The 120,564-nt window shown below is 40.5% G+C and overlaps 5 protein-coding genes across 8 annotated transcripts; 3 read left to right on the top strand and 2 right to left on the bottom strand.

Annotated features, from left to right (window-relative positions):
- The first annotated feature begins 698 nt into the window (after positions 1-698).
- Positions 699-12,506, top strand: abhd3 (abhydrolase domain containing 3, phospholipase). The gene is made up of 9 exons (XM_028593683.1): positions 699-954; positions 2,432-2,595; positions 4,247-4,429; positions 5,726-5,771; positions 8,790-8,902; positions 9,549-9,722; positions 10,175-10,223; positions 10,315-10,480; positions 10,601-12,506. Exons 1-9 carry the CDS (start codon positions 784-786, stop codon positions 10,780-10,782), a joined length of 1,248 nt encoding a protein of 415 aa, XP_028449484.1. The 5' UTR covers positions 699-783; the 3' UTR covers positions 10,783-12,506.
- A 2,545-nt stretch (positions 12,507-15,051) lies between these two features.
- Positions 15,052-62,052, bottom strand: greb1l (GREB1 like retinoic acid receptor coactivator). Of its 3 annotated transcripts, none has more exons than XM_028593444.1 (34): positions 61,831-62,052; positions 40,626-40,739; positions 37,899-38,058; positions 37,170-37,343; positions 36,755-36,931; positions 36,379-36,555; positions 36,132-36,254; positions 32,831-32,953; positions 31,601-31,738; positions 31,322-31,447; positions 30,551-30,688; positions 29,905-30,090; positions 29,370-29,669; positions 29,120-29,248; positions 28,253-28,387; positions 27,790-27,990; positions 27,446-27,626; positions 26,660-26,849; positions 25,360-25,496; positions 24,820-25,162; positions 24,178-24,293; positions 23,463-23,695; positions 22,766-23,328; positions 22,557-22,665; positions 22,260-22,406; positions 21,977-22,116; positions 21,598-21,759; positions 21,191-21,395; positions 20,263-20,425; positions 19,804-20,019; positions 19,571-19,712; positions 19,280-19,480; positions 17,783-17,921; positions 15,052-17,459 (listed from the first exon to the last, which is right to left on the bottom strand). In XM_028593444.1, the coding sequence occupies exons 3-34, from the start codon at positions 38,053-38,055 to the stop codon at positions 17,296-17,298; spliced, it is 5,835 nt and encodes a 1,944-aa protein (XP_028449245.1). In that variant the 5' UTR covers positions 38,056-38,058; positions 40,626-40,739; positions 61,831-62,052; the 3' UTR covers positions 15,052-17,295. The 3 variants fall into 3 exon arrangements, with proteins under 3 accessions (XP_028449245.1, XP_028449247.1, XP_028449246.1); XM_028593446.1 differs by having other exon boundaries at positions 27,790-27,987; XM_028593445.1 differs by lacking the exon at positions 61,831-62,052 and adding an exon at positions 43,878-44,045.
- Positions 62,053-65,527: 3,475 nt separating this feature from the next.
- rock1 (Rho-associated, coiled-coil containing protein kinase 1) lies at positions 65,528-98,733 on the top strand. 2 transcript variants are annotated; one of them, XM_028592788.1, is made up of 33 exons: positions 65,528-66,434; positions 78,838-78,919; positions 80,817-80,917; positions 81,070-81,207; positions 81,396-81,571; positions 82,676-82,760; positions 82,893-83,037; positions 83,273-83,411; positions 83,687-83,778; positions 84,699-84,858; positions 85,302-85,374; positions 85,501-85,589; positions 85,959-86,007; positions 86,607-86,742; positions 87,144-87,235; positions 87,342-87,588; positions 88,237-88,343; positions 88,513-88,663; positions 89,564-89,724; positions 89,836-90,020; positions 90,974-91,043; positions 91,133-91,236; positions 91,465-91,630; positions 91,750-91,843; positions 91,929-92,017; positions 92,120-92,311; positions 92,412-92,577; positions 94,603-94,673; positions 94,805-94,893; positions 94,999-95,077; positions 95,294-95,555; positions 96,285-96,492; positions 97,172-98,733. In XM_028592788.1, exons 1-33 carry the CDS (start codon positions 66,342-66,344, stop codon positions 97,173-97,175), a joined length of 4,095 nt encoding a protein of 1,364 aa, XP_028448589.1. In that variant the 5' UTR covers positions 65,528-66,341; the 3' UTR covers positions 97,176-98,733. The 2 variants fall into 2 exon arrangements, with proteins under 2 accessions (XP_028448589.1, XP_028448588.1); XM_028592787.1 differs by having other exon boundaries at positions 96,684-98,733.
- A 582-nt stretch (positions 98,734-99,315) lies between these two features.
- On the top strand, positions 99,316-107,393 carry usp14 (ubiquitin specific peptidase 14 (tRNA-guanine transglycosylase)). Its single transcript, XM_028594071.1, has 16 exons — positions 99,316-99,581; positions 100,512-100,657; positions 101,214-101,246; positions 101,354-101,458; positions 102,422-102,525; positions 102,699-102,757; positions 102,860-102,990; positions 103,123-103,203; positions 103,926-104,008; positions 104,183-104,297; positions 104,561-104,626; positions 104,738-104,830; positions 104,918-105,046; positions 105,679-105,736; positions 106,570-106,677; positions 107,136-107,393. The coding sequence occupies exons 1-16, from the start codon at positions 99,566-99,568 to the stop codon at positions 107,279-107,281; spliced, it is 1,473 nt and encodes a 490-aa protein (XP_028449872.1). The 5' UTR covers positions 99,316-99,565; the 3' UTR covers positions 107,282-107,393.
- Positions 107,394-108,233: 840 nt separating this feature from the next.
- On the bottom strand, positions 108,234-115,031 carry thoc1 (THO complex 1). The gene is made up of 21 exons (XM_028593224.1): positions 114,913-115,031; positions 114,623-114,696; positions 114,472-114,532; positions 114,298-114,367; positions 113,980-114,098; positions 113,835-113,883; positions 113,648-113,743; positions 113,408-113,490; positions 113,247-113,320; positions 113,012-113,120; positions 112,741-112,875; positions 111,769-111,869; positions 111,589-111,655; positions 110,833-110,883; positions 110,647-110,717; positions 110,400-110,495; positions 110,082-110,147; positions 109,894-109,977; positions 109,589-109,736; positions 109,021-109,105; positions 108,234-108,661 (listed from the first exon to the last, which is right to left on the bottom strand). The coding sequence occupies exons 1-21, from the start codon at positions 114,958-114,960 to the stop codon at positions 108,384-108,386; spliced, it is 1,965 nt and encodes a 654-aa protein (XP_028449025.1). The 5' UTR covers positions 114,961-115,031; the 3' UTR covers positions 108,234-108,383.
- Positions 115,032-120,564: the final 5,533 nt, after the last annotated feature.

Genomic DNA, 120,564 nt, shown 5'->3' with positions numbered 1-120,564 from the left:
AAATCAAACTACACAAACCTCCGGTGGGCCTGGATTGTAGTCCAATATAGGGCCTAGTAGTAAAAATGTAATGTGGGCCCCTATAGACCTCGTTTTTCCCACTCTCTGTATTGTGTAAGTATTAAGCAGAAATGTAGCCTACCAGATAAAATGCACAATGTAAGCTCAATATGAACTAAAAAGGCCTTAATCAATTTTAACTCAGGGCCCTTCTCTACAAAATGGGGCTCCAAGAAAATACAGGTGTTGCCTTAAGGCATCTATAATTTCAGTTTAAAATGTGCTTGCTGGTGCATACAGTAATAACACACACATTATCAGTCAATTCAATTACCACAAACTAATTGCCACATGGTGAACTTGAGTCCCATTGGGCCTCTTGTGGGTCTATAGCCCCCTGGGACAAATCCGTGATCATTTTTCAGAAACTAAAGGGGTTTAATGATGCTCATGCTGTCTTTGCAAATATCTATTTGACTGTCTTTTGGCCGAGTTATATCACACTGAAGGGAAGACTTCCGTGCTGAAACTGCAGCCCCGCATGGTGCACATCACCTCTGCTGGCTGCAGGGGGCGATTGACTGACTGTCTGGCTGACGGTGAAGCGGCTCTTTTGAAAGCTGGTCAAAGAGCGCCCCCGCTCGCTGATATATATAAGTTAAATCTCCTCTACATCAAGTCCCCTTGACTGTCTCCTTCACTGTGGGCTCGCAGGCAGACACAGCTGACTCCACCCGAGCTGGCCGCTGTCCTTGCAGTACGGGGGAAAACAGGGACCTTGCAATGATCTCGCTGGACTTCAATTTCAACATTTTGACAAGGGACCTGTGCGACCTGTCACATTATCTGGAAAATCAAGTCAAAGTCGGGCTGTTCGGATCGGGAGTAGGACTGTCTCTGGTACTGGGCTTTAGCGCAGCGTACACCTGCTACTATTTGCTCTCAGTAGCGAAGGTAAGTAACGTTTACTTGTGGTTTATACCGGCTGCTTTAAAGGGACTATTCTTTGCATGAGCCGTGTATGTTTAATTAAAACCGATGTGTGTGCTTTTCATGGTGGAGCATCATCACTTGCCAGGCGAGACGATGATACTCGACCGGTGCATTTGCTGATGGAGGTTTCGAATAACGTTACATCTGTCCGCCGGTGGGATTACGTTACATGCCTGCACATGTGGCATTGTTCTCAGGCATATAAAAAACACACGTTTTAATCATCATATTTACCGGGAATTATAGGCATCTTTGTGCAGCGCTACAATAAATTAATCCGCTGCAAGACAATACAGTTATGTCGGCATTGACTAAAAGCTAGGCTAACGTTACTGTAACGTTATGTTAGCTAGAAATGCCGGTTGAAGGTTTTTTTTTAGTTGCTTTTGTAACGCATTGCAAGTTGCCATCATTCATTTGATGGCGGACAAACACTCCGAGCGTTGACTTTATACAATAATAAATCACAATTTGAACAAGTTTATCATGCATGAGTTTAAAATATGAATATAACAAAAATATAGTCTAATTTAAATACTAAACATTATTCTGTTTGAATTGACACTTAAATTAACTGGATTCAACGGTAGCCTACATTGCCAGTCGGCTTAATATTTTCTCCACAACAAAAGAGGTGGCTAATAGACTAAATTGCAATACATCTTGTTACATTTACAAACCACCATGACATCCCGTTGTTACGCAGGCAATGCACACTTAACGATTATTATCAGTAGGCTATATGTTCTTGTGTAATAGAGACCTTAAATGCAGGTTCGTGCAGATGGGTTTCAGTAACAACTTTTAGTGGATGCTGAAATTTGAATCATGTATTACAAGTGAAATCTCTGTTTTAAGTGTTATTTAGCAGTCTGTTTTAATGTTTTGCAACTGATCTGCATCACAGGATTTGATGTTAGAGACAATAATGCAACAAGTTATGCAATTTAAGATAATAATTTAAGACAATAATGATGTAACATCATTAACAACAACAGCCAGTAACAAACTTGGCTTAGCACTTGACTTGCACTATTTACATTTGCACTGTTTACCATTATTATTATTATTATTATTATTATTATTATTATTATTATTATTATTATCATTATTATGGTTGTTGTTGTTGCTTTATTTTACACATGTTGCGTTTTAAAATTGTTTTATTTTGTATATTTGTAGTATATATTGTAGATTTTACATTGTTCAGCATTCTGTGGACCGCAAAAGAAGAATTTAACATGTTTCCGTACTGTGCATATATTGCAATAAAAACTGAACTTGAACTTGAACTTAAAGCTAAAACATGTTTTATTACAGTGATGGATCTGCTGTCATGTTAAATAACATCACATTAATTTATCCCTGAGGCAAAAACAAAGTTTTATTTTTTTTTTTTTACTCTAACATTTGCCACACATTCACCTGTCTTTTTCAGAAGCCCCAGCTCATCTCAGGGGGTAAGAAGTTCTACCACTTTCTGAGGGAGCAATGTCCGGTAGTGTCAGAGACCTACTATCCCACCTTTTGGTGCTGGGAGAGTCGCATCCAGACTCTACTAAGACCCTTTGTCACAGCCAAACCTGGGGTTGTCTACAAAAAGTAAGTCCTCACTGTGACTGACATACAAATTATCCATCATACAAGTTTTTTTTTATTTCCCCATAATGGGAATAGATTTCTCCTTGCAAGCAGACACACTTTGACCTGGTTAATAGTTAACATGTGCATTTGAAATAACCAAAAAATCAGCTTCAGTCGCATGCAAGCTCGAAAGTTCCCCTTTGACATAGTACAGTACTGTAGATGTGCTTTTACAATGACAAGTTACTTGTTCTGGCATTCAAGAGTAGCCTAATTAAATGCCATTGTAGAATTTTCCTTGCCTACATTGACAAACGTTATTAAGAACTAGCTTGGTCACTGAGAAACTGCCATTGCGTATTTTTTTAATTAGTTCTTAGCAGTTTCACAACTGGAAACAAATCCCAGTTTTGTTCTTAGCCAAGACTCAAAGGCTCAGAGTAGAGACAGAGATCTTTTGTGCCACGATGCTGGCTTGGGCCGCCCTGCTTGCTCCTTGATAATGTACATTCTGTTGGAGATTAATTGCATTCCTTGCCCCCTGCGCACAAAAAGGAGATTAGAATTAATTAAGAGAGACTTATTTTTCATTATTACTGTGTATTATATCAACTGTATGTCTGTGTATGTACTTTGAGAGCAACAAAAAGCCGGTGTCAAATTCCCTGTATGTGTTCACACTTACTTGGCCATTAAAGCTGATTCTGATATTACTTATTTATTCACATTACATTCTCATGTAATTTGTGTCATGTATTTAGACATTCCCTAATTTCCATGGCCATGTTTTTTGGCTAGGTTTATGTGTGTGTATACAGTATACATTGCACATATAATATGCAATATGATCATAAGTTGTTTGTCAGCCCTTCACTAAGGTTGTTATCACATTTCCTACGGGGACAACAGGGCGTCCCCTTCATAAGGAAGTTACCGAAGCCTGACCCAAGGACGGACACAGTGAAAACTGTCCTATTTGTCATTGGCTGTCAGGGTGAAATTCCACTCATCTCATTGTCCTAGCGGAGGATTAGTACCAGGTCCCCTCCCACTTTTTGCACTGGTCACTCTGGATTGGCTCCCCTCATTGACTTTAAAGTCTAGCTTCAGGTGCATATTTAATGGCGGTTTTGTAATTTCATGCTGATGTCTTTCCCTCCGGCCGACCAAGCTGGCTTACTAGCTGCTGTTTGTTTGCAGGATTGCATATGCCCTAGCACTGGGCATGAATTACCTCATCTGCCAAGGTGGGGTTGTATAGCCTTAAATTGATTGACTAAAAGAACCCACTGGTGCAATGCCCTCCTCCTTATCTTAATTTTGCTGCGTGTTGTGATGCATACTGCTAAGATAATCACAAGGGGAATGAGGCAGCTGTAAGTGAGTGTTCTACTCACATATCCAATTCCCCTTTTGGAGTGCTTGTGATGGACATAATGAAATACACACAAACAACAATTATTAATTGTGCAGAGAATGGAACCAGAGAATTTTAACAATTTGAATGACCATTCAATGAGCAGATCTTGTCAACGTTGTCCTGTGTGTGTACTTGAGTGTTTGCATGTGTTTTAATGCGACAGATGAATAGATAAATGGAGTTACAAATGGAAAGTAATATTCAGAAAGATCGTCATTGCTGAGTTGCGTCTCCCACTTGTCTCTGCAGTGAGCTTATTAAGGCAGCAGATGGAGGACAGATCTCTTTGGATTGGTTTGACAACGATGACAGCCTCTCTCATCCTGACCCTGCCACCAGGCCCACAGTCCTCCTTCTCCCCGGTCTGACTGGCACCAGCCGAGAGTCCTACATCCTGCACATGGTCCAACAGAGCCGGGATCTGGGCTATAGGTGGGTGGTCTTGGCTGGACACCCTGGCTGAGGTCCAGCGCTGAGCACTAAATTACACAACCGACTCTCTCTGTGCCTCATGCATGTTTTCATACAGATATTTTTTCCAATCAAAATCAGAATTCTTCAGCAGTCATACCAATATTGATTAAAAGGTAAAACCTGACTCCCACTTTTGTGATGATTTCGTAACTTTTATGTAATGTGTGCACGAGTGCCAGGGGCTTGGGGTTATTTCAGGTGAAGTGCACCAATAAAGCGGACAGCTAAGCTCTTTGTCAAGAGCTGCTTTTGTAAATAGTCAAACGTAGCACAAACTCGAAGAGTTTCAGAGGGAGGCAGGTTTTCCCCTTTTTCTCACTTTTCAATAGGCCCTTTCTCCGTGTTCACTCATTCTTTCACTCAGGTTTGGGAATGCATGGCAAACTCAGCATCTTCCACCCCTCACCCCTGTCTGTGTAGCTTAATGAATTACAGCTTATCCCAGTACAAGCTTTGCAGCTTAGCCCAGACCAGCTTCTGAGTCTATGCTGCAGTGTGTACACACACACACACACACACACACACACCCCAGTTACACCGACGAAACAGCAGGTCTGACTCCAGATAATAGATGAGAGGAGGGATGCTGATGCCTTTGCTCTATAGTACAGACAGACTGCTCTTCACACAGCTGTGCCTCTCTGCACATCTCATCATATTCCCAGTTCAGTTTTTTTTAAAGTAAGGAACATTTGTTTAAAGGAATTTGGGCCACCGTGTTCCTTTGAACATGGAAGAGGGTAACTTATAGTGACAACAGAAAAAACAAGCATAAGCTTACTAGAGCTTTTGTTTTTCTTCCTAGGTACCCAGGATTTTGCTCAATCAGTTGACCAATCCCTTGAATTTAGGGCTGCAATTAACAAATATTTTCATTATTAATTAACCTGCCAATTATTTCCTTGATCAACTGATTAATCTTTTTGCCTATAAAATGAAAGAAAATTGTGATAAAAGACCCAAGATTACATATTTAAATGACTTTTTTTGTCTGACCATGAGTTGAAAACCTGAAGACATTCAGTTTACATATAAACTTACATAACAACGTAAAGCAGAAAATACTTACATTTAATTAGCTGGTACCAGAAAATAGTTGCTGATTCATTTTCTGTTGATTGACCAATCGATTAATCGACTAATCGTTTCAGCTCTGTTCAAACTTGTTTCAGCTACATTCAATTGATGAAGTTATAAAAGGAATAATTAGGGAGCCTATCATAATTTATAAGAGTATATGTTTGTGTATTTCAGATGTGTGGTATTCAACAACAGAGGGGTTTCCGGTGAAACGCTGCTGGTAAGAATCTAACGTGTCTTTTAGTTTTCAACCTATCATTCTTTGTTTTTTAATTTCTTAATTTGCCATGTCAATATTCAGAAAAACAGACATGTATACTGGATAAAAAGGACTGTTAAGGACAATTGGTTTTCCCATTTGTCAGTATGACAGCTTCCCAGTAGAGTTGTGCTTTTTATTGCTTGAGCCAGCACAGAGCATGTCTATTCCACATGTGTCAGGGAGCCCTAAGCGGATGCTGCACAGACAATGTTGTTGCACAGCAGGGATTAAGTTGCAGGCAGATACTGTATTTTAATGCCGATTCACAGGAATATGACCTTGTCGTGCACATGCTGTTCTGACACCTGACTTAATCTGTCCTCATACACCCGGGTATATTTAGCCAACAAAATGGGGCCCCAGCTCTGATAGCTCATAGCATGCCCACTGTGTTTTATGTCTCCCCCTCTCTGTCTGTACATCTTTGGAACAGAGGCACATTCTTAATGATCGACTGTATCACCCTGATCTAATCATACCATCACTACCATACAGAGATCTCATTCATAGCACATATAATAGTGTTTCATTACAGGCAGGGATTGCCCACAATCAATCTAATGTTCCTCTTAGTGGGTGTAAATCAGAATCAGTGGCTGATCTGTCGCCTGCTGTTGTATTTGTCATATTCTGTCTCAGCTGCAAATAAAGGGTAAAAGTGACACTAAAGCAAAGTTTCTAGTGTCAGTTTGATTTAAACATGTTTTCTAGGTCATATCCAGAATTTAGTTGGCTCAGCTGTCCTCAGATTTAAAAAAAATAAAAAAGTTTTAACTCTGTAACCTAGGACTGTACCAAGTGGTGATGGTAAGGTGTACATTTTCTCCCTCATTTCACTGTGGGATTGTGCTATATTCTATACAAATGATGTAGATTGTTTTCTCTGTGTCCAGTTTGTGTGAATACCGTCCATTGTTTAAATAGGCCAGCGCTTTAGTTTACAATGACCCGCTGTGTAAAAGATGCCCCCTGCCTCAACTGCTCTGAGTACTAGTGCCCAATTTCTAGGAATCATAAAAGCCTATTACAACTTTCCTGTGGAATGGCTTTGCAGTGCAAATATTTCCCCCAACTATTGGTAATATATTTTTTCTTTTAAATATCTTTGTTAGAATTGTATTTGTAAGTTTAGCTGTTTCACTGCAGAGTCCAAAACTTAAGAGAGTAGCCAAACAGGAATTTATTTTTTTGCTTGAATCTTAATGAAGGACCTGCCTGCCATCTTTTTCAAGTTGAAAAGGATTTTACCCTTTTGCCCAAAAATCATAGAACAGTGTCCATATCCTAACAAATAATCTTGATAACATAGTATTTTTCAAGATAAGTCATAGGTTTGCAACATTAGAGAAAGATTTCACCCTTTCTTGGCCTGCAAAAAAAAAAAATAATAATACGGTAGGTTATAGAGTTAAAAATAAATCTGCTTTTCATACCTTTACTCATTTACAGTGAGTCTGGCCTCACTTCTGCAGCAGATGCCTCACACCTATGACAGTGCAGAACACAGCAACTTGGAGAAAAACACCTAATTACTGTTTGCATTTTAAAGGTGGTATAGGGAATTGTGTTATCTGTTTAGGTCTTAGGACTGCAACTAATAATTATTTTCGTTATCCCAAGGTGAAGTCTTCAAATGTCTTGTTTTGTCCAACCAACAGTCCAACACCCACAGTCCAAAGATATTTAGTTTCTTTGTAAAACTGCTGACATATCAGAGGATGGACACTCCTGGTGGGATTTAAACCCACAATCCCTGGCGTAAGAGGCCAGTGCCTTATCCAGTAGGCCACGGGTGCAGCTGCTGGGGAGCCAATCTTGTTCAGTGGTAGTAACATTGACACGGTAATCCTTTTAAATGTCCTTTTCTGTGGACAGGGTTCGGCAGCCTTTGTGGAAAGTAAAATCAGGGAATCGTTAAAAGAGTTCAGTCCCTGCCTGATGTTGTCCATTGTTGCATACACTACAGACTAATTGCTTGTACTATAAAACATCTGACAAAAAATTGTCCATTACCGTTATCTTTAAATGTATTTTAACAGCCCAAAACCCAAATATATTCAGTTTACTATTGCAGAAGACAGAGAAAAACATCAATCAATTATATAACTAATCATTTCAGCTTTAGTTTTATTTGCCTTATATATCATATTGATTAACTTATCAGAACATCTTGCATTACTGTACAGCACCAGCAGATAACAATAAGTGATCTTCCCTAAAACATGGAATATATATTATATAAAATTGTCAATACTGGTACCGATACCAACACATGACCTCGATACCGGTTCCAAAACAATACTTTTTTCAATACCAATTTTATAAAACAAAAATATTTTTTACATTTATTTTTCACCTCCTACTACGTGAGCCCAGTCTCTTTGCGTACCGTAGAGTTTTTCCTGCCTGCCTCTACGACCTGTAAAGTTAGAAAGCCAATCACAAGCATTATTAGAGCTTGGTAGAAGAATGCTGCATGCTTACTGGCTCATTGACACTGATGAGATTTACTCCTTGGGTATTGAAATTGGGTTTTGAATGACGAGGCATTTATCTATACTCAATACTTTAGAGTCAATTCGGTCAGTGCCTTAAAAGTATTGAATTCGGTACCTAGCCCTAACCATGAGCTGCAGCAGCCTAACAGTGAGGGACTCTATAGGTCCACTTCCTTTGCTGCTATCTCTCCCTGTAAATAACAAAGGTCCTGATGTCACCCAGAGAGATTGTGTCTGCTACATATTAACCTGTAAGCTCCATGTGTACATGTCTGTCTTTACTGTATGTGTCATGTCTGTCTATGTCCCATACATGCCTACTGTACTGTATATTATGTGGTATCTGCAAAAGATTGTTTTTTACTGCAGCATAAGCATACTGCTGCAAATTAGTGCAAAATCAGTATTTGCAATAATTAACAGTTAGCTTAGATAGAGAAAGAGAAACAGTAAAGGCTGACTCTATTGTCTCACCCAGACCCCCAGGACCTACTGTGCAGCCAACACAGAGGATCTGGAGACTGTTATTGAGCACATCCAGAAGACTAATGAAGCTGCTCCAATCATGGCTGCTGGAGTATCAATGGGCGGGTAATGAAGCCACTCACTACCAGCTGACTGGAAATTTCAGTACTGGCGGCACTGATAACAAATCTGACAATGTGACTTAAAGCTGTACAAGACAATTTGGTTGGTGACTTGGTGGAAACTTGCAACTAAATAAAATGAACTGCATAACCCAGAAATCACCAGACATAATATAATCCATCATTAGTGAACTACACAGAGCCCACTCTCATTTACTAATTCAGTTAGTCTGTGACTGGTTTGTGCCAAATGTTACCAGTAGAGTAAAAGAAGAGGCATAAGATGTCCTGCTAGTAAGTCTATCTTTCTCTCTGTCCACAGACAGTTTGTGTTTTGCTTTAAATATTCAACTCTTACAATTCTTATGGGTTTATAGAAGTGAAAATACCTGGGATTAGAATTTCATATTGACAATTTTTTGTTATTATAATTTACAATATCGGTTTCGGACTCAAAAATCCAGTATCGGTCGGGCTATAGTCATTGCTTTATTATGGTCCCAGTGGTTCAGTGCAGCATGCCAAAGAAGGTGTTTTTTTTTTTTTACTGCACAGCACTAATCTCATGAAGTGATGGATTGGTCAGAAATGGAACATGTTCCCTGTTTTTCCCCATCTGTTCCTTCCTCTCACCCTCTCTCCATATTCAGGATGATGCTGGCCAACTACTTGGGGCGCAAGGGGCGGGAAACCTGTCTGAAAGGGGTTGTAGTCTTCTCAGCAGGCTGGGATGTATTTAAGTGCACCGCTTCACTGGAAAAACCCCTGGACCGCTTCATCTTCAACTCTTACCTCACCAGCTGCCTACAAGCCTCTGTGCACAGGTCAGCTGGGGCCAAAGCGGGATTATGGCAGCTGCTAACTCACTGCTAGTGCTAGGGGCTGGGTTTTAAGTGCAGCTCATTACTGTCACATAGAGATAAAGTAGCAGCTTTTATATGCGTTAACCAAATGTTTGCTTTTTACTGTTCCAGGCAAAACACTTTACTGCTGCTGTATTTTTATTTGCTAATTTATGAACAAAGCATATTAAAAACTAATGTTAATTATATTATTATGTTATAATACCTACAATTGATTTCAATTTTTGTATTGGCATAGGCATGATATAAATGCACAGTAATACTTTTGTAGTACTACTTTAAAAGTGGAGCTTGATTGTAGTTTCATTATGCTGTTACAACCTTGTCAGCGTTTTTGAGGGACATTTCCAGCTGCAAATCATTTTATCTAACAGTAGTGACGGTGACAGCTTTATTTTTAATCTCCCCTGTAGACACAGACCAGTGCTCGAAAAGTGTTACGACATCGATCATGTCATGAAGGTCAGGATTATTTTTAGTGACAATTAGTCATAAATGCTAATCTATTTAAATGAAGTAGCCAACATGTTACCAATTGACTTGGTCCCTACAGGCAAAGACCCTTCGAGAGTTTGATGAGCGGTTCACCTCCATAATGTTTGGTTATCCTACCAATGATGACTACTACCATGATGCCAGTCCTGTCCACAGGCTGAAATCTGTGCAGGTGCCAATGCTGTGTCTCAATGCCGCTGATGATGTCTTTTCCCCGTCTCATGGTGAGTCCCAGATTTTCTGTACAATCTGACTTTACTGGCACTACTAATATGGTGGCATGGAGAATGAGAATCTAGTCAAGGGAGACGAAAATATGACCTGAATCCCTTGTTTCTTTGCAGCCATTCCAGTGGAGGCAGTGAAGCAGAATCCCAACCTGGCGCTGCTCATAACCTGTCACGGCGGCCATATTGGTTTCCTTGAGGGCCTGTGGCCTCGAAGGAGCACTTACATGGACCGAGTCTTCAAGCAGTTTGCTAAGGCGGTCATCGAACAAGGCAGCGTACTCCAAGACCTCTCCTGATAAGAGAACTTAACAGTGTTCTTCTAGTTATACTTTCTTTCTCGAATCCCTTTCTTCCTCTTTCCTTCCTTCCTTTAATCTTTTCATTCATCTTTGCCATCCTTCTTTCATTGCTGTATTCCATCCATGTTATTATTCAGTCCATTTTTATTCTATTCTTCCTTGTTTTTCTTTCTGTCTTCCTTCCTTCGTTCCTTCCTTTGACCCTTTTTCCTCTTTCACCCTTGATGTTCATCTCTTCTTTCTGCTTTCTATTCATCCTTTTTTCCTTCGCTCTCTACCTAATCCTATTCTACCTATTTCCTTGACTTACTTTTATCTTTGCCTTTCATCCTTTTGTCCCTTTCTTCCTCCTGCCATAAGCAAAACAAAAAAAGTTATTTCTCATTTGAAGGGCACATCTTATTGAATGCAGCCTTTGTGTTGCATTCAACATTCATTTATTTATTCCATACAGTTAACAAGGCATTGTATGTAATCAAACTCTTAGTGGTATGGTTATTTAAAAAAAAACAACAATAGCTGTTCATGTCCCTGTTGAAATGCTAAATCTGTACCCATCTCATTCTATTGCAATAGCTAGCTAATAAATTCTGAGATTACCTTGTGTAATCATTTTCTTTTGAAGGTAACACAAGTACTGTACATGGAAATCCAATCATCTTTGTTCATGAACCTTTAGTACTTATATCAGTAGGATTTTAGCCCTCAGGGATTTTATTTATTTATTCCTGTGTAAATTTGTTTTGTTAATCATTCTCATTTAATCTGTATTTTTCTTGTGTAAAGGTAGATGTTATTTACCAGTTGACATACAGTTGTTTCTTTTCTTTAAAGTAATAGTTTGATATTTTGGGAAATAAGATTATTTGCTTTCTTGCAAAGTTAAATGAGAAGATTGACACCACCATCATGCCAATTCCTTAAATACAAAGCTACAGCTAGCAGCTAATTAGCTTAGCCTAGCATAAAGACAGTAAGCAGGGAGCAAGATTCAGGATTCAAGATTCCTTTTATTGTCATTCAGCAAAACACAGAAATGTAAAGCATGAACGAAATTACGAGCATGGCTCCTTTTTAAAACATAGATAAAAAGAGGTTAATAAAACAGGGGAATAGAGCAACAACTAGCTTGGCTCTATACAAAATCCACCTACGAGCACTGGCAGGCAGATTTCTTTTTACCTTTAGACAGAGCCAAGCTAGCTGTTTCCCACTGCTACCCGTCTTTATGCTAAGCTTAGTTAAACTAACCGTCTGCCTCATAATGCACAGACATGAGAGTACTATTAATATCCTCATCTTCCTCTTAGCAAGAAAGCGAATGAGCGTATTGCCGCGAATGTCAATCTTTTCCTTTCTTTAACCTTCTGCATGCACTTTTATTTTCACACATTCTACCTTTATGCACACCAAATAATTCTACAAATGTATAATATGGGGAATAATTCATTAATGACAAGGAATGTGAAATTGCACTATTTTAGTTGATATTACCATGCCTCTAATTCCTTAATGCAAGGCACTTAATTTCATTCGATATATGAAAGTATATCCCAAAGGCCGAACAGAGCAGTATATGAATTCCATGAGGCTTTCTTTGTGAAAATGTTGGTGGTTAGTTCTGTAAGATAGTCTGAGGAGGCTAGATACAGTGATGTGAATGACGCTAGGCACATAAGAAGACGGAGAGTGTACATGTTGGCTGTTTGAAGTGGTGTATGTTCCTTTACAACAGTGGTTCCCAACCTGGGGTCCGGGCACCCCCAGGGGGGGCGGCAAAGATCACAGGGGGGGCGCAATTGTATCCTCAATTTTCCTGCCCCACGGCATCACTATTTTATGAATGAAACATGCCGGAGAAACAGTGCTGATAACTCCTCTGTATCAAAAAAGAAAGAGAGGCTCTATCTCGAGAGTTACCTCAACTTCGGTTTTGGGTGGGGGGGGGCTCAGCTTTTCTTAGACATGAGTAGGGGGGGCGCCAAGGAAAAAAGGTTGGGAACCACTGCTTTACAAGATGCATAGTATCGTTAATGGAACCTGGTTGTCAGTCATTTATTGGTTTTGTTTCGCCAACAATGATCAAAGGGCTGGCTACCGTGTATGAGTTGGCATCGATGAAACAATCAGATCTGACTGGCGGCCAGACGCTCAGTAATGCACCGCATGAGGGAGTTTGACTTTTCTGTTCCTGTGGAATTTTGATGTCCATTGAGTAGCATGTCTCATCAGTGTTAGCATGTCCTGAACCTTAACATCACTTCTGTAGCACAAAGGACGTGTTTTTTTTTCATAGGATGCTGCATTTCATTTATACACATAATACATAAAAAGAAGAAAAAAAAACATTCTGTCTATAGTATTTAATATAATTAAGTATATGCACATGTATACCATGAGTGTAATATGCTGTATTTAATAAATTATTAAACAGTCTATAGCTCCATTTGTCTGCTGTCTCAAGTGATTCTGCTTGTAATGCATTTTCTCAACAAAGTATATTGGACTGCTCAACTGACCGTGTACTGCAGGTTAGAATAATTGAATGCAATTGCCTTTTGAAGACAGAGAGAAAGAAAGAAAGAAAGAAAGAAAGAAAGAAAAGTACATTTATTTCTTTCTCTGTCCTCTTATAACAATGGGGCTGTATACACTGTGGCTAAATACTGATAATATCCGGACTGCTCTGTCAGAAGCTCATCAGTCACCTGAGGTGTAAAGCTCACACAGGACTTCACCCCCGGTCACAGACTCGTCCCCTGAAGTTAAGGCATTTGACAGTTACCACATGAGCTGGCTTACTGCATGACCAGCCTGTCACTGCAGGGTCACACTTCCTCTCCTTCTTGCATCACAGTATAGGGTTTTGCTTCCTGGAATTGACTCACTCTACACTCACAGGCTTAGCTGCTGATAGGATATGCATAGCTGCAGTGGATGTGATCCACCAAAGAGCAAACTGTAATCCCCCGGCACTCCACTTACCTTCACCCCAACCCCCCAATAAGCCCACAGACAGATGAGCTTTGGTTTTAGCTAGATGGTTCATGGAAGCCTGAGAGTAATTAGAGTAGACTGCCAAGAGGCATGAGTGATTTGCTGTTGGTTACCATCTATAAAAAATTGATACTATGTGGCAGGAATCTGTCTATTATAAATGTTGTTGATATCTCTGCTCATGTGAGAATGTACACTGCATAATTATGTAGTGATATAACAATAAACAAGCAATGTTCTTGTTACGATGGAATAGGACAATTCACAGTAGTATGGTACAGTGATGTTTTAACTCATGTCATTGTTTGAAAGTAGTTTAATAATAATTACTGCGTTGTCCGAGCACTCAATAATTGAAAGAAATATGTCAGAATTATCAAGAGACATTTTCTCTTTTTGCATTCAAAGGATGTGTTTAAATATCAGCTAAAATAACAAATCAAACTTAACATAATTAAGAAAGGTGAAGAAAGCTAATCTTTACATATTGTATGGTTGTAGTAAAAAAACAATCAATCACCCTTTACCTTCTTTTTAAGCATGGGCATTTTCCAGTTTGCCTCTTATGAATCACTTTGAGACATCAAATATTTCTTGGGCTTTGTGCACAACATCTTTTGGCTTTTCTTAAGACAGCAATTATCAGGTGCAAGAATCTGCATGCCAGCAACTCTTTCTTGCCCTCTCTTCCTTATCCTACACTGACTGCAGCTGGCTGAAAATAGCCCTGTGTTATATCACACAGGGGTTGTAGGTTGATGGAGAATGTGCTCTAATATTACTTCACAGGAGCTGAAATAGTACTGTCCCTGGACCAACAATGCCCCTGTGCCCTTACAGTGAAGCCAGAGAAGATTCTGTAGCATCCACTTTAAGAAGCCATTTCTGCTCTTGAACAGAATATAATATATTCTGGGATTGAATGGATGCAGAGAAGTGTGGGATGATTATTAATCACAGGCTAAAGACGGGGCTGCACATGCACTTCAACAACACTGATTTGTATTCATGCACTTGCAGCACGCTTTAGAATACTCAGAAGGTACATGGGAAGCACACCAATATAACACAGAAATCATCAAAACAAATGGAAATCAGAGCTTAAAAGGGCACTCTAACAATTGCACACATGACTTTCAGTTTACTAATCACGAGGAGTATTATTCAGCCCGGAAAAAAACAGTTACTATAAAAGAAACTATAAAGAAACTATAAAAGACATATATGAAATGTCTTTTATTTATGGATAATGCCATAAAGAAACGCAAATGATTTTAGAAGTCATTTTAATACATTAATAATCTTTTAACAACAATAACATGGCTCAAATGTCATTATGTTCACAGCCCACAAGCACAAAAATGAGGTAGATCACCCAGACACAAGGCTACCACTGGGCTGCACATGGTTATCAAACACATTTCAGTGAAGATTGTGAGAGCAAGTTTCATATTAAGTGTTCAATTTTTAAAAGGAAAGACACATTCTGTGGACCATTGGAGTTTAAGTTAATGTTTTGATCCCCAGTCTCATATTTGGACTCATTTTGGGGTTAATTCAATAGTGAGAAACATGTCTTATCTGTCTTAACTTGTATTCTGCAAGTTCATATTTCCTACTCCTAATGACATTCAGTAGATTTAATAATCATTCATTTAGGTCTTGTGCAAAGCCTTCATGGATGGTTTTGAAGAGGAGAGGACACACTCCCTTGGTTTAGGCAAGCTTGCAATCGAATATTACACTTCAATATGATTATCAGTCCAAAATGCTTGTCAAATAAATAAGAATCCCTCATGGACCTGATTTTCATTTTCAATAAAAATCCAACACAAGAACAAGTAGGGATACAGACAATTGGTTAAGGACACATCTAGGTAGATTTTTTTCTAGCCTTTGCAACATAACATAAAATGCAATAAGACATCATGATCAAAATATACTGGCAAAAGTTACACAAGACTAAAAAAAACATCAGTAACCCTCAGTGGTTAAGGGGATGATATAATATATTAATAATGTAAACAACGCTTTAAACAGTACAGTAGTCCGAAATCCAATTATTTAATTTCGCTTCACTCAGACAAACAACATTTCTTCGCCTCACAAGTTAATGGTATCTTCATTCTCATTGGTCCAAAAAAAATTTGTGACTTGAGCGGTGACTGTATGAAACGTCACTTAAGGCATATTCTTTGGACAACCCTGTGCAGAAACATAAAAACATTCTACTTTCAAGAATAGGGAATAATCTGGTCATCTGCTTTTGACAGTGTGTTACCCTTTCTTTGATTATCCTTTGGTTTGGGGGCAAGAGATGGCAGATTGTGAGTTTAATGTGTGGATGGTAGCCACAGTCAGCCTCAGAACATTGAAACATTGAAAGGAGGTGAAAGCCCAGGCACAGGCGCAGCAGGATAGTTGGCAGTGAAGAGGCGTGCTTATTATACAGCATTTTACTGACGTAATGTGATTATGCTTAAAATACCCAGTATTTAAGTCAGTACATGCCTAAATACTAAACATATGTAATTTATGTTGCTCCGGCTGTGAGTTGTACAATAAAACCCTGTGGCAAGTCACATAAGTGTGTTCTGGACAACAGACCTGCTTCATAGTTACAGTATATATTTCAGCCATAATAGAACATTATCATACTACATTCAAGGACAACTTGTACTTTTCTTTAGTTGTGAATAAAGTCTTTGGATAAATTAATGGGTCAGTCACTTAGAGACTAAAACCACACTCATACAGCTCCCCGTCAGAAGGATTATTAATGCCACATAAATATATTCAGAGGCACAAGATAGAGAGAGAGTCCCCATTTGCAGTTGAAATGATCGATGATGAAAATCCAATACAGGCCAAACTCTATGTTAATATTTCTTCAATGTAGTGAGCTGACTTGTCAATGAGCTTTGTGGAGTTTGAGAGGCATAGCAGGTAAGGAGGGACAAGGAAAGCGAAAGGAAAAGGCAAGGGGCAGCTGAGGATGCCTTTGGTGCCAGCATAAGTTAATTCCAAAAATACACGGTGAACTTGGAGAATAGCTTTGTCCCTTCAAGCAACCTTTAAAACCCTGAGATAAACACGTATGTCCAGAATGGGACACACTATAGTCAACATACAATCTTCAAACGGTCACATCATTGATCTGAGAGCGTCCATTTCGGCGAACATCAAAACAAATAAAGTTTCAGCTGTGCTTTTTTCCCACAGCAAATTCAGTAGAACACAAGTTCAAGTGGAGAGAAGCCCAGCTACAAGCAAGCGTTAAAACAAGCACTGACCCAGGCGTAGTGCACTGTGGCAGTACAGATTAAAGGAAAGCCATATTAGGTGGCCTTGTGTCCACTCATGGGGCACTTTGGATCTTGTGCTCCAGCATATCCCCTCTGACCTTCCATTGGAATGGCAAGAATTGTAATTGCTGGTTGGTTCGGAATTAAATCTATCCTCATTTCTGATTGTGTTTCTGCAGCAGAGCAGTTGATCCAGGATGTTTCAAGTTCAAACATGGCGACCAGTCAAAAAGTAGAGGGGCCGGTCCTCACTGCAGTTGGCCGTCTGAAACTCGTCACGCAGGCGGAACTGCCACTCGTCCTCCAGCTCCAATCTGATGACGGTCTGACGCAGGGAACTTCGGTCCTGGCAGATCACGCAGAGAGTGGCGCCTGTGGAAACAATCAATGTTAAAAACTAAATCTGAAAGGCCCCGCTAGTATCCCTTAGAGGCTGCACTGCTTTCTAAATCTACCCAGACTAATGATTGTTTCTAATTGAATGATCTATCTGGTCATATGCAATAACTCATTGGTATAACAATAATGTGTTAACATGCACAGAAAGACACAGGAATATATATTGACATGCCCCAAACAGTAGTGTCACATACCTTGTGAATCAATCAGGTATACGATAACTTTAAGTAGATGACATAACAACAGAGACAACAACAGAAGCAGTAGCAATAACTAGGACTACATTGATGTGTCACCTTTGAGGAAGCGGAATTTCTTGAGGAGTCCAGATACGACGAAAGAGTCACAAAGGTAAAGCAGGAGGCCACTGAATAGCAGGCCCTGATGGTTCAGGTTGGTGGAGTGTGGACGAGAGTTGATGTAGCACACAGAAATCTGTGACAAAAGATATGACAAGATACACCTCATTAATTCCACTCAAGCAAACTAAAGGAAGCGTATATCTTTCAGGTCACAATTAATTAAATTATCCTCATGAAACCATGATAAATCCTCTGGGGAGCTATTAGGGACAAACTAATTTATAGGTTGCATTTTGTGCATCATAATTTATTTCCATTACAGGAGAAAACAAAAGAAATGTGTCTAGGCATGCAAATAATTGAAATTGTGCATAGTGTGTCACCTCATATGCACAAATGTACAGAACAAATATGCACTGTTAGCATTCAGTGTTTGCACATGTGCGTGTATGCAGGTCAGAATGTTCTAAGCAAAACAGATGGTGAAATTGTGCAACATGTTTCTCTGGAAAATTATACAAACTTTAGGCTTATAAAAATAATTGAAATAAACTTAGTCAGCAGGTTTTTGTTACAATATTTTGTCATAAGCCAAGTAGTTACAGGAATGTAGTTATAGGGAACAGTCCACTTCTAAACAGATCTACCAACTACTCCCCCCAAAACTGTTTTTTTTTTCCATTTGCATTTGCACTGGCCAAGTGGCCACAGGAACTGGTAGGAGGGGTAAGGGAGTGACGCAAGCACAGCAACGGCCTTTATATCGTTGTCACTTGACTTTAGCGCCATATACAACAAGAAACCAGCATGGAGGAGGCCATCGGAATGTTCCTGTTGTGCCTTGCCAGGATGCTCATAACGGAGTTCGAACAGCGGCGTTTAAAGACTAGGCTGGAGTACTTAACAGATAAACACAGAAGACGAAGGCTCCAGTGTAATATGATAATTAATACGATGGAAGACGATAGAAGAGCAGAGCGCAACAGGCAAACAAAATGACAGGCAACTTTAACAAGCATTAACAATTAGCTGGTTGAATGTGTGATGTTTGTCTTATGAGTTAGCATACGTAGGCGAATTGAACAGACAGTGAAGAATATGTACTGTTTGTGTTTCAGACGTTGCTAGGTCACTAAGGGTTCCTCTGTGGAAAAGGGAAAAGACCCTGCCCTGAAGTAGGAGCTGAAAGAGTCACAGGAACTAAGGTCAGAGGAACTTAATAATCCCCAAATTGGTCCAGTCGGAACACTCCTAAACACGTATAACCCTAAAAGGGTTCTAGGAACATTATGTTCTAGGAACTGCAAAAATCCCTCTGGTCGGAAAGGGTCTATAGTTAATACTTTAAGATTCCCCTGAAACAGCAGCACGGTATTTACAAAGGTTTTCACAATAATTTGTCCCTTAGGTCTTCTTCTAGGTTTAAGTTGAAGGAATGACGCTAATAGCCTTCTCTACTGCTTTCAACTGCAACGTCCTGGGAGCTCTCACCTCCGGGCTGATGTTGAGGTAGCTGTCGATGGCCAGAACTGGATTGTTCCTGTTCTGAACAGCCTTGGGAAACAGTCTGTGGCTACAGCTTTGCAGGAACTTTTCAAGCAAAAACTGGGCCGGGGCATCCAGCAAGGTCTGCTCGCTGTCTGGGGCGCAAACATACTGCGACGGGCTGATTGTGGCGGGGTTTTCTATTTCCTGGGGAGAGAAGAAAGCAGTTTAGTGTAAGATGGTGTCTTATACTAATACATTCACTAGAAACCAACTGACAAATAAGCATACACCCACCATGAGTTTAGGTTTGACCACGAAGTCATGGTTTCCCCCAACTGGAATGTGTTTCTTCATTAGGTTAAAGTAGTTAAAGCGACACAGCAGCAGCCCACTGCTGTTCACCCTTAGATTAAAGTCCACCTCCTCACAGCTATACCTACACATAGGACCAAAACAGCAATACCAGGAGATTGAGACACAGCACAAATCACCAAACGCGTGACTGATACAATCCTCTACAAACGTACCGATTAAGGTCATATTGAACATTCTGTGTCAGGTCCACATTAAGCATGACAAAGTCATGGAGGTGACACCGGCTGAAGGGGTGGCTGGGAGATTTGCGAGCCAGGCTGCTGCTCCACCTGCGTGTACCGCACATTGCGTACAGGGAGATCTTCGGTGTGTTTTCCATATGCTGCAGCACTGTCTTTAGGGACACATTCGTTCCATCTGAAGTCTCACTGAGAGAGAAAAAGGAGGACAGGGCACATATGAGAAGCTTTTTTTTGGGGGGCAACAATCACATACCTTTTTTGTCCTTTCCTCTCTGAATATTATAATATACAAATATTTTTAATCGCGGTTATAGGGGTAACAAAAACTTTTTTGTTGCAAAAAGGTTTGCTTAAAAAGAAGAAAAACATTTATTGTGAATAATTATAACTCCTCTCTGCAAATTTTACAAATCAAAAAGAAAATTCTACCTGCTGTCTGCTGTCTGATGGGTGTTCCACAGCACGCAGGAGTCGTCCATCATGACGATGAAAGGCCATACATCTTGCCTATGGACACCTTGCTCCTCGAGTCTGTTTCTCTCCAGCTCCAGGTTATGATATGACAGCTCTTTGATCATGAAGCGAGCAGCACCTTGAACAGACAGGAGCACGTGTCAATTTTTTTCCATTTATGCTTTTCTCAAAACTGTTACACCTACATTGCCCGTCAACACAGTGCTGCAGGAGGTGATAAGTGCAAATAAAATGTAAAAGCTGCATTACGAAGTTTACAACTGAACTCTTGCAGTTCAGAAAATGCATGTTGCATAAACAGCAAAGTGTATTGGGTTTATCCTGAACAGAAATGTTGGCAGGCAGCCATTGTGACACGAGTAAAATGGGTAAAAGGGTAATCCCTGTTGCCGTTTATTTAGGAGTAACTTAATTTAGTTACACCCATTTCAGACAGGCCATGGACCTGATTGGCTGACTTACAAATCAGACTTTTGTGCTGTAGAACAAAAGTGACTGACTGTAATAAATATATGACCAGGGTGGCTCTCTCACTGTAATAAAACCCATAATTATCAGCAGGGAGATAAGTTGCAAGGTGACGTAGACTTAAAGGTACCCTGTAAAGTGTAAAGTGAACTAGTAGCGCTATAAAGCAATATTTTTATGAGTGGGTTCCAGTTTGGTTTGTATCGTGCACACATGAGGATGCATGGTCCTGCATTTTGGTGAGAAACACCTGAACAAAACTCCACAGGGCACATTTAAACTTATTTATGTTTTTTTTATTTATTTTTTTATCAGTAACACATTGGGGAGATTTTATAAAATTACTGCATCCATAGATTGAAAAATGACATTCTTACAAAGACATTTTAGTTTATTTAGGTAGTAAGCTGCTCACCAACTCCCGCGCTGTTGAACATAGCTGGCAGGACGAGCAGGATGTGGTTGGGCCAGTACTTTCTGTATTGGGGCATCTCAAATTGCTTGACCACCAGAATATGCAGATGAATGGCACCCTCCATAGCATGGAAAATGTTGAGCAGGCCGTGCTCTTGGCGTCCTGTAGTCGGGGTGAAGATTGGACTCTTGAACACATCAGGGTCCTAGAGACAAACACAGAAAGAAGAGAGTAGAGTAAAAACAAAAGAGTAGTTGTGTAGTAGAAGTTGTGAGCAAAATAAAATATTGAATACGCAGATTTGCAATGCCTCAGTTTCGAGCTTTAGCAGAAAGAACTGAGCACCCCCCCTCTCCAGACATAGACGTACAGACACACCTAATCCTACATGTATCTAGTAAACTAACCTTGGTAGAGACCAGAGGTAGGCGCATGCTCTCCAAGTGGCTGCCCTGCTGACTGAAGACAAAGTGCTGCTCCTTGGCTTTGGGAATGACAAACTGGAGCTGGACTTCCTCCCCCAGCATGGACGAGCAGAAGGTGAAAGCATGGAAGGTGCACTCCGACAGCTACAACACACACATGCATTATTAACACCGAGAGATCACCTTGAAGCATGACTACAGATAGTAAAAAAGCTCTCAAGCTTTCAAGTGTCAAAGTATTTTTGACAAGTTAGGATATATGTATGTGCATCTACAAGTCAGCAATAGTTTGAAGTTACTCAAGCCCAAAGAAAGCAGCAGATGAGTGCCTCAGATGTGTGATGTGAGCCTGTGCACTCACCTGTGTGGCAGGGCCTGCTTCACAGTAGTGGTGACACTGTTCACAGTGATGAAAGGCATTGTGGGCAGCAAACCTGCTCAGACGTATGGACTTGGTCTCTCGTTTGGCTGGTGTTTGGCTCTCGCCTTCTTGCTTAAAATCTGCAATAAAAATCAAAACATGTTCACTCTCCTACTTTGAGATAACCTTGCTCAACTTAATATTAAAGTAACACCCATGTTGTATTTACACTGGCAGATTAAAAGTGACTGACTCTGCTGAGTGTTTGCATATTTCTGCTGACCTTTTAAGCACTTTGGCATCTTGTCAGTGTAAACAGGGCTGGCCTTCCTGAACTTAGGGTCCCGGGGGTAGGGGTCAAAGGGCAGCTTTCGCACTTCCTCAATGTCCGGCAACTGGGTATTTACTAGAGTTGTAACCTCTAATGTTTCTGGATATGAAAAGAACATGAAAAGATGAGAACAAAAACTAAATCACCGTGAAAAAGACAATCTGACATTTAGTTCCTTATTATGTCTATGGTGTGTTTAAAACCATGAGGTCAGAATAAATAAGTCAGTTAAGTCCCAATGATCTTCACCTTCTTCCTCCTCCTTCTCTTCCTCATCATACACATCTACCTCCAACAATCTGATGAGCATTCGAAACAGGATACGAAGAAACTGCAGATAGGCACCAGTTTTTCCCACCTAACAAAGGACATGAAATAAATCATCCCTGTAATGTTACAATGACACTTAAATGCAGATGCATAATTAATATAATATGCATAATAGTACTTATATGCACCTGTGGGGGTCCACTGAGTAGCAGGCGTCGTGGATGTGGCACAGATGGAGCTTCGTAATCGGCGTGATGCTGCCTGGCGATGGTCCACTGGCGGTAGTAAATGCTCTGCTCTGCCCCCTGCAGGTTGTGAGTGATGAGGGGCCTCAGGGGGCTGCTCCAGGCTACATCTGCATGAGGCAGCAGGGAGAAGGAGCTCAGCTGACTCCCAGACTCCCCCGCCAGCAGGTTGTATGCCGCCCGTGACAAAATGACTGTCCGCGGTGACACCCGAGCGGGCTTAGAGTCTCGACCACACTGTGTGGACTGGCTGGGTCTCTGGGTGGATGAGGACGATTGGGAGGGGGAGGAAGAGGAGGAACTGGAGTAAAGAGAGGGAGGGGCTTTGGAGGGGTTGGAGGAGAGCTGGCTTGCGAGGGAATCACACTCCTGCTTGAAGCCTTGTGTTAATGTTACTGTGCTTATGTCGGAGGTGATGGCACCTTCGGGGGGGCAGGTGGAGGTGGAGGGCTTTTGGCAAGAGTCGGCAACGTCAGATGAACTGACACCGTTCTCTGGAAAAGAGCCTGAGTGGAGACATGAAGAGAGTAGGAGGATAAATACAAATAAAGCTAATTTTGAAGATATTACTTAAAGTCAACATCTGGTGTTTGCGTCTTGAATCCTAAGACTCAGTATCTCAGTGAGGGCAGGGGCTCACCAGATGTTCTGGTTGCAGCACTGCCGTTGCTCTGAGGCCTTTCCAGCTCTTCTCCATCATTCAAGCTGGTGGTGGCCTTTTCTCCTTCGGATTCCCGAGGGGCCATGGCATTTTTGGGCTCCTGCACCACGCCCATGGACACATAGGTGCAGGCCAGCCCCACCTCCTGCTCCAGGGCTGTACGACTCAGGTAGCTGGAGTCTATCAGACGCAGGTCGCAGTATTTCAGAGACCTAGAAGGGTAAAAGTGTGAAAGATTGTTGCATAGAAAGAGTGTTGCCTATTTCTATGTTCTCATCTACATGTCTTTAATTTTGAAAAAAAATTTTAGGCCAAAATGTATTTATTTGTAAATTGTACACAATCAAATTACCCCAATTATATTGAAAAATTTGATTAAATCACTCAAGCATTAAGTTTTAATTAAGTTTAAATGCTTGTGCTATAACTCAGATGGTTTACTGATGCTGACACAAGAGATAAACAACCCAGGACTGGCAAACTGGGTTCAGGAACAAACGAAATTGGGCCACTCTTGTAGAGAAGACAACCCACACAGTGTGAAGACGTGTAAGATAACACTTGGAGGGTAAAAAAAAAAAAAAAGTCATGGTAACGGCACACCAAGAGGAATTATAGATGAGCTTAAAGGCAACGTACTATACTTTCCATGACTGATCACATTTGATTATTTTTAAGTGATGGGGGAGCTTACCTCGGAAAGGTTTCTCCAAGAGGGTCCTTTCCTGTAAGGATAACGATGCAGGGCAGCCCTTCCAGATCCTCATAAGTGTGCGGTACCCAGTCTCCATTCTCACAGCCTCTCCAGGCCTACAGCATAACACAATTATTACATAATGTTTATTGTTGAGTTATTTTTGCATCATTTAGAACTAGACCAAAAATGCATTTCAGGCTGACACAGGGCAAATTTAATTCAACAAAAATATTTTTTTAAGCTAGTAGTCCAGATCACAGGTCCCATATTATTTCAAATGTGAATGTGTCAAATGAAGAATAGTCTAAACAACATTCACTAGTGGGGTTTCAGTGGCGATATTTGGTGATTTTAATGAGGTCTGAGATCATTTACAATGTCAAAAAACTGAGAAAAAGAGACAAGTGAATTCTGAGAACTCTCAGATAATCACTTCAGACTTCTCCGTAAAAGCGAATTTCATTCAAATCCTGATACCTATTCAAACATTAATGAACTTGAATGTTTCACTCATGGATCGGATTTCCTTAACACATCTTGCTTGAATAAACCACAGTCACTTTATATAAATATTTAAAATGTTTGGTAAAATAACACAATAAAAAGACTCATGTGACTCTGGTTGCATGGCATTCTCACCTTGAGGCGGCTGGTGAAGTTTCTGGGCAGGTTGAGTTCCGAGGCCGGGCTTCCCAGCAGCACGGCAAAGCACAACTGGAGGCCCAGTTTGTCCCTAACATCCTCTAATCGTTCCCGGGCCAGCATTGCCAGCTGTAGTGAGGGGACTCGAACCAACAGCATATGGCCACGGCCCTGGGAGCCCTCTCTGCTTGGCGCGTTGATCAGGTCCTCCACCATGGCCAGGGTCTCTGGGGTTATGTGGTCTCTAAGCGACGGGGAAGAGGTCAGGGCCATCATGGCCTCAGTGTACTGCTGAATCAGCAGGTAGCTGCGGATCACCATGCTGTGAAGGTGCGGATGCCTGGGACACAAATAGGGAGTTTATTAGTTTGAGCTCTATAGCTGAATATGACACATTTTATCAACAGGCAAAATTACTTGAGACAGGTTTGTGTTTCTTAACCTACTCACTGCCAGTGAATGCCATTTGAAAATACACATCTGTAAGATTTTGATATTGACAATATGTCTCACAATGATCAGTAACACCATAATCACCTTTCCAGCAGTGTGTGGACCATCTTCTCAAAGGCATCATCACAACGCAGAATGGGGCTGGCCACGCCCCACTGCAGGGAGCTGCTGTAGTCCCTCAGGCCAAAGTAGAGCAACTCATTAGGAAACTGCTCCCCCTGCTGGATGAAAAATATAATATAGTAAGAACATGGCATTCTGTTTTAAATGTAAATACTTTTAGATTTTTTTTCTCCAATTTACAAAATGACTAATACTTCACCAAATGTAGTGTTTAAAAGCAGAACTAGTTTACTAAGCATATAATGAGTCTCGTCTCGTTGCATTATGCTTGATCTGAAAGCTTAGTGAGTGCTTTCACTTCATTATTATATTACATTGCCTTCTTGAATGAGCAGTTCCCAGCTTTTTTCGCGTGTATCCCCTTAAAATGTGGTAATGTCTACCTGCCAACTATCATCAGCAGTTGCATATGTCTATGGAACAAAAAGTAATGATTTGAGTAATCTTTTTTTACGCTGCCTGAATATTATGCAGTAACTCACATGAAATTATTCGAGGAATGTCTAAAAAAAAAATCAATCTTGTTTTGTAGAGCTCTTTTTTCTCCTGTTTGACCTGTCTCAGTTTGGTAACCACTGCTCTAAATAATGTCATCCAGACAATACTTCAATATTATGTGCTACTGTAAATTCAGCTCAATATAATAATGAGAATAACTAGAACAGCATGACCATAACACCCCTCTGCTCTGAGACTCTGAATTATATTCATGTATTTAAATAATAAAACGGTACAAGCTTAAATATAATTAGGACGGACCTAAACCCCGTTTACGACATAAGTGTTAACAGAATTAGAACAAAGCACACAATGATCTGAAACCAGAACAAATATTTGAAGATATTTCAATAGCACCATACAGGTATAGTGTATCATGAGCAGAAATATGTTAAAAAAAAAAACATTATATCTTGGGGCGCCCCAGTAGCCTAATGTTTCTCCCCATATTTCCTGACTGCCTCTACAACTGTCAAATTAAAGCAAAAATTACTAAAAGATATCTCATTTATTATCTCAAAAGTCATCATCGAGTTGCCTCTTCTGTTAGTGTAAGTGCACTTTAAGTCCACCAGGTGGAGTAGCTAAACCACAGCTGTTGCAAACTGGCCTCTGCATGCTGCCATAATGTTGAAACTTAACAAAATTCAGACATGAAATAGTGTGACCTTCACTGAACTATGCGTCTTTACAAAAGTATGAGACAGCCATACTCTGGCTAACGATGTGCAGAGGACATTTGGGATGTTAAAATAATACTCACCAGACTTTCGTTGGAGGGCCAGTGAACTTCGTTGTGGATGCTGATGCGGGACTGGCGGGTCTGCAGTGTGTGCGGGAAGCAGCTGACCTGCAGGACCAGGAGGTTCATGGCATCCAGGACTTCCTGGCAGTTCACCACCCGGTCAGCCAAACCCTGCAGCTCGCCGTGGCACACAGAGCCTGACAGAGCACTGGAGAAGAAGTAGGGCAAAGTGTTTAAAACCTGTGAGGGGTATTCTAGATTCCAGTTCAAATCATACCGTAGCTGTTAATAACATTAAATATGGACACAAATAACAACTCCATTGTGTTAGTGAGGGTTTTAATTTTCGCTTTGCTAACAGTGTGTCATTCCCAAGAAAAACCCTCTGGAAAACAGGAAGTGAAGTGATGTCTGTTATGTTTTCTGGCAGAGACAACAGCAGTTTGCTTGGAATAAGATCTTGGAGGCTGGCAGCAGTAGCAACCATATCTGAACAGAAAAATAAAATGCCTGATAATGTCAAACTGCATCAACAAATCCAGCAAACAATGTGGCTCAAATATCAATTTGAACCACATATGTCTAAACATAATTAAAAAAAAAAAAAAAAAAAAAACACATTTGACCAAAATAAAAGGTTATAGATACTTGGTGTTGTGTGTGTTTTCACTTGCTTGCAGCTGTTCTCCTTTCTCCACTTTAATCAGTGTATGAAAAGGCTAGATTTGCAGCCATAACAACAGCATGTTTCACACAGCTTTAGATTATCAACAGAGCGAAATAATGTCAGCGGAGTCGTATTACCTTGTGAGGTCGACGTGAGAGTTGTCGTGAATGAGGACAAACAGGGTGTAGGGGTTCTGCTTGACTTTCCTCATGAAGGCTTCCATCTTGGCGTGAACTTCACCGTCTAGACGCACCACGTACTTGTCTGATTTCTGGTGGGCTGTGCAGACGTCCTCGATTCCCAGGTCGACAAGAACTCCTGAGCGAAACAAACAAACCACTTGTTCTCACAACGGAGTGGAAAAACCATTGCTAGAACATTAAGTCTCTGGCATGGAAAGTTTCAAGAACTAAGTAGGAGGAAAAGTCATCCTTGAATCTTTATGATGTTGTTATTTATGACGTTGCCTCTGGACACAGACCTGATTGTCGTATGCGCTGTGCTGTCTGGTGTACCAGAATGTGAGATGGAGGGACCAGAACAAGAAAGTCCACTTTACAAAAACGCCCCAAGTCGAGGTTCTGGGTTCCTGAGTCAGCGATGGAGCAGACTTGAGAGAGGAGACTCCGAGCCACGCTCAGCTGGGTCGGATAGATCTGGAAGACCTTACACAACAGCTCTGCTACAGGAAAACGCAGAAGGAGAGTATGTCAATATAGTATAATATAATGTGCGACAAAATAATAATTACCTTGTTTTACCTTAAGTAAAACAGACATTTGAAAATGTGGAGAATATTGCTACTAATTTCAAACATTTCATTTGCTGCAGAATAACCGTAATATGAACATGAGTCTATGTGGAATATACATTGATTGTTTTGGCTGCCTCTGGCAGGTGAGCCAAGCAGTTCAGTGAGTGAGTACGATAGAGAGCAGGCTAACCTCTGTCTGAGGGTGGTGACATGCTGGCAGCCTCCTGGGAGTGGATGTGGTAAGTGACATCGCTCTGGAAGGGCTGGATGACCTGTCCCTTCCGTCTGCGCTGGTATCGCACAAGCTGCTTGTCCAAATTGTCCCCTAAAAACAACCAGTCACCATGGTCACACAAAGACACAGAGCCAGGCATACCAGCTGCTACAACACAAATAATGTGTTACGAAATACGATCCAGTCGTTCTAAAACTCGGGATACAGAAATGCAGTTATCATACGGATCAAATTAAACTGATTCATGACACCATGTTCTAGTTTAGTTCTTGATATTCGGACAACATCATAGTGTCAAACTTGTCTTGTGATTAATTTAGTTAGTGGATGACGACTATGACGTGGGGGATTCTGCATCGATGCAGTGACATACCATAATCGATTATTGCCTGTTATTGCTTGTTCATTTTTATTTTGCTGCTTTTTTTTTTTGCCTCTTGTCTGTTCTCTGCTGTGTTCAGACTCTAGCTACATTCGTGAAGTGCCTTTTAAGAGCAGATCCCCCCCAAAAATGGAAGTTCATATACATCGGACTGCTTGAATTTGTTGATGAAAACCATGTAAAGCAATATATAAAAAATTTGAAGAGGTGGCGCATCGTGATCCAATCGGAATGTCGAATCGTATCGAATCGTTGACAGGATAATCGTAATCAAATTGAATTGTGAGACCAGTGAAGATTCACACTTCTAGTCATTATAGAGCATTGGCTTTAAGTGTAATGTTTTTCATATAAATGTAATCATAAAACGCTGTGGGAAATATTCAGTCCATCTTGTTTCTTCCAAATGAAGACTTTAAAATCTCCTAATATGCACTCACCTAGTGACGTGGTTTTGAAGTGAGATGCCAAGATGCTGACTTTCCCTGTGATGAGCTCGTAACTGATTTCCTTCAGAAACTCATTGGTTGTAAGCATCCCCTCAGCTAAGGCCCTTGCTTGGTACTTTCCTGTGTCCAACACATAAGATAAGATTAGATCATAAATTTTGCATACATATTGTGCACAGATTGGTCAAAGTAATAAGGTCACAACCAAGTTAAATGGTTTCAACTAGGTGGCAACACTCACCCAAAACTAGCACACAGAACTCGCTGCCACTCATTTTAGAGGCACATATAATGACAACATAGGTTGGCAGGCACTTCTGGTTGTGAGGACCCTCACTGAGAGACCGAAGTGACTCAGAGATGCCTTCTCCCAAAGAGTTATGGGTAACCATGACTTGGACACTGCCCCCTGAGACGCTGGATTCCAGCCGAGCTAACCAGGGCAGCTGGGACGGGGAGATGGCGGGACCCCTAGGACAGCACAGCATGGCCTTCAAAACAATCTGCTCCAGCTCCTCCCTCAGAGGAATCTGCACCGAGCCTGCAAAAACAATTCAAATATGAAAAGTCAAAACCACTGATATAGAAGCTTACATGTATTAATATGTATAACAAAGTTAGAGATTTGTTTTGTCAGCCATGTTTCTGTTTTAAATAATACACCAGCACCTCCCGGTCAGCCGCCCCACTACACTGTGTGTTTGAGAACTGCAAACATGTCAGAAAAAACACTAGTGACAGCGACGCTGCTTTGTGCGTGTGAGTTTGCTGCTTACCTAAACGTGCAAGATACTGTAAAGTGAGCAGAATCATTGTCTCCACACAGAGAAGCTGGCTGCTGTTGAGGCCCAACGTCTCCAGGGTTTTCTCTGTCAACTGGCCGTTATTATAGCAGCTGACCAGGAGGGGGCTCACCACTATGTCCCCGACATTCCCATAAAAATAAGGTAAAGTGCCATGCCCTGAAAAGAAAAGTTACCATTAGACAAAACAAACAGCAGCCAGAAATATGGGACAACAAGTAACAACAACTTCAATATTTGTTCTGCTGAATTGAAAAAACTTTCACAATTTTGAAAGTACAGTTATGAGTATAAGCTTGATATTTAGACACTTCATATTTCAAGGTACAAGGTACAAAAGGCAGCTAGCCGCGAGACGCCGGATAGGAAATGGCTAACTAATAAAAAAATCTGATTGTTTGCATTTGTCATTTGAACAAGTTAACTACTCATGCCTTTGTGAAAAGAATTTATTGGTTGGCTCCCTGACATTTTGAAATTCACTTTATTCTACTTAGTGGTAAAACAGCCTCTGATTCAGTTTTTCTGACATTCATAAACATTGTTTTGCTATGCCCTGCAGGGTGATATTTAATTTGCAGTATTAGGAAGGAGCAGTTCATTCAAATAAAGCTTGTACCGATGAGGATGACGGGGCGAACTCCTGAAGAGCTGAGCAGGTTGTCGGGGACGATGACCGTCTCTCCAGCGCTGACAGGTTGGGGCTGAAGGACTCCTGCTACTGGTGGCTGAGGAGAGGCCACTCCTAATACTGAACCTGGAGGGCAATAAAAGAATACATGTCAATACTAGGATTAATCACCTACAGCTTAATTGTGACATAGTCAAGTTTGAATTAGTGTTTTATTATTATTTAAGTCATAAAACACATATTATTTCCACAATATTTCCATGTCTAAAACAGCATGATGGTACAAAAAGAAATCCATCACAGAAATGGCAATAAGACCATTCTTCTCAGTAACAGTAGGTGCAGTAATATTTGTGACTGCGATCACAGCAATGTTATAAATGAAATAAAAAAAAAAATCAGGGCAATTTATCTGAAATGATGCTCTTACATAATAACCACAAATACATCATGTGGAAGAAATCTTCCTCAATCATGCTATTTATTTTTTTTAAACCAATTGTGCAACAAACTCTCCAGCTCTATCTCCATGGAGATACTGAGTGAATCATCCCTAACAACCAGAAAACATCAGGGATGTGGCATACTCAGCCCCAACCCAGAAGGAGAGGGGGTGGTGGTCGGGGAGGTTATAAACAACACAGCTTCTGCTCCTAATGGCACATGTCTGCACACACATTTTTATTCCATCTCATGCTGACTCGTGTAAAATACATCACAGCTCATAGAGAGCCGTCCTGATTGGGCTCAGGAACTGACCTGGAGAACAAACTATCGGCCGGAGGGCCGGCACAGGGACGGCTGTTGGTGGGACGGGTACCAACGAGTTGGGATGCCAGCTCCGGTGGCGCTTCTTTGGAGGACCCGAGTTCATGGCAGAGGATACTGAACATCCAAAACAGACACAGAGAACAACAATAATTATAATGAATGTTTAGCATATAGCTTCTTAAGATATGTGACTTTATTTACTACTAAAAACGTTTTGCTTTACTAAACTTTTATTATTTATTTACTCTTCAGAAAGGAAGGACTTACCAGGACTGTCTCCTAAGTCAGAATTGCGATACCCCTGACCTGGTGGCCCTAAAGAGACCACGGAGGGGCTCAGTAAGGGAGGACGCCCATCAACACCCAGGCTATTTGTCGGCCCATTCACCCTCAGAGCTGTGGGCACTAGAGACAAACATGCATGCAGATAAATACACACATTACCGGTAATATGCTAGAGATAGTTAAAGGTTCTGTACTCAACATTCAGAACATTAACAATGTTCTTTATATTTCACTATATTGAGATTTAATGGTTGTGGAAATAAGACTTGCTAACATGCACACAGTGACAATGCTAATATGCTGATGTTTAGCAGGTATAATGTTTACCATGGTCACAATCTTAGTGTAGAGTGTTAGCATGCTAACATTCGCTAATTAGTACAAAACACAAAGTACAGTTGAGGCTGATGGGAATTGTAATTCGTTTTGCAGGTTGTAGTCATAAACCAAAGTTTTTCATTTGGAACTGGTGATGGCACAAAAAGGAAAAGTCATTAGATTAGCAACGTAATTAGGCTTCATCCTCTTGGCACCATGCTTTTCTGTAAATACAATATCATGGCAATCCATCCAATAGTTGTTGGGATATAAATATAAAATGTTTTCACAACTATCTGCTTAGCAATACATAAAAATGAGTCAGTACTAAAGGTGACTTATTGATTTCCTATACATTAACGTGTATTGCCAGTGATGGGATTGAACATTTTGCAACCTCATATTCACTGTGTTTGCAATACACTAAAACATTGATTGGTGTGTGTAGCCTTTGCTTGTCAATATCACAACCTTGTAAAGGAGCTACTAGATAGCAAAGCCTTAAAAAGTCATTACAGCATTCCTTCCTTCAGTATTGATTGGTGTGTAAATACAAGTGCACACTCATGCATCGGTTTGTGTGTAGATGTTACGTGTGCATGTGTGTGTGTTTAAGCAGGCCATAGCAGAGGTTAATCTGGTCTCCATGGTCAGCCACGGCATCATCTGCCTTATGCTGAAGCAACCCTTTCCAGCATAAGTGGAAGGCCATTTAAGTGACTCACATGAAGGCATAAGGCTTATCAGCATCTAAATCCTTGCAAATGTCACTGCCAAAGCCTGGATGCAACTAGTATAAAACAATGTGGTTTATGTTATTGTGTGGGTCTCTTGTATCATCGATAAAGCATAGTAAAGCTTAGTCCAGAGGGTGTATTAAAAAAGGAGCTTCACCTATTGGTAGAGTCTTGTTTCCAGATGGGGATGAAAGAGGTTTGGGGAAACTGCAGTCTCTGCTGAGGTCCTGACTCCCGAAAAAGATTGAGGATACTTGCATTGTTCTGGTGTCTGGAGAATCTGGAGGTAAAAACAAGATAATAAATGTATCATTAAATATATATATATATATACACCCTGCAACATTAACACCCACTGTTAAGCTGATTGGTCATTTGGTTACCTTTGGCCTTTATTCTACTAATCAAACACTAGCAGACGCTTCTGTGTCTGTATCCAATGTCCACTGCACAATGCAAACAAATCATAGCTCTCCTTTTCATTAATCATTCCAGGATAAACATTCATTTGGAGCAGAGGAGGAAAAGTGCATGTTACAATGTTTAACCTCTTGGCTTGCTAAGAGCCAGCAACCTATTTGGGAGCAGAATGTACCTGAAGGTTGCAGTCAGGAGATATCAGGCTAGGGTCATGCCAACAATGAGCCCCGACCCAGAATTTTGCTTGCTGGGGAGCTTTATGAAAATTGATAAACCACTTAACGAATTTCAAATAAACTTTTTGGAAATAGCCCTGGTAGTGGCCAGAAAGTTTATTGCTGTCATATGGAAGTCTGATTCCCCTCTATCCATAACTTAATGGTATTTAGAAATGAATAACTATGTGCCTTTAGAAAAAATAACATATAACCTTAGAAAGGGATACAACACCTTTATTAAAGCGTAACTCTCGCCAAAATGCAACCTAGGGTCTTTTTGTGAATGTAACGAGTCAAACTTTCGTTTAAAAGCATATTTAGGACGGAAGCGCCACTTTTAAGATGTACCGTATTTTAGTTTTTCGGTCAAATGGCCTTTTGAATGGGAGTAATAGGGACACTTTTATGCTAGCATCAAAACAGCTATTTTTAAAACACTAAGAAGTCTCAACACAACATGAGACTTTGCTCCAAGTATCACCAGGGGCTCTACACCTTAACTACACCGGTGACCAAGGGATATACTAAATCTGGGGCTACTTGTTTCGATATTGACTCGTTTTGACTGCCGACGTGGTAGCGGCCGGAAACAACAAGAGCTACGGTGAGTTGTTCAAAAACCTTTCTTTTTAGTAAACTCTGGGTACACAAACAATGTTCTCAATGCTGAGTTCATGTGTAGAGCCCCTGGTGATACTTGGAGCAAAGTATCATGTTGTGTCGAGCCTTCTTAGTGTTTTAAAAATAGTGATTTTGAGGCTAGCATAAAAGTGCCCCTATTACTCCCATTCAAAAGGCCATTTGACTGAAAGACGAAAATACGGTACATCTTAAAAGTGGCGCTACCGTCCTAAGTATGCTTTTAAACGAAAGTTTGACTCGGGTACATTCACAAAAAGACCCTATGTTGCATTTTGGCGAGAGTTACGCTTTAAAATTTGGCAGCCATATCTAGATTATGTGGATAATGTAGTATTGGAATGTGACTGACCTCCAAACATTGTATACCTGCTTTAAAATATTGGAGCATCCTTTTGGGGATAGGGGATGGGGGGGTTGTTTGTTTATGTTTGTTCTTGTAAACTGAAAAATGAAAATAAAGTATTCCAAAAACAATGAGCCCCAACAGCTCAGTTTTCGAACACATTTCTGTGTGAGATCTCTGCTGACAGGCAGCTTCCAGGCTCAGAACAAATCAATACCATCAGCCCGGGAGCTTTTTTTCAATCAAAGAGGGAACAGGCGCTCCTGTTGTGAGAGGTCAGAGAAGAAACATCTCTTCAAAGAAAGGCAGAATCTGTTTCACAGTCATTTAGCTGTTGGTTTACCCGAAATGAGTACCCGAAACCAGAATATACACCAAAGCATCACAGCAACAAAATGAGATGAAACACAACCAGCAAAGCCTCCACTTTGTCACAAACTCACTCATCTACAGCAGAATGCAGTGTAGTAGTCCAAAATATCAGAGCTTAGCCACCACCATCAGTTTCTATGGCAACAACGTAAACCTATTAGCATAAACGAACCAATGCTCTTTTTGGTGAAATATATACATTTCGGGTTGTCATTTGAAGGAGAATGGACGCAGCAATACATTCTACATAACTTTTTAGTCAACCAACTGTTTAAATGTTAGTATAATCATCTTGCAGAGAAGTTAATCCATGTATACCTAAAGGCAGATGTGGGAAGTAACGAAGTACAAATACATTGTTACTGTACAGGTACATTTTTCAGATATTTTTACTTTACTATTTATTTTGTGCCGACTTTTTACTTTTATTCCTTACATTTTAACACAAATATCGGTACTTTCTACTCCTTACATTTTACAAAATTGGCTCGTTACTTTACAAATTATTTCAGTGGAGTTACTGTTATTATTTTTCGCGTCATCAATACCGAATTCAATCTAATTGGATGGGAATATACGTTGCACTTGACGCACCACTACAAGACGACTCGACAGATTCGATGGCATTCATTCGCGGCAAATCATTGCGGCTTGATGGCAGTCACATTAGCACATAGTAGTATGGACGGCGACATGACTGAAAAGGAAGAAAACGGAGATCCCAGAGATTCGGCAGACAAGCCGCAAGACATTCCCAATCATCCTTGGCCTTATCTGAGAGAGATGTTTGAGATAGTAGGCATCAAGAATGACTCCTGGCGAGTGTGTTGCGTAACTAAAGTATGGGGAACTTCTTAATTAATGTGTGTTTAGTAATTCATATTTTATCCTTTATTTTCTTTCCAGAAGCCATATTTGAGCACACACACATACATAGATTCCTTTCAATGTTAAGGGGAAGATTAAAAAAGAGAAACTGGATCTGTGAATTCTCACAGAATCACAATTGAATTCATATCTTGCTACTCAGTCAGAATCTTATTAATCTGGAGTCCCAGTCTCTGTCACAATAATCATATATGTGATGTTTTAGCCCTATCGGCAGACATCCATTTAAAATGTAGGCAATGGCATATAAAGAGCCTTTTTTCCATGTCCACTGAAGTTTCTCAGCTTGAACTCTAGTAACATCTGTGTGGTCAAGGTGGCATTGCATAAAAAATGGTTGTCATTCGCAAGGCTAGTTTTACTTTTATACTTTAAGTAAATTTCCAAGCCTGTACTTTGTTACTTTTACTTGAGTAAAGAAGTTAAATCAGTACTTCTACTTTTACCAGAGTATTTTTTAACACAAGTATCTGTACTTCTACTTGAGTACGGGACGTGAGTAATTTTGCCATCTCTGCCTAAAGGGAATTGCTAAATCTTGCAATGTATGTTATCTCTGCTGCATGCACTCTCACCTGAGAGGGAGAAGGGAGAGGAGCTGTGTCCACTGGTGCCTCCATTTTCTTTGCTGCTGAGAGAGGAGGACGAGCTGGGTTTGGACGTTGATGCACTGCTAGAGAACTGGCGGGTTTTACAGTCTGAGAAGGGACAGAGAGGAATGACAAAAACTGTGACAAACAGTACGTAACAGCACATCGTCAGAGAATAAATCAGAGCATTGCAAGACTGAATTGTAATATGAATGCAGAATTGGGATTTTACCTTTCCAGCAGATGAGGGGTCCTTTGCACAGAGCACCCTGAGAATTCTTCACCAGGTAGTATTTTAAGTGCTTCTGCTTCTTGGGCTGGGTGGATAACTTCAGGTTGATGTGGTTCGAAAACTCAGTGAAGTATCTGAAACCCTTTTCCCCACAGCCCACACAGTTTCCTGAAAAGCCTGAAAGTAATGTCACAAAAAATGGAATTATTGTATTATTTTGCAGACATTATTTACAGTACAAACATATACAGCTCAGACTGGTGTTTCACCAGCAAAGGCTAACAACAGAGCGTAATTATTCTAACAGGAATGTAAAGTGATACTGATAGCTATCTGTCTCCTTTGCTCTGACCTCAGAACAGGGGAACAAACTGACCTAAAAGTGCATTTTTCCCATTCTCGTCAGGCAAAAAGCGGCGGTCCACGACACACACCAGGATGTGCTCGGGCACGCTGGGGGACTTTGCACCGACCAGCTCGAAGCCTGCTGGGACTTCGATGGACTCCGTTGCTATGGAGACCAGGCGGAGGTCCTTGCCGGCCTGACAGAACCCTGAGAAGAGAGGATGAGACAGATGTGAAACTTGAAGAAATAAAGAAGGACTTCAGGGTCGATTGGACAGTTTATATAGTAAGTGATTAAAACAAAGACATAGAAATCATGTCTTCTATCATTCTATCATCTATAACAACAAGCTTCCTTTTTTGTATTTCATCCTAGGTAAATGTTTTCGTGCTTCAATATTAATATGTTAAGTTGTTACAATCCAAATCAAGGCCTTTTGGGTTACCATCCAATGTGCAGCAGTCGTCCGGAGCAGGGGTCTGTAGGTAGGGAAGCGGAGGGCTGCTGCTGTCTGAGTCATCATCGTCCTCCAGCTCCACCAGATCGTTGGAAGAGTGGCCGTTCATAAGCTCCTGGCCTGGCGGCTCCCCACCATGGAGGTCGGCTTTTGACTTCATGTCTGATGGACATTTTAAATCTGATTATTTCACTAGAGCTGAATTAGAATTATGGGTAACACTGTATTTTGCAGGCAAATTCCTAATCATTTTCTAGTAAATTTTCTGGAAAGAACAGCGATTTGATACTAATTATAGGAACTTATAGTGAATTAGGGAACAGTGACCTAGAAAGTCTTGTATTCAATGCTCAGCAGGTCAGCTGAACGGTAAGGTAAAGGTAGGCATACAATTAAACATAAATGAAAAATAAAGTACTAATAATAAATGAATTGATATTTATGTGTATTAAAATGGTGCTGTTCTTTGAAGGATTTGTTTTAATAATTAGTACAGACTAACATATTTCTTCCTAAGAAATTATTAGGAAATACAGACCCATAACATTAAGAAACCTGTTGAAAACAACAATATGACCACATCTTTGACTCATTATCTCAATATTGATAACGTGTCAGTACTTAGGGTGGAAAAATTGGCACTTTCATATGTAGACCAGAGGTGCATGACAAGGAAATCATAAGTAATGTCAACATGACAGCATGTGCGTTTCCTACCTTCCAAGTTACCAGGAAACAGCTCTGGCTCAAGGTAGAGCTGTGTGAAGATGGGCTGTGGATCTCCACTGCTAGACCGCAGTGATGCCTCAATAGAGTTGTGGAGAGCCTCTTCAAATCGAGCAGATTTCAGTTGCCCGGCGTATGAATTCCCCATTATCTGTGTGAGCAAAGAGAAGCAGTATGATGAGCAAAGATGCAGTCACAGCACTCTTTATCTCTTTCGATTAGTTCCTTATATAAGACTAGCAATCTCTGTGGCAAACCAGCAGCAGGCATCTCACACAAATGCCTGTCACAAATGTTTTTAAATGAACACGGCAGTATCTTTCTGAGGGTTACGTCAGTGTATCTCAATTGGGTTTTTATCGTGGGAATTATTCTGTCTGACATTTTATAGACCAAATTATTAATCGGTCAATCAAGAAAATAATCATCAAATGAATCAATGGTGAAAATAATCTTTAGTTGCAGTCCTACATGAGGGTGCACTCTATGCTTTGTTCGCTGGTATTATCCACCCTGAGATAAATGTGTCTGCTTTACCAAACATAATGGCCAAGGCCAATGGCCTTTTTGGCTCTTTCTCCTTCTGTCTGTTGTGTCACTCTGCCTGCTCTGCCCCTGTGCCCCCTCCACCCCAGTGTCCACTCTGGGACATCTGCCGGGGTCGGCTGCATGGGCCCGAGGTTGGCTTGCTCTCTGGTGGCTGGTGGCAGCTGGACATAGGGCTAAGCATAGTATCAAAGAAGAGAGCACAAGAAAGTGACAGAAGGAGCGACAGAAAGCACTCCAAATGTGGTGAAACAGCAGCACTGACCGATGGCTATGCTACATTGTGGTGTTCTTTCATTACAGAGTGGAGCTTCCTAGTCAATACTCCCACTTTTCAGTTTGCCATAACATTTCACTCGATCTCTTTTTAATACCGAGCCAGTAATTAAGAATGTTTAAACTGTGTGTTGAAAAAGAAAATAATGGGAGTTTTGGCTGCTTTCCTGACACATGAGTTTGGCCTGAAGTGCCTTCTATGTTTGTCCTTGGACTACTGATTGGTGCACACTGGTGTTGTGGCTTATCAACACTAGAGCAGCCAAGTGGAGGCCCAGGTTGAAGACTTCAGCTGTTTGGGAAAAGCTCAAACTCCTCACTCAGGCCTTACAAAGGATCTGTGCTGCACTTTCATGTCAAGGTTACGTGTTGTACCTTTAGTTTTGACGATAGTCAGTTGTATAAGTGACCTAAACTTGAGTTCAGAGTTTAGTAAGGATTTAACTAACCTTGCCTTTCAGAACTGTGTTTTTTCAACCCAACAATAGCCTTGGATTGTAGATGTTTATTTGCATGTGTTGGTATGAAGCAGCTCTTAAAAAAGTATTCATTTTGTTGATGTGCACAAAAACATGACATAAAACACTTAAACTCTTCATTTAAGCTATTTCACACTTAACATAGGCAATAGATAGTAGATTAATAAATTACAGTTACTTTTTACAATCCATTAGGGCAGCAACAAACAATTTCTTTTTATTATTGATTCATCTGATTATCTGATATACTGTATACTCCTAGAAATGTCAAAATTACTGAAAAATGTCCATTTAAGACCCCAAGGTGAGGTCTTTCAAAGTATTGTTGTATACAACCAACAGTCCAAAGCCCCAACACTATACAGTTCACTTTCCTAGCAATAAAATCAATGATTTCTATGTTAAGTTGTTCTATTCATCTGTACCACACACTGAATGTCAGTCAGTGAATCCATATTTAATTGATACACAGTGTCTTTTAGCCAGACACACACCCTGAACCTTTTTTATTTAGTCAATAATGGTCAGGTAAAGAATCAAGTTGGAGCTGCCTTTCTCCTCCCAGGTCTCTCATTGCCCATGCCTGGACAAGTTCCAGACCCTGTGTTTACCTTTAGCAACCTTGCTGGGGAGGAATCTGACCAACCCAGACAAAAGACAAGATTAACAGTGCCTGACTGTGCTGTCAAAGAGATAAGTAGCTTAACAGAATGAAGCTACAGTATTTCTTGCTTAACTGATGGAGGAAGGTGGCTGCACAGAGAAAACAAAGACAGATGGGGTTAAAAAAAAAAAAAAAAAAAAAAGAGTGCCTGAGGGCGTTTTTAAGCAGCCGCTGCCTGTTCGGATGTGAAGTCAAAAGAAGGCTCCGGAGGTCTCTTTGGCCGGCTGACCCTCAAGCCTCAGCGGACAGATTTGTCATTAACCTCGCGCAGGCCGGAGGTGAACACAGAGAATGACCTTTTATCACCTGCGCAACTTAAAACAAAGCGTGACTGTTGCAGAGGTCGCTTAACGGATGTTTCTGGGGTGTGATTCAGGTGACTGCTAAGGTCAGTTGAAGAGGCAGGCGAGTCAGCGGCTGCAGTCCGCTTGATGGATGGTCAAACATAATGCGTGGACTCCACTGGGGAGAAGCAGGTTAGTGTTCAAAGAATGATGGCTTAAAAAGGGGCGTTCATGTCACAGAGCGGTGACTTTAAAACTGCCTCTCAGTGGGTCAGATGGTCAGTCAAGGCCATTCCTCAGCTGCCGGGTGGCATCAACAGATTGCATGAATGTGACCCCGGGTCGAAGTAAGGTAGTCTAATCTTCACTCAGTGGATTTGAGAGAACCAAGACAGAGAAAATATGAGAACACAGACACTGAAATTAATTTCTAACAGTTGAGCAGTGCATTAAAAACAAGGTGACTTACGTTGTCGGATTGTTCCCAGGCGTGAAGGGACTTGTTCACCTCTGCTACATGCTGGATTACTACCACTCAATGGAAACTGTCAGCAAAGACATGTTTTACGCAGTGCTTCGAGACCTGGGGGAGAGCAGGGAGATCACTGTCATTGATACAATTAAGCACAAATGAAACATTTTATATCTCCCAAAAGATACACTGTAGCCTGCTGGGGTTACATTTTCTCTAAGTAGCCAAAATTATACTATTTTTCTGTTATTCTCAATTTATTAAACACTTAACAAACAGGGAACCAAGTTTTTTGGGAACAAATCTAAGGCTAAAATCCAAAAAACATGATTTGTAACAGATCAGTTAACGTTACCTCAAACGTGAAAAATATCAGAAGCTTAGTCAAATTCTACTTGTTCCCACTGCATTTTCCCATTACAGGAATTTTTAAGAACTCAGCCTCATTGAGACAACGTGACACACATTTCTTGATAAGACACTCTCCAAACATGATGTAAATCGACAAGTAAAGAAAGATCACTGCATTATATCTCAAGAAAATTCCAATTTATTCTGGAAAATAGTTGAAAGGATGTTTTGATCAATGTTTTGACAAACAACTGAAAACATATTGTAATCAAATTATTTTTCTGAAAGACAAAAAACAATGTTTAGGTAATTTGCCACTGTATGGTAAGCCGAAAAACCTGAACTATTTTCTGAAACATGTATGCTACAGAGAGACTGGTCCAACGAACATGCCTATTCACAAAATGAATGGGTGCACTTATGGCCACTCAGACATTACCAGGGGCTCAAACCATGACATATGTAGCTGCACTCACTACACACAGTCACTCTAGTCTGAATGGATTTTCCAGTTACCTCGGATCTTTGACAAAGTATTGTTTAGCCACTCAAGCTCAAATATAACATAAGCAAAGTTCATTTCAAAACACTGACTGTCACAATCTGCCTCGTCATCACTTCTGACTGTGTGGGGCTTTTCTATAAGAGGGAGGTTGGTCTGGGGTCTAAGTCCTTCAAAAGGCAAATGTACAACAAGCTGGTTCAACTTGCATTTACTGACCCCAATGTAACTTATTTTGTAAATGATTAGCCAGCTTGATACAGCTAATCAAGGTTGGTAACTGAATCGGCTTTAAAGATAGAAGAAAATTGTATCAGAATTCATTGTAGCATTGATCATGTGAAATTCACTATTCTGGTAGAAAAAATCCTAACACAAGTTCAGGCTTTAACCTAGGTGATCCCACAAAGGTCTCACACTCTGCTTATTACTTCTTGAAATATTTTGATGCTTATCTAGCTGTGAAAGGTATATGACACAGAAGGAGACGCAGATGGCTCCGAGATGAAGATGAAGGAGCCGTAAATCTAGACACCCACACAGGCCCAGGCTGAGGGGCTTAACAAGGATCTGTTTTTCCAGTAATTACATTTGAGGGAATGTTCAGGTCGACATGCTGGTTTAGTTTCTTACTTAGAGCAAGACTGGATTCAAGGCAATGGTTTAACACACCCAGTTCTAGCAAACACTTTGTAATGCAAGTGTGAATGCATGTGCATACACACCCAGCATATGTAAATCATACTGTCATATGGCTGTATAATATACACAGTGCAAAAATGTATATTTATTTATTATTTATAAATTGTTCACTCTGTTAAAACATTTTTTGTACAAATGCAACCATGCAATTGCATAACCAGTCAACCCCCATCTGTGCTATCTGTTCTGGTATTTTTGCTTATTTTGGATTGAAGACAATTAAAAAAGTATGTGAGTCTAATGTTTTCTCTGTACATCATCTCTTTTAGTCAAAAAGGACTTTGGTTTATTTGCAATTACTGAAGAGTGGAAAGAAAGAAATGAAGCATTTTTGTGAATGCTGCAGATAAGAATGGATTTTGATCGCTGCTTTGATGTTAAATTTGAGGTATGAACATTCTTCAAATATAACATATGTCAGTAAGACAACTTAATTAATCTTGAATGAATGTTCACATTCTTACATTTTTGTGTAGTGATATGCTTTGTTAAGTGCAAATTTGGCTTTGGTAAGGTGATCCTTACTTAAAGTCACTATCTCGAAGATTTTAGTTCTACTTGGCATAAGCGGTAATTGCAGGTGTGTTTTTGAATCTCACTTTCACTTGTTTGTTTCATCGTCTCTAGTCATCTCTTTTCTTTGTTTGTTCGGCCATACCGTTTACAAAGCTAGCAGAAACCAGAAACATAGCACGCCGCTTCTCACACACACACACACACACACACACACACACACACACACACACACACACACACACACACACACACACACACACACACACACACACACACACACACACACACACACACACACACACGAGTAGAAGAGTGAGTCTGTTGTGTTAGCTCTGCCTACACTTTCTGGCAGACCAATCAGTGCTGTGTGATGGAAAACCCACCACTAACAGTGCGCCGCGTGTGATTTTTCCCCACAAATGTTCAGTTCGTAATACTGCAAATGCAAGGGCTTTCATCAGTGGACCATGCTCAATCACCATTGTGTTAGCTCATTCAGCGATAGACAGTGACTTAACAGACATTTACTTAAATGAAAATATTCAAGATTATTACTTTAAATCACATTAAACCTCAACACATTTCTAAATTAAAAAGAAATCCTACTGTTTTTTTCCCACATAAATATCTGAGGAATAGAGGTCGGAAGATGCCGATACTGTCCATACAGTTAAACTTGACACTTACTTGGCTATTGTTTAGATTAGCATAATTTAAACTACTGAAATAATTTTTATTAGACAATGAAACAGCAGGTAACTAAAACTGAGTTGTTCCAGATTTACTTAAATTAAAAGTACAAATTGACAAAAGATTGAAATTGAATTGAAAATATTTGAAGATTTGAAAAGATTTTTTCAGGTCAATCATGAAAATAACTGAATAAAATGTTAAGGAAAATCTGATTAATATAGAAATAGTTTTCACCTCATTGTTATGCATTAACATTTAAGGTTCATACCAATAGCTGAAATGCGGGAAAGAGGTCAGCCCACTGTTTACATTAGAAAAGACACTGCCCATCAGACATGAGAGAAAGGGGGATGGTGTAAGAACAGAAAAAGGCAAACATCTCTTCATGCTCTCTAAAATAGGTGCTAAAAGCCTGTCTCATTAATGCTACATCAGGGCCACATGTGACACACAGCAAGCAGTTAAAAAAAAAGCTTCTCCTGTACCTTCCATGACTACTGGGCCAGTGGATGAGCCCTTCAAATCCAAATCAAATGCAGTAAATCCCAAATGTGAAAGCAGCTTTTTTTCAGATATAGTCCATTTTAGATAATAAATCCTTGTTGAAAGAATGTGTTGATATCCAGGCAGCATATGGAGTTTCACTCTTCTCTGGTATGTCTCAATTCACCTTTGTCATGAGAGAAATGGGAATCCCACTCTTTCCCTCAGAACAGCAGAAACCCTCCCTCTCTCTCTCGCCCTCTCTCTCACTCACATGCAAACAAACACACACACACACACACACACACACACACACACACACACACACACACACACACACACACACACACACACACACCCCTCCCCCTAGTCCCCTAGTGCCCTCCTCTGTCCTGTGCCATTTGCCAAGGAGGGAGGGAATCCACCGGGGGCTCATTCATCTTGGCCCTGCTGACGCCCTGTGGTGACAGATGCTCTTGGAGGCCTGCGGAGCTGTGGGTGGAAACAAAGAGGAAGACCCAGCGTTTCCCCGCTGCCACACAGCCATGGCGCCCTGCCACGCGTGACCCCCAGCACGCCAAGACACTGACACCGTGTCAGGTGGAAGTTTTCATTTTCCAGAAAGAGGGGCGGGGTGTATTTTAAAATCAAACTTTCGCTCTCACACTCAAGCTCAGTTCTTAGTCTCTTGCTGACTTTTTTATTGGGGGTCAATTCAGGAGACAGGAGAATCCTTCCCCAGCTAAATGGGGACAAGAATGTCAGGTCAGCTTGAGCATTTTGTCTTCGTAGCCTTGCCCGGGATTGACCCCACACTGGGCTTTTACTCCCGCTATAAATACCAGGGGCTCATCTGGTCAAAATAAATAAATGGAAATGCATCACAAATCAACAGGCACTGGCAGATGTAAGGGATTCTGTGTCATTAAAGGATCAGGGCTAGTACCTTATCATGACTTTGCTAAATAGAGAGGGTGCTCATTTCCAATTAATAACTAAGGGGCTCGAGAGTGATCACACTGGATGTAAGTGAAGTTAGGCATGTGTCACGTTAATGCTAAAACATCTCAATATCTGAGTAAAAAGGCCAAATCTACTTCAGGGGTTAATCTAATCACTTTCCCCTTGAGTCCTATAAAGCATTATATTTTGACTATATATAAAATTATTTATAATCCAATATCAACTATTACATTTTAAATCTTCAACCATTTCAAGAATTTATGTCACACACTTAACTTTGAATCGTAAACACAACCAGCTGTCAGATTGACAACTTTGCTCAGACTGCAGTTCCATGTTCCTAAAACTAATCTTGCACGTTATTTGAATCAACTACTGTGGCCTCACACATGTACAGTTACAGTAGTACGAACTAAGGTTTTCCTGCCGACTAATTAATGCCAAGTAAAGTCAGCAAGAATTTGTCAGGTAAATAGTAGGTTTGAGTAAACTCACATCTACTTGATGGCAGGGAAGATGCACTCACCATTTACCATGACACAGCATTTTTTTTCCCTCAGATTAACTGATTTGATTGATGAAGAGTTCATTTTGCTTTTGAGATGAGATTAAGAACGCAAATGTATCATTGTCTAGAAATAGGGTTTTTGTGTGACTTTTAACAGAAAATATCTACTTCAAACACAAAATAATATTAGCAATTAATGATTACAATAAACCCTGGTTAAGTTTATGTTGTCATACATATTCACTGTATCAACATCTCCCTTTACTGGCCCAGATTTCTTGCTTCACTGAGCCGTGTGACTGGTGTTCCAGTTCATTACCACAGACACAGTCAACAGTTGTTTTAAACAAGTTGTGTGCAGCTCTTCTCACCTCTTCTCCAATGGTTATATTAGGGCACAGTCAGTGCGATGGCGGCCGTAAACCACCACGCGAGCCAATCAGAGCCTCCATTAGTCCTTATGGGGGCTTTCATGCACTCATTTCTCTCAATCAGCCACATATGTCTAAACATTGGGCTTGAGTTTGACTGTGAAATTTGTCCGGCTATTGCTGATTTAGACCACACATGGAAACATATCAGTGAGTCTCAAGCAGTGCTTCTTTATTATATTTTACATTTTTAAGTGATAGAAATATTGCAAATTAACTGTAGTTATCAGGTGAAATCTACCAGTGTAGCCACAAGTTCAACTGTGGGAAAAGAGCTGTCAGTGTGATTTATATCTAAGCCCCTGACTTTGACATGGCCTGTCTTTAATAGCCCATTTAGAGTGGAGATAATGATTAAACCCAGCATTATCTTTGGTCTCGAAAGACACTGTGCAAAAAAAAACAAAAGCGTGTGGAATGAATGCATTCCCGCCCCCAAGCCCATCCTTCATCACTGCATTGAGCTCCTGCTAAAGTCTCTGACAAAGGGGAAGTATCCCTGCCACCGCCACCTGAGGAAAGAAAAGTCACCCTATCAGCTGTGGGCGGTTCTGGAAGATCTTGGGCTTGATGCTCTTAAAAGTGGAGGGGGCAGGAGAGAAGGGTTCTTCTTCTCTTAGGATTCCCAGAGGAGCGCCACAGCTTTGCGTTAGCTGACTCAGCAAGTTTGAAGTTATTTACGGTCATGTGCACAACAATTACAGAGAAGCAGTGGCTGTCAATGAAAAACTTAGATCTTAGGCCCTCTCCAACAATGCTCATTAAATATGTATTAAGAAAAACATGAATAAAAAGAGAATCTAAAATAGTGCAGACGTTACAATATAAGGATCAAATATACATATATAAAATAAAATAATATACATTTATGGTGGACAGGTGTACAGTAATTGCAAAATGAATAAACTGAATGAATACAGGAAAGTATATGCATAATGATAATGATGCAACACATGACAGTTGTTGAGAGTAGGTAACCTACCTGTCCAACCTAGCACAGTATGGCTTCTATAGATTACATAACATCTAACATCTAATACTGTAGAAGAAGAAAAAAAAGACCTCTGCCGAGGAGGTTCAGCCGACAGATCAAGACATGAGAGATGAGCATCAGGTGGGGAGGAAGTACAGCAACCAAGGTGCTAATTAGCACGTCTGACTACTATAATGAGAAAACAATCCTGCAGCTCAATTGTCAAAAAACAAAACAAGAAAACAAAACTGCCACCATGTGAAAATTCCCGCAACAGAATTCCCTTTTCCACCCGCTCTACGTGGGCTACCTGACGCCGAACGTGTGAGAACTCGCACTGTTGTTTACTATCCGGGTGGCAGTCCACGGCTGTAATTTACTTATAAAAGCCCCACAACCTTCTTCGAAACCCCCTCATCCCGCTCCCCAGGACTACCTGCTGGGCCCTGAAGTGCAAAGTGGTGCTAGTGAGGATAGCAGATGAGCTAAGGTCATTCATGGCTTTCCAATGAGACACACAAACAAAGGCAAACATTCCAGCTGAATGCCATTGCTGAAGTCAGCAGCAACAGAGAGAAAGAGGGGGAGAAGGAGAAAGAGCAGGGCTCAGTGGAGATAATAGCCTGAGGGTGTAGGTGTGCATGTGCATGTGTGTATGTGTGTGTGTGTGTTCTGGGGATTATCTGTGGACCTATAAAGTGGGGTGAACCAGGGTTTAAGGCCTGGTGTGACCAGAGGGAACGGGGGCAGGGTACAGGGCCTGAGGAGGGGCGGACAAAAGGAGCATTTGGGCAGATGAAGAAGTCATCATCATTAAGCCACTGGAAGTTTACTGTCCAGTTATAAAACTCATTTCAAAATTAGGGGCTGGGGGATGCGTGTGAAATGGCAGCAGTGTTGGGAAGGCCTGCAAAGGGCAGTAGGGCGGTGTAGTGACTCTCTGAGGAACTGTAGCGCTAATTCATTAGGGGACAAGAGGCCTTTGTGTTAACACTAGGTTGATTGGAGTGGTGACCTTGCCACACACTCTGGCCCAGTGGATGAGTTTAAGGGCAAGGTATTTAACCTTAAACTAAATCTCAGCCACAGACAAAGGCCAGCATCATTTAATGGCAGAGGTCCACCAAACAGATAACTGATGCAGCACAAATGGAAAAGAAGCCTTGTTAAAACACTTTAGACCCTACTTGTTTCAGTCAAATTATAGTATATATTATAACTTATGCTATAAGTTATAATATATATATTTTACTTGATAGAAAATGTTTCTTGTTTCATATACAGATAAGACACATTATATATATATATATATATATATATATATATATATATATATATATATATGTGTGTGTTACATGTATATATGTATATATATACTTTAACTTGAACCATGAGTGCAGTAAAAGTTTTAGGTGTTTGAATCATGACCGACAACCAGAAAACCCTAAAACTTGTTCTTGGGCTCGGGAATACTGTAGGGCTGCAACTAATGATAATTTTTCATTATTAATTATTTTTTATCAATAAATTAGTTCATTATTTGATCTTTTGAATATCACAAAAAAGAGAAAAGCAGCAAATATTCACGTTTGAGAAGCTGGAATAGAAGAATTTTTGGCATTTCCGTCGCTCGACTAATCAATTAATTAAATAATTGTTTCAGCTCAACTTTAAATTATGCCTTCGCAATTGTTTTGACTTGACACGGCCGACCAAAACAATGCAATTGGACTATTGATTTTAAATATACATTTTCTAGTAATGAACAAGTTAATACAATCTCTTGCCAGGTGTGATTATATTTTAAAACCTGACCACATATCTTATTTTCCAAAAGGTAAAAATAGTCCTTTAAAAGGTTTTTTGGGGCATCTCGGCCAAAACAAACCTCATGTTTTCACCTTTTACACATTTTACAGAATGTAAGAACGTGTAAAAAGTTAAAATTCCACCATGTCGTCAGTTCTTTGATAATGTGAGCAGTAAGCAGAGGTCAGTTCTCATGGCCGTTATCGCTGATGGAATAATTGAATGAAAGTGAAGGATGAGTGACAGTTTACAACGCTGTTCATGACCGTGTAATAAAATGGAAGGCCTGTCAGTGAACCCAATCTACATTTTACAACGCTGCTGGGTTGAACGTCAGTTCACCTAAGTCAGAACAACAGGGAGAGACACAGCACCCTAATGCATTTATGGACTTATTCAGCGAAGCCATATTGAATAAGACAACAATGACATCTCATACTGTAAAGCTGTCACAAGCCGTGGTCAAACACCGGTCAATGGTAAAGGGCAAGAGGAGGGAAGGAGAAAAAGAAAAGCAGTTGCTAGATTTTACAGGGTCAAAATATCATTCTCTAAATATTTACATTTTTATTCCAAGATTGGCAAAATAATCCCTAACCTTTCATGGCTTAAAAAAAGGCTAACATGAAGTTCATTATACATGAATTCACTTATTCTTATCCATAGCCTGTATTTCATCCTCTACTGAGATATGAAAATTGATCATCCACCATCGCCACTGCTTCTCCTAACATCTGGTCCACACCTAATGGCTCATCCCAGAGTAGATCTTTGATGATGGTTGACCAGGCCTTGTCCTGGCCATAAACTGTTGTTTAGACAGCCCTGTTTGTTATGGGGTGTAAAAGGAGAGCCATGGATCACGTTGAGAGGGCCAACACTATCAAAACACTAGCTCTTATCAGATGACATAACGAGCAAAGGGGTCAGGTTTTGTTTCCATGGGGCTGGCTTTGAGCTGCACTACACCCTGCCTCCACATCACATCAGGCAGACTGAGGCGCTGAGAACGTGACGGTAATGGGGGATTTTAGAGATGATCACTGTATCAGCTAACTTTGCGAAAACCAAATACATTAGAAGTGTTTTGTATTTTATTTTTTAACCTGGACTAAAAAAGCGCGACCACATTACACCGGTTTTGGCCACGCTCCACTGGCTTCCTGTCTGTTTCAGGATTGAATTTAAAATTGTATTAACTGTTTTCAAGATCTTAAATGGGTTGTCGCCTTCTTATTTATCGGAGCACACACCTGTCAAAGCACTGAGGTCTTCCAATCAGATCCTCCTCGATGTACCCAGATCCAGGTTAAAAAACTAAGGTGACCGAGCCTTTTCAGTGGCTGCTCCAAACCTCTGGAATAGTCTACCTATTCATATAAGAACAGCTCGGACCGCTGAAATGTTCAAGTCCTTGCTTAAGACCCACTATTATTCATTGGCTTTCAATTCAAGTTGAGCTTTGATACCTTACTGTTGGTTATTTTGTATTGTATATTGTTTGTGTTTATTGTCTTTGATTTTTGGAGCTTGTTAAGGGTCAACGTTGGTTGTTTTTAATATGATTAAAATTAAACTGAACTGGATTTAGCTTCTCAAATATAAGAATTGCTGCCTTTCTTTGTGTTGTGCGATAGTAAGCTTTAGAAAACTGAAAAGGACATTTTTTATCTGACATTTCATAGATGATTAATTATTTAATCGAGAAACAATTAGCAGATTAATCGATAATGAAAATAGCCATTAGCTGCTGCCCCACACTGCTCTAGAAATGTTGAAGGCAGGTTAAAGATAAAGCTTCTGTGTCTGTGGATACTGTAACCCCCGAATAAAAGTAGATAAATAAATGGCACAGATACAAAAGACAGGCGATCCACTCAAAGTTCAGTCAAAGTTCTTTCCTGACACACAACTGACACACTAACTCAATTAAGTCACGCAGGAGCACTGAGCACTAATGGAGAGGACATAAGAAAGAGATCTGTTGTGTTTATCAGGCGTCCAGAGAGAGACCAACCTTTCACAACAGGACCTCTCCTTTCTTTTCCTTCCTGAAAAAAAGTCTCAGCCACCTTGAATCCATTTGAGTGACGCCGTGACAAAGAGGCTTTTCAACATCCCGACGAAGGAGCCTCCTCCTAAACTTCCTTACCGGGCGATCAGCTGTATCCATCATGTTCCTCTTCCTGACCCCAGGCGGCATTGCTGCATCAGCAGCACCCCCACCCCTGTTACCACCCTTACTCTCTTTGCCACATCCCCTCCACTACCGCCCACTCTTCAGATTAATAAGCACCAGGTTGCCCACGGTGACAGGACCCACACTTAAATCCTATCAGTCCTCCTTACTGCAGCAAGAGCCACGGCATCAGCAGGACTCTTTTCTTGTCTTAATGGGACAATGGAAGCAGAGCAATCCTTTGTTGAGGGTTTGACCCCACACACAAACCTTGCTGATGTGAAAAAGTGACAGTAAACCTATTCAGGCCTGGTGCAATGATCCCTCTGAGAGATGAGATACTTTACCAACTGGCAGATGTGTCAGTTAAGACAGGGCATCTTTGACAATGTGGGGTATCAGGCAGACATAATGGTTAATACGGAAATCAGGTGCAAAGTGACATTTTAAATAAATATTCCTTTTTGTGCTGACAAGTGGCCCATTACAAAGTGAATTTCAAAATGTCCCTACTTATCAGTCTCATCTGTCAGGCACCAAAACATTAAAAGTGATATTTATCATACCTAAGCACAGAGCAAGTTCATTCATGTTTTTCCAACTCTAAATTCATGATGGGTACCATTCTCCAATTAGTCTGGGCTGTGAGTAATACACTTTTTTTTTTTTTGGGGGGGCATTTCAGCCTTTAATGGAAATAACAGATAGATTTGAAAGGGGAGAGAGAGGGGGATGACATGCAGGAAAATCATCTCAAGTTGGATTCAAACCCTTGACCTTCTGCGTCGAGGTACACCTCCATATATGTGCGCCTGCTCTACCAACTGAGCTCACCCGGCCACTAAATAATCTTCTTTAATCAACGCCAGCACAGCAAAACAGTAGAGCCATCCAACTTCACTCTTTCAGCTTAACATCATACTTTCAGCTCTACTGTTACACCCTCTGCAACAGTCTAAACATAATAAAGTGGAATGAATCCAACGTAAATACAGTGGTATGCAAAAGTTTGGGCACCCCTGTAAATTTTCATGATTTTCCTTTATAAATCATTGGTTGTCTGGATAAGAAATTTCAGTTAAATAAATCATCAGGAGACAAACAGTGATATTTGAGAAGTGAAATAAATTTTATATGATTTATGGAAAGTGTGCAAGAATTATTTAAACTAAATTAGGCCTGTGCATAAATTTAGGCACCACAAAAGAATAATTAACTCAATATTTTGTGCATCCTCCTTTTGCATAAATAACAGCCTCTAAACGCTTTCTATAGCTTCCAATTAGAGTCTGGATTCTGGCGGAAGGTATTTTGGACCATTTTTCTTTACAAAACATCTCCAGTTCAGTCAGGTTTGATGGTTTCCGAGCATGGACAGCCCGCTTTAAATCACACCACAAATTTTCAATAATATTCAGGTCTGGGGACTGAGATGGCCATTCCAGAACGTTATACTTTTTCCTCTGCATGAATGCCTTAGTAGAATTTGAGCAGTGTTTAGGGTCGTTGTCTTGTTGAAAGATCCAGCCCCAGCGCAACTTCAACTTTGTCACTGATTCCTGGACATTGTTCTCCAGAATCTGCTGATATTGAGTGGAATCCATGCAACCCTCAACTTTAACAAGATTCCCAGTCCCTGCACTGGCCATACAGCCCCACAGCATGATGGAACTGCCACCACATTTTACTGTAGGTAGCAAGTGTTTTTCTTGGAATGCTGTGTTCTTTTTCCGCCATGCATAACGCCCCTTATTTTGCCCAAATAACTCTATTTTAGTTTCATCAGTCCACAGCACCTTATTCCAAAATGAAGCTGGCTTGTCCAAATGTGCTTTAGCATACCTCAAGCGACAGCGTTTGTGGCGTGTGCAGAGAAAAGGCTTTTTCCGCATTACTCGTCCATGCAGCATCTCCTTGTGTAAAGTGCGCTGAATAGTTGAACGATGCACAGTGACACCATCTGCAGCAAGATGATGTTGTAGGTCTTTGGAGCTGGTCTGTGGGTTGACTGTGACTGTTCTCACCATTCTCCGTTCTCGCTTATCTGAGGTTTTTCTTGGTCTGCCACTTCGAGCCTTAACTAGAACTGTGCCTCTGGTCTTCCAATTCCTCACAATGTTCCTCACAGTTGAAACTGAGAGCTTAAATCTCTGAGACAGCTTTCTGTATCCTTCGCCTAAACCATGATGTTGAACAATCTTTGTTTTCAGGTCATCTGAGAGTTGTTTTGAGGCTCCCATGTTGCCACTCTTAAGAGAAGATGCAAAGAGGGGCCACAAGCCAAAATGCATCGGTCTTACAATAAAGTTGTTCTACGTGTTGCTGGAATTTTAACTTCTTCCCCCTCTCAATGCAACTTGGAAGTAGGTGAAGTTGTGCCACCCTCTAAGATTAAAGTTATTAGACCACCACGTGCCCCTGAGAAAAGCTGCAGTGGTCCTTAGAACAGTCTCTGGAAATCGGCTGCAGGGATGAACACCAATCTCCCAAAAGATATTCTTTTTTTTTGGCATTTTAATGATGGTGGAAAATACTGCCTAATGCACTGCTCCAAAATCTCATTATTCAACTGGGCTGAGATCAGGTAATTACAAAAGGTAATTGTTATTCATTGCATTTATTCATTTGTTTCTTGTATTTTGTCACCTGTCTGTGAACTGTTTTAAGAAAAGGACTGAATGCAAATAAATGGACTATGTGACACGAGCCACATATGTAACACACACACACACACACACACGCACACGCACACACACGCACACGCACACACACACACGCACACACACCTCTGTCTTCTTTCAATTGACATGAAACAAATGGCACACACACCTGGTTTTATTGGATAAGATGAAAAATGCTAATCTGTGTTTTAATGCTATTGATTTTATCAGCAAGGCAATACACAGATCTACAGAGGAAATCAATAAAGAAGTCCTAATTTTCATTTCTGTTCCATACTGTACGTTTTTCCTGGTTGGGCTTGAGTTGCAAATGTGCAGAGAGAGAGAGAGAGAGAGAGAGAGAGAGAGAGAGAGAGAGAGAGAGAGAGAGAGAGAGAGAGAGAGAGAGAGAGAGAGAGAGAATGACCTCCCTGCCACAGAGGACTGGGTCTTGGTCACCGTAGCCTTGGACAGCCTGAGACAGCCTATGAAAAAGCCTTCTTCTACAGACAGCCATCTCCCCCACAAATCCTGGCAGCATCAACACACGCTGACCTTGTGTTTCAATATGAAGGAGGGGGGAGAGTTAGAGCGAGTGAATGGCCTGTTTTGGGTGGTGTTTGTGCATGTGTGTGTGCGTGTGTGTGTGTGTGTGTGTGTGTGTGTGTGTGTGTGTGTGTGTGTGTGTGTGTGTGTGTGTGTGTGTGTGTGTGTGTGTGCGTAGGGAGATTTTGGGGCAATATATGTGGGCAAAGGCAATGATGCTGCTGTGGTGTTGTGGGAAATCTGGTGTCTGGAGTGTTTCCAGCTGTTGTTAGCACACATCCTGCCACTTCCAAACAACAATGCCAAGATACACAACACTGCAGGATGTTTCATTATTTGTAACTTATTATAATAATAATAATTATAATAATACAATTAATTTAATCATCAACCATATGTGACGGGTCTAAAATTGACCAAGGCCGACATTAGACTTTTGCTCATGAAAACAGTTCAAAACAAACTCAAAAGGAACGTGAAAGAAAGGCAAGGGTATTACACATACATTTTGCACATCCGTCCTATCTCAGTATACCTCAGTCATCTAACTTATATTAGTTATGGCATGTAATGAAAAACAACTGAAAGTGTTTCAGCTGGCATGGATTAAAAGCACAATACAGGTAAAATAATGAAGAGGATGGTCACTGATGTGTCTTACTGCCACGTTAATCAATAGATAGAAACCCAATATTGTGATGAATTATTCAAGCGTTGTATTCCTTTGCAAAATAATCTGACACTTGTAGCAAAGGACAAAACAATGAAATTCAACCTAAAAAACATTAACTTCCAATCTGCACTTTGATCTAGTCTGTGGCACACACTGTACTCTTTAAAAAGAACATGTAAGCATTTTTGGCCGCAGGTACTGTTCCACTGGGGTTGGCATCTTTGCACAGGAGGGGGGCGGAGGGGATACAGCAGTACACCCTGTGAGAACACACTGTTCCACCACAGTACTGTGCAATAAAGGATTCTCAGCTGGAGGCATTCCAGGTTTCAATGGGAAAAATGAGGATATATTATTACACAGAGCTCTCCACGGAGACACATGCACACTTTGCTCTTCATCATGATACATTGATATAGTGTAGGCAGCAAAAATTCAAGAGATTGATCAAAAAAGGAGGATCACTGTAGACATGAGATAAACACTTCATGCCACAATCCTACTGTGATGCGATACAAGACGCAACGACTCAAGTGTCAGGGTTATTAACCTCATTTGTTTATTATGGCTGCAAATGAAAGAGTTCAATTCAAGGAACAAAAGACTGAAATTCCTCCTTCACCTTGACATGCCATCACTCCCCTGCAAACACATACACACAAGCACACTCGGGCTTAATGGCAACCCTTTGACTTTGCTCCGGACATGCTTCCCGACGAGCGACATGGGGGCACGTCCAGATATGTTCCGTTCATTTCTGTCAGGGAGCTATTTCAACTTTGATCTAGGACTGGGAGTACAGAGAAAATGAGCCCTATGGAGGTACACACTATTTAAGCTTTGTATTTAGATAGCTTTACAAATACTTTGTAACAGTGCCATGAAAAGAGTTGTATGAATAGGAATAAGTAATATTAATGTTATAGAAAATGAGGGCTTACCAGTAAATAAACTAGGGAATGGATGAATGGGTTCATTGAGTCATTCACTTAGTCAACCAGGAGATCCAGCGGTGACAGATAAGAACCTGCCAAGCATGTCAGATTCAGAGATAACTAACAGGACAACAGGAAGTGCCATCTACAGGGGTCATGTTCCATTCATGCATAAATGTACACACACACACACACACACACACACACACACAAAATTAGCATCTCAAGCCTCTCTTGCAACAAAGAGCAGGATGTTCAGGCCAGTCTTTTGGACTGTACTCCTACATATTGCATGTCCTACCTTCCTGACTCTAAGTTCCAATCATCCATCACTAAAAGCTACATTCTAAGGCTGTGAGAACATTTTTTTTCTTTAGCTTAGAGGAATGTCATCCTCACAGGTTTCCCTTTCCCCTTCTGAGTAGGCCATTAAAGCATTGGTGTGAAGTAGACTCACACCAAGAGCACAAATTCATGGCCAGACATACAGTATATGGCCAAAATGTTTGTTCTGAATTAAGCTGAAGAGTTAATGACTCTTCAGATAGTATGTTCAATTCCAAAACTCTCATGGTAAATTTATATAGCACTTTTCTACCTTAATGGATAAAGTGCTTTACAAGTTTGCCTCTCATTCACCCATTCACACACACTCATGCACCAATGGTAGCCGAGATGCAATGCAATGCGCTTGCCTGCCCATCAAGAGCAACTTGAATGTCTCACTCAAGGATACATCGACATCCAGACAGGAGGTGCCAGGTCGCTCTACCTCCTGAGCTGCCCATATTTGTCCCAGAGGGGAAATTTGATTACTTTGCACAGCAGCTGGATTCTTGCGATATCACAAGATCACGCGAGAATCGTGGGACCGCATATCACACATATCACGTCATGATAGCATATCACACCAATCACCTGCCAGGTATTTTTTTTAAAGTGCCTGCTCTTTTCCAAATGAGACTGTCCTTCCCTCCAAAAAACGCTCCCATCAGGTGGTTTGTTCAAGCCGCAATTACAACTCATATTAATGTTTACAGTGGCAGCGGCCTCTAGTGTCCAACTAACAAACGGAACAAACAGAGCTACGTCAAGTTCAGCGTCACGTGCGTAACCGGAAGTGAAGTAACGTCTGATTCTAACCCAAACCACTTAAAACTGTGACCATTTCACAACGTTAACGATGCGTTTGAAACCGTGGCCTTTACGTCCTGTGGTTTAGATAGGAGAATGGAAAACGCTCTTGTGCGTCGTATTACAGGGTAAGAATACAGAATCTACAGTATATGGTTTGGGGGACTTGTTCCAAACAGTTTCCATTGACGGCTTTTCTGATGGTTCTGTGTAAACAAACCATCTGGCGCGTCAGATTAGCAACTTGAAGCACGTAGAGTAGTAACTTTACTGTAACACAATTCAATTACTGTTTTCGATTGTTGCTCAACCGAGCTATGAAGTTGATGAGTGTGAGGTAAACACAAACGTCTGAGCTAATATAACAAGAGCAAGGAGCAATGAGACTCTGGGTTAAATGTGTAGTAGCTTTTAAAATAAATTCAATTCAATTCCATCTCATGTTTAAAATGTGTTTTACTTTTTATCTGTTTATTGAAATGCCCCAGTGTATTGCTTAACAGCTACACAGCTAGTTTTAAACAATAAAACAAGAATGAAGTAAATAAAAATAATTGAGGGAAATAAAATAATTGTTCCGGTTCCTGCAGGTGAAACTAAGATATAACAGCTTATAGTGGAGGGCTTTGAGGAGGAAGCCCCACCCCCACCAGGGGGATCAATGCACATAAATGGAAGAGGTCACAGACCTTTGACATCTCCTTTCAGCCGGGGGAGGGGCAAAGGCCTTTGTCAGATTGGCTTCAATGATCCAATTGTTGACTGTCATGCACCTTCATACAGTACATACAGTTTGTGTCACATTGTCCTCCACCCTGCGCACACTCCACCCTTACTGTGTGTCCATCCACTAAGCTGTCCAGCTACAAGTGTGAGGGTGAATTAAAAAAAATGTTGCTCTGTATGTCACTTTCTGTCTGCATCCAGCTGCCTTGTTTCACTCGTCATCACCCCCACATCTGTTTTAACCTCTTCTCCCATCTCTTCCCCTCCTCAGCCTCCCCATGCTCCTCTACAGACCTTATCTGCGCTTTACCCTCCCTCCTCTTTTATGCTGCATTTTTGAAGAGAGATTTGATCACTTTAAAAGGCCAAAGCAGGAGAAGATGACCACTTTCTAAGATACTTTGATGCATTTTGCTCCACGGAAACCATATTGGACAAGACCGCAAGAAGCAAAACATTACATAAATCTTATATTCTGATTTTGGTTAAATGAGTGGTTCAACACACACAATTACAGCAAACTGTTTAAATGACTGCTTTTGAGTAATATAACTTACATGAAGATCTGACTACCCTCTACAGACAGAAAACACAACCCTGGCACTACCATTACAGTCTGAATATTTGTCTCTCTTTTATACACACTATCAGTGAGCACGGCATTACTGGCTTTCTCGACCCTCAATAATAAAAAAAATAATAATTATCTTTCTTTTACACACACTATCAGTGAGCACGATGTTCCTGCCATTCTTGACCCTCAATAAAAAATTAGTTTTTTTACTGGCATCCATGCGGAACACATTTGGCTCTGCAGATCAGCAAGGAGATGTTTTTTTTTTTTTTTAATCGGACATTTCTTGAAAACAGCCATTAAACAGTTCAGCCGATATCTGATATACAATGTCCTCGCTGTGGTAATAACCTAATTCTATCTATTCTGTTTAGATTTTGAGCAGCCTGCATAACTTAAAGGAATGATTCTGACTTACATTAGACACTGTTACTACTATAGCAATACAGATATCTTGCTAGGTGGTGAAATTAATACACAAGTAGAGATAAGAGAACTGGGATTACATTTTAAAAAGGTACTTCTACTTCACTACATTTAATTGGGAAATTATATACTTTTTACTCCGCTACATTTATTTGACAGCTAAAGATAGTTACTTTGCAGCTTAATGTTTTACACACAAAATATATGAAAAATATATGATAGAATATAATGCATTCTTACAGATTATAGACAACACTATATAAAGCATTTAGAATTAGCAACACTAAAATACTGCTCAGACACTAAAGCAACTGTAATACTATTTCAGTAATATGATATGTAGTAATTTAACAGTCACAGAGGCCAATTTTTACATAATAAATACTTTTACATTTAGCTGATAACACTTGCACTTTTACTTCATTAGCACAATTTTGAATACATGCCTTTAACTGGTAATGGAGCATTTTTACACTGTTGTATTGCTACATTTTAAAAGATGTCTTCCATTAATATTAGTATTTTAATATTTTTTTTATTATTATAGTATTTGATTATCTACTTTGAGATCATAGAGTGTGTTTTAATGACACCATTATCTCTCCATGACAACATAAGCATGTGGCAAAGGGAAAATTTGATTTGGTCTGCCCTCTGTCTCAATAGTTTGATGAATGACGGCTATTTTGAAGACCACCTGGTTTGTGGGTCGTGTCACATCGCGCTTAGAAACGTGTGAAACAATAGCACTGATCTCTCTAGTTGGGATTTAGTCGCTTGTACCATCTGTACTCAGCCCACTCAGAAGTACCTCTGAAAAGATCAAGAGAAGCATCTGTCTGCATCGCTGACTAGTCCCAGTGGTGTTTGTGTGATTAAATTTGTATTGTGAATGATATGTGAGGGTGCCTCAATGATCAATATTTAAAATGATATGTTTCTGGAGCTGACTGAAGCCACGGCAGAAACTGAAACCTCTTTAATACTAACTGGATTGATAATCAATTGTTATGTATGGCTTTTTGTTATGACAGCAAACACAACAGCCGACTGACTAATCACACACTAGTTTGTCATAACAGAGAGCGATAATTAGCGTGAATGAAAAGTGTTGGGTTTCAAATGAACATGCATCTTCTTTTTCCTCCCAGTAAATAAACACAAACGCATAACACAGGGCATAAACAGAATAAGAGTAGATGTGCTCAAAATGAAAGTGAGGGAATAGTGAGAGAACATAAATCAATCTGTTACCCTGGTGACAAATTGCCTTACGTACAAATGTGAGATGTGAGAAATGACACTGTGAATGATGCAAAAAATAGAGAGCAAACCATTGACACAAAAAAGATAATAGGTTCACAAAACAGCATGCTAAAAATATGAATACTTATTTTAATGAGGGCATCTTTTGAGGGATGATCCATAACTAGATTGCTTAATTTTTTGTAGGTAAGCTATATCTCAGTTTGGTTGATTATACTGTAATGGCTAAAAGTGCATTTTTTTCCTGAACAAGGATGAGAACCTGCATGTGTTTTTTTCAACAATGACATACTGAAAGGTTAAAGCCATTTTTTCGATATGAGTTTACAAAAAAAATCTCCTGTGAAAAGGGAAATAATGAGGGTCAGACAGATTTTAGGAACAAATTTCTGTTTTCAAAACTGTATCCAGCTGACTGCCATATTACTCATGTTTGAGAAATAAAAGGTTAAGATGCCACAATCACAAAGAAAACGCCCACCGCCAGACCTCAAAGACTCACGGCCTTCACAAAGCAACATGGAAGATGTCTCCTTCAAGGCTAAAGAGAGAAACCTTTTCGAGTGCAGGAGTGGTGTCACGGGGACCTTACTTATCTCCTCCCAGATTAACTCCCAATTGTTCCCCGGGAACAAAGACATACAGGGAGGAAACCAGCCCCCCAAGGGCCAGATGGTCAGCGCGTTCAGAGCCCCCTGACCCCTCCAGCCCTTGCCCTCTCTGACAGGGTTGTGTGCGCTCTAGGCGAGACAGGCCACCCAGCGAATTTTCAATCCACACTCCTCGTACAGAGCTGATACTGTACCTGTCTGACGTAAATTAGGTTTCTTTTTAGTCTATTTTCACAGGATGTTTAGTTGCAGAAGACAACCATTAATGTCAAAAATGACAAATCTGCAGTTAATGGCAACAATCAGGCTTTTATATATTTCTAATCATGGATATAAATATTTTAAAGCTCAAAAATGTGAATTCCTGCTCCCGGCCTAGAAATTGTTCGAAAAATAAAATGCAACTTTAAACATGAAAAGTGGCTGCTCAGTATTTGACATTACAGTTGCAGGGTCATCAGTAAGCTCCCTGCATGTGGTAAAATGAACTACCCTGCTGTAGTTTGTATGATCTTGTAATGTGCATTGTAATTATCATTAGCTCTAATTACATTTTGTAAAGAAATAAATGAAGAATTGGGGGACTGCAGTCAGGAGGAATGCAACCTTTGGGACATAAAACACAAGGAATGGCAGATTAGATTTAGTCAAGATGGACTGGTCTGCCTGTAATTACAATGACAAACCACCAAAAACATCTTCTGGTCCTTGTTATCTGATGGGAATTTATCTAAGCTGCTGAAGCCTGTTTCAACACTGAGCCTTAGGCAACTGTAACAGTATTCAACAGACCAACATGTAAATTAGTGGCCTGGTTCCAGATACAGCCAACTTGACATGACTTTGTTAACAACAATTAATCAGCAGCAGTCACATTTAAAAAAAAAAAGGAATAATTATATGATACAATCTAATTTTAGCAGCACAGACATCATTGATCTACAACTCTTTAAATAGGCTACCCATAACATAAATTACTTGACTGCTGATCTAAAATAAGCTTTCACAAGACTTATTTTCTGTTACAAAAGTTAATGTTCCACACTGTCGTTCACATTACACTGCAAGACATGTTAATTACTAAACGTCAATCGGCGATGTAGGTCGGTTACACACATTTGGGCTTTGACAGTCACTACATTAGCCAATGCGTGTTAAATGTGTGCGGATATAATGCAGCAAATAATGAGAAAAGAAAATGGTTTAGAAAATACATATTAATGCATTATTTCCGAGCATGCAAACTTACTGAAATACTCTGCTTGATTTAAGTATACACAAGTGCTTCTCGTTAACAATTTAAATGACTTCTTTCATAATACACCCTACAGTTTCTTCATTCACTGCTGAAACTAACTTTAAGCCGTTAAAAGCTGTTTCAGCCCCAGTGACTCGACCCCATGTTTCAGGGCGACCATCCCCCGGAGAGCGTTACCAGCCTGATCCTGTTTGTGATCACTAACATGCTTTCTTCTGACATGTGATGTTTTGTTTTAGGCAAGTGTGAGGATACAAAAAAAAGCAGCACCATGCACGCCTACCTTTATCCGCACGGAAACGCGTTACACGGCCATGTCCACGTAGAATCGGGTCTGTGGGTTTAAAACTGCGTTCCTGGCTTGAACGCTAGAACACCGCCACCAGTCCGATGCTGCTGCTCTGGTCGCTCTGCCCTGCCACAGCTGATCTGCGGGAGCCGCCAAGTGACGTCACGAAATCAAATTACCGTACGTAGCGTGCCGTTTGGTTCAGTTCAGCTTGTTGCTCCGAGGAACCAAAGGAACACAAAATGAATATTTTACGTCACAAACGTAGGCTAACCCGTTAAGATAACTAGCAAATCAACCAGTTAAATGAGTAGGCTAGGCTAAATTAAGATTAAATGTACAGGAAGGAGGAGGTCGCAGAGCACAGCGTTATAGTTATTAATATTACAATATTAGGTTACATTATAACCTAGGACTATATTCCACCAAACGTTATTCTACTGCGATTGTAAAGCAACAGAAACAGTCCACCTCCCGAAGTCATGGACAGACAGTGACTGAATTAGGAAAGAAATTAAATAAATAAATAAATAGGCCTAGACAAAATAAATAAATCAAACATGCAAACAAAGTAAAAAAAAAGAAGTATGAATCTTTAATTCAATGATATATATAGGGTATAGCTATAGGATACCTGCATACATAGGCTAAATACATAGCCTACATTATATACATACAGTACATAGGCTACTGTACAAACATACATACATACATTTATGGTCTCTCAGGTTAAAACATCTCCCTCTGCTGACAGAAATAAAGAACTGATACATTGAGTCAAGGCCTCTCAAGTTCCTGAGCAGAAGTGAGTTGAGTTCTGCTCACCATAAAAGTGAGGGGGCTAGCTCAAATAGTGGCATCGGCAGCTCGCAGTTGCATTTCCGGTGGCAGGGTGAGATCATGCCACGGCATCTGCCTCTGTTAGCAGTGGCATTTAAGGTGGCAGGTTGAGATGCCAACGATTTTTCCTGAGATGCCACGGCATCTTTCGCCGTTTATATGGTATTTCCGGTGGTAGCCTGAGATGCCACAACTTTACTCGGGCTCCTGCCGATGTGTGTGTTGTAGGATTTCAAAGAACTTTGAAATTGCGCTGACCAAGCCGTTGAACCGGTTCTCGCGGTCGCATCTCCTCCAGCTGGAGGGCCACGGCTCGCCTCCGAACATCGGAGAGCCCCACTCGGTGCTGTGTGTGTGTGCGGCTGTTGCTACTGTCATATACTGCACTGTCTCTTCATGTGACACATTATGTTTGGCACATTGTATGGGTCACTTCTTATATCATAACAAGGTAATGTGTAATCAAGTGATGACTGATTAACAGTAGGCGAATGTAAATGCTAAATGCCCTAATACCTGTTGATACTACAACAACGCAAAGTATAGGCTCTTAACCTTGCAGTTTTGCACATATCATGTAAGACTCAATTTCTCCATTTCTTTGCACAAAATTCTCCAGAAAGTGCCATTTAACGGTTTATTTTTCAAATTGTTTTCCAGGGGGGCATACCCCCGGACCCCCCTAGGGAGAGGCCCACCACATAACAAATCCCAATTTAACCCCTGCCTACTAGCAAACCATATACAACCAAACCAGTAGCCGCTGTCGTAGGCCTACTGTAGAGAAAAGATATCCGACTGCAACTGCAGGTGTTTGTAGCATCTGCTAGTGAAATACCGACATTTATAGTTAACACTTGCCAATATTAGACTAGGTAGCATTTTCATATTTGTGCAAAGGTTTCTTTGATTATTACAATAGTTTATTTATATTACAGTCTGTTATGTTGCAGTGCTGAGGAAATAAATTGGTGGTAGCCTATGTTTCTTTTAATTTAAAATGCAATGTAAAATGACAAAATACTTTACTCACTCAATTGAAAGGCTGCAGTTTAAAGCATGATATGTGCACAACTGCAAGGTTAAGAGCCTATACTTTGCGTTGTTGTAGTATCAACAGGTATTAGGGCATTTAGCATTTACATTAGCCTACTGTTAATCAGTCATCACTTGATTACACATTGTAGCCTATTACCTTGTTATGATATAGCCTAAGAAGTGACCCATACAATGTGCCAAACATGTGCCACATGAAGAGACAGTGCAGGAGCCGCAGCATCCTGGGAATTCCACCAGAAATACCACACAAACATCGGCAGGAGCCCGAGTAAAGTTGTGGCATCTCAGGCTGCCACCGCAAATACCATATATACGGCGAAAGATGCCGTGGCATCTCAGGAAAAATCGTTGGCATCTCAACCTGCCACCTTAAATGCCACTGCTAACAGAGGCAGATGCCGTGGCATGGAGCGCCCGAGCACCGGGCTTCCACCGCTGCGAACGGGGTTTTTAGCTTTATGAGAAGGCATTTTATCTGTTAATCCTACCGACGTAGACACTTTGGCGTTATGTAGTTGACCCGCAGTGGTGAATTGTCTGCAGTTCTGGGCGGGTTGTTGCCGTGTTCTGATTGTTCTCATCAGCTCCGCCGAGACAAAATAGGCATTTCAAAAATCTTTTAATTTATTGTCAGAAATAACATAAAAAGCATCACTTTCATCAAATTTGATGTGCAAGTAGGCACTTCCGGACAAAAGAGCAGGCTTATGTGCCGGGGCTGAGCCAATTTAAACCCTGCTAGTAGGACTTGAGTTGTGGGTGAATTCGGACACCGCCCTCGTTTGCCACTGTCATACCTCATAATCTGTGAAATGTGCCATGGCATTTTACGGTGAACCGGTGGCAACCCACACAAACATCGGCAGGAGCCGCGGCATCCTAGAATTCCACCAGAAATACCACACACACATCGGCAGGAGCCCGAATAAAGTTGTGGCATCTCAGGCTGCCACCGGAAATACCATATAAACGGCGAAAGATGCCGTGGCATCTCAGGAAAAATCGTTGGCATCTCAACCTGCCACCTTAAATGCCACTGCTAACAGAGGCAGATGCCGTTGCATGATCTCAACCTGCCACCGGAAATGCCACTGCGAGCTGCCGATGCCACTATTTGAGCTAGCCCCTGCTGATAAAAGTTGTACAATACCCCCCTCTGTTGAGTGACATGCAGAATAAACACAGAAGAGGACCACTGCTGAAAAGAAGGAAAGGAGAAAGAAAGAACTAAAATCTCTTTTTAAAGTATGCTTGACATTTGATTCGATCCTTGGTGTTAACATGTGAAAGTCCTAAAGGTAACAGTTATTATGTAGCAAGCACTTCTAAAAAACAAAAAGTGCAGCCTTTGCAACAGATATATATATATATATATATATATATATATATATATATATATATATATATATATAATATATATATATATATATTCTATATATATATATATATATATTTATATATATATATATATATATATATATATATATATATATATATATATATATATATATATATATATATATATATATATATATATATATATATATATATATATAGACATAAAAGTATGGTCTGTCTATCTGAGACCAAGAGCATCAGTAACCCATGTGGATAATTTCAGTCACTGAATATAATAGAACATTTGAACTTCTGGAAAGCTTAAAACTATTAATTACAATATATTATGTTTTTCTTCTCCCTCTGATGTTGTTTTGTAACATTTAGGAACCGCAACATGTTGCCATCATGGATGTATTAATTGCCATAAGCCTGTGAACTCTTTGAATGGGCCTCGACAGGGCGCATGCGCATTACTTGACATTTTGAAGTTGCTTCTCCGGGGTGTTTGAACAGGAAGGCGGACATGTTGGTCAGGCTGTGGGAGAAAATCGGGCATCGTCTGCTGTTTTTTTCCGAGAACTAACACACTTTTAAATCCGATTTATATGCCTTCGATCTGAGAGATAAAGCAGTGTGGACGGGAAATAGTCGACAATCAATGACAACGCACGGGATGCAGCGGAAGGACCGCCGTTAAACGTTGTAAAGACTCCGTGTTTAAACTGATCAAAATTTGGAAGAAGCAGAAGTTTTTTTTCCCACCACTTCTACTTTTGAGCTGTCAGAATCTATTGTCGTTTTCTGCAAGGGCCTGGCACAGTATGGCAACGGACATGGACTAACGTTTCCACGAACTGTGCTATTCAAATTGACATTACATTTAACTTTTAATTGCCATTTGTTCGGATGCACCAACATTTTAAGCTCTTATCCTCAGTGGCATCCTGCGGAGGCTGACTAATCTGTCGCCGCATTTATCTTTTGCCATTGAAGTTGTTTGCCACTCATACTGGGAAAACATCTTTCTACTCTGAAAATGTGGCTTTTGTACATTCAACGCAATCTTAAACGTTTCATCGTATGTGGAAGCTCGAGGAGAACGATGTATTTTCTTTGAAGTGCTGCGGCGTAAAGTTCACACGAAGAAAGGAACATTTGGCTAGCTAGCTACCGCTGGCTGCTAAAGCTAGCTAGCCAGCCTCCTGCCTCGCCAGTGAGCTGTTTTTGTTCACAACCCAACATCGGGGCTGAGTTTAACAGCAAAAATGTCTGCTGGGGAAAGTGTGGCGGCTCGATTTGACAAAATCGATGCCATGTTGAAGGACCCAAAGTCAGAAATAAACACGGATTGTCTCTTGGTAAGTTTGTAGCGTGCTAGCTGGCTCGGCAGCTAGCGAGTCAACCATTCGGGGTCAGTCTAACGTTAACGTTACTCCTTGGAGCAGAAATTCTTTCCGAGACCAACAAGTCGTCTCAATTGTCAACTGAAGGAATGTGCTTATATTGACGCAGACGGGCCAGTTTGTCTCACACACTTCAAACATGTTCAAACACCTGTTTGTGATCGTATATATTCATTTTGTTGTCTTTACGGAAAGACCGCAATCAGCAGTTTGAATTTCTGGTATCCTACATTCACAAACTCGCAGCCAAAAAGAATGTGGTGTTTAATGGTGATGTACTGTCAGCACTTGATAAAATAGCTTCAATAACTTATTAAAAAGCAGTGGTAACTGAACGAGACTGACATATGAGAACGTTTCTGTTCTCCACAATGCAGACACACTTTTGTCAAATTATGTTTTTGGTAAGGCCAGTTAAAACAAATCGTGTTAATAGGTCTGATCAACTGTATTGGTTTCCTTGCTACCCATTACAAACTGATCATGCTTTGTGATGTGACTAATGTTCCTAGTTCTTAAATCACAAGGAAGTGGGTGGTTAGGTGTGCGATTTTGTCTAGATTTACTTATCTAAGCTTCATTTGAAGTGATAGGCTGCATGCAAGCCTGTTGTAACCTGCAGGCCCCCAGCTGCATCAGTACACCTGCTTGCTGGCTATTGCTTCCTGTCTATGGGCGACAACTTATGATGTGACTCCTTTTCTGAAGAAGGCGGCTTGCTGCCACGTGCTTAACCCTAAATCAACACCTTTTATAGGTTTGTATTACATGCGGCAATCCCAGGAACTGACTCACCATAGGGTGGATGCCAAGGGGATGTTGTTGTGTCAAGTGTTTGTTGATATCAGGATCCTTTCAGCTTGGGTGACAGTCGCACTTAGCGTTTTTCACGGATTTGGTTCTGAATGACTCACGGGAGCAGTTGTGCTGTTTTATTGTGATTAAACCAAAATCCATGTGGGTAAATTGCCTGAATTTTCAGGGATTGGCCTTGGCAACAACATTTTCTGTTTGCAGGTATGACTGAGTTTTCACCTAGGGTTCACTGCTCGACTTAAGAATGATTGGTAGCTCTGAGTCTGCATGTACAGTAGTTTCATTGTAATTCATTCAGGTGGTTGTTCCATTGTAACTCATTCTGTTGTTGTTCACATTCGATCATTACTCTTTGATTAATGACTCCTGTATCTTGATTGTATGAAATGGGATGTATCAGCACACAGACTGACTTGCCAAGCAAAGGAACATCAGGCAGTCTGTTTTGGGAACGGGGCTTGTCCTAATACCCCACCCACTTGAAGTGTTTGTGTATAGGATGCTGTAGCTATAGCTTTCTTTTGAAAAGAAAACTTGCTTAGTCTCTGTGACCTCCCATCCTGTTGCAGAAAGAGGCAATTAAACTCACCTAAAAGTGCACACGCTCTGCATTTTTAATGGCAAAAAGCTGTGGGGACTGTTCCTGCTGGCAGCCATACACACAAGGGTGTTGTTCCTCTTTTTTCCCCTTTCTGCAATCTTGCCTGATCAATGAATGGAGGCCTTTTTTGCTGAGGCTCTCACTGCCACCATGCAACTCCACCCACAGCTTAATAAAATTCCATGCTAATCAAATAACCTCTTGTCTTTGACTGGCCTGGAGTTCCCTGTGTGTCCCAAAGCCATTCTGCACGTCTGGAGAGAGTTGAGACCAGGCAGGCAGCTCTGAGGTAGCTGGGTGTGGGCTCTTCTTTCTACCCATAAACCAAAATTATGTGGACTGAAGACTCATGTTTCTGAAGGCTGTGAATCAGGACATTTAACTCATAAAGCAGCCAACATGCTTGGCTATGAGTAATAGGTTCCGTCAGAATGCACAATGCAAGCCTTTTACTGGCCATGTTTCTGTACCTGAGTCTTTGAGCTGGCATTGCTTTGCGTCTGAAGTGTAGCACTGTTGGACTTTTACATTTTTCCCATAGAAGCCTGGTCTGTGTTGTGTGATGGTGACATTTGGCCTGCACCCTACAACTCCGCTCTGGGCTGGCCTGTTGAGCACAGTATTCCAACTCTGTCGCCCTTATCTTCACCCCCTAAATAAATCCTGCTTGGAGAGAAGAGCGCCTTATCTGGATGGGTTGCCCCCTCCCTAATCATTGTACTCTAGGGAGGACTCTAGAGCCAATCTGAACAGACAGAATTCCTGACATTATGATGTGACAGCTCACTGACATTAAGGGGTCTGTCTGGGCATTGTCCATATGTGTTTTTCAGTTGGCAACAATCAATAATTTTATCAAATAATAGAGGAAATGGTGTGCCACATATCAAATATTGAATTGAAAGTTGCTAGTTGCTTTTTCACTTTCAGTGGTAGAGTCTGTACTTATTTGGTAAATTAGAATGGTTGAGTTGATATGTTGGAATTTATGGCCTTTGTCTTTGATCTTACTTCAACACTTGGGGTGCATTGGCTTCTGTGTTTTGATCCCTTTTTCATTTGCTATTTGGACTCTAAATCTGTAATAAGAGTAATTACAGGAAACTGCAAGGCTACTAAACCAGAGTTGAAGACAGTGATTGACTATGTGAATGCTGCATCTACATGTTAGGGTGGATGCTAGTCTCACATTGCCAGACCTATTTCTACAACACTGTGGAGTAAGGTCTGGCTACACCACAGATACATTCTTTGGTAGGAGGAGAATAGTCTCTGGGTTGTTTACATTTCTTTAAACCAATCACAGTCGTCTTGGGGGGCGCTAAGTTAAGTTCTGGACACAGCAACGGTGGCTCTGCAAAAAAGTCGGGGAAGGAACCTGTTTTGGTGGAACATATGTACCCCACAAAAGAAAACGGCTCATAAAATATGAAGAATATGATGAAGTTAACTGTTCACACAGTACAGTAACATGAGCTATTTAAATTAGCTGGATACATGTTAAACATAATTTGCTCTTACCAGTATATCGTCGTCTGTACTTCATCCACAGCAATTCCGCCAGTCGGTCCCAAAACGTCCCAGTTATATATTATGCCATAAACACATTCTTTTGTAAATCTTTTATAATCCTTCACCAAAAGAACCAAGCAGGCCTGCCTTGTTGCACGATCCAAATTTTCTTCAAAACTGCCATTTTCCATGTAGCTTTCTAGCTCGAAGTTTGTTGTTTCCTGTAGCAAATGGATTTTGAGATTGAAAACACACAGAGAGCAAAGCCTGACATTGCACCAGGCTTTATCCTGGAAATGTACATCCGTTGATAATTTAATGTGCTAAAAATCATATTTGCAGGTTAAAACCTGCCAATATTTGCCACTCAAATTATATTTTCTCCCAATATTAATGTTGACTAATTGAAGGAGGTGTCATTACTAGTAACACCATTATAACTAAGCCTATATGGTGCTGTTTGTCAAAGAAGCTATGGAGTAAAAATTGCTAGTGTGAAACCTTTTACTTCTTTATGTTCATTTTTTGTTCTTTCACCTCAGTTTACTGTCCTGTTACCACAGTCAGAATGTGGCATGGTTTCCAATTTAAACAAAACTCAGTCCAAATCTCACATAAGCATTCAAAAGAAACTATCCTATAGCAAACCCTGGGTCTACAGATGGTGGCTGTGGCCATGAAGGACTTTTGTACAGGCATAGTGACAGTTTTCAGTCACAACTGCCTCAGAGAGCCATGAGAATGATTTGTAGAACCATTTTACTGGCATGCATCCTAATTGCCCTGCATAGTCAATCTGCTATGGCCTAACTTGAGTAACAGGCAGTAAGAGTACAGTCAATCCTTGTCTTGCCTATATAGAGTGCCTGCCCTTGTTCTCCCGACCTTTGCCTTTTTAATTAACAAATCTTACCTGCAAGGTGTTGTCAGCACTGATAGTGCAGCTATGGTCTGTATTTGGTTCTAGACTTAGAGACAGATCTGCATAGTTTGGCAGAAAAAGAGGATTGTCATTAATACACTTCATTATATTTTTACAAGGTGAACGCAGTACTTTTTTACTTGACATAAAGTATAACCCAGAGATTTAGTCAAATCAAATTGAACCTATTTTCTGTAACTTATTAATTTGCAGCAATGCATGAGATCCCCCATTATTATTTAAAGGACCATGTGGTGGTTTTCTATTTTTGAGCTTGTTAAGTTGCGTACAATTGGCTTATACTTTTTTTATAAGATTTTAGATTGATATACCGTCCAGGCACCCATTGTTTTCAGGTTTTGCCAGTGTAGTTCAGTCACCGCCTCAACAAAGCGTGTGCAGCATGATGACCTTTAATGCTAAGTTAAGGTTTTAGCATATATAGCATTATATATAGACCAATTTATGAATATTGAGGCAGATATGTAATAATGTTATATTGATGCCCAATCTTGTTATTGTCAGATGGTAATGCAGCTGCCAGGAGACACTGATTTGGACACTCATACTGTAGTCGTGGACGTCGCAGCATCCTTGAATGCACCCCCATTTTTTGCAAAATGGTGCCTGCTACATCGTACCGTGCCAAGCTAATGTACAATAACTCTGTTAAAAAGTGACTAAATTTTAATTGTGGTGGATTACTGATTTCAGCCATGCTATAATTTTCATAACTAAAATATTGAAAACTACTAGTTTGGTCAATTTCATGATAAATTAATAGTCTTCTTGAGTTGAAAAACATGTATTTGTGGTAACAGTTATTGTCACCATTTGATCCATCCCTATTGTCAGAAAGGTTCAGTGCTGTCAGTTGTAAACTGCTCTCCTCAGCTATTCAGCTACGGGAACAACAATTGGCTGAGCTATTTGTAGCTCTGCATTCCCTAAACTGACTGATGTGCAGGAATGCATACGAAAATGATCCAGTCTTTTAATAATGGAACACTATCTCCTTTGATTTACCCTTTAAACTTTACAGCCTCCTGATTTTCTTTAATCTTATTTCTTAAGGGCTACAACCCCAGTTACTTACAAAGGTCTGCGACCCCTGTCCAGTGAAGGTGGTCGAAATAGACTGAGTTAATGTTTAAGAAGATGGTTATTTGTTGGGGCGATGTCAGAAATCCTGGGCAGAGCAGGCGGGACAGTAGAGTTTTGCTTGAGAATCCAGAGCTCAGTCAGTGGAAACACGTGAGCGCTCTCCACTGTTGGAATAACTCAATTCTATTTTGACATGAAAGCATTTGTGACAGTGATTCTCGCTCACTGGGACCTCATAAGGAAATGGAATGCCCCTGTTTTGCCACCCCTGGGTTCACTGTCAGTGCCATTTATCCCGTAGAGTTGTTAGATATGCAGTCTTTCTAGGTAAGTGGGATTTTCTGTCAGTAGATATTACAGTACAGCAAGCGTGTGTAAAAGGAGTTTGGACCAAAAGCTTTACAAAAAAAATGAAATTAATCTCTTAGTGATACCAAATTGATAAATCCCAAATCAGATGGATATGTATTTCCATTTCCATCTGACGGCCTGTAGCTGAAAGTTAGCAGTGGGGAAGCAGTGTGATGTTGCATGCCACGAAAGGCTTCATTGGTTTGTACGATCATCATTTGTGTTTACATGGGCACAGCCTGCAATGGACCTGCCTTTATTTGCATGGCTGTCTGCACAATTACTCACATGTGGAAAGCCTATTGTCTTAAAGAGGTGGCAGAAAAGGAAGTGAGAAGTAGGGCTCGACTTAGGCCAGTCCACATGCCTTGTGCTGGCATGCAGAAAGGGATGATGTGGCTGAGTCTCCATGGAAATTTTAACTCAGACTTTAATGTCTGGAAAAGAGCTTGTGTGTGGATTTCTCTCCCCTAAAGCTTAAAGAAATAATTGCCATATGTAATGTCAACCACTGGCTTGTGCGTTTTGGATAGGCCCTAACTATAGTTTTTTTTTTTTTTTTAACATAATTACCACTTTTCATTATTAGGGTGATGAGATGGTTTTTTTAAACATTATTTAGTAATCCCAGGGATGTGTCGCCCTCTGGCTAAAGCAGCATCAGCAGATATAGGATAGCATAGAGTCCTACACGCTCTGGTTTGGTTTCCCAGCAATTTTCCCCCAAGACAACATAGTGGACTGGTACCACCCAATGCTTTTTGCACTTGAGTGACTTTTATGCATGGTTTTGCTTAGTTTCTAATAGGGTAGATTGTTAGAGTATTATGTATATTCTATTTTAACAGTACATATTCTGACAAGATTTGATTAATATTGTCTTATGCTCTCGGGCTTTCCCTACAGTAATTGAGGATATCTCAGAGGCTAAAGGCTAGGTCCACGACCACAGGTCCACATACATTTCATATTTAGATTGTATTACTATTTATCTGCACAAATGCAGCCTTTTCTTTTTCATTTTGTGCTGCACATTTGTATCATTGATGCCATTTTTCCTTCTGTTTGCCTGTCAAGCAGACAAACTCCTGAGCCCTTGGAAATTTCAGCTGCAATAAGTGCGGTAGAGGTGCTTATTTAGGAACCGTTTTACCTCTGGAAATGCCTCTGAATTACTAGCTAAGAGTTTTGTGCTTTGTTAGTTATCCTGGACCATCAGCCTCCTATTTGTTAGCCTAGCCTGAAGATGATTGAGCTGAGCCATGTCTGTGCAGGGTTTCCCGCAGAAAATGTTAGTTAAGGTGGTAGGGTTGGCATCTCCTCCTTTCTTATTTCTGCACATTTTGTTGACAAACTCTGACGCGCACACGACGATGAAATGGTGATTTATCCCTTTTTTAAATGTGAATAAACAACAGTTACACTCACCTGCAGCAAATGCTCTTTTCGTTGTCATTGGTGGTATCTTGACAACTTGACTGACATACTTTTTTGGCTTTTCCTTACAGTAGGAACCGCCAGAAACCCCACAACCTCGCCGTCGTCTCCACACGCCAGACAGGCACACTTCATTGGCTTAGAATTACGGCAACAATCGCTAAACACACTGCAAACTCACAGTCCTCTCTTCCCGATTTACAGCCCCCCTCTCGTGGCTTAAAATAACTCACCATTATCGGCTCTGGCCACTGAACTACACTTTGTAAACAGCCATGGGCTGCTTGCCTGGTACTCTGCTAACGTAAGCAGTTAGCATGGCGGCGTTAGCCAGAACTAGCCAGGTCCAGTCAAGATCACATTACTGGCTGTCTCAATTTTTTTTGCGAGTAACCAACTCGGGTACTCTAGCTATATAATTCAATGTGAGTACACAAATGTTGAAATGACATAAAATGCCCGTCCCTAGTAGCTGTGATAAATTAGCCTGAAGCTAATGCTTACCTGTTCTGGAGAAAATAAGCCAACTCTGCGTCCTTTTGGGCTCTAGACTGTCTCCATCTTTCAAATACATCTCCAATATTTACCAGGGGGTTGTTACATCTCTGGTTATGCAACTGTTAGAAATTTTTTTTTATTTATTTTTTTTAAGGTCGGGTAGAATCTATCTCCGTTGATCCTGTTCGTTTGTTTGCTGCTTTCATGGCTGTACTAAAGTTACAGCTGTAGCGTGATCGGTTTACCTTTTTACAGGTATATCTGGCAACCCGGCCTGGCTGTCAAACTGGGCCGTTGATAACAACACACAGGCCGAAACAAACAGAAATTCCGTCACGGAATGTAAATTTCAAAAAGAAAAAATACTGACATTAGCATTGTTGTCAGAAAAGATAGTATTAGCGTGTTAAGGCGGCCCGCCTAAACTGGGAAGTGCTGCGGGAAACCCTGCTGTGCTACTGGCTGCATCATCTGGCCCAATGGCGGTCATGAGTGGTGAGTTTTTTTTTTTTTTAATGAGCAAACACAAGGGTTGCTCAATATTGCAGATAAATATACTGATGTGTGAGGCATTCAGACCTCTTAGTGTTGGCCAAAATGACTATACACGGTGAGACAATATACATTTGTCTTCAGGTAGAGATTTTGCCATACTGTTTGTACTGTTGTACCTATCACTTTGATACCTCTGGGTGGATTGTAGGTAGTCACTGAGCAGTGCTACGTTATGGCGATAGTGTCAGGTTAGTATTTTCCCTAGGATTCTTCCCAGCAGTGGTGCTGAAGTGTGTGAGTTTAATTTTGCGGCGTCAAAATATTTTGTGCGTTCACGGACACGAGAAGGGCCTTTTTAATAGGGATGTAATGATACACTCAACTCACGAGTTTATTCATGATTTTTTTTTCTACTGAAATACAGTCACACTCATTTTTTATCTCAAGCGTTTGTAATCTTAACACATTTAAATAGATTTTTAACTGATTCACGATGCATTGTTGCATCCCTATATTTTAATAAAATGCTTCAAGACTTCTTGCCTCTCCTCCTCCTGTCCTTTTACTCTGCCTCTTTTCTCTCTCTCTCTTGTCCTCCTCTCAACCCTCTTTACATACTTCCCTGTCTCACCAGTACTACCTGTCCTGTCTAATAATGGAATACATAAAGTAAAGTCCTTGATTTGGCAACCTACAAAAATGAAATCCGATCATTCATACTAGGCATTTTCACAGTGACAAAATACCTGCCTCCCCTCCTCGTTTATCATGACCATCATCAGCCTTACCAAAAAGTTTTACCAAACTCCTCTGAAAATTCAAAAATAAGCACTAACTGCACTTTTGAACGACCAATGGCCAATAACAGACTGCTAAATGGTGGCAATGTCTGGGAGTGTTTCGATCTACAATCTTCACTTGCCCCCCAACTCTGGCTGCTTAAAGTAGAGATGGCACGTTTATTGCGTTTGGGGAGATTTTTATATAGTAGGCGTGCTTATCGTTTAGCAGCGGCACTTAATTCTTAAATTTACTTTTTTAACTGATTTTTCCAGAAAATCTTCTATATCCCTATATATTGATATCATAAAAACATGGCATATATCTTTCTATGAAGATTGCTGACAACTCAGCAGAGATGCAAATGCTGTGATTCAAACCTGGAATAGTTACTGCTCACACCCAGCGCTACACACTCTTACTGCTTCAGATTGCTAATTTGATGTTGTACAATTAAACATTGTTTGTATCTGCTTTGTTCTATTTAGCAATTCAATAATTGGTTATTTTTTATGCTACAGTGTTTGACTGACTGAACCTGGTTCTTTTGTCACACTGGTGTTTCAGTAGGAGACTCTTAGCATGGCTGTCTTTCCATTTTTCTTTGTTTTTTCCTTCATTTGTTCTACCATTGGACTAGCCAGCCCCACATGCGCCAGCCATCCACTCCCTCCTCTTTTCCGTCATAGTGTTAGGCACTAGTGCTGATTGAAAAAAGGCTCACTGTGTGACTCTTTACTTGGGATACATTTTTTTTTTTCCTTTTCCTCCCTTCACTTTTTGTTGAGAACTTGTTTGGCCACATACCTAAAATAGCTCTCTGACGTGTACAGTCCTGTTAAGGAATGTTACTGTGGCTGTCCAGAGTTCTCTGCGGCAGGAAGTTATGCAAACGTGCATTGCCGAGCACAGAGCCTTGTGATTAGGGTCCTGAAGGACTCAGTTCTTCAGCTTTTTTTCTCTCAATGCAGGCTGGTTGGATACTGTATGGCCAACAAGACCTCCTTTTTTTCCCCAGCCTATGGTCTTTTTTTTTTTTTTTTTTTTTAATGCAGATGATGGCTCTCTCTCACAAGATCACAACTTACCCTCTCATTAATTTCCCACATTCTGTCTATGTTGCTTTTGTTATTCCCACCAGCCATTCTTTACCTCTCATTTCTCCTTTACCCCTCCCATCTGCCTTCTTCCCTGCTTCCACCCATCCTGCAGGGCTCTTGCTTGTTTTATATCTCGGGGGGTGGGCAGAGTTATTTAAGAGGATACCTTGCCTTGTCTGAGCTGCTGATTCACCATGTGTCATCATTGTTTTGCTCAGAGGTGCAAAAAGGAATCCTCTGAATATTTTAATAGAACATCATTCAAAATACAGGACTGACAAGATTCTTGCTATGATAGTGAATTTAGAGAATGATGTTGCCTATGTCAAAAAGTGCAATAAAGTTGTTTATTTTATGTTTTATGGGCAGATCAGCTGTAATATATCTCTGGCCCTTTTGAAGGAAGAAACTGTAGGCTAGGTGAACCATGGGGAAAGTGTCCGAAGATGCTCAGTGTTAGCATCTGACTCACACCCGCTAGAGGGAATGCATAACTGTATGTGGTGTTCAAGTGCTCAAGTACATGTCTTCTCTCAGCCATTCTGGATTATGGAAGATTAGATTAAATCCTGCCAGTAGCATTTATGCTCCTGCCTAGCCAGAGACAGTCTGGCTTGTGCTGTATGTTTGTAGCTCTTGGAATTCCAATATTTTAGCTATTGCATCATAATTTAAAATGGGTATTTATGCACAATTTTATTTATAGACGGCATCATTCTTATTCCTGTTTTTACAACTACTGAAATTGTCATGAAAGGGTGTCTAATGAGGGTCAGTGGGTGTTGCAGTATTATGAAGTCACACAGTTTCCCTCACTGTACAGTTATTGTTAGGCACCACCCTGTTGCCCTAGTCATCAAAAGGTACTTAGTTTCTTCAGTTGCTTTCATTAAAACTTTGTTTTTTTAACTTTGTTACAAGGGTGGGAAATTCTGCATTTGGTCATCCAGTCAAAATCTATTAGGCACTCACTTTTTAACACCAGCCAGGCAAATACAATTATGTGCGTTTACTTGGACATGAGTATTGCGGTTAGGAGGCTTATCCCGGTTTTGATCATATTCGGGATATCATGTGTACATGGAACACAAAGAAATGTGGTTAATAACATCCTCGTATACATGATAAATCCTAGTATCCAGGTTATTGACTACTGCATGTTATTTGTGCAGGAACCTGCGATGTTTACATAAACAAAATGGCAATAGGAGATGAGCACAATGGGAAATATTGAACATTTTGTTAAAGGTGCACTATGAGTTCATGTTTTCAGCGCGATTTCATTTTTGTCTCAAATCGTAGGCATCTCTCCTTGATCCGCTAGCTGCCTGCCCCCTGAATGCACTGTGAAAAAGCCCCGTCTCGGGAGACAACACGGGCGTAAACGTCAAACGTTAGGGGCGCAGCCTGTGCACCTAAAATACAACAAACCACTCACCGACAAGATGGTTGGGGGAGGAGGTGGGGGTTAGTGACAGTTAGTCATGACAGTTACGGAAACATGGGGGGAGGGGCGAGCTTGCTCTTTTTTGTTTGAAATTTACTTGGAACGTCAACAGAAGTGACCATGCAGGAACTCATAGTGCACCTTTTAACCATTGCTGCTTCAGCTTCCACACCGTGGTCAGAAAGCACGGGAGACTTTGTTTTGCCTCCAGGGCCGAAGTTGATACTACACCTCTTTTCATTACCGAAAGACACAAATCCCAAACAAAAAAATCCCAAAAGAACTCTTTCACTGTTAGAGAATCCAGTCTGCAGTTCCCTGATAAACCAGAGAAATAATACAGTAACTAACATTGGGCTCCATGATCGACTTGCAAGCTACTACTCTCGCTCAGCCATATGAGCACCCTCTCTCTTTCCTTCCAGGGAAGTAACCCCACACTCCCCCCTCGACGCCATTGCCCCCACACCAAAACTCTCATTCCACAGAAAACACCGGAAACGCATTTCTGGTCAGCAGCTGATTTAGGCCGCCAGACATAACTTCAAAATAATTCTCAGAATGCATATGCACTCATAGGCAGATGTACGTGTTCAACTGTATGGCTATCAGTAACATAACCTTGACGGCAATAAAACCAGACATGTTTTCTTAGTTCTTTTGGCGATTGGCTTTGTTACAGTACGTGATGCTGCGGCCTCTTTTAGAAACACACAGAGTGTTTGGGATACCAGTTTGGCCTGTTCATACCGCATCATCCTTGTTTAAAACTGCAGAATTTGTTTCGTAATTTAATTTAAATTGACAGGACTGTCCATGGCAGACTACTTGCAAGACCCGTTTTGCGGCGCCATTTAACAACAGCTCTTTGAGATCCTTCAGTGGGTCTGTTATTAATCACTTTAAGAAACCTTTGACGGTTTACAGTAGCAATGAAATCCAGATATTTGTAATAAGCTAAATCCCTCCTAGACATTATTAATGTAATCCTGGCTGGAGGCCCTCTGCTAACTATATGCAGACATCTGTTCAAAGCTGTTCTTCAGACACCAACATTCTGACAGGACACTGTTTGCTTTTTACTTGTTTAACGTGTGTGTGTGTGTGTGTGTGTGTGTGTGTGTGTGTGTGTGTGTGTGTGTGTGTGTGTGTGTGTGTGTGTGTGTGTGTGTGTGTGTGTGTGTGTGTGTGTGTGTGTGTGTGTGTGTGTGTGTGTGTGTGTGTGTGTTGTCGCTGGAGTGGCAGACACTGTAGCTTGTTTTGCCTGCTTGTTAACCCTTCTCCTCTCCCCGCAGGATGGCTTGGACGCACTGGTGTATGACCTGGACTTTCCTGCCCTGAGGAAAAACAAGAGCATTGACAACTTTTTGAGTAGATGTAAGTAGCTCTTATCATGTCCTCCTTTAACGCTGATCTGTCCATGTCTTCCACTTAAACCATTTGTGTTGGCAGACCTTGTTACATATGGGTATATGCCTAGGCTTGGAAAAGAAGGCTGTTTTTGGGTCACTATGTAGGCTTGGACACAATAGGTGTCTGCTGCTTAGTGTCCCCAACAAAGGGGCTTTCATAAATGGCTGGTGACCCACATGATGCTGATCGGGATGGCTTCTCTTTTTCACAGTGCCCTCAGACTGGGGAACCTCTTAACTAAAATAACCAATCAAAGGCGGATAGTGAGGTTAAATCTATCTTTTCTTGACAGATATAGTATAACTGCCCAATTCTTTGCATTTACATTTCTTGGGAACGGCAGCTATCACTAACTATGTTTGAGTGTTTAATCCAGAATTTGCCAGCAATGTTTATTTGGCAGAGCATCGATGTTATCTCGTAGGGATATACGTCTTTAATTTACTGAATTCCATATAGACACATATAATTTAACCCCAAAAAAACCTGCAACCAAACTAAACAACAAATGTGTACTCCCACTGCCCTTGTTATAACTCTGCATATTCTCCCTTCCTTTCGTGGCATGTTTTGTAGCCTTCACTTTTTATTTTCCTCGGTTTCTCAAGAATTCTTCTCTAGTAAATAAACGTTTCACTTCTACCCATCTATTAAGATTCATATTCGTGTGCTGTATTGATCGGGTAGCAACGGCTTTCATGGGGAAATGATTGCCGCTCTGTTTGTGAACCCTGTGGAAGTGAGACTTCTCTTGCAGTCTTAATGGGGCTTTTTATCAGTTTGAAGAAAACTGTTTCATATTTGATCATCAACCTAACCTACCGTAAACCCCTGGGCTAAAACTGCCATTAGTCATCTCCTCAATTACTCTTGGTACAGTACTTTTGTGTATAGCAGCCAAGTGTTGTAAATGTATTGATGGATGTCGGCTAATGGACTAGCTGTCTTGTGAGACACTGGTCCTCAGTAGTAGCATGCATTGCCTGAAGGGCTCTTTACTCTCAATTCTCTCCTCCATGCTTTGCACCCGATCACATCAGCTGATTTCTCTACTGTATGTATGCAGGAACCTACTGAACATAATCCTCCTCGGGCCCCCCCCACCCCACAAACACACACACACACACACACACACACACACACACACATGCAAATACACACAGTATATCTCTACAGCACCAGCAACATTAATCCTATTTGTACCATTTATAAACCTAGTTTATGTGTTTTTGGTCCTCTGGGATTTTTCGCGATCCCGGGAACCTTTGCTCACAGCGGAAATGACTCACTCTTAAATGTTCTTATTCAACTAACTCAGGCCTTGCTTTTTATCTTTAGACCAATTTAACTTGCGTGCCCCCGCATCCCCGTTTTCTGTGTTCCATTGCCAGTTGTGACCCATGTGAATTGAAAATGTACCCCACTCCTGAACAGTAAATACAATCATCCCTATGGGGAGCTTACATTGTTGCAGCATGGAGAGACCAGCACTTAGTAAGCAACAAACTATCCCTGACCAGCAGCTCTCAGCTGTGCAGAGAGGTGCTGTCACCTTTTTGCTAACAGGCTGGCTGTTGCTATGAGAGTCGACCTCTGCTATATGTAGACATAAAGTGACACCTAAAAGATGTTAGGTAATAAAAAAACAAAACAGGGTAGCTGATCTCCCATACAAAATTCAACCATTGGAAACTGTAATTTTAATAACAAAACCCATACTCTGCAAGCTCTCTCAGGCACCTTAGACCACTAACCATATTCACTTGAAGGATAAGACTTTTAAAGGTCATTGCAACAACTTCAGCTTGTATAGCTTCTATTTTCTATTAACATTTGTCTTTACCTGTGGGTTTTTTTCCAGACAAGGAAACCATTAGTAAAATTCGGGATCTACGCATGAAAGCGGTGGACTATGAGGTGGTTAAAGTTATTGGGAGGGGGGCATTTGGAGAGGTGCAATTGGTAAGAATGCCTTATTTTTTTCTCTTTTTCTATACATTAAACCTTAAGAAAGTTGCATGGATATCTTTTTTTATTAGTTCAAAAATAATATTTGTTATGTGTTGCTTTAACACCTACAGTAACTTGATTGTCACCTCTTCCATCTTTTCCAGGTAAGACACAAAGCCACAAGCAAAGTATACGCCATGAAGCTGCTAAGCAAGTTTGAGATGATCAAGAGGTCGGACTCTGCTTTCTTTTGGGAGGAGAGGGACATCATGGCGTTTGCCAACAGCTCATGGGTGGTGCAGGTATGACGTGGTAGATAAAAAGCATCTAAAACCTATTAACCTATTGTGATATTATTATCTGCATGCCACAGTACATAAATGCAGCCTTATGCTTGAATCTGAAATTAATTGGTAAGAGATTTGTTCACTTTTGACTGACCTTTTTTCTTTCTTGCTCATTGTTTTAACTAATTATTTCTTTTCTGCAGCTCTTTTTTGCATTCCAAGATGACCGCTACCTCTACATGGTGATGGAATACATGCCGGGTGGCGACTTGGTAAACTTGATGAGCAACTATGACGTCCCAGAGAAGTGGGCCCGCTTTTACACAGCTGAAGTGGTGCTGGCGTTGGACGGAATCCACTCCATGGGCTTCATTCACCGGTAACAACAACACTTCCCCATGTTTCCTTTGTGTTTGTTGGTTTGGTTTTCAAATTGTCTGCAGTCCAACACATGGATGCAATTCAATTCTGATGAAAAATGCCATTTCTTACATCTGTGAGGCAGTCCTTAAGGTTTCATAGTCTGTTTGGAATTGCCTCTGAAACCTCGTCCAATGTGAATGTGCAAAATAATTTATTTTTGATGGTTCTTGACATCAGTGAGATACGCAGTAGGATCTAAAAGGTGTGAAGGCAACATATGATCTAAAGGGGTTTTGTAATAAGCAGGAAGTCCAGGGTCAGAGGTACTGTTTTTAGCATAAATGCTAGTTACTTATTAGTGTTCGAACTATAGGTTTTTCCAAAACTAATGCTTTCCCAACATTACAGTGCCATTATCCTGTATAATATCTAGCTTCTCTACCTGTATCTCAAACTCGTTATAGGTTTTCAAATGAGTTGTAATTGCTGTCATTATTGTGTCATTTCTGTTTGTAATCTTTCAGCATTTGATTTATTGACGATCATGATTTTTTTTATGAGATTTAATTTGTCTATTATTAGACTTGCTTCTCTTCAGTTCTGTTCCATGATGCTAGCTGTAGATCTGCAATATATCTTGGTGTAGTAGGATAATCCATCTATCAGTGCTGGACTGTGCCACATTTGTTATTGATATAAAATTAACTGTACACAACATCCCTGAAATAGTGTTTTCCTTTTTAAATAGTAACCGATTATTGTATACACTAAGCTCTGTGCACAGAATATTCACTCCATGACATTTGGTTTAAATAGATCTCTGCTATTTTCCCATTAGCTTGCTGGAAGTTGTAGTGAAAAGAAACTTCAATTCCTCTCCCTCAGTTCCCAGACTCCTTCATACCTCATTACATCTGACCTATCACTGCAGAGCACTGCAGCACCCTCAGACACTGCTGATTTGGAGATCTAGTTTTCAAGGTTGCACCCTTGATCAGCTCTAATCTTAACTGTCCACAAAGGCATGAAAAGTGCTTTAGTCTTCTTGTTATATGCTTGAGTTTGACGTGTTTGCGTGTTGTATGTGTGTTTTGATATCACTGTATTTTTGCCTTCTCAGGGACGTGAAGCCTGATAACATGTTGCTAGACAAAGCAGGCCACTTAAAACTGGCAGACTTTGGGACCTGCATGAAAATGAACAAGGTATCACATTTAGTTTTGCTGATTTATTCCGGTCTCTGAAAAGCATTCTAGGTTTTTGACAGACAATTCCTAAGGGATTTCTCATTACAGGGGACAAACAAAAAAAGTATTGAAATTGTGATTATTGTTCAGGATGGTATGGTACGATGCGACACAGCAGTGGGAACTCCAGACTACATTTCGCCTGAGGTACTGAAATCTCAAGGAGGAGATGGCTATTATGGCAGAGAGTGTGACTGGTGGTCAGTGGGAGTGTTCCTGTACGAAATGCTAGTCGGTGAGTTTTTGATTTTAAGTATTTCATGTGAAGATCGAGGTTAATTTTATTATACCTTTTCTTAATTCTTATTGTTGATAATATGAAGTTTATGTTAAACAACAAATGTCAAACATACAAATAAGACTTTCCTGTGTATTTCTTTTCTTGTTCAGTGTGTATGTTTCACCCAGTTTGTTCTTACTGTGGGCGTATCCGTAACCCATGGCCCTGGTTTGTCTTGTGTTGTGCGCAGGCGACACTCCTTTCTATGCCGACTCCCTGGTGGGGACCTACAGCAAAATTATGAACCACAAGAATGCCCTGACCTTCCCTGACGACAGTGACATCTCCAATGACGCCAAGAATCTCATTTGTGCTTTCCTGACTGACAGGTTAGATAGTGGCGTACTAAGCACTGAAAGTGCCACTTGAAGTGGGTTCTTATCTTTATACCCTCTCCTTGTTTAGGCATTGATTGTTTCCCATTTCAGAGGAACCTCAGTGGAAAGAGTCTTAAATTGACATATACGTACATAATAAAATAGATGTGCTTCATTGCATAGAGATGTTGAACTAGGGATATTGAACTGCTTCTACTGGTATATTGAAAATCACGGCGCATAACTGTTGAAATGATCACGTGATATGTCCTCCCTGACCCCCACAGGGAAGTTCGACTTGGCCGTAATGGTGTCGATGAGATCAAGAGGCATCCTTTCTTCAAGAATGACCAGTGGACATGGGAGAACATCAGAGAGAGTAAGAACATTTTTACTGTTAAGATTACTGATTACTTTCCCACCTCCCCATTTCATTTGGCAGTCCGCTCACTGTCCCTGCAATCATGTAGCCAGCGATCGTGTTTTCCATTTGACCTACTACAGACAGTTGCAGGAAATTCTTGTACACAAGCTATTCATTCAGTATCCTTTCCAAGACTAAACGTGATTCCTGCTCAGAGGAATAATTGGCAGCACAGCGTTTTTTGAGGCCAACAACGGGGAAGCAGTCCATCGCAAATGCTAATGCGCCGGGATTGACACTGGAGCACAGAGAGATTAGAAATGTAGGGCTAAATCCAGGAGCTATAGTTGGTTCTTTAGTGGCTTTATATTTAATACTTTACTAGGCTGAAGTCAGCACTTTGGTGGTGGTCACCCCTGTCGTTCCACTGACTGACCAGCTCTGCTAGCTGGCTGCTTCCCCTTGTTTTAAAGAGGGTTTCAAAAGAGATCTGTGATCCAGAAAAACTGCAGAGAAACTTGTTTCTGTGTCTATCTGGAAGGTAATCTACTTTATAATACAGTTATGACAGATTAAAAAAGAGATTTATTGAAAATAATATAGGCAGAAGGTTTGGGTTAATATGAATTACAGATATATTTCCATATATTATTAATGATGAAGAATGAGTCTTTTGGTTCAAAATTCTAGGCTTATTTTACTGCTGTATTTACTAATGTAAACACAACTTTAACTGCATCAGAGAATATAGTCCCTGTTTTCAAAGACTTGCCTATCATCTTCTTCAACCTGTGTTTTACATTTTGCTTGTATCACGGACTGTGCCTTTAACACACTGGACTTCTTATGTGTACTGAACTGTGGTGGCCCCGGTTATCTTGTATCAGCATGAATCCTCCATTTTTTTTTTTTTTTTTTTTTTCGTGCCTGTGTAGCTGCTGCCCCAGTAGTGCCTGAACTGAGCAGTGACGTTGACACCAGTAACTTTGATGACATCGAAGAGGATCGGGGAGAGGAGGAGACCTTCCCCGTACCAAAGGCCTTTGTTGGCAACCAGCTCCCCTTCGTAGGCTTCACTTATTACAGCAGTCAGCAGTAAGTTTGCCAGACATGTTTATAATGTAATTAAATAAATTAATGTAATTAAATAATTTATAGTGTCCAGAATTTTGCTTTCTTGTAGCATTACATTGCCCACATAATTGCACATAAATGAAAATGTAGGGTTTTTACAATGATGTACCTTTAGTGATGACATGATGCATTGTTCAGTCAATATTCCAAGTCTTAAAATGTGTCGTGACTTCAGAGTGCACTGTTATCATGGTAGAAATTAATTTGACATTTTGGAGCAAATGTCATAGATTTAACTCTTCGGTTTGCCTGTAAATGCTCCTGTAATGTAATGTACACCATTCTTATATATACATATTTTTTTTCTGTGAAGAAGTAGTGGTAGAATACTTTTCACCTTGAGGAGGGATTTTAATACAACTGTTGGGATTGTGTTTCAATAATAAAATGTGTTCCGTTTCCAGCCTTATGCGCAGCTCCACCGCCACAAAGACCTGTGACAAGCGTAGCAGCTCCACAAAAGAAGACAAGAGTCATGTAAGTAGAAGACTGCAATTTATTTTGTAGTTTTGAGATGTAGAATATCTTCTTCAATTTCCCTTAATGCAGCATCCTTAATATTTGTGTGTTTTGTTTCTTTTTTTTTTTTTTTTTTTTTTTTAGCTGGAGAACCTGCAGAAGAGGATCTACCAGCTGGAGGAGCAGCTCCATAGTGAGATGCAGCTTAAGGATGAGTTGGAGCAGAAATGCAGGTATTGAACAGAACTTTTACTCTCATACAACAAGGTAGCTGCTTACATAGTCAAAGCACAGACGAGATACAAATTCTTTGATCTCATAGACGGCTCGCAAAACCGACAACAGCATTATAGAGGGAGGAGACGTTCATATTTACTTAAAAGTTTTTTTATTGTTTGTAGTTAAATTGTAATATTTGTAAATGCAAAAAAAATTATAGATAAGTTATTATGACATAGTGCCAATGTGTTATTTGCCCCCTAGTTGTGTGTGTATTCTGTAGAATGAACCTGACTTTTGTACACAGCAATGTACATGAGATGTTTTTATTTATGAGACATGAAATGAAGTTAAGTGTTTTTCTCAAATTCTGTTCTCCCCAGGACATCAAACACCAAGATCGACAAGATCATGAAAGAACTGGATGAAGAGGTTAAATGCTTCTTCTTATGGACAAAATTATACATTTATGATGTGTGCTGCTTTAATAGCAATTATATCCGTAAAAAGAAACTGCATCTACAGCTTTTGTATTGTTAACCCATCTAAAATAAAAAGTGTGCTAATTAGGGCTGGGCGATATGGAGCCAATCAAATATCACGATATGTTTGACCAAATACCTCGATCTATACCGCAACGATATTGTAGTGTTGACTATTGGTGCTTTCACAAAATATTTACACAATGAGATTTTTGATAAATAATCATCAGTAATGTAATAATGACTAAGTGGGTAAAGGCAAATAATAGAACAGTTACAACAGTCTGGTAAGTTCAGAAAGTACATCAACTTTACTGTAATGCAGCCTTTAAACCCAGGAAAAGACAACACGTATGCCATATTACGATATCCAAAATCTAAGACGATATCTAGTCTCATATCACAATATTGATATAATATCAATATGTTGCCCAGCTCTACTGCTAATAGAATCAAACGATATAGTTAATTCAAATGTTGTTCAGGGTCTTGTTGAAGGATTGGTTTCTTCTTGCCACATCACCACTGCTCTGTTGTTCCTTGCCATAGGCAAACCTGAGGAAGAGTGCAGAGGCCAGCACATCTCTGCTGGAGAAGGACAAGATCATGCTACAGCACAGATTCACAGAGTACCAAAGAAAAGCTGACCAGGATGCAGAGAAGAGACGCAATTTGGAGAATGAGGGTAAAGATGATGAGGTGCTGCTGACGTATGATTTCAGAAACTGCAATTAAAGTATAATCGCAGAGTGAACCGTGGAAGCAGTTGGTATTTGAACATAGTTTTGTTGCATGTTATTGCCCTTTCCTCTCAGTATCACTTGATCTGGTCAAGACATGGATTAGCTGGCATCCTGGTGTGACCTTCATCCTGCTCGCTGCTAACTACGGATCTATTTTGCTTTTAAACCATGCATGTTGGTCTAACTTTTCCATTGATTTGCAACAGAAGACTACACTTAATGCGATTTTTTAAAATTTTAAAATTTATTTTTTTTATTAGGAAATGTGGAATGGGATTTTTTCGGCGCGGTTGAAATAGGATCTTAAATAACAGCCTGTCTAATTCATTTCCCCATTTTCTAGTGTCTACTTTAAAAGAGCAGCTTGAAGATTTGAGGAAGATTAGCCAGAACTCTCAGGCCTCAAATGATAAGATTGTCCAGCTGCAGAATCAGGTATACAGTACGCACGCACGCACGCACACACAGAGTCTGGACTAGTGTGGAGGTCAGTGCATTAAACTTAATTTCCCCTCGTGGTCTTCTCTGTTTTGATTGACAGATGGAAGAGGCCAATGACCTCCTGCGTGCAGAGTCGGACACAGCAGCGAGACTGAGGAAGAGCCACACAGAGATGGCCAAGTCAATGAGCCAGTTGGAAAGCTTGAACCGCGAGCTGCAGGAGAGGAGCCGTGCAGCAGACGAGGAGAAGGCCCAGCTGGAGAAGGAGCTCCTGCTTCTTCAGAGCAGCCTGGACTCCGAGAGGAGGAACTACAGCCTGGGCTCTGAGGAAATCATGGAGCTGCAAGGTGAACCACTGACACTCAAATGATGGCAAATGCAAATCCAGCACTAAAATATATATTAATTCATAACCGTGGTTTGAGGTTTGTCACATCAGAATTAAAAGCTTACTTTAAAGACATAGACAGGGATGTATAAAGTACCTAAGAGCTAAGGCCTAAGAGGAAAGAAGAGGGCAGAATTTGAGTAAATTAAACTATTTTCAGTGTGGTTCTAAACTTTTTTTTTTAGACTCTCTCTCTCATTCTGACATTTGAGACAGATGCAGAGATCCCACGTAATAGAAGCCATCCCTCACTCTCCCACTGATGTGTGGGACATGTACATGCACTGACAGCGCCCACAGCAGTCAAATCAATCCCGGATTTATCTGTCAGCCAGTTATCTTTTAATGGGAACAAGCTTCTGAAAGTCATAGAATTATTCCGGATGGAGGGATGTTGAAGTTATTTTCTGAAGTTCAGAACAGTATATCAAAGTACTGGTGTTTTTTTGTTTTTTTTTGTGGTGAACGTTGACATTGAAATTTATTTAAAAAAAAATATATATATATATCTAAATGGCTTTAATAAAAAGGATTTTGCAATGGAAATGCCCGCTTTATATGATCAACTCCGTGAGAGTGACGATTTGTCTTGATTGTCCGTCCTCAGCGAGGATGGCAGGCCTGCAAGAGGACAACAAAAACTTGAAGCACAGCCTCTCCAAAGTGGAGGGGGAACGCAAACAGGCCCAGGAGAGGAGCAATACCCTGGAGAAGGTATACACAAGAAGCAGTAGTAATAGTATTTCTGCAAATATTGTAATATATGCGCTAGCACACCCTGTGGAACTTCAGAAATTGCAGTGTATTTCTGACAAGATGATAGGACAGTTGTGTGTTCAGCTTGCCTTCATTTTGTTTGCCCGGTCATTACCCCTCCCCACAGGAAAAGAACAACCTGGAGATAGACCTGAACTACAAACTGAAGACCTTGCAGCAGCGTCTGGAGCAGGAACAGACTGAGCACAGGGGGACGCGGGCACAGCTCACTGACAAATATGAGTCTATTGAAGAAGCCAAATCAGCTGCCATGAATGGTATGCCAGTCCTATGCCGGAGCATGCCCGGCTGCTTTTTCTATTCATTCCCTTCTTTTTCTTGAATCCTACTTGAACTCATCTGTCTGTTTGTATCACCTCTCCATCTTTTATTTTAATTAACTCTTTCTGAACTCATCTTCCTCTTCCTGTTTCATCCTTGTCGTCTTTCTTGTCTGCTATCTTATCAGACTCACCTGCAGGGGATGTTTGGGTGGGAGTGTAAGCCAGTCAGCATGTCAGGACAGTGCCTCATTGCATATTAAAACAGGACTCTAAAGCAGTTTTTGCAATAGAATGATGATCCGTCCAGGTGATTTCTTTCCTTTCACCTTGTACATGCTGGTAAAGGCACATTTCTTTCATGACCATTCTCTTGCTAACAATTAAGGCTGGTTATTGTCAGTTTTACAAATTTCATCAAAAGGTCCTGATTTTATCAAAAGGTTTAAAGACAAATATTTCACCTGGATTCTATGCCCCCAATACATTAACATGTTGTTGTGTTTCTAGCTCCAAAGACGCACTGTAGTTTATATAAGATAAAAATCCCCTTAGAACAAATATAGCTCAGAGTATGCCCTCAGTAATAGAAAATGAAGAGAGCATTAGCTGCTGAAAATCAGATTTTGTGTTCAACCAGTTTTTTCACATTTGTTCTACTGATTCTCAGCCATTAATAAATTATCACAAAACATTCCTCCAATTATTTATTGATTTTGGAAGGAAATTTTAGAATTGTTACATATTGCACAGATGGATTGTTCAGTGTGAGTTCAGGGTTACCAAGTTGATATTCTCATATCAGTTAGCAGTAGAACAAAAAAAATTAATCAAATTTGAAACTAAATAAATTGCCGACAAGGAATTGATTGTTTTCCCGTCACTGTTGTACTCCAGCTGTTGAGCAGAAGATGTCTGAGGAGAACGGCGCGAGGATGCGAGCGGAGAGCCGGGTAGTGGAGGTTGAGAAGCAGTGCTCGATGTTAGAGTTTGACCTCAAGCAGTCGGTGCAGAAGATGGAGCAGCTGATGAAGCAAAAAGAGAGGCTGGAAGATGAGGTGAGTAATCCCTTTTGGCAGTGCTTGTAATGTTCAGCGGTTTCAAATAAAGATGCATTTGTGTGCTTCGTATCGGTGATAAGTCGCCTCTCTGATGTCGTCCTTCCCCAGGTGAAGAATCTGCGGATACAGGGAGAACAGGAGTCGAGCAAGCGTGTCCAGTCTCAGAACGACCTGAAGAGCCGCACGCAGGAGGTGGACCGTCTGAGGTGTTCAGAGAAGCAGCTCAAACAGGAGATCAACACAGCACTAGAGAGTAAACGCTCGCTGGAGTTCCAGCTGGCACAGCTGACCAAGTGAGTGGCCTACCTGCACTATGATTTTAAAATCCATTTTTAACTGTAAAAATGGATTACGTGTTTGTACGATTAACATGTTGTCCGTCCACTTATTACATTACATTGGACTTTGTCTCCATGTAATTTAAATAAATTAAATGGAATAGAAATTTTAATAATCAGAATAAACACTTGTATAATGTTCACTTGGTAAATAGGAACATTTTAGGTTAGTTATTGTAAATGTAAATGGCCTGTAAATATAGCGCTTTTCTAGTCTTAACGACTACTCAAAATGCTTTTGCATGGTACAGGAAGCATTCACCATTCACACACATTCATACACTGGTGGCCGAGGCTGCCGTACAAGGTGCCATCTGCTCGTCAGATAAACATTCGCACTCATTTACACTCCAATGGCGCAGCATCGGGGGCAATTCGGGGTTCAGTGTCAGCCAGGGATCGAACCACCAACCTTCCGATCGGTAGGCTCTTACCACCTGAGCCACAGCCGCCCGTGTGCCAGTTGGTATTACTCTCAAATTAACTGGCAGCCGGTCCAGCCAGGAGCTCTAATTTTCTGCCATTGGCCAGTAATGCTCTTTGGAAGTCAAGGCATAAATTGCCCTACAATTGCCTGCTATTTTCAAATAAGTGCTATTATTCCAGCTTATGGTGACTATGCCAAAGCTGTTCTGCAGCGGTGTTTGCATCAAAGGATTAGGGTTTACAGTCCAGCTCCATCAACTCCATTGCTAATCCTCTGGCTAGTGCTGCAGCCAGTGCCGCTGGTTGTGGTGCTAATCACATTTCACCACAGGTGTGGACTTGGGGGCTTGCTCTGTTTGCCTGGCTAATAAGTGTTGTTGGAAAGACCTCAAACTTGTGAGCATGTAAAATTAGCTAGGTACACAGAATTAATGAAGAAATGAAAATAAAGTACTTATTGTATTTGGTTGATGTGTTGACAGACAATACAGAGGCAACGAGGGACAGATGAGGGAACTTCAGGACCAGCTTGAGGCCGAACAGTATTTTTCTGTAAGTATAAGTCTCAGTTCCCCAATGTCTCTGTCCTCTGTATAACATGTGAACGCCACTGGCTAAACTTTCTGTCTGGCCTCCCTCAGACGCTTTACAAAACTCAGGTCAAGGAACTAAAAGAGGAGATTGAGGAAAGGAACCGGCAGGTACAAGAGGCTCATAAAAAGGTGCAGGAGTTATGCAGTGAAAGGTAAGAGACTCATTTCTATTCACAGTAGGCCTCAAGGCCCAACACTTTATTGATGTAACCACCCAAATATCAGCTAATGGTTTTATGGTTTAATGTATGGTTTTGAGTTTTTTTTATTGTAGTCTTATGATGACAAAATGCTGAAGAAGTTACATACGTGGGAGTATTTATTTATTTATTTATTTATTTATTTTTAAACTTATCAAATTTGTTTTCTCCTGGACAAAGGGACTCCCTGTCTGCCCAGCTGGATCTGACAGTGACCAAGGCCGAGTCAGAGCAGCTCGCCCGGGCACTGCAGGAGGAACAGTACTTTGAGCTCAGCCAGGAGAACAAAAAGGCAACAAGTAGACATAAGCAGGACGTTGCGGAGAAGGAGTCTACTATTGCACGGGTGAGCAAATCCAACACGGTTGTGTTATTTACCTCCACAATGTACATGTTGTACATTTATTAAGATCAAACTTAATTTGTCTCCCTTTTTGAGTGGATAATATTGAGGTTTCTGTGCAGCTCGAGGAATCCAATAGAACTCTGACCAAAGATGTGGAGAACCTCAGTAAAGAGAAGGCTGAGTTAAATGAAAAGCTCAGTACTCAGGAAGAAGGTACGGTCCCTTCGTTGACCTTCATGTCTCTTTTGCTGCATTCATATTAAGTTGTTGCACAAGCTGAGTCTCTCTTTCTCGACAGAGTATGCAGCTCAGAAGGAAGAGATTGCAAATACAATCAAGGCCAACTACGAGAAGGTCCTCTACACGGAGCGCACGCTGAAGACTCAGGTAAAGATTCTTTGGTCGGAAGGTATTTGCAAACACCAGTAATGCAAAGTAGAGAATGGTGACTAATGCTTTCCAACTATTCACCTACTTTTAATATATCAGGCGGTTAACAAGCTGGCAGAAATCATGAATCGCAAGGACATGAAGCTGGACCAGAAGAAGAAGGGCAGTACTGCCGACCTGCGGAAGAAGGAGAAGGAGAACCGAAAGCTTCAGCTGGAGCTTAACCAGGAGAAGGATAAGTTTAACCACATGGCCATCAAGTACCAGAAGGAGTTGAGTGAGATGCAGGCGGTACGTTGAAGAAGTCTCAGGAGAATTAGAGCCCAGTAAAATGACAATGTGCCCCTCCTTTTGTTTTTTAACCCAAATCTCATGGCTTTGCTACCAACAGCAACTGGCCGAGGAATCCACATATCGCAACGAGCTGCAAATGCAGCTGGATAGCAAGGAGAGCGACATCGAGCAGCTCCGGGAGAAACTGAACGACCTGCAGCAGCGCATGGATAGCTCTAGTGTCACCAGCCTGCAGACAGATGAGACGGACGGCAACCTCGCAGGTAGGGTCCCCACAAGGCCTAACTGGACACTGCTGCTGCTACTTTTACTACGCATAAGAAACTCAAGTCCCAAATGCACAATTTCTCCATTATTCTGTGACTATTAAGCAAAAAAAAGTTTGGAAAATAAAATTTAAGAGCATTAAAATAGTCTAGGAATTGCATAGACAGTATTTGTCTTGTTCAAACCAATGAAAATGGTTTAGGGGTCTTCAAAGTGTGGCTGTTTCTTTACTGCTTTTGTGTATTTTGCACCTTTATAGATGCCATGCTATTGAGGTCCTTTTTAAATCAAATTATGATACAAATGAACATAAGATGTGTTGGGTTAATGATGTGCATCCACTATTCACTCATTTAAATACCATACTTTACCCTCCTCCTTGTATGAGTTTGAATGTTTGTATTGACTGAGCTCAAGCTTAGACCTTTTTAATTCTCTTTATTACCAAAAGGTAGCACTACCTTTGGGGGATTCTGCATTTTTCTTGCTTTTGGCATTTAAACGTTTATTGCAGGTCATATCTTTTGTCTTTGCTGAAATCAATCCGTTTCTCAGCTTTGTTACTTTCTGCGTGAAGTGTTTAATCCATGCTTACAGGGTGGTTAAAGTAATGATTCCGTGTTGGGAACATTGTGTATAATTAAGACGTAATAGCGGGTGTTTATTGAACAGGCCGTTCTTGTGGTTTTAGGTTTAGTCCATTAAGGGGAAGAAATCTGAGGCAATCTCACAATTTAGTTTTTTTTTTTAAAGCCATGCCGCCATACAGCTGTACAATGATTAACATCAGTTCAAAATTAATTTACAATGGTAAACACCTAGCACATATCCCTATTTACAAATGTCTTATTATAGGTCTGTTTTCATAAATGCTTGTCTGTGGTTAAATCATTCTCTTTTTATTTCCCTCCTGTCCAGTCGGTTCTCTTCTTATCTTTGTAACGTCTATTCCTTTCCCTCTGTGAGTAACTGAGTGGACGAGCCCCTCTTGCCTGGTCTGTGCTGCAGCTGTTGTGTTTGTGTCTTTTTGCCCCGGAGTATTCTTTTACCAGAGGCGAGAAAAGCCATCTCTTTAGGGGAATTCAGCAAGACTTTTGAAAGAAGCCTGACAGAGTGGAGAGAAAAATATCTGTCCAAATTGTCAAAACCATCTGACCAACAAAAGACTTAACTTTTAACGGGATGTTAAGCAAAAGATGCTGGCAGTGAACTTGCTTAATGTCACAAGGTCAGCCCCAACGGTAACGTAACCACATCAGATCCGAGGTTACCGTCATACTAGACTACGCCCTGTGTGAGGTTTACCGCCTCACTCTCAGCACCTTTCAAAACGTGTCTTGAAACTGAAAGCCGTTTTTAATTCATGGCACTGTGTGCTTCAAACACCTCGCACTTTTTTTTTTTTTTTTTTTTTTTTTTTTTTTTACCGGCATGATCACCTAGAAGTTAGCCTACTGCTCGTTTGGACACAAAGACCTCCCTCACAATGTCACATTCAGTAGACAAGCCCCTATTAGTTCACTGTCCCCATTTAACTTGTGTGGTTTCAGCTGCATGCACTTGAAATTATAATTTTAGCCCCAAATAATGTACATAACCTGCAATGCACATGGTTGCTTCTATGAAAGGAGTGAGTGATCCATCTAATTTACAGAAAATAAATACTAATTTCTGCTGCAAAACTCTTATTAAAGAGCTTTTAACATCATTTGAAATGATAAATTCTGACATGCTCTGCTAACATGCTGTAAGAAGGATCCATGTCTAATATGTTCCTCTTGCATGGGGATATCAAAACTCCTCTCTAATCACCTACTCCAGTGCAGTTACCTTAATTCTGGCAGAGCTCCTTTTAAGGGTTCGCCAGCTGTTTTGAAACAATTGTGACTTTTTGTCACTTAACTTTTTATTTTTTCCTCCCCAGTTGAGTTTGGATTTAAACACTGCATGGCCTTTTTCGACAGTGCATTTAATTCACTGCATAGATTTGTAAGTTTTGTTGCGTCTGGGCTGCTTTTCAGAATCCAGATTGGAGGGTTGGCTGTCCATTCCTAACCGTGCAAATATCAAGCGATACGGATGGAAGAAGCAGGTATGTTGTGTTTTATTTGGAGTTTCCTCTGCACCTGCATTGTGTGGAGGTGTGTTATGGTTTGTAGAGAATGCTGCCAACCCCTTTAGGGTAATATCTCTTCCTCTCATTGCCCTTTTTAATATTTGCAGTATGTGGTGGTGAGCAGCAAGAAGATCCTGTTCTACAATGATGAGCAGGATAAGGAACAATCCAACCCCTCAATGGTACTAGATATCGAGTAAGTCTTTTTTTTTTTTTTACCCCTTTTTGACAAATGAAAAATGTCCGCTGCAAGTAGTAGTGTATTGATATGTAATTGCTAATGTTGTGCCTTCTTGTGCAGCAAACTGTTTCACGTAAGACCAGTCACACAAGGAGATGTGTACCGAGCTGAGACAGAAGAGATTCCAAGGATATTCCAGGTTGGAGGCTTCTTGCTGTGCTGGAGATTGCACTACATTTTAATATTTGCGTTCTGCCTGGACTTCTGATTTTAAAACGTCATGTCAGATTCTGTAAAGTTCTGCTCAGCAGAAATGCTTATTTTAGTGCAGATGTTTTTGACGGAGTCTCTCTCTCTCTCTCTCTCTCTCTCTCTCTCTCTCTCTCTCTCTCTCTCTCTGTCTCTGTGTATTCAGATTCTGTATGCCAATGAGGGAGAATGCAGGAAGGAGGTGGACATGGAGACGGTCCCTCAGGGCGACAAGACCAACTGTCTCCCACACAAAGGCCACGAGTTCATCCCTACGCTATATCACTTCCCTTCCAACTGTGAGGCCTGCTCCAAGCCTCTGTGGCACGTCTTCAAGCCGCCTCCGGCCCTAGAGTGTCGCCGCTGCCACGTCAAGTGCCACAAGGACCACCTCGACAAAAAGGAGGACGTTATTGCGCCTTGCAAAGGTAAAGTTTGAGAGTTTGACTTGAACGTGGCACATGGGTTACTTGCAGCTTTTGTAACTTAAAGGTCCCCTGGGGAGTTTTCTTGTAAACAGACAAAAGTTATGTTTACTTTCAATGTTACTCACCAAAACTCCCATTTTTTTGTTGTTGTAATTCTAGCAGTCTTCTTCTTCCCTGTCTTTGTTGGTGGATTGCAGCATAGCTTGGTGTGCTACTGCCACCTGTTGATCAGTGTATCCTTGTGCGCGTGCATGAGATGAGCAAAACGGTGGCGCACTCAGAAAATGAGCTCCATAGTGCTACTAGTGGTCACTATCTCCACAAAGACCCTTTAATATTACACAACACTACCAAAGTTGAAATTGAAAACAAAATAATTTGTAAGATGTATAAATGTGATGTATGTGTGACTCATTGAGCTGCCACTTCATGTTCTTAATTGTGCATAACATTCTGTCAATTCATTTGGTTTTGAGTAGCAGTATATCCAGTGAGTTCATACATTAAATACAGCCACACCCATTAAATAACTTTCCCATGAAGTAGCATACAGCTTAAACAATTTGCCAATTCATCTTTTATAGTAAACTGAATGTCTTTGGATTTTGGAATGTTGATTGGGCAAAACGAGCTATTATGTTTTAGGGACCAACTTCGATATGCGGGGTAGTTTTGTGGTCATATTTGTCAGAACTGATTCTTGATTGGATCTTGTGCCCTCCACTACAGTAAACTACGATGTGACCTCTGCCCGGGACATGCTCCTGCTGGCCCTGACCCAGGATGAGCAGAAGAAATGGATTGGCCACCTTGGAAAGAAGATTCCCAAGACCCCACCATCCACGTTTTCAAGAGCCTCACCTCGGTCTATGTCCACTCGCTCTGGACCAAACCAGTCCTTCCGCAAGAACCCTAAAAGCAATACAGGAAAGCTGAGGTAACTTGACAATTTGTGACTGCTGTCTAGGCTTTTGAGATAATTGCATGACATACAATGAGGCACTGTACTATTGTTTTAGGCACTAAGTGAGGGTGTGCTGCAGTCAGAAGTCTTATTATATCCCATCTGGTGGGCTGAGATGTGGTCAAGTCAGTCGCGTGACCTGCTGTTTGTCTCCTGTGTTGTAGCAGAGCGCAGTCCACCCTCCAAGCAGCAGACACAACATCCAGCACTTGTTGACAGCAACTTCTTCAGAAAGTGTTTTTGTTTTTTTAGATCTTTTTCTACCACTTTAAACTTGTCTATTTATTAATTGTGTTACTGGGTGTTTCTAACATGAGACACTTGGTTGGTTGCTTGCTTGGTTGGTTGGTTGGTTGGTTGGTTGCTTGGTTGACTCCTGGGCTCTTTCCAGTGGACACTTGGGTTTTTTCTAATTGGCACTAATGTGTTGTTGGGTTCAGTGACTAACTTATAGACTTACTATACAACTCTTCATTAGACTGGTCCAAATAAAGGATTTTAACATTACCTGTCAAACATGATGCAAAGGTGTTAACGTTGCAGTGTCTGTAAACCAGCTTTTCTGTTGTACACTGACTTAGATTGGGTTACTAACCAAGTTTAAGATATTGTGTCTCTCTTTTACTGGACACCTGTCTGTTTTTTGTTTCAGCTAACCATCTGAACCGCTGGGATTTTTTTCTGGACTCTAAACTTTCCCTCATCCTCAAAAACAAAGAAACCTGTATTTCATAAAAAAAAAAAAATTCATTAATCAATAAATATCCAGCGCTGGAAAATTGCAACACATGTCAGACACAAGGCATCATGGACATTAAGAGGCCTGATACCCCTTCCATCACCTTTCCACATTCAAGAGATAACCTTCATTCAACTCAACATCCAGCTCTCCATTTCTACCAGAAGATGGCACACTCGTCTTGAACTAAAGATGTGGAGAAGCGGAGTGATTGAGGGACTTATGTCACGGAGACATTCGGTGTTTCATATTATATGACAGTTGTGATAGAAATGGGAAGGTTAAAGGGGGTTTTGCTGGGACTTCTGTTGTATGTGTTCAGTTTACGGTACTGTCATACAGGGATTGCAGATCTGCAGTGAGTGGTTGTCTCTCAGGGGTGGAAAATTAATATTTTGTCATTTTTTTCCCCCAGCTGACAGATACTTTAGCTAAATGCAAGCATACTTCTGTTTCCAGCTAACAAAAGAAAAAAGAAAAAGACTGATGCCTTCATTTAATATCTCTGGCCATTTGCCTTCATTCTTATCACTCTGCAAGTCACTTATCAGGTTTGGGAAAGAGTATTGGGACATAAGTATTAGACATTTTGAGTATTGAGTGAGGAGCATGCAAGATCATCATTTAAATCTATGCATTATTTTTATTATAATTATTTTTATTGCTCCAAGCCATAAGGAATATTCCATTGTAATGGCATATAGGAGTCCTAAAACTTAATTGACTTGTCTTTCTGTTTATTTGGTACATTGTCTCTGTAATATTTTTTTCTTGTATTGTTTATTTTTTTTATGTATTGCCTTACATTGATTCATAGATACATGGTTCAAAAGGAAAACATTAAGTTAACAAATGTAAAACTGCACTGTTTGAATTGTAAATTATTTGTAGACTAAACAGGTGTAGCATTTGGCCCACCTAGTGCCTTAACTTTGGATATTGATTTTACTGCCATATCTGTTTTTTTCTTTTTCTTCACCAAAACAAGACAAATCTTAACTCTTCCATCATTTATTTTTTAAGAAAATCACCACACTTTTTATCAGAACTTCTTTACTCTGGTTTGAGTATATAAAATATATGTATATGTTAGATTACCTCTTTATGGACACATTGCAATAGAGTTAATGTGTCAAAACAAAGTCCATAGACTCGGTTCATATCATAAGACAAATTTCGGGATGGTGTACCTAAAATGAACCTACCTATGTAAATGATTGTCCTAGTTAACGATTACAAGTTGTTTCTCTAACAAGGTCATGTCCCGTTAATGCAAACCCCCCACAGTGTAAATAATGAAAGAGACATAAGGATTATGGAATACCTCTGCAATCTTTTTATTTGTGACTTTTTGTTCAGTTAAAAAAAAAAAAGCACTGGAACTATGATCTACTCTTGTCTTGGATAATTTGCATGGTTAATTGCATTGGAGTCCGCACTGATGGATATGTCAATAAACATATCTTTATCATTCACTCTATATTAGTTTTCACTACAGATACCCATCCTGGGTTTCATATTTTTAATATCAGCCCATACATCCGAAAGGCTGGACCAACCAGGCAAAGTGGGCAACTGCCCAGGAGGCCCCAAAAGCTCCAGGCCTAGTACTGTGTGAAGTGATATGTGTTCATTTATTTGAGAATGTGTTTGGGAATATTTAGCTCAGAAGCACACTATCAACTGACTTGTTAAGGGCCCCAAAGCGGGCTCAGTTTTTTATCGTGAAGCCCTGTTTGAAGAGGTTCCATGTATGTGTTGAAACCGAAAATCTAGTTTTGCGTACATTATTATCTAGTTTTGTGCTTACAGGTTGCCTATTCTAGAATAAGTGTTAAATTAATGTTGGGCCAGATAGTAGTAGAGAAAAATTGTACACTACACAGAGAATGTGAGGGATAGGGGGCTTAATCATAGACTTAATGGTGGCCCAGCAGGTTAATCCATCCATGATCAGTAACCGGATGCTTAAGGCCCAGATGAGTTTTATATAGGGGGGGGGGGGAAAGGGATTACCTGCTGTTGTGGACTGAGCAAACCTCAATAATACTGTAATTATGTGTGTCTGAATGAATGATGTGGGCAGGGCAAAGATAATCTGGGTGTGTGTAGTCTGGGTACATTTCATGCGGCAGGATGGCTAGCAGATGTCAGCGCGCATCGATAAATTCCCAGCGTGTTGTTGCAGCGTCATTCTGTTTGAATGAAGTTCAGTCTGAGAACTAGCGATAGCTAACTCTTTATTCGCGCCCCGGTGGATTGGAACAGGAAAAAATAAAGAGTTGAGGAAGTAAAAGGTTGCCAAATATGCCGGTGTTTACAGGTATGATATTATTTTAATACACCATATTCATTGCCATTGAAATAGACTGTAAAACATGAACTCTTACACGTGTTAACTGCAATACGTAAATTACATTTAAAATGCTAACGTTAGCTTTAGCATGAAATGCAGTTAGCATGCGAACGATAGTGGGCACTCTTTTAGTTTTGTTAGCTAGGCCACTCGTGTGGTCATCATGAAAAACACTATTTCGAGACAGGATAACATACAGAAGTGTTTCACTGCTGTCACTGGTTGTTAGTTGAGTTGACAGAATGTGTTTGGTGAAGTCAGCTAGCTACGCTAACTGTCATCTGACACAAACTAAGAAGCAGCTAGCTAGCGTTACTGCCGCTAAGTGCCAGCTAACCCTAGCTAGGTTAGCCAGGTAACAATTAAGTAAGGTGGTTTAACTAGTTATTTATATAACGTTGTTTTCTCAGCACAACTCGGCCACTTGAGTGGTATTCTTTTCAGTTTTAGACACGTAAGTGTCTAATTTTGTACCAGTTTGAAATGTACACAATCACGCCTTTTATTAGCACAGATAGTCTTGCTAACCAAGCTAGCCAAATCATGAGTGTACACTTCACAAGCCCTGTAACGTTACTGCAGTTGCGGCTTCTTGGAGAACAACATTGAACAAAGGTTTGCGGTTTTAACATGATAGTAATCTTAAAATGGCTAATCAGCCGTTTCTTTTATTACATTGGCATTCAAATAGATGTATATGTATGCTTTCACTTTGCTGGACTAACGTTAACTGTTAGCTAGCTAGCTGTTTGATTCCATGGAGCACTTAACTGTTGCTAACTAGCTAGCTAGATGCTGTGTCATACAGTACTTTGACAAAGTGTTGGTGTTTCCCAACACTTAGAACTTCGGGAGGCTAACGTGTGGGTATGTACTAATTCCTTTGTCTTTTTTCAGTAAATGTGAAATGGGGCAAAGAGAAGTTTGATGCAGTTGAGCTGAACACTGAGGAACCACCCATGGTTTTCAAGGCTCAGCTCTTTGCCCTGACAGGAGTTCAGCCAGACAGACAGAAGGTCATGGTGAAGGGAGGCACTCTGAAGGTACTGATATGTTAAGCATCTGGTTCTGAGATACATGTGAAAAAATACTGTGCTGCTGGTCTTCTTTTGGTTAAAGGATTCTGTATAATTTATATTGTTGTCAACAAATCCCATGGAAAGACCAAAACTAACTATTAATTGATCCTACTAACATATTGCCTGTATACTTTAGCTTAAGTGCATTATAGCATCATAATCTTACCTATTTGTCTGAAAACTATTAAAACACCCCAATGAACCATGCTACTGCATGCAGTGACCTGTTCCTGTAAATATTCACAAGAGCACGTGTGCTATGTTTAATTCATAGCTAAAAAATAATTCATAGCTAAAAAATAGTACCCAACAAATGCACTATTTCCTCTTGTTTTGAGTAGTGTTAAGAACTACAATGCCCGGCTGTGGTATTCATTTACTGAGCTTTTTTTTTTTTTTGACACAATGTTGGTTTTGTTCTTTTCATGAGATTTTTTTGACAGTAAGAAACTAACCACAGACTTATCCTTTTAACTGTTTTTTTAAGAAGCTAACCAATGTCTTGTCCTTTTTATTCTAGGATGACGAATGGGGGAACATTAAACTGAAAAATGTGAGTATTTAAGCTATGTATGGATGCATATAACATAGAGCTATAATTCCAAATGCATTTTCACATGTAAATGGATTTTCGTGCATTTCTTTTCTTTTTTTTTGTAGGGAATGACTCTGCTGATGATGGGCTCAGCAGAAGCCTTGCCTGAGGAGCCTGCTGTCCGGCCAATGTTTGTAGAGGACATGACTGAGGAGCAGCTGGCCTCAGCGGTGAGTAAAGGCCGTTTTATGGTTGTGCACAGGCTCCACGCAGAGCTTTCGCCGTAACGTGTGTGTGTGTGTGTGGAGGGAGAAGGGAGAGAGTGACGGTGATTAGCTTCGGAGCGAGTACCGACTCTAGAGTCACAGCGAGAGAAACAAAATGTCTCCCCTGTGTTTTCTGACCAATGTGGGAAATCTTTAGCAGGAAAAGTTAATCCTCTGCTTGATTTCATGTTGTTTATGGAGAAGAAGAACCGGGGGGGGAATGCAACGCTACCAAGCCATGGCCGAGCGATGTGAGTCGCTGCAACGTGCGTCGCTGCAACGTGTAGTTAAATTTTTCGAGAGGTGCACGTCAGGGTATGGCGTAGATGCAGAGGGGTGTGCGGGGGTACGCCGTCGATTCTACGCTGAAGCATAAAAAGGCCTTAAGCCTGAAAATTACCAGCATGCCTAAAACAAATATGGTGAGTGCTGTTCTCCGCACTGAGTTAACATGTTTTCCTCAATGTGATGTTTACCAAGTAGATAACTTAATAAATTAAATATACACTATGTGCCCCTTTTCGTGAGATAAGCTTCATAAAATAAGATTTGCCAGGTCAGCATTTGTGTTAGATCTGAGAGCAATTTACCTCCTAACAAATGATGCTGCAGTCAGCAAGGTGTTTTGTTATTGTCATGAATATATGGCACTTTTTACAAAACACTTTTACTGAGAAAGAATTACATCCATCCATCCAAAGTAACATCCATCGTATTGGGAGTTATTATTCTACATGACTTACCAATATTGAACATTTGAAGATGAAAAATATAAACAAAGTTACATGCTGATCTACCCGTATGGTCATTTCTTACATTTGAAGCTTGGTTAATAACTAAATGAAAGACATAAACGTATATACTTTTTAAAACTGTATTTTACCCTTTATAACTGTAGAGGAACATATCCCTCTTTGTTATTTTCAGATGGAGCTGCCTTGTGGGCTGACAAACTTGGGCAACACCTGTTACATGAATGCCACAGTGCAGTGTCTGCGCTCTGTGCCAGAGCTCAAAGCTGCACTCAGAAGGTAGGTTTTCTGCTATTATTGGTTCTCAGAAGGTTAAGACACTAAATACAAATAGACACTGTGTTTAAGTGGTCTACATTGTTGAAATGCGCTCTTTCACAAAGTGTGTTTTTCCTTTCCCCGGTGGGTGTTGTTTTTGTGGCTCTTGCTGAAATGATCTCTCTCCCATATAGGTATACAGGTGCTCTGCGATCATCTGGGGCAAATGCACCATCACAATATATCACAGCAGGTACAAAACATAGTGAATTGTTAACGCTGTGAAAACATGGACATATAATGTAAACTTACTAATGCATATAAAAATAATATGTATATATCTTTTCATCCTCAGCCCTTCGTGACCTGTATGAGACCATGGACAAGACCTCATCCAGCCTGCCACCCATCATTTTGCTGCAGTTCCTTCACATGGCCTTTCCACAGTTTGCTGAGAAGGGGGACCAGGGACAGTACCTCCAGCAGGTGAGCAACTCTTCACTACAGTTACTATCACTGAAATGTATACAGTAATGCCATGTGTCTTCTTATAACAAACTTTGATGAAAATATCAGGTCTCAGTCCGTTTTTTATTTATTTATTTTTTGTTCTGTCAGGATGCCAACGAGTGCTGGCTGCAGATGATGAGAGTGCTTCAGCAAAAATTGGAGCCACTAGAGCCAGAGACTTCCATGGAGGTAACATCTTTTGTTTTTTTTCTTTAGCTTGTGTTGTTTTATAATGAAAGGATGATAAGTTAAGGCCCGGACATATAGAGCCGATAATCGGCCATTGGACAGTCTGGCGAGGTCAGTGAGTCAAGTCTGTTCCGTGCGGTCGTCAATCCGAGGGGCCGCCGTCCTTCATTTTGGTCGATTTGAGTCAAATGACCATCTGATTGGTAGAGTGCTAACCCGGAAACGGGGAGCAGAATCAGCGTGACCTAGAGTCTCTCAAAATCTGACGAACATCTTTTAAACTGACCTTTTGTTGATCTGAAATGAAGACAGATTCAGCAACTGCACAGCCTATTTCTCGCTAAAAATGTTTTCAGAAACACATTTCGGTGAACTATTTTTGTACAATATCGGATTGTATTCTGAACAAGCCGTTATAACGGTCTGTCTTTGAATTTCTGGAGAAACAAGACTCACGTGACGCGTTCGTCCAATTAGCTGCCGGTTTTAATTTTTGGGCGACAATATAGATTAGCGCCGCCTGCTGTTATGGAGACGTATTGCGTCTCGTCTCTTTTGTGTGTTCCGAGGCACTTTTTGGACCAATTTGGGGAGACTGATCAGCCCAACTGGCTTTTCTGCCGACATTTGGCCGTCGGCTCTGTGTCCGGGCCTTTAGTTGTGTAATTGATAAGTTAGTTGAAGACAAATAACATGTTTCTTTTTTTGCTTTTTGTCTTTAGACGGAGTCTGAGAGCGGAGCTGCCGCTGCCTCTACAAAGAAGAACTTAATTGACCAGTATTTTGGCGTAGAATTTGAAACTGCGTATCCTTGCAGGGTGTCTTTTGTTGAGCTCATCTTTCTACGTGTTATTTCTTGGTTCAGTATGGTTTGACTCTAAAACTTTTGGTCAAAGAGTGGTGTGTAGTGTCATAGTTGTGTTGAAGTAAGACACGGTGAAATGACTCTACTAGGCTTTTTCTTGACTCACCTGTTCAGTATGAAATGCACAGAGTCTGAGGAGGAGGAGCCAATCAAGGGCAAGGAAAGCCAGCTCCAGCTCAGCTGCTTCATCAACCAAGAAGTCAAATACCTTGCAACAGGACTAAGACTGGTATGTATGAATGTATCAGACTCCAAAAAAAGCAGCTGAATAGGCTTTTAAATGTGTTGAAAAGATGTGTTTTCTTCATGAGAGTTTTTACTTGAGAAGATGTCAAGCAAGAAATGCACCTTGGGTATCATAAATAAAAAAAAAAAAAAAACTACTTGGATGTTTTATGTTTGTCCAGAGTGAGAAATAACTAACTGGAACATAGTTCGTTTCCAGGGTAATGAGGATTAAATCATGTTTCTGATTCTTTTTTTTGTCTCCAGAGACTGCAGGAAGAAATCACAAAAATGTCTCCATCCTTGGAAAGAAATGCCCTGTATATAAAATCTGTAAGTTTTACCTTGTCCTTCATTTCTCTCAAGTGGTCTTGTCTACTGCTACATTTACAAACTTGAGTTTTAAATGTATTTATATTGTGAAATTTGGTTCTCTCCCTCTAGTCAAAACTCAGCCGTCTCCCTGCCTACTTGACTGTTCAAATGGTTAGATTTTTCTACAAAGAGAAGGAATCTGTCAATGCAAAAGTCCTTAAGGTTGGTCTGGAGCCACCACAATTTATAACAGAGCTCATCATAATTGGAATCTAATGCAAAGTCTAACATATTGTCTGTATTTTGAAGGATGTCAAGTTCCCTCTCATGCTGGATGTCTATGAGCTGTGCACTTCAGAGCTCCAGGAGAAAATGCTGCCTATCAGGTCAAAGTTCAAGGAGGTTGAGGACAAGAAGCTAGAGGAACAGCAGAAAAAGGTAAGGCCCAGCTAGCTTGATAGCAGAAAAGCTCCTACTTTATCTAATACCCCTTTCCCACTGACCAAAACCCCACTTAACAACCACTAACATCTGGCTTTTGTCTGCAGTGGGAAAGGTTACAATAGGCATTTACTCCCCGGACAATAGACTCTGCAGTGGGCACGGGTATTTACTGGCCTCAGCTCCAATCGGCAGTGATGGAAACAAGACCCCCAGGGGGACGCGCTCATTTTTTGTCCGTTTCCGGCGCGGTGCTGTGACGCGCATCGCCTCCGTCCATAACTTCGGTCATCTCGGCTACAAATCACATCCGTCTCCGCCCAAGCAGCGTTCAAACATCAGATTAGTTGCCACCGAGTTTGAAAGAGACTGAAAAAGTGACATTTATATAAATAAAAAAAAAACATAACATTTTCACTGGTACAATGCTGCTTTTTACGGTTTACTAACATTCTCTTTTAGAGAATAGCAGAGCCAGTACCTAGGGTGTATGGCGGTGTTTGGTGGAATAAGTGAGAGTTACGGCGAATGTAAAGCGATCGGTCTGAAAAGGAATTTTGGTGGAAAATGGGTAATAGTGTAATTACCAGTTCTGTACAGTGTCTCACACTTAGTTTTTTTTGCATTAGGTGGTGAAGACGCCAAGTGCAGCAAAAGTGAAATATGAGGCTTTCTCCTTCCCTGATGGTATGTTGAGACATGACATCCTCTGTACACTTTCACGTTCAGTTTACTGTCTTAGTTGATAGACATTCTCACCATTTTATAGACCAAACAACTAATCAAAACAATCATTAGTTGCAGCCTTACACAGAACACAGAATTCTAAATTCCTCTTACCATTTTTCCTGTAATGTATTTATCACAATACATATTTGGGGACAATTTCATAATATAGGAGGAAGAGTATGCCTTCAACGGATATGCGATTATCCATTCTAAAAAATACACCCTATAGGCACATTTTTAAAAGCCTAAAAAGAAAGTATGTTCAGCTGTCTGAAACATCAGCTATTGTCTCAAGAATCGGAAATTTTACAATTTTCCATAAATTTCTAACATTCATCAATGAATCTATTGTTGACAAGGCAGCGGTTTTCTCATACACCAGTGGACCTTTTTCTCAGCAGACATTTTGACATGTCCTAGTAGGAAAAGCACAACTGAAATTGATAACCTCAATGATAGCTCAATTCAATCAAGTGTTCCAGGAAGTTATTTCAGGGAGTCAGCTTGCCCAATACCAGGGCCTCTCCTAAGTGGGATGCAGCCATCAGTAATGGTTTTGAATACACCTGTGCTTTTCCTACTATGACATGTCATAGTAGGAAAAGGGCTATACTATCGCTTGTTTTACCTACAAAATGTCAGTGTCCCACAATGCCAAGCACCACACTTTGGATCTAGCAGTGTAATGGCACTTGAGTCTAGATTTCCTATTTTTAAGGCCTGCTATTTCAGTCTATTTTTAGCCAAAATTGAAGGAATTGTGACATAGGCCTACTGCTTCCCCCCCGCAGACCTCGGTTCCAACAACAGTGGCTACTACGACCTGCAGGCTGTGCTGACACACCAAGGCCGCTCTAGCTCCTCTGGTCACTATGTGGGCTGGGTCAAGAGGAAAGAAGGTAAGCACACGTGTTTCACTCAGGGGTTAAAGTGGGCCGGAATGATCCGGAAAGTTGTTTTGGCATCTTCGATTAATGAGTTAGTTAATGTAATTGGCGGTCTTGCACATCAGTGTTTCCCGTTTGTTTAAAATAACGCCAAATAGGGGCGGCCTCTAATTCAACTAGTAGGGGCGTTCGCCCCATGTTGGTTGAGTCCTGCAGCCCTTTGCCGCGTCGTCCCCCATCTCTTCCCCCCTTCTGTCTATCCACTGTCACTGTATAATAAAAGGAAAAGCCCCCAAAAAATATAAAAAAATAAATAACTCCAAATATGCATTCCAGTGTCCCCCCCCATCTGCCAGATCCCACTTTAACCCCTCCTTTGATCGTCACAAATCCTAAAAGCATAGAGGAACCTAATCCCAAGTGTACACAGATGTTCAGGAACTAAATGTTTCCTGTGGTCTCTGCCTCAGATGAGTGGGTCAAGTTTGATGACGACAAGGTGAGTCTGGTGTCTCCAGAGGATATCCTGCGGCTGTCTGGTGGCGGGGACTGGCATATAGCATACGTTCTACTGTACGGCCCCCGGCGGCTGGAAATACTTGAAGAGGAACAGTAGCTGTGGAAGATTTCCTACAAGACAGACAACATCCAACACACGTACAAATGCCATTTCCAAGCACTGTCTGCATAGATGTGCAATAAAACTGGTGTCTTTAAAGATTTGATGACCTTAATTTTGTTTGTTTTTTGTAACCAACACGGATGCTTGTAAAACAAATTCTGTCAAATGGTGTTAAATATTCAATTATAGTGGGCTTTGAAAAAGGAGATGACGAGAGGAAATCTTTGGACTGGATTCTTAAAAGGATTTTAAGTCTAGCTCTGCAGTTTAAATGTTTTATACACATTGTATATTTTTTAAAGCCTTTGATAAGGTGCTCATATCATAAAAGCAAAATGTTTCTCTTTAGTCATTTAATCAACTTGTACAAAAATGCCTAGCCAAGCTGTTGTCCTTGACATTCTGGCTTGTATCTTCTCAGATGTATAATGAAGATTTTCACGTAACACTGTCAAGACTTGCCCTTGTTCACCTGTTGGCTCTCTGGGAAACTTGGGTTCAATCTCAGTGCTTGGCTCACATCTCCTGCAATTGTTTTCCAATGTGTTGACAGATGAGGTTTCTTCTGCCAAATCTTCACTAATTCATTTGGGGAGAAGAAAGTGTGTGGGGAAACTGGTTTAGAACAGGTTGCCCTTGTGATGAACTGTGTGGTTAAATAAAGACTTGAGTAAACATCAAGGTTGAATCTCAAGTGTTGAACATTGTTCTTGCTGACACCGATTTCAGACTTTGACATCTCCACTCTCAAAAGGCTATGCTTCACTGTTTTTCTTGCAGGACTCCTAAACACCCTGCCACAATGTGTAAGGCCTAACCGTCAACACTGTAATAAGTTATTGACTGATTTCTTTACAAGGTGGTGAAAATAAACCAGTTCTATCAAAATGTGAGATTCTTTAATGTGAGCATGGGATCATTATGAATGGTCCAACAAGTTATTAGAAAAAAAACATTTTATTGGATTTTTTTACAGTGACAAAAAAAAAAGGTTTCAACCAATACTACATACAAAAATGGTGTCCAATTTTTGGTATGAAAAAGGATGTTGCAACAATGTAATAGAGGTACTTATTTACTTAACGAATGATCTACCTTAAGCCTCATTGAGGTTGTCTGCAATCTGGGAGAATCCTGCAGCATTAAGAGCTGTAACCAGGCTCTCCACAGTGGCTTGTGATCCCTCTCTATCCTGCCAGGCTACAAGCAGTAGTTTGGCCTGCATGTCAACATCTTCACTGTCTGTCTCAATCTCTCGCAACTCCACTGCCTTCATCTCCAACTGGGATGCCAGCATCTTCCACTGCGCGCCCAGTTTGGCTGCTATGTCATCCATCTGCTGGTTTGTCACCATCTTGCTCTGTATGCTCGGGCCTGGAAGAAAGACAATAGGTGGATAAAAAATAGACTCTTGGTCTAAAATGTTTCGAAATTAGCGGATCACAGAGGATGAGGTGATTTTAATCATCAAAACTAGGACCTAAAAATACAGAAGTCAGTCTGAGGGGAGAATTAACAAAAGGTATGTTACATTTTAGTTGAATTTGATAAGTTAGGATGTAAAATACTCCATATATTCCTAAAGAAAAGCTTGAATTTAAGACTATCCATTCCTCCACTGAATTAATTCAACTTTGGGTTATAAACCAATGGATCTGAAAAAGAAAACATTTTGATATGGCTGGGGTATATGGTGGATATTACCAAAAACAAAGCTAACTATTCCAACTCACTGTCATTGCTGTCTTTGAGAAGATTGTCTCCATTGTCGTCATCATCGTCTTCTCCCGTCTTGATCTCTTCGGAGGGAATATCCTTCTGCATGTGTGCAAAAATCACCATATCAGCGTATATTACGGTTGGGTGCTGTTCACATTTTACTGACAACGGTACCTTGTTTCGGTACTTTCCCTTTGTAATAACACAAAATTAGTTTCCTAAACCTATTTACTTAGAACATTTGGTAATTTATTTAGAACATTTTACACACAATAAGTGTAATCAACAAACTGCTGAGTGGACGTAGTTCCGCCCTGCACCTCTGAGCTGAGCCCCGCGCTCTCAACATGCAGGGAGGACAGATAACGATGCGCTTACAGGTACCGAAGTTTGGCACCGATTGATTTAACATGAATCGGTCCTCGGTAATACCGAAGTGATTCGGTCGGTAGCCAAAAAAGTACGGAGTTTGGTACCCAGCCCTAGCGCAGACCAACCGTTTTTGGAGCCTTCAATAAGTGCTTTTATATTGATGATGAATACGTTTTTTTTTTTTTTTAAAAAGTAAAACAAAATCCTCACCGGCAATTCTTTGGCCAGTTTGCTGACCATGCTGTCTAGGTAGTCTGCCAGGCTCTTGAACTTCTGGTTAGTTGGTTGAAAGAAGTGTGGACTTCTCCTGGACAGCAGCCTTAGAGCACGCCAGCCGTAGTTTGGGTTCCGCACAACCCTGCAGTGATTTACAGGAAGAAACAGAAAAGTCACGCAAACACATACCGAGAGGAAAACTGGGAATGGAGCCAGTGATGCTTTTTTGGGAGGAAAAGCCTTATCACGATTACTTACTTTCATAAAAAGGTGTCAGACGTGTCACAGTGCAAACTTACTTGTACTCTTCCTCCACCATGTTAGCAGGGTCGGCCTGTTCAATGGCTTCCGCAAAGAATTCGTCCAGTGATGGCATGAACTCCCTGAATGAAAGACATCAGATGGAATACATTTTCTGATACATACAAAAAGGTGTGTGTGTGAGATTGTAGATGGGAACTGCTGGCTTGTTTTCTGAACCACTGACCTGCTGTCTGACTTGCAGGCCTCCATGTTGTCCTGGTTCAGGTTCCACAGTCGAGTCAACTCATCACTAACAAAACACAGAAGAGTGTCAATTATAGAAGTGACCTCCGCAGGCGTTCATTCCACTTTAGCTTCAGTCATGGTCTACAATCGATAATCCACGAAGGATCTCTTAATTTTGTCCCCACATAATCGCAGACAAACACATGACTCCGCACAGAGTATTTTTGCAGGATGGACACTTACTATTACAAGTTTAAAAAACAGACTTAATATTAAAAACTACTCCGCTAGCCCACCCTTGTATTAGATCACATACTTTCCCATGAAAATCTTGCGATCTGGCCCTTTTCCAAGGAAGTCTTCTGGAGCTTGTCTTTTCCTGGTGGGTCTTTTGGGTTTGTCATCTACTGGCCTGTTAGGAACAAGTGAGACCAACTGTTATTTTGGCATGCTAGCCCAAGCTCACACACTACATTATTTTGTTTTAATAATGGACTAATCAATGTATAAATCAAATAAAAATAAATGATTTGCCCCGATCTTGTAAGATTAGGCTGTAGTACCTTTCTTTCACAAAGCTCGAACATCCCTCATTTTTCCAGCTATTCCAGCTCTCCTCTGTGTTGAGAATATGCTGTCAAGAACATTTCTAGTGTCAGTCTATGGCGAAGTCTAACAAACTTAACCGAAGTGTGCATGGACAAGCCTTATTTAATATTTAATAATAGTATTCCCAATGCACGGCTTACCTCAACCATAGTGGCAAACTGGTCTCCATCAGGAGGGATCTCTCTCAGCAGCTACAAGAGAACAGTCACAGATTAATACAGGTTTACTTTACTCTCTCTCTCTCTGGATTCCATGGCAATAAAAAAAATAAATAAATAAAAAAAAAAGACTAAGTCTAAATGCTAATATTTCAGAATCTTACCAAATCAAACCAAAGTTATCGGCATGTCTAGATATCGCTGGTGGTAAATGGAAAATGGTATTCCTGAACGCGGAGGGTCGACCCTTCTAAGTGCCTACTGTATGTCTATCCAGGTGGATCTTAAAGAGGCGCTATGCAGTTTTGGCCATTTGTTCGCAGGTTTCTCTATAGAGCTCTCCCTACAGCTTCGGAATAGATATTCTGCAGCTCCTATGTTTACTGGTGTCTGACTCCTCGCTTGGTCAGTCTGCCGTTTCCTCTTTCTCTGTTCCTCAGACAATGCTTTCCTAGCTTTCTGCTTCTTTTTAGCCGGCTCAGCCATGACGATAGTGTTAAAAACTCCATCGCTACCTTGTTAGCCGGTTCCTGAATGGGTGTATGTGTGCAGTGCCGTGAAGCAATTTGTTACATTGTGAGACTTGATACACCTCACGCAATACTTCCTGGCGCTGAGGCCGGCGCCTTGCCGGCCGAAAGTTGCAAGGGGTATTTTTCGCTCACAGGCACTAGGGGGGAGCGAGACGTTAGTTATATTTAGTTATAGTGTCGTATTTCAGAGTGGTTTATGTCTGACCTGATAAACCAGTTTAGTTGTCTCTTCAATCCATGCAGTCTGGTCATCGTTCAGAACACAGTTGGAGCTGTACAAAGACATAACAAAATATGAAACCCCAAACAAATGATGACTGCGTTTTGTCACGCAACGTATTTTTTGTTTGACGTTCTGCAAGGTCCGAGTAGAGACATGCTTCACCTTTTGAACTTGACCTGACCCTTCAGGTACTGGAAGAGGATGAGGTACTGCAGTAAAATGTGCCGCCTGAAGTTGCTGTCGCTGAGCTGCAAGTCCATGAGCTGGAGATGGAGAGCAAAGAAAAACAAGTGAGCAGAAATACAAATGAAAATATTAAATACAGATGCAATCAGTGATATATACAAAAAAATAAAAATAAAAAATACATTTAAGAACAGATCTTATCTTAACATAGTATGGAAGAACAGAAATACTGCAATTGAAATACTGTATTGACAAAGTCATATTCATATGTATGTTGTTTACCAAGAGTAATGTAATATCTCAGCCAGCCTTTCAAGTTGCAGTTGGTGACTTTTATAAAAAAATAAGTTTGTCATATTTGCTGAGAATGTCACTATATCATGACAGTAGTACATGAAACAGATAATCTGTGGAAAAAAGGCATGTTCCTCTGCCTGCCTCCCTCCCGTCCTCCTAGAGGCATTTGCAAGTTTCCACCTTACCCAAAAGGAAAACAACCAATCAGAGCCGGGCTCTGACAGAGTATCAATGACTACTCGGGAACCGTGATCAAACTTGTCAAACTATGCAGCGCTGATCAAATATGAATCAAGATTCTGTTACTGCATTGCTTATTTCTCGCTTCAAACATTTTCTGGAGATATTTTAGTTACGGTTTAGCTTTAAAATGAGAAAGTTTGGGACCTGGCTGCCATGTTGAAAACAGTCAAGCCAAAGCCAAGCACTGGCCAGAGCAAACTTTCTCATTGTTAGCGGCTAATTCAAGTTTTTGTAGCTAGCTAGAGCCTCTCGTTTCAGTAAGTCATCTCAAAAAGGGGCTTAGGACAGAGGGTAGAGCTGTAAATTCTGGCGTTTATTTTTTTGCCTTTTCCAGGAAATTGCCTACCCCCAGCTTTAAATAAATGTGTGAACTGCCAATTACTCCGGGGCTAAAAAGATTTTTCTCACCTTCTCACTTGTTAGAAACTTGGCAAAGTAGACGTGCTCTCCTCCAGATGCTCTCATCTCCTCCAGCTTTCTCTTAGAGGCCTGCATGTCATCCAGTTTATAGCTCTTGAACACTGCCAAAGTCTCATCTGAGAACTGTGCAGGACAACAAAAAATTGACACCGGCAGTGAGCCATTGCTTTATAGCATCCACTTTGGTATTTGTTATGATCTGACAAAATGGAGAGCAAGGGAGCAAAAGGTTCTCTGCTTTTGAGGTAAAGTACTTTACCTTAAGGAATGTCATCCAACATAATTTATCGTAACACTGCACAGGGTTTCTGAAGTAGTCCTGCAGTGTCCAGAACTTTCTGTACAAGTTGTAGTCAATCGGAATGGAACTGAAAGAAATTATTGACTCAGTTTAAAAAAAAATAATAATAATTAAAAAAAATGGTAACCAGCAAGTGTCATTTATAAACAATATTAAATTTCCCCCTTGCTGTGTCTTTTAGAGCATGACTTACCATGGTGCAGGAGCATCATCCTCTCCCATTTCTCCTTCTTCCACCTCCATGCCATCTTCCTTTTCTTCTGTGTGCTATGAACATGGAACCATTACATAAGATTAACATTTTCAGATTCAATTTAAAATGCTCACAGTCATTATCAGGTGTCAACACATTACCTTCTGGCCCAGAGTGCTTTCTTGTTCATTTTTGTTGAACACTGTTATATTCTCCAGATTAAACTGGCTCTGCAGATTGAGACCTGGAATAAACACAGTGGCAGTACATTTATTAAAAAATAAATAAAAAATGGTCGGAAGATGGTGGCCACACATTATAAACTATCTGACATAACATCCATGAGAAGTTGATGTGGTCTTATTTATTCAAAAGACAACATACCCAAATGCTGCGTTTACCTGATTTTTCAGACAGAGGGAAGAGACGTGCCAGGAAAAGCTGGATTCGCCCACAGAATACAGTATTCTGGGATTTGGACAGCCTCCTTAAAAGATCTACACAGATTTAGAGGTGTGTTACAATCAGCTATATATTTTAAAACATAAAAAGTCTTGTTAGTCAACAAAAATGAAAAGCTATTTTTACCATTACACATCCTCAACAAGTAGTTCTTCCCAGCAGTGTAAAAAGAGTTCTAGGAAAAGAGAGAGTAAAGACAGTGATTCAAGTATCTACATTATGTTCTAGAAATTCTTTAACTGCATTTATTGAGAGGCTGTGGCCTATTTACCGATTTCCAGGTGGAGACATTCTCCTCGACAAAAGAGAATATTTTGTCACATTGGTCGAGAGGAAGACAGTCCAGTACATCTCCAAGCAGAAGAAAAGGAGTTGTAGCAGAACAGATACCTACACAAAGAGAGTTCAACAAGACAGCAAAAGCTTGATCACAAGTCTTAAACTTTGTGCGAGGTAAGAAAACTTGCTCCAAAGACTGAAGGCACACCGTGATTGAGTTTGTGTGTAGTCAGAAGAACACGGTCTGTACTAGAGTTGGGTATCGTTTGGATTTTTACGATTCTGAACCGCGGTACGGAGGGTAACATACCTTCTGTAACTGCAGAAATACTCAGGTAGATGAGAGACAAGTATTCATCGCAGCTCCCCGTCTGCTCAACCTGCAGACACAAACGCAACAATGTCAGGCTTTTATATACAGCCTGGGTTATTTAATGAGGTGCATTGAAATATAATAAGAGTAGGTGGCAGTTTATTTACTTACAATCTGATCACCAAGAACCCCCCTCAGCGCCTGGTCAAATGTGGTCTTCTTTTCTGCCTCACTGGAACACACGAGACAGTTAAGTCAAAAGACGCTTCGCGATTGTATTCACAACTTGTAACGCTACAGAAGCTAAATTAACGTTACTTACTTCCCAGGGAACTGGTTGAAAGCATGTATTAAAGGTTTGCTGGTTTTACATACTAGGGCATTTCTGGCAGACGCCTGAGGGAAGGAGAAAACATTATAAGAGAAAACGCATCATAGATAGCTAGCGTTTTGTTAGCTTAGCTACCATTTGCTACCTGAACTCTAGCTAGCTAACAGAACAATAGCATGCGGTAACAAGCCTGCTATCTAGCTAGCTATAATGTTAATCACGAGATACAGTATATAATAACTTTGGTTTTAATAACGAAAGGCAATTCTGCGATTTCTCACCGTAAATTTGTCTTTAGCGTCGACAAAATTGAATAAGGGCGGCGACATCTTTACACTTTTTCAACGGGAAGTGTCGCTAAACGTCTTCCGGTTTCTTCGGCTGTGTCGAGGTGTACCTGTTCTCTTAATACGTACATCCATGGCACTTGTATAATGTTTATTTTGTAATTTTGTAATCTCTTTTGTTTAATACATACTATTAATTTTATAAAAGAAGCAATACATTCCTTCATCATAAATCAATCTAATTTGTTGCAGAAATAACAAATACACTGTTCCAGTAGCTTGTAGCCTAGTAAAACCACAAAACTGAGACTGCTTTACACTGAATATTAAGTAGGCCTAACAGACTTTAAAAATGAAAAAGAAAAACGTGTGAAATTATCATGTCTTAGTGTGCAGGCAAGACATAATAGCTACTACTAAACATGAATCGGCTAAGTGATATCACTCAAACATAAGTGTAAATGGGTGATATTGGGGGTTTATTTGGCTCGGTCTGAGTGAAAGGGAAGAGGATATAGCTTTTGAAAGTTAATAGTCATTCTCATATTAGGATGGTTGTCTAACGTTCATCAGCATGCAGCAGGACTAAATTAAATTTAAACCAGAGGGTGGCAGTGTTGCACACTGATTGTGTCCATTATTGTGTGTGTGTGTGTGTGTGTGTGTGTGTGTGTGTGTGTGTGTGTGTGTGTGTGTGTGTGTGTGTGTGGGTGGTGGGTGGACGTACTGTACCCATGGCAGGAATAACCTGCAATCCACCCTTTCCTGATGATAATCCCTATAGCATTTTACATAACATGGACATGCAGCCACTGACATAACATCTATATCTGTTTAATTTTGCTCACTTTATAGATTTATTTTTAAAACTTCACTGAAATGAAAAGGCTCACTGTTTTTCTTAATACTTGTTGGTCAGATGATGCTATGTTGTATGTGTTCTTAGTAGGGCTGTCAATCGATTAAAAAAAATTAACTAATTAATTGCACAATTTGCTGTAATTAATCGCGATTAATCGCTTTTTTTAAATTGAGACTGAAGCTTATAATAATGGATATTTAAATGCTAAATCACTTAACTTTGCAAATATGTATGTGTGTATGAATGTTTAATATCTTTCAGAACAACAGCAGCAACAATTTGGCTTAGTCCTGCTGAAGGCTGCTGGAAACGGCTAGAAACTGTCGGACTTGAGAGCAGATTTTTGTCACCGTCCCCGGCTGCTGTCGCCTGCTCTCGTCTACTTTACAGGCAAGGCACAGTTCATCTCCAACGAGCCGAGAGTTCAGTCGCCGGCAGGGCAGTCGGGACTCACCCGGAAATGGCGAGCAGGATGAGGTGACTAGAGTCTCTCAAAATCTGACAAAAATCTTCTAAACTGACCTTTGTTGAGCTGAAATGAAGACAGATTCAGCAACTGCACGGCCTATTTCTCGCTTAAAATGTTTTCAGAAACATGTTTCAGTGAACTATTTTAGTAAAATATGAGATCGTATTCTGAACGGCCGCCATGACAGTCTGGCTTTGGATTTCCGGAGAAAACAAACCCATGTGACGCGTTTGTCCAATCAGCTGCCGGTTTTCATTACTTGGGCAACAATACAGAGTAGTGCCGCCTGCTGTTATGGAGGCGTATTACGTTTCTCAGCCGCCACATGAAGTAAACAAACACAGCTGCGTTAATTTCGTTAATTTTTTTTAACGAGTTAAATATTAAAAAATTAACGTGTTCATTTTGACAGCCCTAGTTCTTAGGCTTCTGGTTAGGGACATGGCTTAAGTCATTCACAGAGGTCAGAGCTGTCATATTAGTGTTTTTTATGCATGTGTATCTGTGTTGGTGGGTGCACACTTCTGTGGGCATACAATTTAAATTACAACTACCGAGCTTTAAAATGCATACATTTACGCTGTATTCACATACATTAAATCACATGAATTAAATCATCTGATTTAATTCATTCATCATAATTTGGTGGGTTTAGTTGAACATATGTCCTTTTATTTTTTTCCAGAATCAGACTTTATTCGCCAAGTACATGAGTAGGCTACAATGAATTTGTACGGTGTATTTAACATTACACATTATTGATGTAAACAAACCTTTAACAACACCATAAAACAATAATCTGGATTTAGCTGTCGCTTTAAAACACTTGTTAATCAATTTGAGAGTCATAGCAGGTTTTAATCCCTTGTTTTGAATTTTGGTGGTGGGGTGCCTCTCTAGTTAGCCTATCAATCACAGACTCCCCCTTTACCTTTGACAGAACCAATGTGAACACTGGCCTGTTTAATTGGTGTTTACCCAGCAGTGTTGCGGGTCAGGGCCAGGACCATTCACCTTCTGCACTCTCTGCATTGAACCTAAAGGTGTTGTACTGATATTTGGAGAAAAATGCTAAAGCATGGTATAATGTAGACCAGTAGTGACATCTAGAAAGAGGTGAGGGATCACAGTTGTCATGAAACGGGCAAGTGAGAGCTGTTTTACTCTGCAATTGGCACCTTGTTTCTCCTACGCAGAGTTCTGCACACAGTTCACAGATATCTAACTGTATATATGTATACTGATATCTAACTCCCACAACCCCCTTTCTGACACAGCATTTATTGAACCGTTGCCAAAAACTGATGAAAAGCAGAGAAGGGAGTGAGCACGGCAAGTAGTTTGCAGATAAAGGCCCACCATTAGTCAGTATGTTGAAACGGAGTGAAGGGGTGGGGGGTAAACATGTTCAGAGATGTTCCTCTATACAGTATGTTCTGCTGAGGTCTAAGGAAGCCGGTGTATATCACTTTGAATGCAAGTGTTACTCTATATTTTTCTTGTTTGCCAAATAATTTCAATGAAAAGACCAAAGTCAACAATGTGTTAGTCTGTCTCTCAATTCTTTCTGACTTCCCTACTCTGTCTATGGGACTCTTCTCCCTATTTTTCCTCTGAAGATTAAGAACAGGTCACCGATATATAGTTTTGATTTTAAAAAGGCTCAGTAATTCCCCCAAATGGCTGTGCACTGTAGCTTTCAGCAAATATTGCTCAAACAAAAGTAAATAGAGCATTTGTTTGGGATTATTTCCAGTCGTGGATTAATAAACATTTGCAGAGCTAGTACTTACTGCACCCATGTTCACTGTAATGAATAAACTGAGTGCAACAGTGTGGCTTATTAATGTGTTTTTGATAGTTTGAGATATGTAAGATTAGATCAGATATACTTTCTGAACACAGCTACAATCATCTTAAAACAATACCCGGGCACAAGACCGCGCTACACCAAATACACTAATAAATGATATAAAACAAAAGATATTGCACATGATATGTGTAAAAGAATATGTGGCATATAATAAGTTATATGAGGCTAGTAGAATCACTTAATTGATGGTTTTGTCTTTTGGATTTGTTGACAGTAAACATATACAGAATATTGCCACCTTTCTCCTTTAATGTATTACTAGTAATTTGTAAAGTTCAATTAAAGAGCACTGGTTTTCTATCACAGAAAATGTTGAGAATATTCCGGATGGGTGTTAGATAGGCCATATTGTTTGGTTGAATATTGTTAACTAGTCACTCTGAAATCAGTTTAAATCAGGTTAAGCCTTTATTCCCAATTGTTTATTTTGTGTAGATAAATAGGAGAGGACCAGAACACTCTCCCATGCCAAGTCATGGAATAATCAAGCCCAACATGAGAGCCAAATAATTTGATGGACAGTCTCAGACAAGGGGCAACAAAACGAGCATTGTCCATGTTGTTGAGTACAAACTTCAAAACAAGAGGCTAAAGACAATGCTTTGACCTCCGAGGTTAAGCACACAAAGAAAGGAGATTATAGATTGGCTGCCTTCACATGACCTGCCTCTGATATCACCATAAAAAAATGATGTGAAGAAGTGTCATGTCATATAAGCGAGATAAACCCATCAGCACAGCCATACTTCATTGATAAATTTTAATACACAGCACAATTTAGTAGGTTTTTATGAGGACCCAAACTGACAGAGTTGTAAAAACATTCACCAGAGCAGAGAAATATTCCTCTTTGAAGGGAAGAAGGCCATAAAGAATTATGTATATACTGAATGTAGATCTTTATTCTGATTCTTCAAGCCATTGCAATTAAATAGCCTAATGGAATATGTTGATTTATGCAGGCTTTGCAGGTCCTTCCCCTTGTATGGCTTTCTGTTGCATTTATGCTTAAAGGTCCAATATGTAATATTTATACTGTAATAAATCCAAAAATGACACCAATGCCTCATCAGATATTAAGGAAACATGTTAAACTGAAATACTATCTTTTCTGACAACAATGCTAATTTCAGTATTTTTTCTTTTTGAAATTTACATTCCGTGACGGAATTTATGTTTATTTATTTACTTATTTACGTAATTCTAAGCCGAGGAAGTGTGCCTGACTGGCGTGTGGAGAGGACAGTGAGGTTGTTGTGTTTTTAGCGGTTCATACTGTAATTTTAAGCCGAAAAAGTGTGTCTGTCAGTTGGTTACAGAGCTCAGCGTGAGCACGGGCTTTTATGACTGTCAATATAGCCAGCATCTAACGTTAGCTATTCCGCTGTGCTGTGGAGTAATGTCTGGCTATGTGAGACTAGCATCTAACGTTAGCTATTCCGCTGTGCTGTGGAGTAATGTCTGGCTATGTGAGACTAGCATCTAACGTTAGCTACTCTGCTGTGCTGTGGAGTAATGTCTGGCTATGTGAGAAAAGCGTCTGGCAACATTGTTGTGAATGCTGCGGTCTCAGCCTGGCAACCCCCGTGAACTTCGAGTCTGGGCAGGAGGGGGCGGGGGAGACGACTCTGCAGTATTTTGAATTGGTAGTGCAGTAACTATTTCAACCGCTAGCTGCCAGTATTACACACAATATTACATATTGCACCTTTAATGTTGCATTAAAGTTTGTGTTCTATATCAGAGTGATTTTCCATCAGGGAGTGTGGCAATAAGTTGAATGACCATATAACAAAATGTACACCTTTGTACCACTCACATAGCTTTGTAAAATGATTTGGGACGCAGACATTTTGTCAACGATCATCTCACACTGGGCAGAATATAAATGCTCATGGGAATGTACATCCAACAAACAAACGGGATGTGAGAGGAGCTGTGTGCGTAGGGAAAGGAAATTCTTGTAACACAGCCAAAACAGGAACTCTCCATGATGGCTACACCTTATCTAATCATGCTTCTTCTTATTAAGGATCTAACGTGCAATTAACTGATCCACATCCTCATGTTGTTTCCCTACAGAGAGATTTTTGGGACTGTCGCCAAACACATTGAATAGAATAATAGAGTATGTGCGGCATTCTGAAGAAACTAGCGTCAAGGTTATCGTCAAGCCGATCTAAATATACATTGCGGTATTGTTGTAACTTCATTATGTAAATAAAGATATGTTGACCTTACTTTGAAGCAAATTAAAAAATTGTTTGAGATGAAAAAACTGAAACAGGATGAAAAATAATTTTTATTATATTATATTTATTGGTTACACACATGATATATGATATATGAACTGCTACAAAACACTGCAAAAATAAGAATATAGCATTATTTAAAGCATATCTGTAAATCATATGTTGTTAATAGATGGGCTGACAGACAGAA

This window comes from Perca flavescens, chromosome 12 (genome assembly GCF_004354835.1).
Source record: "Perca flavescens isolate YP-PL-M2 chromosome 12, PFLA_1.0, whole genome shotgun sequence".
Classification (NCBI taxonomy): Eukaryota; Metazoa; Chordata; class Actinopteri; order Perciformes; family Percidae; genus Perca; species Perca flavescens.
Note: the sequence above shows the minus strand (reverse complement) of the source record. Positions and strands in the feature narration are given on the sequence as shown.

Coding starts and splice junctions, on each gene's coding strand:
- abhd3 (XM_028593683.1), top strand. CDS start 784: ATGATCTCGCTGGACTTCAATTTCAACATTTTGACAAGGGACCTGTGC. Junction 9,723..10,174: donor CTACAAGCCTCTGTGCACAG/GTCAGCTGGGGC, acceptor TCTCCCCTGTAG/ACACAGACCAGTGCTCGAAA. Junction 10,481..10,600: donor TGTCTTTTCCCCGTCTCATG/GTGAGTCCCAGA, acceptor GTTTCTTTGCAG/CCATTCCAGTGGAGGCAGTG.
- greb1l (XM_028593444.1), bottom strand. CDS start 38,055: ATGGGGAATTCATACGCCGGGCAACTGAAATCTGCTCGATTTGAAGAG. Junction 29,670..29,904: donor ACAGTATCTTGCACGTTTAG/GTAAGCAGCAAA, acceptor TTGTTTTTGCAG/GCTCGGTGCAGATTCCTCTG. Junction 29,249..29,369: donor GTTCTGTGTGCTAGTTTTGG/GTGAGTGTTGCC, acceptor TGTTGGACACAG/GAAAGTACCAAGCAAGGGCC.
- rock1 (XM_028592787.1), top strand. CDS start 66,342: ATGTCTGCTGGGGAAAGTGTGGCGGCTCGATTTGACAAAATCGATGCC. Junction 81,208..81,395: donor ACAGCTCATGGGTGGTGCAG/GTATGACGTGGT, acceptor TCTTTTCTGCAG/CTCTTTTTTGCATTCCAAGA. Junction 83,412..83,686: donor TGTGCTTTCCTGACTGACAG/GTTAGATAGTGG, acceptor TGACCCCCACAG/GGAAGTTCGACTTGGCCGTA.
- usp14 (XM_028594071.1), top strand. Junction 101,459..102,421: donor AGGAGCAGCTGGCCTCAGCG/GTGAGTAAAGGC, acceptor TGTTATTTTCAG/ATGGAGCTGCCTTGTGGGCT. Junction 104,831..104,917: donor TCAATGCAAAAGTCCTTAAG/GTTGGTCTGGAG, acceptor TGTATTTTGAAG/GATGTCAAGTTCCCTCTCAT.
- thoc1 (XM_028593224.1), bottom strand. CDS start 114,960: ATGTCGCCGCCCTTATTCAATTTTGTCGACGCTAAAGACAAATTTACG. Junction 114,697..114,912: donor ACGCTAAAGACAAATTTACG/GTGAGAAATCGC, acceptor TCCTTCCCTCAG/GCGTCTGCCAGAAATGCCCT. Junction 113,121..113,246: donor GATGATGCTCCTGCACCATG/GTAAGTCATGCT, acceptor AATTTCTTTCAG/TTCCATTCCGATTGACTACA.